Raw genomic sequence first — 142,221 nt, forward strand, 5'->3', positions numbered from 1 at the left:
CCAAAATTTATATTTTCTTTCTTAACTCCGTAGGATTACCGGCCACTACTTTACTATTACCACACCTCGGCGGCGGTGAAAACCCCGGTTACCGCAGCGGCGGTAAAGGGAAAAACGTGGCTCCATTAGCAGCATCTTTGACACCGTGCAATTAAATAGCAAGCTGCTTATTCCATCCGAAATTCCAAAGACGCGTGACGCGGTCCACGTACGCGCGCGAGGAGCGAAACAGCGGAGGAGGTGGAGGAGACATGGCGCCGGCTTGGGGTTGGGGTTGGGGGCCCAGGGAAGCGCTTGTCGTGGCCCTGCCGGCCGCGCCCTCCCCTCGACCCTGGACCATACCCGTCGTCTCCGGATCCGAGGCTTTTCGCTTCGGCTTCAGGCCCATCGATCCATCATCTTCTCTGCCAACGCAAATTCAGGTGTACGGGCTGATTTGGTTTGAGACCTAAATTTAACTTATCAATATTTGATAAATTTAATAGTGTTTAGTGTCTATTTGGTTTGAAGCTAAATTTTGGTATGTCTGAGAAAATAGGCCATTTCTATAGTTGACTTAGGCTATTTTGACTTTAATCCAAATACAACTTTGCCTTCCTAAAATTTATCATGCCAAAACTTGTTAAAATTTAATTTTGCCAAAAATTAGTAAGGCCAATTTAGGTCACAAACCAAACTGTCACTACACATTCTAGTACTGTAGACACTGCCACTGGTCTTACCGTGCTGTGCTGTCTCCTTGAGACTCATCTGGGGGTTTTGACGTTGCGTGTGCACTGTGCAGTGCCGACCTCTTCACGACAACCTACGGTAGGTAACAACCATGGATCGATGCATGTGATCCTGCGTGCAAATATACTCTCTTTGACCCTTTTTGAATCGCATGAATATAAAAACTAAGGAATAGTAAAAACACACGATTTTAATAGAAATGCAATTGCAAAACGCATGGATTTGATGAGTGAGATACTCAAAAAAAAAATTTTAAGAGGTATGAGCTCTTGCTAAATTTTCTTCAAAATCTCTATAGGATTGTCATTTTCATAGAAATTTTAGAAGATAGTATATGATTCGATCCTTTATTTTAAAGGCTTTCGTAGAAAATTTTCTTATAGGATTAAAATCCTTAAAAGTTTATATATTTTTCCTCCAAATCAAAGTAGCACTTAGCTTCTTATATGAAAAATATATGAACTTTTATATAGGGAATTTTCTTATATGTGTATGATGATGGATATGAGGTGTTTTATTGGATTCCCCAAATCCCCCGTTCACGTGTTGAGGGATTTAAATCATTTGATTCTGCTGGCCGTGTCTAGATGCTACTACAACTACAAGTGCTCGTCACGCCATGTCAGGTCATATGCGTGATATTCCGCCAGTATCTGCAACCGAGTACTCCTATATCCGGATAATCAATCAACGGATAATCTGTCCCTCGCCAAACGGCAGCAGCAGTCAGTCACCTTTCGCTTTACCACCCAACCCAGGTAAGGCAGTGTTTTAATTTCCTTATAACTTCCAAAAATTCTATCATATCAAATATTTAAACACATACATAGAGTATTAAATATAAAAAAAACTAATTACACAGTTTGTATATAAATTACGAGACGAATCTTTTGAGCCTAATTACGCCATGATTTAACAATATGATACTAGGTAAACATTTGCTAATGACATATTGATTAGGCTTAATAAATTCGTCTCGCAGTTTACATGCGGAATCTGTAATTTGTTTTGTTATTAGTTTACGTTTAATACTTTAAATGTGTGTCCGTATACTTAAAAATATTTTAGCACACGAACTAAACACGGTCTAAGTAAGAAAATACATCATCAAGCGACGATGTACTTTCTTTTAGATAATGGAATGAAATATTCTGGTCTTTGCTGAAGAGCTACAGCCAATTATTATGGTTCAAGCGATGATGTTCTAACAGTAGTCATTGGATACAACTGCAGCCTCTTCATAATAATGAAGAAATAAGCGAGGACATGGACGCTGGTAGGAGCTAAGCGACTACATGATCTTTTACCTCGTACTGTATAATCTGGTTTTTTTCCCTCCTTACTTTTAAGGGTTATATTATTTTTTTTACTATATTCGATGAAAATATATAATCTCGTGCTAATTCGATTAAAAAAAAGATACTACTGCAGAATTGCTTCACATGAAAATGACAAAGTGCATGATTTTACATCAATTGAGCCTGATTTGATCGCCAAGCTGACACCCGTATCATCATGACTCCATACTTGTATTACTCTACAATATTTTGAGTCCTTACCGGTGGTGTTTGGATCAGGGACTTAACTTTAGTCTCTGTATTTAGATACTAATTTAGAGTATTAAATATAGACTACTTACAACACTAATTACATAAATGAAACCTAATTTGCGAGACAATTTTTTAAGCCTAATTAATCCATAATTAGAGAATGTTTACTGTAGCATCACATAGGCTAATCATGTATTAATTAGGCTCAATTGATTCGTCTCGCGAATTAGTCCAAGATTATGGATGGGTTTCATTAATAGTCTACGTTTAATATTTATAATTAGTGTCCAAACATCCGATGTGATAGGGACTTAAAAGTTTTAGTCCCATCTAAACAGGGTATTAGACTACAATATTACCGTTGTAATAAAAAATATTTTATATTTATTATCTTCGATATTGTTTATAAAGAACTCCCTCCACCCCAAAATACAAGAGATTTTGGATAGATGTGACATATCCTAGTGCAGTGAATCTGGATAAACCCTTTGTCCAGATTTTGTACTATAATATATGTCACATCCAGCTAAAATCTTTTATATTTTGGAATGGAGAGAGTAACTATCAAAGTTCATCTATTTCCGACCAAAACAAACAAATATTCGCAAACAGATCATAGAGACATAGAGTATATTTTTAGTTCCTACTTTATATTGCAGCAGACAACAAGCAAGCATATATTGGTGCCCTGTACGGAATGAGTAACGTACAGTAACAAGTTTTGTTTTGAGAAGTATTATTGCTAAACTAAAAACTTATAAAGGGTAAGGCCCCATTGGACTTAGACGAAGGTGAAGATCTTTAAACGTACTTAAAAGTTAATAAAATGAGACAAGCTGTTAACACATGATTAATTAATTATTATAAACTTAAAAATAGATTATTTGATATTTTAGAGTAACTTCTATATAAAAATTTTTCATATAAAATATATTGTTAAATAGTTAGAAAATATGTTAACATAAACTAAAGTAGAATCTACATATCTTATTAAAGTATAACGGGTTTAAAGGCAGCGACGGCCAAAACAATGGCATGTTTTTTTTCCCTGTCCAAGATTCATACGCTTGGCGAAAGGCAGTAGATAGATTGCCATCATAAGCTTGCAATCAATACAGTACTTTGTCCATTTTAAAATATTTAAAATACGTGTAACCCTTTAGTTTAAATTTATAAAAGAGAATTATATTTAGAGCAAATTGCGTTTAGGGCCACCTTTTATTACCAATGTTTTACTTTGGATCACCATTTAACATATTTTTTCACTTTAGACTAGGTTACTTTACCTTTCTTTCACTTTGGACCACCCCATAAACTTTTTAGGAATACATAAATGACTTTTCCAACTTTAAGCACATCAGCAACTCGTAACCCGGTAATCTTTTTCAACTTACACATGCAATTTTTTTTACTATATTATAGAGCAGATACAGCTAAAGAAAATGACTTGGGGTGGTCCAAAGTGTACCAAAAGTAATCTTATCTAGTCTAAAGTGAAAATATGAGCTAGAGGATAGTCCAAAGTGAAACTTTGGTAACAAAAGGTGGACCAAAGTGTAATTAACTCTTATATTTATTTTAGAACTAAGAAAGTTGTACTCCCTCCGTATTTTAATGTATGACGTCGTTGACTTTTTAACCAATATTTGACCATTCATTTTATTCAAAATTTTTATGTAAATATGAAAATATTTATGTCATGCTTAAAGAATATTTGATGATGAATCAAGTCACAATAAAATGAATGATAATTACATAATTTTTTTAAATAAGACGAATGGTCAAATATTAGATAAAAAGTCAACGGCGTTAGTCCATTAAAATAATACGAAGGTAGTATTAGTTAGCTCCTCCAGCGCGTAAAGAGGAACAAAAGACAAGGCTCTACCCCGGCGACTCGATCATCGAAGGGGAAATTTTTATCCGATCCGGCCGGCGCGTCGTCGTCGTCGAAGCCGATAAAGCTGTGTGTGATGATGCATGATGGTGTGCTATGTTTGGATGCCCACATGCTGACATGCATCTATACTAGTACTGAAATGTCTGTGACGTCGTCCCAGACGGTATTGGTAGGTATCCAAAGCTAGGCTTGAAGATGCAGTGAAATCTCACTCCGTCAGAGATGCAGTTTTCTTCTCCGCACAGTGTATCTGTTTGCAGCTGCATCGATCGGTATCGTCCTGTTTACACAATTGCACCCCGATTGTGGGCCCCAGCAATGGTATTCATCTTCTTCTTGTATTAATTGTGCAGCCACATATTGCCCTGTCTGGTCAACATGCTTGTGGGCTTGTGGCATGCACCAAGCAGATTGGGTGGTGGCGCTGCCAGTGCCAAGGCTCTCAATGTCGGATCCATCAGACGATCACTAATGCGGTGCTTCAGCCCGTACCTCTAGAGACAGCCGTCCGCTTTTCCATCGGCGTCGTCCATCTACGATGGAATGCGGCCCTCTGCTAGGGGACGTGGCTCTCTTCGCGCCTCGCCAGCTTTTCGTGGGGAGATACAGCCAGGCGCCGCGTTGTACGCGTGTGGAGCTCGTGGGCACGGCGTCGTCCCCCCAAATTTCCCCTTGCACCCTCGCCTCACTCTCGCTCTCCCCTCAGTCTCGTCGCGCCGCGCCCGACACCGCCGGCACCGTGCCCACCACCGCCGGGACCGCCACCGTCGACGTATTGTTGATGGCCTTAGAGAGAGAGAGAAGATAGAGGCGACGGCGACGACCGGATCCGACCACCGCGCGCCGCGGCAGCCATCAGGGCGGAGACGGCTTGAGGTGCCCGTGCTCGCCTCGCGCGCCTTGCTTGGCCTCCTCCGCCGGCGCCTTGCCCGCCACCGTCGGCGCCACGGGGGGGGGGGGCAATTCCGCCCACTATGGCGCCGGATCTGGCGCACCCAACCGGCCACGGCGCAAGGCGGAGGACGCCGATGGGAGAAAGGGAGAGAGAGGGGTGGCAGTGGATGCTGGCAACGGGAGAGGCGGCCCTCCTCGTCGTCCTCGCCGCCACTCCCGCCGCTCCCGTGACGCCTCGTGACGCCGCTCCCCGGGTCCGACGAGGCCGCCACGGCCAAGGACCGCGCCATCGCTGAGCACGCCTCGCGTCTCCGGCGAGCGGCGGCGTGCTGGATCTAGCGTGGTGCAGCGTGGGATCGGCGGGGGGTGTGGGATCTGGCGACGGCGAGCGGCAAGAGGGAGAGGAGAGAGAGGCGAGAGGCGGAGGGGAGGAGGCGCGCCAGTAAATGAGGAGAAGAGAGGGGTAGTATAGTAAAATACCTACGTGTGCTTTTTGGGCTTGGGGCACTCATTAGGCTAACAGGGGTATCCTCCATTGTGAGTGGGTTTAGAGTATCCCTGATTGTAGATGCCTTCAAAATAAAAACAGGTGCAGCTAAATAAATTAGATAAAACTTTAATCCTCTTTTTAATAGATATATGGTAAAAAAATTTAGATGGGCTTTCCTAGTCCCAAGGACGATAGTGGAGCTCGTGCTCTCACCCGCTGACAGCTCTTATTGTCAACACTTCATTTGATAAAAAATAGTAGCAATCGTTTGTCTCTCTACACAAAACAGAGTGAGTGATAAATTAGAGTATGATTAATTAAGTATTAACTAAAATATTAATATGATTTTAAAGCAACATTCCGATAGAATTTTTTTAAAAAATATATTGTCAAACAATTTAGAAACTGTGTGCATGGAAAATGAGGAGCATAAGTTGTAAAAAAAATATGCCATTTAATAATTTAGAAAGTGTGCATGGAAAAGATAAGAAAGCAGAAGTTAGGAAAAGAGAGAAAAGAACACACCACGAAGAAGTTGTTCAACGTCCTGCTCCTACAGGTACAACCAGCTTGATCATTAGGCCATTCACAATGCACACATCTGACATTCAGCCCCAGCCTTCCACTTTGAAGATTCCCAGCGACGTTGATCTCTTCCGTGCCCAAGTGAGGAACGCGGAGTCAAAGTTGGTCGCGCGTTCCTCATCAGTATGTGTTAGCGATTCTTTGGGGAAAGAGAGAACATAGTGGCTGGGGCGGAGAAAGAGGGAACGAGGCGAGGGGGCGGCCCTACCCGGGAGCTATCATCACCATCGTCTTCGAGCTGCCACCGCTGTGCCGGATCTGGAGAGCTTCGTGGAGGGAGAAGCGGCCGCCACCACGAGCCGTCGAGCTGTGCTCGAGCGGCGTCCGAGAGTTGAGAGGCTCCAGCGGGAAGGGGGAGCAGCTGAGAGGAGAGAGAGCTGTCGTGGCGGACAGGGAAGGGGAGCTACCCCGGGCTGGATCCGGCCTCCATGCCACCACTCCGCCCGGTGTTGTCGCTGCTTCAGCCGCTTCTCCGCCCAGTGCCATCGCATAGAAGGACGCGCCGACATTCCAGATCTGCACCGAGCTCCTTGCCATCCACGCACGCACGCGGTGTCGAGCTCGTCGCCACCTCGATCCGCCGACGTGGGTGGTAGGGAGAGTGGTGGAGGGGGGAGGGGTGGCGGCGGTGGGTGGGAGGGAGAGAGGGGTGCCAACGGCGGGGTAGCCGAAGGAGGAGGCCGGTGGTTGGCGAGGAAAGGCAAAGGGAAGAAAGAGAGGAGAAAGAGAACAGGTGGGATCCACTATAATGTACTGTGAAGAATAAAATAGACCATATGCACTGTGGAGGATGTTTCTTACAATGTTCCTAGCCTAGTTGGCGGTTTTGGCTTCTCAAATAAGGCAGCCGCACTGGTATTGCTAGAGTTTAGGGGTGTGTTTGGATGGAGGGATATGGGTGGATAGAACATGGCGGTCCATTTTCTGTGGGTGTTTGGTTGCTGGGCATGGGTGGGATGGGCGACCCAGGAAGGAATATTCCTCCAGATGCTGGATGGGGGGATCCGGCCGATTTGCCAGGATCCAGCCGCCCGAGCGCCTGGGCAAGCTGGGCGAGCGGGTCGCGTCACCCCGGGCGAGTGAGGGAGGGAGGCGGTCGCGAGCGAGCTAAGGGAGGCGGTCGCCTGGGCCCGACGACGACGGTGCGGGCGGCGTCGGCGGGAGGAGGCGGCGGCGCCTATAGCCGGCGGGAGGAGGCGGGAGGCGGGAGGAGGCGGCCGCCGACGGGAGGAGGCGAGCAGCGGCCGCCGGCGGGAGGAGGCGGCGGCGCAGTGAGCCCTAGATCTATTGCTTTTTTCTTTTTTTCTTTTTTTATATGTGTATTTATAATATGGAGAGGTAGTGGTGTAAAATTGCTACAGAATTTATAAAATGCATTATGCATTAATTTGATGGGGTATATTCACCATCTCAAGTGAGAGGTGACCACACCTACAAATCCAACTCACTCCAGCCAAACAAAAAATTGGATCACCAAATCCATCTTCAAACAAAACAAAAAACTGGATCGCCATATTCATTCTACCAAACAAAAAACTGGATCGCCATATCCAACAAAGTATGGACCGCCATATCCCATCCATCTTGACTGTGAACCAAACACAACCTAGGCTGATCCGAGCTGAGCTCGAAGTGTGCTGATCTAGTGGTCTGTCACGAGTTTTGAGCTTTTTTTTTTTCAACCCTTATCTCTCTCGATGCTTCAAGGTAGTAAGCAGATTCACCGTTGGCAATTTGGCAACCATATGTGGTGAGTGGTACTCCCTCTGCTATTTCATGTTAGTCGTCGTTTGATTTTTTTTTGCCTAAGTTCATTGAAAAAAATTATTAACATCTAAAATATTAAATTAGTTTTTATTAAATATTGAATATATTTTGATAATATGTTTATTTTGTGTTGATAATATTTATATATTTTTCTATAAACTTGGTCAAACGTAAAGAAATTTGACTAAAAAGTTAGACGAGGTATAATATAAAACGGGAGGAATATCGTTTTTGCATGGTAATTGCATAACTAAATATGATCCATACATGACAAAAATGCCTCGGACCACTCCAACCTTGCACGGCCATCCTGCAGAAGGTTCGAAATTTGAACCACAACCAATGCTGACCAAACTCCACATACATCCAAAAACAGTGTACCATCAGTCGCCCAATCACCACCAAATGCTGACAAATAGACAAAAATTGGCAGCAGATTCCGAGGGAAATACTCGAAGTTTAGAGCCAAAGCAGTTTAAAAGTTTGTGTGATGCTTCGTGGAGGAAAAAAAATAGGAAATAGCTGGCAATATGCACAGCATATGTGCATATTGCGCGCGTTGCTGCGTTCTGGAGTACTTCTGTACTGTTTGCAGCGGTGGGGAAAAAATTTGAATTATCAAGGACATGTCTCCACACATTTTCAAGTACCGTACGAATAATTATAAGTTACTAAAAGTATGCCTATGTGTTACTGTATCGTAAAAACTTTAAATGAGAACATGATTATACATCAAGAGGAAAAAAAAAGAAGAAGAAAACCGGACAAGAGAGGCATGATGATCTAATAGTAGGCGTATCATTCACCTAGCAGGTTTAATGTCCTCAATTATGCATATATGGATATACTTTTCATAGTAATTTAATGATATATGAGATTCACAACCCACCCCAACCGAGCGTGTAAATAAGATTAAGATGACACATTCACAACCGAGCGTGTAAATAAGATGACACATTCACAAATATATACCCCTTTAAATGTTTCTAGGGGTGGCGATGGGTCTGCTGCCCCTACCCCACCACCATTGTCTATCATGTGGGACTATGAATGAAAACGGAGCGGATAGTTTCCGTCCGCTCCGGAGAAAAACGAATACATATACCTTTCGGAACGGATAATTTTCAGATAATTCGGATACTAATACAAATATGGATATTTTCTCCCGGATACGAATACGAATATGGTATTAGGGTTTCCGTCGGATACGGATAATAATTCGGATATCCGGTGAAGTCATGAGACATACCCCATCTCTTTATAGAGTAACTCTATGACCTTCAATATATCTTTTTAGATTTTAATAGTTATTCATCTCTTAACATTAGTCCACACTATTAACACTATTTAATTTTTTAAAGATATTTATAAATTATACTACATTTTATATAAAATGAGCTAATTATATATGTTGATATTTGTTTCTATTAGAAATTGAGTTGGTTTTTGTGTTCCGAGAAAAAATTGTTTTTGTATTTGTGTCTGATCATATTCGATTTTTATTCGTATTTGAGATAATACGTATTTGTTTCCCAGCAAAATAATACGAAAATAAATATGATATGAGCATTATCCATCCCTATCCACTCTGTTTCATCCCTATGTGGGACCTAAGGTCGGAGCCACCAACTCCAAGCATTATAGTTCTTCGATATCCATCGTTCAATGCAATCCAACCTACAACTTAATAAAAGAGGGACAACATGTCTAGAGATTAATCAGTTGTGCAAAGATCGATGAGACAAATGATCTAAGCATATGTGCTTAGGGATTGGGATTGTACATTTAGATTTCAGTAAAAACAGTTTATTTATTTTACATCAGTAAAATCTTATTTTATGGACTCATTGGTACATTTCTTGTATATGGTTGTTTCTATTAAGGCGACTATTTAGTAGTTCCATCTTTTATATGACTTGTATATTCCGACCAATTTTTACCATTATCATAATAATAAGTATAAATTTGGAAAAGATATATTAAATGCGGACAGTCAAAGAATATGGAAAGAAATAAGTTACCTATTCTTGGATTATAACAAAGCAATTTTTGGATTTTAAAGTTTGATTTTTAAGAATACTTTTAGTTGGGGCTTTTACTTATTGTTTTGCAATTATTTAAAGAGAGTTAGTCAAGGAAAATGAAGAGAACACCTAAAAACAAGCCTAATATTAAATTTAATAAAACTAGCTTCATATTGTAATCATGATTTTAACTAATGATTGGTAATCATATTTTAGGTGTGTGCTGAGTTAACCACTCGGGGCTGTTTTGGAAAAAAGGAATTTTGAAGGGTTGGATTCTCCTATATGGTCATTTGGAAGTTGGAACAAAGGAATATCTTCCCCAAATTTCTTTAAAGTTCCTTAGGATTGTCTCGAATCAAAGGAATTTTAGAGGATTCTCAACAAGAGGTTCTACCTCTTGGAAAAAAAATATTCTGTGTGTCCATCTCTCTCCTCTAATGACTCATTTATAACGTAGAATAGAAAAAACGTAGGAATAGAAAAAATATACAGGAATTGAATGTCATGTCTAGCCAGATTCTACGTGTTTTAATAGTCCATAGAAAAACCCCAAGAATTGTGGATAAAATACCTCATTATAATGAATACAAGATGAGAGATAAAGAGATATGTTGCCTTTGGACTTTAGAAAGGAATATAAACTATGAGCTTTAATGAAATGTTTAGAATCCTCTAAAAAACGAAGAAAAGGAAGCAATCCTATAGAAATTTTGGAACCCATTCCTATAATCCAAAGATCTTATATGAAAATTTTCTATAGAGCAATCCTTTGAAATTCTTTCAAATTCATTTATTCCAAAGTAGGTCTAATTCCTATGTTTTCCATGCGCTTCGTCCAAATTTCCACGTGTTTTTTCATCTAGAGGATTTGAGATTATAAGTTACTCTAACCCTATGTTTTTTCTCTAGTAATTGAGATGATAGTATAAATAGATAGTATGATTTATTGAGGAAGAAAATATAAATGATATATATTAACTCTACTGTTAAGTAGAGTAAACATAACCGAAAAAGCAAAGGTAAAGGATTCGAGCTATGAACAAAGACAAATCTTAATGAGAACAAATACATGTGCCACCCACAGCCAAGATTTACCTGTTTTCAGCATATAGGCTGAGTAGGTTGTATGGGAGTTGGAAACTTATCTTTAATGCACGTAAACGGAATGACTCATTAGCGAATAATTAATTAAATATTAGCATTTTTAATAAAAAAAATTAATATGATTTTTTAAAGCAATTTATTATATACTTTTTAAAAAAACGTGCATGCGAAAATTGAATGATTTAAGTTAGGAATTTTAAAAAAAGAACTCAGGTATACTCTCTCCGTCCAAAAAAAAATCCAATCTAGTATTGGATAGGACGTTTTATAGTACAATGAATCTAAACAGAAGTATATATACGTTGTAATAGAAATGTCTAATCCAATAATAGGTTGAGTTTTTTTTGGGCGGAGGGAGTATAGAATAAAAGAAAAACGCAAAATCTATTTCGAGAGGCATCTCGATTTAGACTTAACGAGCGACGCGGACAATTACGTGAGAAGTACTGCAAGCGTTACAGACATGCATGCAAGTAGTTTTTGCTATTATGTTGTGCATATTTTTTTTCTTCTTATAAAATTTTCTCTTAAATTACTTATCCGATCTATAATCCGATTACACCATTGTGTTCGTAACAATTAAATCTTTACAACAAGATTTCACATGATTATATTTTGATGAAAAATCACAACTTTTATGATATGTCTATATTACTTTTAGATTTCACTAAGTTACTTCTTATACATACAAAAGTAAATTCAGTAAAGCCTAGAAGTAATTTACATATATATATATATTATAGAAGTAACTTAGAACAAAACGAATGTAACTTTGGCATATCATTTGAAGTAAATCCGTTGTAGAGATAAAAACATGACTCTATCTAGAAATTAGATTAATCAGCACAAATTATGAAATTAACTAAAAACAATAATTAAAGTAATCACCTCAGAGCATTATGAATGTATAGGAAGTATTTTAATTAAATCTAAAAGTAACTTATATATATGATAATTAAATATATGATAATTTGTTCAATGAAAAAAGGTATTAATTAAAGTTACTTTCTTTTTTTTTTATAAGTTACTTTTATAATATATGTAAATTACTTTTAAGCTTGACTGAATTTACTTTTGTATGTATAAGAAGTAACTTAGTGAAATCTAAAAGTAATTTAGACATATCATAAAAGTAATTTGTAATTTTTCATCAAAATATAATCATGTGAGATCTTGTTGTAAAGATTTAATTGTTATGAACACAATGGTATAATCGGATCGTAAATTGGATGAGTAGTTTAAGAAAAAATTATATTTAAAGTATAGGTGGACGGTGTTTCTTAGCAGTAGCTGTGTAGTCACGTCCAAAGAAAAAACAGATAGAGGCCGAGGTCGGCCCAACGGGCCTGACGAACACAGGCGCACAGCGGACAAATCCTCTAATAATTAACCCGTCACACTTTTTCCCCCCTTCTCTCATAAAAACCCCCACCCCCCAACAGCGAGCGAGCGAGCAAGCGCGCCCCCGCCACGCCTCCATCATAACGCCACCGCCACGCTCGCCACGCCTCCCATCCGCTCCACTCCATTTCAAATTCTCGCCACCTCCCCCCCGCATTTCGACGAACACCTTCGCCGCCCACCCCCCGCATGTCTCCGACCGCCACCCCATCCCCCGCGCCCGCCGCGGTGGCGGCAGCGCCCAAGCCGCCGCCGTCGGGGACGGGGGCGAAGCGCAGCCTGATGTCGTCGCTGATGGAGGCCACCGCGCTGCTCAGGTCGTCGTCGTTCAAGGAGGACTCGTACGTGGCGTCCGCGCTCCCGGCGTCCGACCTCCGCGCGCTCGCCGACCTCAGGGCGCTGCTGTCCACGCACCCGGACCCAATCTCCATCTGGGGCGTGCCGCTCAACCCGGCGCCGCCCCAGGGCGGGGAGGGGGCCCCGGCCCCGGCCGCCGCCGCCGACGAGCGCGCCGACGTCGTGCTGCTCAAGTTCCTCCGCGCGCGGGACTTCCGCGTCCGCGACGCGCACGCCATGCTGCTCCGCTGCGCCGCGTGGCGGGCCGAGTTCCGCGCCGACGCCGTGCTGGACGAGGACCTCGGGTTCAAGGACCTGGAGGGGGTCGTCGCCTACATGCACGGCTGGGACCGGGAGGGCCACCCGGTCTGCTACAACGCCTACGGCGTCTTCAAGGACAGGGACATGTACGACCGCGTCTTCGGCGACGGCGAGCGCCTCGCCCGCTTCCTCCGCTGGCGCGTCCAGGTCATGGAGCGCGGCGTCCGCGCGCTCCACCTCCGCCCCGGCGGCGTCAACGCCATCATCCAGGTCACCGACCTCAAGGACATGCCCAAGCGCGAGCTCCGCGCCGCGTCCAACCAGATCCTCTCCCTCTTCCAGGACAACTACCCTGAGATGGTCGCGCGCAAGGTAACAAACATACCAACCACTGTCTTGTTTTCTAATTTCTACTTACCGCCGCCTCAGGCATTTCGTCGAACACCTACCTGACTCTGGCACTGCTTCCTCGCAGGTGTTCATCAACGTGCCCTGGTACTTCTCGGTGCTGTTCTCCATGATCTCGCCGTTCCTCACGGAGCGCACCAAGAGCAAGTTCGTCATCGCGCGCGAGGGCAACGTCGCCGAGACGCTCTTCAAGTGAGCACCATTACACACCATTTCGTTCCCCATTTTGCTCGCCGCCGTCGCCGCGACACGCAGTTGATTCTCGCTTTGCTCACTTGCAGGTTCATCCGGCCGGAGCTGGTGCCGGTGCAGTACGGCGGGCTGAGCCGCGCCGGCGACCTGGAGAACGGCCCGCCGAAGCCGGCGTCCGAGTTCACCATCAAGGGCGGCGAGAAGGTCTTCCTAGAGATCGACGGCATCGAGGTATTACACTTCTTGCTCCTCATCATCATCTTCCCACATTGGGAGCTCAGATTTTAACTAATCCTACAAGGCCTTCAAACAAAATTTTGCATAGTTTACATCAAAAGTTGAGTAGTGAGATCTTTAAACTAGTCCTAAGTTCCTAACCACAACAACTTCTACTTTGGCTTATCCACCACCCCCTTCTGCTTGTCTCACTCCGGGTCGCCATTTGCCAAATCGGGAGCCTAAACAATTTGCAATCACTCACCCATGTTTTGCGACTAATTAAGTTGTGTGCTCGAGATGGAGCAAAATACTAGCCAGTCAAGGCAAGAACTACAACGAGGGATTATTGAGCACCGGTTTTGCTTTGTCCTAGGTATCAAATTTATAATCTTTTGGGCTCACCACTCCCCAACCCCAATGCGATTAAAGATTTGCAGTACTACCAGCACAGCGCAGCACTACCGTTTCTGCCTCTGTTTTCTCTCTGTCTACTCCAATGGCAGCGGCGCAGGCGCATGTGAGGGCCCTCGCCCAGTGCCCACTATTTGGTGTCTCTCCGGGTTTTTTGAAAGGAAATTGCGGTAGGATCAACGACCCGACTGCCATTGCCAGCACGCTGCAAAAGCTGACCCGGGGGGGGGGGGGGGGGGGGGCTTCGAGCTGCGTGTGTTCTTGCGTTGCGTTGCTACCACACCAGTAAACGCTGCGTCAACCAGCGGTAGGAGCAGTAGAGAGCACAGTACAGTAGCACTAGTACTACTAGTAGCACTATACTATTGGCTGTGTTTAGTTATTAGATCCAAAGTTTGGATCTAAACACAGCCTATCCTCTGCAGCTGCACACCTCTAGTATATAGCTGACACGATGACTACTCTGCTTCTTCCCTTTTCCTGCTTGCAACAATAGTCTTTCAACTGTTCACATGAAGAGCGAGAGATACAATACAGCTTGATTCCGTCGTCACAGGGCTCACACACACCTGCAGCTAGTAGCATCTTGTGACCGGAATTACTAGTGAACGGTGTGTGCATGTGAGCTCCTTGGCAATGTGGATTGAATTGCCCAAGCCGATGAGCATGAAGGAGGAGACCGTCGAGAAATTCTTCTTCTGCGACGAGATAATACCCCCCGATGCCGATGGTGCTGGAGCGGCGGCAGCAGCAGCAGTGCTCCTTTTGTAGCTTTGCTTTTGTTTACGGTTCACGCCACGGCGCGAGTTTCCACGCGCTGTCACCTCTCACGCTCACAGCATGACAGCGAGGTGAAAAGTGGGGGGAAAAAATGAGTCACTCCTTGCTTGTACTAGTACAGATTTTTTTAGCAGGGTAAAAAATTATAGTGGTAATAAAAGCGTTGGCTAGTTAAACCTTGTCTTCGCCTTCCCCGATTGGCTGGTTGAGGTGTAAAAACCTTCAACGGAAAAGGGTGATTAACTTTGGGAAGGGTTGGGGCAGTTGATGTCGATGATCAGTGTGATTCAGTGTTTGCTGCTTTTCTTTAACCGCTGTAAAAAAACTTGCCCACTGTATTGGATTCTGCCAATGCCGAAACGTTTCATGTGAACCGTGTTGCACATGGTAGGACCAGCTTGTGAAAGAAAACCATGTAATCTTGTGATCCCATGGATGGGACTTGAGTGCGTGGCATAATTACATGCAAGCGTGAATCTTTTGTTCTATCTGGGTAGTAATAAGAACAACAATAATAATCCATGATTTGGGGGATAGATTGATTTTGATCGCCGCTGGGGGCAATTGTGTTTTTTATTTCTTTTCAGGCCGGCGCGACGATAACGTGGGACCTGGTGGTGGGCGGGTGGGAGCTGGAGTACGGCGCGGAGTACGTGCCGGCGGCGGAGGACAGCTACACGCTGTGCGTGGAGCGGACGAGGAAGGTGCCGGCCGCCGCCGACGAGCCGGTGCACAACGCCTTCACGGCGAGGGAGGCCGGCAAGATGGTGCTCTCCATCGACAACTCCGGCTCCCGGAAGCGGAAGGTCGCCGCCTACCGGTACTTCGTGCGCAAGCCGTCGGCGTAGAAGGCGGCGGCGGCGGCGGCCAGTGGAGTGCTTTGCATCGTTGCTTGGCTTTGAAGAGGGAGAGGTTTAATTTAATTTAGGGGCTACTTAATTAGTGCTATAACGACGTGCATGTATTAATGCCATATGTAGAATATAAATTGTAAGAGCTGTCACAACGAACTTATCATCATCCTTATAAAGCTTCGAGTTCACTGTTTTTTTTGGCTAATTTATCATTGTCCATGCATACATATATACCTGCAGAAATCAGGCTTATAGTACAGAGAAGTTGCTGAAAATTGACAACTAATAAAAGATGCAAAGCAAATACTAATTAAGTTTCTGAAAATTACTACTACTACAGTACTTCAGGTGTTGTCAGTCTCATGAAGCTAATCTGCATATACCCCCAAAAGGGAAGAATTTGACTGCAGTTGATAGTGCTAATCAGTGACTAGTGACTAGTAGTACTAAATCCAAAAATGTACATTTGCAGGAAAAGCCACTAATGCTACGGGATGTGAGACCTTTGTATGCGCAACACAACACTGCATTTATGACATTAGGGACAAGCTAGAACAAGACAAGTGACTGACAGTGGCTTAGCGGTACAAAGCCTGTCTACGTGCTACAATCGCCCTGACCACTTTGTGGATCAACGCGATGCAAAGGGTCTTGGGGGGGGCATAAAGAGGGCTCCTTCCTGGCGGTGTCTTCAATTAATCATGCGATTGTTGGTTAATTACATTGTCCAAAGAGCGTACTTATAATTGGCATGTTTAGGCCGATGCAGCCTGCAGGTTTTAATTAAAGGAGTCCCCGGATGCATGTTTTATTTAACGTGGATTCTTAGCATGATATGCAATTGATTGTTAGCGCTATGCACAGATTAATATCAGGATATTAGTATTGAAGTTTTCTCATTGATCATTAATAATACTTCATCATCCTAAATGGAAAAAGAAAAAATACTAATTACCCCCGAACTATCGAGGTAGTCCGAATTACTCCCGTGAACCATAAAACCGGACATTCTTCACCCCCAACTATGCAAACCGGACGAATTACCCACCTCAACCCAATCCGCGGTGGTTTTGATCTACATGGCGTACACGTGGCAATCCAGTCAGCATTTTATTGTGGGGCCCACATGTCATATATATACTCTATCTATCTCATGTCTCTCTCTCGGGCCGTCGGGCTCAGCTCTAGCGGCGCGGGCAGACGGCGCGCACGGCGCCGCGTAGGGGCGGGTGGTGGGCGGCGGCGGCGGGTCGACGAGCTCGGTTGGCTCCGGTGGCAGCGGCAGTGACAGCGTCCACGGCGGGACGTGGAGCAAGGCAGCGGCGGCGACATCCTTGCCCCCGTCACGGCGGCGCGGAGCTCGGACACGCCGGCACTACGGCGGCCGCCCCCTTCCCTGCGCGCCGCCGTCCACCGCAGTTGCCGCCCCGCCGTCGACGCGTAGCTGATGACCCCGGCCACCGTGGTGTTGTACCGTAGCCCGTGCGCCGCCTCCACCGCAGTTGCCGCCATCGCCGCAGCCTCGCCCCGCCCCGACAAGCGCGACAGGGCCGTCATCCACCGCCCCCCCCCCGCGCGCGCGTCACCGTCCACCGCCCGCCCCCGCGCGTCGTCGTCCGGCGCCTACCGCCCGCTCCCACGCGCTGCCGTCCACCGTCCGCCGCCCGTCCCTCCCCGCGGCGGGCAACCGGTAGGCTGTGACAGGAGCGACGCTAAGGTGGGAGGCTGCCGGGATAGAAGGTGGGCGCGAAGGAAATGGCGAGCGGCGGTCGCGGGAACGGCCTCCTCCTCCGCCGCCGCCGCCGCCTCCCTTTTCCGCCTCTCTTCCTCTTCCTCCCCGTCCTCCTCCCGATGCCGCTCCAGCTCCCGATGCGCGCTCCGTCTGCCGTCCCCCATCCTCCTCCCGACGCTTCCGGCTGGCTCGCCTCTCCGCCATGGCCGCTGGCGCCCGCCTCTCCCCCATCCCCTCCACCTCCCCGCACGTCACGTGCGCGCCGACCGCCGACCCGCCCCCCACTCAGCCGCCCATCGCCCTTCCCCGCGCCACGCCATGCGTGCCGGCCGCCTACTGCTGACCGACGAAGAGAGAGAAAGAGGGAGAGGAAGAGAGAAAGAGGGGTCTGACATGTGGGTCCTACCATTAAAAATAAAATAAAATACTGACTGGACTGCCACATAGACCAAAACCACCGTGGATTGGGTCGAGGGGGGGTAATTCGTCCAGTTTGCATAGTTGGGGGTGAAGAATGTCCGGTTTTGTGGTTCAGGGGGTAATTCGAACGACCATAATAGTTTGGGGGTAATTCGTACTTTTTCCTAACAGAATAGTCTAAATATATATTAATCTCTCCGTCCCAAAATATAATAACTTTTATCCCTTAGCATTTGTCCCAAAATATAACAACTTCTCCACCGACGTTCTTTTCCCAACCAATCACAACTCTCCACCATTCACTTTTTTCACCACCTCCACTTTTCATTTAATCACAACCCTTTACCATTCACTTCTATCTACTTTCTTAATAACCGTGTCAACTCTAAAACTTCTTATATTCTATAATGGAGGGAGTAGTTACGTAGTTCTCCAATAGAAGTCCTCAAATCTGCTTGTACTATAGACAAAATCCTCTTTTTAAGATGGAGAGAGTACGTAATAATTTATACAAAATACCTACGGTTCTACGAAATTTACTCCTAAAATTTCGATAGGACACGATCCAAGCTGAAACTAGCCCTACATGATACATGTGATGGAGTGTGGGTGGTCCTACTAACCTTGCTTCTTGCCTCTCTTATCTGAGCTGGTCCTAGGAGTAGTACAAAGACGTAAAAAAAAAAAAAGAAAACAGAAGTGTTTATCACATCACAGCTCAGGGTCACAGGAAGGCAGGTGTGTTTGCATCTTTGTCGCTGGTCAATGTGTGTTCATATGCCCTGCTTTATCTTTTCTTTTTCTTTTCTATTTTTTCTTTTGGGGAACATCGCCAACGCTGCAAATAAAGCTGCCTCCTGCTGTTACGCATTGGTCCAGGAAGCAGGATTGGCGAGAGCCCCCGTTTGAAATGAAATTAGTACTCCCTCCGTCCCACAGTACTAAGCGATTCTAATTTTTTTGTTAATTTTTGATCACTTGTCTTATTTAAATTTTTTTAAATATAAAGGGTGAATAGCTAATTTAGTCCCTTAAGTTTTACACAAGGTTTAATTTGGTCCTTTCAGTTTTATTTTGTCCACATAGCTTCTCTAAATATTTGTTTTGTCTTGAAATCATCCTTGGGTCCACTTAATATGCCATATGGCTATTTCTAGTTAATATTTCTATTAGAAATGTCCCTTTTGCCCTTAATTTTTATACAACTATATACTAAAAAATAGAAAACCAAGATGAATAAACAATATTGCAGATGTGTTTCCCATTATTTCAACATGTGCACATGAAACTTAAGCAATTACTATCGTATATACTTTCTAGTACATAATTTATTTTCGTTTTACATAATTTACTATGCTTATTTATAAGAAAATCAAGCATGCAATTTTTCTCTTATATATGTGAATGATAGGGGTATAATTGTCATTTATCAATAGAGTTGTTGGTTCAAGGCCAAGTTTGAATTAAAATGAAAACTTGAAGGACTAATACGGATAGATTGAAACATCAAGGACCAAACTGAGCCTCAGATGAAACTTGAAGGACCACTTTGACTATTCACCCAAATATAAAAAACGAAAAGTTGTGCTTAAAGTGACGAGTAGTTAAACGTTGCAAGCAAAAACTCAAAATCCCTTATATTATGGGAGAGAGGGAGTACTACTACTCCGGGCATCCGTACATCGGAAAGTTCTCAATTTATGAACGATTTAAATGTCGCTTTACTATTTCCGGCCAAAAATAAAATAACCAATTAATCAATTATATAACGTGAAATTATCTATTACTCCTTTCATTTTAAAATATAGCAACATCGTTTAGCACAGTTGTAGCTATATCTCTATCAAAAGGCGAGTGAAGCCGGTTAAAGTGATCTCACGAAATAAACTAGAGAGATAAAACTAGATTTAGGTAGCTCCATAACTACACTCTAAGCCCAACCCATGAAGTTAAGTTTAGAAGTTGAAGTCTTACCAAATACTCCCTCCATTTCACAATAAATCGAATCCTGGAGGGAGGGGTTTGTCAAAAAAAAAAAAAAACGATTCTAGCACAAAAAAACCAGAAACCATCAAATCGTTTGTGGGCCATACTAATAAATACGGAGGGCAACAATATCTCACGTCTCCTCGTTCACACGCGCAAACCTTATCTCTTCCTAAGCCTCTCGCGTTTCTCTCTCTCTCGTTCTCTTGCGGCGGCATCTGGATGCACAACCTCGCCGATCCTCCTATGGTCCTACCCTCTCCACCCCTCTCCCCCTCCCTCCCGCAGTCCCGCTCCACCCCTCACTCTCCTCTGCCCACGATTTTCTGCATCCGATGCGGCGGCTGGGATGTGGCGGTTGAGGAAGGCCTGCGGGAGGCAGATCCTATCAAGGCGATGGTGGTGTTGGATGGATGCAGTGGCGGCGAAGGCAGTGGCATGATGTTTTCATGGAGGAGAAGGTGGAGGCGACTGGTGGATGCGGTGTCGTTGGCGGATCTGAGGCAGATTTCTTTTTTTTTCTCTATTCTTGGTTTTTCTGTGTTCTTGGTACTTGCTAGTTCATCCAGGTGAATTAAAATCATTTTTTCCAGATTGGAGGGATGTTATCTTTTCCGTCGGCAAGTGTACAAATTAGTTCTTGCATCTGAATTCAGAGCAATCCTTTTTTTTTCTCAGATTGCATCTGAATTAGTTCTTTTTTTCTCGGCAAGTGTAAAAATTAGTTCTTGCATCTGAATTCAGATGTCTCTTCTTTCGGCAGTGCAAAAATTCAATTTATTTTGCCTTCTTTTTTTTTTGTTATAGATGCTTCCTGTATGTGCTGTACTAGTAGTACTAATTAATGGATATAGATAGGGTCCGTGCTGATGAACGAATGTACTTAAATAAGGGTATTTTGGTATTTTCACCTTAGTCCTAAACTCACATCGGGAATCCAGGAATCGACATTTTCCGGGACGGAGGGAGTATGCCTTTAATGTAGGATAGGACACATCCTAGGCCCTGTTTAGTTCACACCAAACTTCCCCCAAATTCTAAACTTTCCATCACATCACATCCAAAACTTTCCTACTCATATAAACTCCCAACTTTTTTTCCAAAGTACCAAACTTCTCCCCAAACTTCGGAACTAAACACAGCCCTAGTATGTATTACATTCCGTAAATAATAGGTTGTTATATTTTAAGTAGATTTTGCTACAGGATATCGTGTCTTCGTGTTTTATCTGTATGACACTACACGAAGTCACTTACTTTTAAAGGAACACACTACAGAAATGTGGTTATTTGCTAGAAGACACCACGCCCATTAAATTAGTGCTTTCGTGCTGACAAAGTGAGAGGGGACCCACCTTTTTACATGGCGTGACCAAATTGCCACGGAGTGTTCTTATTCTCTTCCTCCTCATCCTCTTCCTTTCTCATCCTCTCTTTTCTCTCTTCTCCAGACAAAACAAACAAACAAACATTGTTGAATCTCGAGTAAAAGCATTGCACATAATTGATGAGTTGGTAAATTTGCATACTGATGAATTTGGAGTAAAAAATTACATTAAGGGACTGTTCACTTTGATGCCATTTTCAACCTTACCAAATTTTGGTTAAGTTGCCAAAAAAGTGGCTACATTTAGTTTGCTACCAAATTTTGGTAACTATATAAGAAATCCTACCAAAGTTTTGGTAAGTTGCCAAAATTTTGGCAGGTAAGGTTTTTTTAGCATCAAAGTGAACAGGCCCTAAAAATGAAAAAAAAAAGCAGCAGAAGGGAGGTGTCAATCACGACCACCGATCGACGACGACATGAGCAGATGTGATGGTGGTGACAACGAGCGGGAGCAACCAATCTGGCATCGGGGACGACGAGGGCAAAAGGAGGGCTCCAGATCGGGCGTTGGGGACGGCCGTTGTGATTCGCCAGCGTCGGGTCAGGTGCGGATTCGCCAGCGTCGGGTAAGGTGCGGCTTGAGCAAAATTGACGATAGCATCGTGTGAGAGCACCCGGGCCGGCTGCGTCAACAACGAGGCAAGCGGATCGGGGGCAATGGTGGCTTGGGGGAGGGCCATCCAGTGGAGAGACACGTGATGCCGTCCCCGCTCTTTCGTCATAGACCTTGTCCTCACACCGCGCAACCTCCGTCATCGCCGTGCACTCCGCCCGCTGGTTGCGCTACTACTCCCGACTCACACGCCTCGCTGGAGAAGAGAGAAAAGAGAAAGGAAGAGATAAGGAAGAAGAGAGGAATATGAAGAGAAATAAGGACAATTTGGTCATGTTGTGTAACAAAGTAGGCCCCCTATTTCTTTGTCAGCATGAAAACACTATTTAATGGATGTAGTGTCCCCTAGAAAGTAACAACATTTATAATGTGCTCCTCAAAAGTGAATTCGTGTGGTGTCCTATAGTTAAAATCACGAAGTCACGATGACCTGTAGCAAAATCCGCTTATATTTTAGGATAGAAGTACTACTCCCTCAGGCAACTATTCTTTCTTCATGTCTCATAATACAAGGCAAGCATGCATACATACATTAACTAGCATCTCTTCCTCTAAATTCGCTTGGTTTTAAATCCTCTACCATCAAACCCTCCAATCACATTACCTGTATGCATCGAGGTGATCCAAAAAAAAGGTGATTTCTTTTTGGCTTTTGTGTTAGTGGTATTTGTGTTTTATATTTTAGGATAAATAGAGTAATATGAATTTGGATAAGGTCTCTGTACCAAAATAAATTAACCTAGTACATATTCTGTATATGTTTAGATTCATAGTGTTAGGTAGTGTCACATCATATATGTTTAGATTTATAGTGTTAGGTAGTGTCACATCGAATAGATTGGTATATTTTGTATCTCAGAGAACTCTTGTGATGAGTATATAACACTCTTGTATCACTGCTCTTTCGTTGTAAACTGTCCATATATATTCTTCTTAAGTACTCTCTCCATTTGAAATACTACCAGTAGTATACGGTATTGTGGAGATTATGGGTACATATACTCACATGACAAGGCTATCCGACTGGTTGGGGATGGTTCATATAAATAGAATATATATAGGATAAAGCCTCGAATATTGTGTTTACTTGTGTATCAAGGAAACATCACGTTGTCCTGGTTTGTTATAATTGTAAAGTAGTTATAGAGATTTAAACTGTAAGGAGTAAAATCTCTATTCTGTAAAATTGCCTCCTCCGACTATATATGAAGGGCAAGGTGCTTCTCAAGGGGCATAACCACATTTGTGAATGTCATATAAATACCACAATCGACGGATCAAATCCCGAAATAGGAGTAGGGTATTACTTCTCATTGAGAAGATCTGAACTTTCCTAAACCCTTGTCTCATAACCCATCCACTTACCTTCTTGTGTGCTACCCCTTTTCATATTGCCAAATTCTAGTTTCGACAATTGGCGCGCTAGGTAGGGGAAGCGTCAAGTTTTTCGCGGACTAGTGCGATGGGATCTACATTAAGCATCGATGTCTTTGCCTTCCCTCCAGGGTAGGTGTACCACTTCAGTAGCCTCGACTTCATCACAGACGACTTCGGCAAGATCTCTCTTCTCGTTCCGGAATCGAACCAGTCAGGAAGAGATAATCCCTTGGCTCCGTTCGGTCCCCCGAATGCCACTGGGGTCTACTCCAACATGTTCTCCCTCAAGATGGCTTCAAACCACTCAGGTGAGATGGCAACAATGACATCTTCTCCACTAGTTTTCTCTCAAGACGTGCCTGCATATCCTCCAATAACCATGCAACTTCCGCCCGCTCTCGTTGCAACGTTTGGTTCAAGATCGCCTTTTCCCCGTAGGTCCCGATTTGATCTGGTCTAGGCTATGATTGGGTCAGGCTCCAGGGAGGTAGGCATCCTACTCCAACCACTCAGGTCATGCTCTATCGAGATTGCCAACTACCTCAGCTCCTCAGAAGACAGCTTTTACCCCAACACTGAGATTGCAGATGGATTTGACTTCGACAACGATTTGTTAACAACGGAATTTCGCATCAGATTCGGAAAAGGAGGAAAGAGATCGAAGCGGATTTGATATAGAATCAAGTTGAATTCAGAGTCGGATTGCGCATCGGCTAGCATCGTATCAACGGGAAACAAGACAGGGGTTTGACTTGGCCGATATGGCAAGTAGTCGATACAGTGTGACTTGAGCTCAGTTTGGGCTTAGATTTGGATAATCGTCATTGCCAATTAGAAATAGAGCTCAATTAAGGCAATTGTATTTATTAATTAGGATATTTGAGTCGGTTTGTTAGAGATTTGGTAAGAGACTGCCATGTGGTCTTGTTTGTATTTTATCTTTTGGAAAGATTGAGTTGTGTCCATAATGGACTAAGTTTGTACTCAGGGTATAAATATGAAGCCCAGACCAATGTAATCGGGGAGACAATCCAACACAACTTCGGCACATCGCCACCCTTTTTGTTCTTCTTTTCGGCGAGTTCTCTCGACAATAGGCAACCCGTCTCGATGGCTTGTGCTATCGGGGCTATTATGTCGTTTTAGATGTTTTAGTCCTTTTATATGACCATCTACTATCATATGTGTTAGTTAATATAGTCTTAGTATCTCAATTTAGCTCTATCTTGTTCTCGTTTTAGGGTTCTTGCTGGTATCGGTTAAATTATCTTACTAGATTAGATTAACTAAGGCATCTACCATCTTGAAAAGTGATTAACTCCTTGATTATTTAGACTTTAGGTTTCTTTACTTACTTTGAGATGCATCATCCCTAGTGTTGTCTAGAACCCTACAAATAACTTGAAATTAATTATAATTAGAGATAGTATCGGAGTTTCAGCTGATCTTACCTAATATACATGCTACTTTACTACTTTTATGTATATTTGCCACTTATATAGATAGATCACCCTATATAAATATATCAAATCTACATCAGTATCGGCCGAGTTGCCAAACTTTGTAACAGATCATTATTTGATATATTTCTATAGATTGATTTGTTTATATAAGTTTGTACTAGAGTACTAGCTAGTACATTATCTTTACTTATCTATCTCGCTCTAAATATTGTTCCATCGGCTATTTCTATAGTATCGTATGGCATATACTTGATAAACTAATTAGATGATATTAAAGACGATGAGGCATACTTAGGGTTTGCGCTTAATTCATATATCAATCCATAGCCGATCTGGTCCAACTATATCGGCTCAGATCACTAACGATACGTCATCAGCCTATCGGCCGATCGGCTATCGGCTGACTCACTCTGTTTGTTGTTTCCTTACTGGTTGCAGGATCAAACTAGCTGGCACGCCCTTAGCACACTCGAGGCAAGGCTTGGACTTGCACTGGAGTTAAGCAGATCTCTCAGGCCGCCGTGTTTCTCTTCAACACGATTACACTCTACTTTTCTTTAGTGTTTTCATGGCTAATGCTGAGACTGATGCCAAGGTGGCTGCACGACTTGCGGAAGAAGAGAGAGACAGATTGGACAAGCACAGCGAACACGGAGAGAACAAGAGGAGTGCTTACACCGAGAGGAAGAGGAACATAAACGGAAGGAGGAAGAAGATCGCAGACTACAAGAATTGGCCGAGGTCAGGCGCATTGTTCGAGATCTCATAGGTCAAACTGTCGTCGACAACACCAATGTTTTTCTTTCGCCTCATCAGAATGTTGTCGGGGCGGTAACACTCATCGACACTCTACTCGACGCAACTCCGGCTCATGTGACGTCAATTCTAAACAAGGTGAAAACCATGGTCGCGGCTACCATCCCAAACATTCCAGGAGGCAGTTGGCGGGCCAGTGAATCCACATCTCAAACACCCGCCTACCATATCTCCGACCAAGAGACTATCGAGAGCTCGAGTGCAGCAGGACCAACTCCCGTGCACCCCTCGAGTGCAGCAGGACCAACTCCCGTGCACCCCTCGACCAAGTGACGAAGGGGTTGCGGCTTTCACGAGTGTCCTGCGTCGAGTGAATTGGCCGAGTTGTTTCAAGCACACAAGCATTGAGAAGGATGATGACAAGACCATCTACAAACTTGCAATTCACGCAACAGGAGGAGACAACATGGTAATGGCGAACTACTTGCCCGTGCCATTGACCGATCAGCCAGGAATTGGCTCGCTGGGTTACCGCGAGGTTAAGTCAGTTCCTGGAGCGAGCTCTATGATCACTTCATCGCAAACTTTCAGGGTACCTTCGAGCGGCCTAGGACGCACTTCGAGCTCTACAGCATAATTTAGAGGCCCAATGAGTCCTTAAAAGACTATAGTTGACTCTTCTATGAAAAGCGCAACAAGATTTCAGACATTACTGACAACATCGTTGTGGCCTTTTCACAGGAGGAGTTCGTAACGACTTTCTCATCGGCAAATTTGGATGCAAGCCTCACAGGGCGGTCAAGCAAATGTTTGAAAAAGCAAACAAGTATGCCAAGTCAGATGATGCCATCAAAAGCCTCAAAAGCGGTTGGCAAGCGGCTGGCACCCCAAGAAAGACAACGGCAACAATGGAGCTAACGGGAGCGGCAGTAACCACAAACATCGTAAGCGTAAGCCTGAGGATCTAGTGGCTGCAACATCAAATTATCAATAGCAGCGACCCGCATCAACACCTATGACAAGGTCATGAATGGCCCTTGCACGCATCACCCAAATTCCAAGGATGTGACCAAGGACTTTTTTATCTATAAGCAATTTGCGGAGCAGTATGTGTCCCAACTCAATAAACCATATGACGGAGAGGTTGGCCCCTCAGGACAGAAAAAGGACGACGGTGATGCTAGTCAAGGTGCTTTTCAAGATCCGAGGACTGAGCTCAATCATATCTTTGGAGGACCGCTCGCCTACGAGTCCAAGAGGAAGCAGAAGCTAGCCGACAGGGAGATTAACGCAGTTCAGCTGGAAGTGCCACAATACATGTGCTGGTCAGAGATTGCAATCAATTTCGACCGCTCGTATCATTCCAACAGAGTGGTCCACCCGGGGCAGTACCCCCGATACTGAGAAAATTGACATTTAGCCATCCTCGGGTTGGGGTTTCGCTAGAATGCCATCCCCGAATGTGGCTTCGTTATAATGCCATCTTCAAACGTCACCATCTTACCACATTGCCATTTCATCCAATTTCGGTTATTTGCAAATGTTATCCACTATGATCTGACTTTTTTGCCCCTATGGCTACTTCGTTGACTTGCATGGGAGGGACAGATCGATCTCCATCCAGTCGTCTTCTTCCTCTAGCAGTTGCAGCCGGACGGCAAGCATAGCTCGGACGTGCTCCTGGTCCCAGCGCTATCGCAGCCGAGCTCTAGCAGTCGGCTGCTCATCTTCTCCGGTACGGTGAACTCGACGTTGGTGCAGGAGGTGGCGTGCTATCTGAGCATGGAGCTGGGTCGAGTGAAGATCAAGCGGTTCACGAACGGGGAAGCGTGCGTGGTTGTGACATGTTCCTGGTGCAAGCCACCTGCCCACCGCCCAACGAGAACCTGATGGAGCTCATCATGATTGACGGACGGTCGCCGCGCATCTTGCAGTTTGGGTGGCAGCAACAGCACTAGTATGGCTATCGATCTCGCCAGCCATGGCGGAGCTCGCCATTGAAGAGGGACTTCAAAATCCACAACGGAATTAAGCCGATTTGAGTGGGTTCTGTGGGGGAATTGATGAGGAGGACGAGAGGAACCGATTTTTGCATTCAATTTGGGGCGAGAGCAACCGAGGAGGGAGATCAAGAGAGGACATTGTTGCATGAGTTCACCGGAGAGAGAAGGAGGTTGGCGGGCGGAAGTGGAAGACGCTCCTGGCGAGCGGGCCCCATGGTGGAAGGATCTTGGCCGGTGAGTGGAGTGGCTGAAGCAAGGGCATTTGGGTCAAACCAAATAAGCAAAACAATGGAAAATATTTGCAAATAACTGAAATTGGCTAAAATGGCAGTGTGGCAAGATGGAGACGTTTGAAGATGGCATTAACCACATTCGGGGATGGCATTCTGGCGAAACCCCAACCCGATGATGGCTAAATGTCAATTTTCTCACCGATACTAGACCCTGTGGTTCGCAATGTCGTCAAATTAGTATGTAGGAGTATCTCTATGGTAGATCAGAGATTAGGGAAAAAAACAGTATGGTACTCCTCGGTAAATGGGAGATAGTGGTTGAGGTAAGATAGAATGAAAATTAAAATAAAATTGTGATTGATGAAAAAATTAGTAAGATAAAAATTCTTATATTTATATTTATGTAAAAATTCTGAATTAAAAATGTTTTTATTTAGGAACTCAAGGAATAACTAACAATATTAACTCATCTATTCCAATTTTGACCAAGAATATTCTTTTTTTATATTATTCAATTATGTAGGTGAAATTTATATTATTAGATTTATTTCGTATCGCAATTTCATAATAGTGTACATTGTTAAGTATTTATGAAAAAAATTATGGTAAGAGCAATTATATCCCAATAAACATTGTCAATTAATCCCTTCCTATTATATTATTATATTTTGTGACGGAGGGAGTATTATCAAAATAAAGGAGTATTTGCATTTTATGATTGCAGTTGTGAACGAACTTGTAGGCCCATAAAACCTAATGTAGTACTCTATTTCTCCTTACAAAGTATAGTTTTGGCTAGTCAAAGATAAATTAAGCATGTGTTTGAAAGATTTCTATGTCATTCATTAATACGAATAGAAAATGAGGAGGAGGAGGAGAGAATAGTACTATTTTAATGGCTAAAATGAGAATAAAAAATATGAAACGGTATTAAAGAGGATTAGTGAATCCTACTCTAAAAATACACTTTTTGTGAAACAAATTATTAGGCTAAAACTACATTATTTTAGGATAGAGAAAGTATGAATTAAAAGGTCTTGATTCCAACTCTAGTAGGATTAAAAAGGTAAAGCCTGCTTTTGTGAGGGAGCATACACATGAGAGAAGTGAGAGAAGTATATGTCTAAAACTATTTTGGCGATTGTTTATTTTTATTTGGCAAATTTTACAACAGGACATTTAAAAAATATGATCTTTGCCGGGATACCGCAATAACGTGAATTTGCTCGAGGATACTTAAAAACTATGGTAATTTGCTAGTAGACACTAAACGCATTATTATATGATTTCTTGCTATTTCCGAGAGAGAATTTTCACGAAATGACACCTTTGCCCCTAGGACCAATCTTCATATGCTGGCTGGTCATCTGCCCCTAAGTAGTCTTTGCCAATGTCAGAAGGTAGGAGTCCGGCGGTGGTGATCCACTCTGCCTTGTGGCGGCAGAAGGCCAGTGTGGAGGAGGATGGGATCCACGGTGGCGAGGGCATGAAGTCCTGCGGCTCCTTGCGCGCCGAGCGCTGCCAATGAGCCGAAGAAAGCAAGAGCTGTTGCTGAGGCGCTGACAAGATGGGAGAAGTTGATATCTGGTGCTCGTTGGCAATGGGTGGGACCTAGTCGGGCTTCCGGCTTCCTGCCAAAAGGATTTCGTGCACCCTCCTCCTCCTCCTCCAACTTCCCGGTCTCCAGCGGTGGCGGCGAGGAAGGTAGCAAAGGGCGTGGTGAGGCCGTTGAAAGGCTATGAGACGTCGGTCGTCGGCTTGACAACGGGAGCAAAGACGATGCTAATATGGGTGGACAGCGGGAACATTAGGACATGGAGACGAGGAGCAGCAAATGTGTCGGCGCCTGCGCCGACGCTGCCACTGGTGGGTGACAACAGAAAGGGGGCGTTGATCTGCCGACGCCGTTGTTCCTCCACCCCTATGCCGCATGCCACTTGTTGAGGAGGAAGATAGGGATAAGGGAGAAGAAGATAGGGGTAAAATGGAAATTTTGTCTGGCTTCTCTCTCCTCGGCTAAGTGAATATTATATTTTTAATACTCACGGTGTCCTAGGGTAAATTACCATGTTTTCTTTAGTGTTCTCGGATAAATTCACGTTCTTACTTAGTCCTCCAGCAAAGACCGAATTTTTTAGTGTCTTGTAGCAAATTTTGCATTTTTATTTCCAACTTTGTCTGCGAAGAAAAAATAATTTGTTGGTACAATTTTATATCTTAATTCTTAGTTGTTTAAAAGGCTAAAAGCCAAGACTAGAAAATAGATATCGCTAAAAGATCAATTATGAAAATTAGGTTATAAAAATAAATTTTCGCTATGGCTAATAAACCAACAAGCAGATAACGAAGAAAGAAAATCCTCCTAAAATGGCTAATGTGTGTAACTCCATAGTAAGCATTGACTCAAATAATCAAAGTACACCGTATTAAATATAGCTGATCTAAAAAAAACCATATATGTACAATGGAAATATAACACCTTGTCAATCCTAATGATCTAGAAGCCTGGAAATGATTAGATGAATATGATAATTTGTCAGCGTTATGGTGAATAATAAAACCGTACCACTGCATCCTATAATCATTGAAGTACAATGGATGAGGCAAAAGCATTCATTATTTATTGTTAGCTTATGCGCTTAATTGAACTTAATTAGTCTTGGGTTGGAATTCTAGCTAGTAGCACAACTTTAGGTCGAAGAATTGTAGCCCATTTCTATTAATTTCATGCCTCAAGACCATGAGAGGCTATGCATAAATTAAATTAAAGAGTGTAGTTTGGAACCTGACATAAGAATGGTATTTTAATTCTAAAAAGGCAGTATTGAACTTTGTCCCCGCAAAGAACTCATTTTCTTTTAGTCGTAACTTTTCCTACTTTGTTTACTAATATGATCATTTGTCGTCTTTATGAGCTTAAAGGAAAAAAAGTAGCATTGAGACTTTTTTTTCTCTCAATGGGATAGACTGGAATCTTGAATATATGAATGAACCAAGGGCACAAACGAAAAAATTAATCCTCATAAAGTTAACAAAATAAATTTAAAATAATATTTTAACAAATTTGTATGTAAAAAAATTTCTAAATCTTGTGTCATTTAGAAGCTCGGGGTGCGTACTCTTAGAGCAAGTTTTTTAAAAGAGATAGGTGACACCATTAATTTTATCCGTATAAGTTAAAAGACAGTATGTCATACATCATCTCTAAACTATCTGGAGCACGCTAATTTCAATTACTTTATTTAATTTGTCCAATTCACTTTTTTCTCTCATATTTTTTTTAGTTTGTGTGAAGGTTACCTCTTGTATAAGGGATAGCTTTTACTTTGGCCCCATTCTTTTCTTATTAAGATACATATTTTACCTTAGTTTTTATTAGCACACTTTTCAAACTGCTAAACACTATATTTCATGTGAAAACTTTCTATATATGCATTTTTCAAGTTTGGAATAATTAAAACTCGATTAATCATGTGTATGGCTTTCTCGTTTTGTGTGCCCATAGTTAATCTTCATCCAACTCAAACGGGTCCTCTCTCTACTTTCTTCTCTCCTCGACCTCATCATATAAGCTTATTTGACGACTAAGTGTTTAGGGGTTTATAGTACTTGCTCTCATATTCCATTCTATTATGAGAAAAAGAATAAGCCCAACATTAAAGTTGATAGTATGGACATTAAGGCCAAGGGTCTAGTTGCTAAGGCTCCAACAATTTAACTCTAAGAACCGAGTTTGGAGTAGAGTTATGGAGCAGTTTAAACCCTGGTCCACATCTCCAGTTCATTGTGTGAGAGCACTCCAGCTCGCCGATCCTTTGGGTGGAGATAAAACTACTTGGTTGGGCTCAAGCCCAAAGGAGAGAAGAAGCTAGAGCCAGAGCTCTTCCAAACGGGTGACAACTTCTTAATTTGACTATTGTATTCTTTTCTGTAAGCTCACTTTCTGAACTGCTAATTCATATAATTTTTAAAAACGCTTTTCATTTAAAAATTCTTGTAAAAACTAAATAAATCAAAATTCCAACTTTATAATAGTTAATATTAACATAATCATGTGCTAATGGCTCTTCCTACTTTGCATGGAGTTGAAAAGCTTAGCCATCCTACCAAATCGAACTTAGCCTAAGGCTCATTTGGTGGAGCTTCTTGTAGTTTCTTGAAGAACCTTCAGCTCCCCCAAACAATTTATAATTCAGCAAATGATTTCAGTTTTTTTTTCTATTCTCTTCAATTGCTTCTCAAAATCTCGAGATCCCCAACAAAGCTTAATTAGGCTATGGCTTATAGATCGAGGACACGTTACGTAAGCCAAATATATAGGGGGAACAGTAATTTTGTACTACTATCAATTCAGAAGCTCTAAAATATTGCACTTCTGTGAGTGATGAAAGAGATAAAGAAACTCTAAAATTGAGTGTTACAATTTAAAATTGGTTGCAGCTCCTCAAGTCATGCAGATGTTAGATGTGAATTTATTTTCACCACACGTTACAAAATATTGAAAAAGAAGGTACCACCGGTGGAGAAACCATCTTCGTCGGTCGGCCGAATTCCACAATAGTCCCGGATGCAATAAAAACCGGGGCTAAAGATGATCTTTAGTCCCGGTTAAAAAGGGTAACGGGCATATTTGATCTTTAGTCCCGGTTGGTGATCATCTTTAGTCCCAGTTCAAATGCTGTCAGGGCCTGTCAGGCCCCCCCGGGATCTTTAATCCCGGTTGGTAAGATCCCGGGGATTTTTAGCCCCGGTTGATAACACAAACCGGGACTAAAGTCCCACCTCTATATATATGTCTTCTTCCTCCTCCAGCTACCCGAGCAAGCTTCAAAATTTCTTCAAAAAAGAGGGGAGGTCATGTCAAAATTTCTAGTGAATTTATTTTGGTGATTACATACAAATCGGAGGTGCCTAAAAGGTTTGCAACTTCATCCTCCAATGTTTTTTTTGTCATATTACATTTGGAGCTATGTTTTACACACTTTTTTGTCTCCAAAATTTAGTTGTAAGTTGATGAGAGAGAAAATTTGTGTGGGGAAGAAAGAATATATAGAAATTTAGTTGATTCGCTAAAGAAGGTTTTATAAAATAGTTGAGAAGGAAAATATAGTGAAAGTTAATCTTAAATAATAGAAAACAAACTAAAATGAAAATTAAAAGAAGTAAAACACATTAAAATTAGTTTAAAACTTTAGAAATAGTAAATAAGAATTATTTGGTGTAATATTTTATGATTTTTGTATGAATAAAGATATGTCATTATTGTATGACTATTGAAAGAGTTTGTAATTATCTTATAATTATTGTATGACTGTCATTATTGTAAGAATAATTATTTATGTACGATTTTTTTTCGACTCATGTAGATGGATCGGCAATGGATGTACGCTGACCGGCGGTCCAAAGAGTTTATTGACGGCGTGCATTATTTTTTGAGAGTGGCCGAAGCTAACAGGCAAAAGGGTTTTATTTGTTGTCCATGCAATAAGTGTAAGAATCAGAAGGAGTATTCTGCATCCAGGACTATTCATTTCCACTTGTTTGAGTAGGGGTTCATGCCAAGCTATAATTGTTGGACATCCCACAGAGAGCAAGGTGTTGAAATGGAAGAAGATGAAGTGGAAGACGACAATATTCCGGACTTTGCTCAGTACGTTGGATTTGAAGGAAATCAAACGGGCCAGGAGGAAAGGGATGCTGATGGTAACGACATTGCGGATGATCTTGGTCAGATGTTGCAGGACACCAAGGATGACTGCGAAAGTGAAAAGGGGGCCTATAAATTGGACAAGATGTTAGAGGACCACAGAACATCGTTGTACCCAGGTTGCGAGCAGGGGCACAAAAAGTTGGATACCACCCTGGAGTTTTTGCAATGGAAGGCAAAAAATGGGGTTAGTGACAAGGCATTTGGCGATTTATTGAAACTCGTCAAGAACATTCTTCCGGAGGGAAACAAATTGCCCGAGATAACGTACGAGGCTAAGAAGATAGTCTGCCCTCTAGGACTGGAAGTTCAGAAGATTCACGCATGTCCGAATGACTGTATCCTATATCGCGGTGAGGAGTACGAGAACCTAGAAGCATGCCTTGTTTGCAAAGCACTACGATACAAGATTAGACGAGACGATCCAGGAGAAGTTGACGGGCAGCTAACAAAGAAGAGAATTCCTGCTAAGGTGATGTGGTATTTTCCTATAATACCACGGCTAAGGCGTTTGTTCAGGAACAAGGGGAATGCTAGAATGATGCGATCGCACGCTAAAGAGCGTCAACAGGACAGGATGCTGAGACACCCCGCCGATGGTTCGCAGTGGCGAAACATCGACAGAAAATTTAAAGACTTTGGAAAGGACGCACGAAACATACGGTTTGGTTTGAGTACGGATGGCATGAATCCTTTTGGAGAGATGAGCAGCGGCCATAGCACTTGGCCCGTTACGATGTGTATCTACAACCTCCCCCCTGGCTATGCATGAAGAGGAAGTACATAATGATGCCGATTATTATTCAAGGCCCCAAGCAACTTGGTAACGACTTCGATGTGTACCTAAGACCACTGGTCGAAGATCTTAAACTGTTGTGGAAGAAGGAAGGTGTCCCCGTGTGGGACGAGGACAAACAGGAGGAGTTTAACCTACGAGCGCTGCTGTTCGTCACCATCAACGATTGGCATGCACTTAGCAACCTATCCGGACAGTCCAACAAGGGGTACAAGGTTTGCACTCACTGTATGGATGAAACAGAAAGTACGTATCTTAAGCACTGTAGGAAGGTTGTGTACATGGGTCATCGTCGATTCCTTGCAGCAAACCACCCGGTTCGGAAGAAAGGCAAGCACTTTGAACATAAGGCGGACCACCGTATGAAGCCTAAACATCGCGGCGGGAAAACAGTGTTTGCTATGGTTAAAGATCTTAAAGTAGTGTTTGGAAAGGGGCCTGGCAGCCAGCCTATAGAGAGCGAAGATGGTCACGTAGCGATGTGGAAAAAGAACTCTATATTTTGGGAGTTACCCTATTGGGAATTCTTGGACGTCCGCCACGCAATCGACGTGATGCACCTCACTAAGAACCTTTGTGTAAACCTTCTTGGCTTCCTAGGTGTATACGGAAAGTCAAAAGATACACTGGAAGCATGTAATGATCTGAAGCATATGGAACAACGCGGCGACCTTCACCCGGAACCAAAGGAGAAAGGAAGCTATTACTTGAGTCCAGCCAGCTACACTCTTAGCAAGGCAGAGAAGGAAAGTATGTTTGAATGCTTGGAGAGCATAAAGGTACCGTCTGGATACTCCATGAATATCAAGCGAATAATAAGCACGAAGGAGAAGAAGTTCACAAACCTAAAGTCTCATGACTGTCACGTGTTGATGACACAACTGCTACCAGTTGTAATAAGGGGTATCCTTCCAGACAATGTCCGGGCAACAATAACAAAGCTATGTGCATTCATGAACGCAATTTCGCAGAAGGTCATCGATCCGGATAGATTAGAAGCCCTTCAGAATGATGTGGTGCAATGTCTCGTCAGTTTTGAGTTGATATTTCCACCTTTATTTTTCAATATAATGACGCATCTGCTTTGTCACCTTGTCAAAGAGATCAGTATTCTCGGGCCTGTGTACCTACACAACATGTTTCCTTTCGAGAGGTACATGGGCGTTCTGAAGAAGTATGTTCGTAACCGTGCTCGTCCAGAGGCAAGCATCGCCAAGGGTTATGGAACAGAGGAGGTCATCGAATTTTGCGTAGAATTTATTGAAGACCTTCGCCCAATCGGGATACCTGAATCACGCCATGAAGGGAGACTACGGGGAAAGGGAACTCTCGGAAGGAAAGCAATAATGACGGTAGACAACAATTTATTCCGTAAAGCCCATTTCACGGTTCTGCAACAATCTTCATTGGTAGCTCCTTACATCGAGGAGCACTTGGCTCTAGTTCGCGCCAGAAATATCGGTAAGTCCGATGCATGGATTACACGGCATCACATTGATACTTTCCCCGCGTGGCTACGACCACATCTCATGGGTAACGAGACGATCAACCAACAACTAGCCTTCCTGGTGAGGGGACCATCTGGGTCAATCGCGACATTCCAGGGATGTGAGATCAATGGGTACACATTCTACACGAGAGCCCAATACATGAAGAGCACGAACCAAAACAGTGTTGTTCGTGTCGATGCCATGGGACATGATGGAACAACTGGCACGTATTACGGTGCCATCGAGGACATATGGGAACTTGACTATGGTCCTCTCAAGGTCCCTCTGTTCCGGTGCCAATGTGTTAGGTTGACTGGTGGAGGCGTAATGATTGATGACAGTGGGATGACAACGGTTGATCTTAACAAGGTTGGATACTCGGACGAACCTTTTGTCCTTGCCAATGATGTAACGCAAGTCTTTTATGTGAAGGACATGTCTAGCAAAGGAAAGAAGGGCAGAGGGCCTGACGAGCCTAAGCGTCACATGATTCTCCCAGGCAAAAGAAAAATCGTCGGAGTTGAGGACAAGACTGACGAGGATTACGATCAGTTGGATGGGCAACCCACTTTCACGGTAACGATTGACCCTAGCATCCTCCTATCAAATGAAGACACCCCTTACTCACGTAGCGATCACAAGGAGGGAACAATAGTGAGGAGAAAGTACGTGCGGTCAACCGTCACCGCCGATGTATTGCCGTAATTATTGTGTACACGATGTAAACTATTTTGGATGTATTGATTATCCATATATATATCAATTGTTGTATGGCATATGTTAATTACGCACGATTATTAAAGGTTTTTACAATTTTAAATCATGTATATGCTAGTTATATGCGATAATTACAATTTTTAAAAGTTTTAAATCACGCAGGTGGCATTTTCATATGTTAATTACAGTTTTTAACAATTAATTTACTATCATTCATATGCTAATTATATATGACTATTCAAATTTTTAAAAGTTTTAAATCACGCAGGTGGCATTTTCATATGTTAATTAGAGTTTTTAACAATTAATTTACTATCATTCATATGCTAATTATATATGACTATTTGAATTTTTAAAAGTTTTAAATCACGCAGGTGGCATTTTCATATGTTAATTAGAGTTTTTAACAATTAATTTACTATCATTCATATGCTAATTATATATGACTATTCGAATTTTTAAAAGTTTTAAATCACGCAGGTGGCATTTTCATATGTTAATTAGAGTTTTTAACAATTAATTTACTATCATTCATATGCTAATTATATATGACTATTCGAATTTTTAAAATTTTTAAATCATGCATGTGGCATTTACATATGTTAATTAGAGTTTTAACAATTAATTTACTATCATTCATATGCTAATTATATATGATTATTACATTTTTTATTAAATTTAAATCATGCCGTATGTATATACATATGTTAATTAGAGTTTTTAACGATTTAATATCATTCATATGCTAAGTATATATGATTATTAGAATTTTTATTAGTTTTAAATCATATGTTTGCTTATTACGTTTTATCCACTTAATTTATTACAGACGACAATAAATTTTCGAAGTAATTGTCATTAATTTATGTACTTTAAATAATTTTAATGCATTATTTTCTATTTTAGAAACACATATGTAATGGAAATTAACATTCAGTGCGCTTATCAGTAGTCCCGGTTCTTAACCCTATCCGGGTTTAAAAAGAATTTGGAAATAGCGGAAAAATATCTTTAGTCCCGGGACTAAAGATCTAGGGGTATATATATTCCCGATGCGCGCCCTCGTCTTCTCCACCAACACTTTTAAGTTTTTGCCCGATCGATCTCTCTCGGCTTCTCCTTCGCCGCCACTGCCTAGGGCATCCCCGCGCCGACGCTGCCGTCGTATCTCACCGTCGTCTCGCGCTCGTCGTCGTCGCCGCCTCCTCCTCCTCCGCCGCCGCCGCATCTCTGGGGTGAGAGCCGCCGCCGCCTCCTTCTCAGCTCTCTCTCTCCGATCTCGATCTCTCTCTCTCCCTCTCGGTTGCCACCGGCCGCCTCGTTGCCGATGCCGACGCCGACGTCGTCACGACACGATGCCGCGCCACGACGCCGCGGCGGCACGACACGCCGAGACGCCACGACGCCGCCGCGGCACGGCGCCGCCGCGCCGCGCACCGCCGCCGCCGCGCCGCGCGCTCCGCCGCCGCCGTGCCGCGCGCTTCGCCGCTGCCGCAAAACGCCGCCACCGGGCCGCCGCGCGCCACGCCGCCACGGCATCGAACGAATTAACGAGAACGTGAACGAGAACGTGAACGAGTGAACGAACGTGAACGAACATTAACGAACGTGAACGTGAACGAACGTGAACGTGAAATGCAATATATGCAGGTGAATGAAACGTGACCTTAACGAGAACGCGAACGTGAACGATCGTAAACAAAACGTGAACGTCAAATGCAATATATGTTACTTCGCGTTTATCCTAATACATCTTTTTGTATGTTGCAGAAAAGACGTTGTCGGAGTCGTCCCTCAAGCCGGAGTGGTAGCTAGCCCTCGAAGGAATTCACGCAGGCAAGTTACGTAATTATATATAACGGAAGTGGACGAAGACGGCCGACCTAGTACCCCGGCAGAAGCCGCCAAGAACTATGTACGTCACAGCGGTTGGGTTGTGCGGGATAACATGCCTGTCAGTACGGTGTACTGGCGCAGAACAAGGGCACGCGGATATCATGAGAGCTTTGTCCTAGATTCGAAGAAAGAGATGTTGTGGACCACAATGCTCGAGACATTAACCCTTCCCGTGGGTACAGAGGACAAAGTGAAAAGGTGGACTCTGAAGAAAATGGCAGAACAGTTTCAGAGCTTCAAGGGAGATCTGTACCAGAAATATATCCTGAAGGGGCAGACACCGAACTTCAACACATTACCAAAGCTAAGGGATCACTGGGATGAGTTCGTTGCATATAAGACAGGTGAACAAGGGCAGGCGATGATGGAAAGAAACAAAGAAAATGCCGCCAAGAAGAAGTACCATCACCACTTGGGGTCAGGTGGCTATAGCGTCGCGATGCCGAAGTGGGAGGAGATGGAGGCTAGCTTGCTTGAGAGGGGTATCGAACCGGCCACCGCTAATTGGCTGGAACGATCGAAGTTCTGGTAGTTTGCTCACGGTGGAACGCTCAACCCAGCTGATGGCTCCCTGGTCTTTGGCGATCAGATACGCGAGGCTGCGCGTCGACTAACAGACGCAGTGGCAGCCTCTTCTCAGGGCACGTTCCGACCGGACAGAGAGAAGGACGAGCTGTCACTCGCCCTGCAGACTCCAGAGCATCCAGGACGAACACGAGGGAAAGGGGTTATTCCTTGGAAGATTGGGTTCAAGGAGGACATCCACACGTATAGGAGTCGGATAAGGAGCAAGAGAGATACCGAGGCGAAGATTGCAGATCTTGAGTTCAAGGTATCGAGCTACGAGCTCAGCATGCAAGAGGAGGTGGCAAGGAAGGTTGATGAACGCATGGCCGCACATTGGTCCCATGATCCCCAGCCGACCATTCCTCTTGCAATGGTGAGCCCGTCAGGAAATCGTAGCAACTGCGCCTCAACGGGGCAGGTAGGATCACAGAGCATGGACACCATGCAAACCCAGGTCAAAACCACCTGCCCCGTTGATGACATCACTCAGCGGACACCATGTGAGCTGCATATTCCCTTCAAGAACTTATCAATAAAGGTAAGCTCGTAGTTTATATATTTTAGATTTGGCCATTCCGCTAGTTGCTGCTTATATATGTTGATTACTAATAAATAACCTCTCACCATATGAAGGTGGCGTCGGGCATGGCCATCCCAACGGACCCTTCAAGTACTTACCACTGCAGGCCGATTCCAGCAGGATACTCCAAGGTCGAAGTTGAGTTGGTCGAAGGCGCGTACGAGGACCTCGAGCTGGATTACCTTGGAGGAGACGGTGAGACGCATCGACGAGACACAAGCCACGCCATTATTCTATGGCGCAAGCGGTACATCATCCTCCCTGGGCGACAAGCGGCGTCTCGTGCACCATCTCCTCCGGCTCCGCCATCTCCTCCTCAGTCTCCTACACCGTCTCCTCCTCATGCTCCAGCACCGTCTCCACCTCAGGCTCCTGCACCGACTCCTCCTCAGGCTCCTGCACCGACTCCTCCGCAAGCTCCTCTTCCGGCACCTTCCAAGTCAAGGGCCCCCCAAACTCCACCGCTTGCCCCCACAAGGGCAATGAAGAAGGCGAAAGTTGACGCCGCCAAAAACAAGGACCCGGGGTACGATTGCACGCAAGAGGAGCTTGACACTTACGTGGCATCAGAAGTCAGGAGACAATTCAAGCCTCGAAGTCCAGAAAAGAAGATTCCTATAGACCCGAGTGTCAGGAACTTCTTCAGGGGTATGTCTGCACCTACCAAGGAGGCCATAAAGCTATCGGACTATGAGCGAACACTCAAGAAAGCATCTTCTAGAAAGTCCAAACCAGTCCCTCAGCTTGGAGAGCAACCAAACCAGGAGATCGAGCCGTTGGTGACCGGTGAAGATTTTGGAATACAAGACTTTATTAATGACACCGGGCTAACTACGGATCAATTGCTACGAGACGCACCAATCGAAAAGACAGAAGTGAAATACATGTACGAACTCGGTAAACCGCTTGTCAAGCCTGAGCTGCTGCAGTCCCTACCCACACAAATGTACAAGTTCCATCAGCTGTACATGGAGATGAGTGCCACCGGTAGAGAGATGATCGGAGCGAGGATCAGGGACACGGACTTCTTGCAAGGAGATGACATTCTCTGGATCAATTTCAAGGGAATCTACGAACTATACCAGCTGGACGCCCTCGACGTCTCTATTATGAGTTGCTGGATTTTGTAAGTATATCGTTCAGTTAGATTTCTTAGTACGTCTCCTTTAATTAATTAGGTCCTTGTATATAAGTAGACTATATATAATATATACTCCCTTTTATCGTTGTAGAATGGAGATTCAAAGGGCCCGACGGCAGGGGGTTTTCGATACTAGATTCATCGACCCTCGGAAAGTAAACGTTGCAATGCTCGACCAATATCCGCAAGCCACAGAGGACAATCTCGTCCATCTCCTGAAGGCGCAACATTACAAGACGTTCATACTGTTTCCGTACAACACAGAGTTAATTTAATTTTACTGTCTTCCTATACCAAATTTCATTCCCGTATGAACATGCTAAGTGTTTCATATGTAATGCATTCCACGCACATTGCAGATTCCACTGGGTGCTTTTACTCTTCGACCTGGAGGCCTGCACCGTCAACGTATATGACTCAATGGATAAAAAAGAGTCTACGTTTGACAAGGTTTTCGAACTTATAGACAGGTACTGTCATAAGTTCCTATGTTAATTAAGAATCTTGTTATAGTTAATTGCTACTACGAATCATAGCTTTAAACTCCATGTAGGGCTTGGTATCGGTTTCGTCATTTGGTCCGCGGCAAATGGAGAGAAAGACTTAGGCGGAAGTTCAAATTTCCTGTGAGTACATATGCTCTACATTTATATTTCAATGATTCAAATACATACAAGTGTACATTAATTAGATCTCTCATCGTTTGTCATTTATTTATAGTGCGCAAAGCAAAAGCAGGGAACTAACTTGTGCGGCTACTACGTGTGCGAGTATTGCCACTGCCTTGCAGACCAAATCATCACCACAAGAGAGCTCGATGTACGTACAAATAAATTCAAATTTTCATTACGTATCGATTTGTTGTTTAATTACTAATCAATTTCATACATTCATATAGTTTATTCGCATGAGGGATAACCTGATCACACACAAGGAATTTATCGCGGCGGTTCAAGAACAACTCATGGGATTCATCAACGAACAAATCCTTGATCCCAAGGGTGAATTCTACTACGACGGAAATACAATTCATAGGTTCTTAGCTTCTGAGATAGCGACTACTACTATGTCGAAATCGTAGCTAGCTAGGACTTATAATGGATTGTAATTAATACATGACTATGTTTCTATATGCATGTGTTCATATTTTCTATAATGTAAATATATATTTTGGTCATACACACACACATGCATTTGCATAACATATATATGTATAAATACATATATATATTATGCATGTACATATGTATTGAAACATATATAAATATAATATAATATATATATATATATATATATATATATATGCATATATTATATATGCATATATATGTATTGAAACATATATATGCATGGTTTATATATATATAAACCATGCAGCAACAGGGCCATGCAAAAAAAAAAGGTCAGCTCGATTTTTAGTCCCGGTTGGTGATGGCTCAGCCGGCCACGTGGCTGAGCCATCTTTAGTTCCGGTTGGTGTTACCTACCGGGATTAAAGATCGATCTTTAGTCCCGGTTATTTCACCCGGGACTAAAGATAGCGATCTTTAGTCCCGGATTGGTAGTCACAGTTTGGAAACCGGGACTAAAGGGGGTTATGAACGGGGACTACAAACGCTTTCTCCACCAGTGTACTAGTATGATCTATAAACACGTGAGTTTATTTTATACTAATCCGGGAGTAATAATCCAAATGGATCATCAAGATGGCAATGCAGAGGCATGCAAGCATGCACATGGGATCAATGATACCACCAGCTAATTAAAGTAGAATGATCACTACTCATTACATGTTTGCATCATTGCAATTGCAAGGTTCCATGGTTGATTGGCTACATCAAAGTTGGGGAGAAAATAGCCTAGTTGCAAGCTCTTTTGCGATGGGTTCAAACTCAAGTTAGGTGCAGGTTGGAGTGGCCGTGGGCCACTGACAGCCCAAAAAATCTTGCTAAATTTTCTGTGCAAAAAAACTTAAAGCATTTTGGTGCCTTCATCTTTTTCTTCAAAAGAAGTGTCCACTCAAGCCTCAGCCGATTACCACAGTGAATTAGAGTACTATCAGTTACAACTAGTTACTCTAATAAAGCCAATTGTGTTCCCTACCTAGTAAATCAGGATCAGCGATGTCTCTTGAAAATCTGTGAAATATTTTTACCAGCTTTCTGACTTAAAGGGTACTATTGTCTGATTCCATGTATTGTCATGTGTTAGTCCAGACAATTTTTTTATACTAGTACTATCATTTACCTTTGCGGTTTTCAAGGAAAAAAACACTACCTTTGCCTTAGTGTTCAAATTTAAATTAATATATTGAGCATTTTTGTACTAGTCCATTTGTAAAAGGATCGATGACATCCTGTGCTGTTCTGCATTGCAGAGATGTCCAGCTGGAATCAAACTCAAAAGTCATGAACACTGCAGCAGTTGCAGTTGTACTGTAGTGAATCAGTATTCGTACTACCTTGCAGCAGTTCTATATACTCTACTTCCTCCGTCCCAAAAAAAAACGAATCTAGTTTTAGATGTGATATATTCTATTATAATAAATGTCTAAATTTATTGTAGTAGGATATGTCACATCCGGTACTATGTTGGTTTTTTATGGGACGGAGGGAGTAGAGCAATGTGTGTGTATAATGTACTGTAGAAATCGATAAAGGGTTTGTTTAGTTCCCTAAAATTTGTTATCATATCTCATCGGATGTTTGGACACTAAGTATTAAATATAGGCATAAAAAATGCACAGATTGCGTGTAAATTATGAGACAGAGCTTTTAAGCCTAATTGCTCCATAATCTAACAATGTGGTGCTACAGTAAACATTTGCTAATGACGAATTAATTAGGCTTAATAAATTCATCTCACAGACAAAATTTGTAATTTGTTTTGTTATTAGTCTACGTTTAATACTTCAAAATATATATCCGTATATCCGATGTGACACGCTAAAACTTTTCACCCCTGAAGCTAAACACAGCCTATGGCTTGTGTCCGTATAGTGCTTGTGCTTGTGCATTCAGAGCAGGTACAATAGTAGACTATAAGCTAGCTGCATACATATTTTAAAGAGATAAATGAGGAGAAAGAAGGGTAGCGGGCTACAGATTTGTAGCCAGCTGTAGCACGGACTCTAAGACGCAGTGTGTGTATGATAGGTGGGACCAGGTATTAATAGTGTAGTATGTAACTATTGTATAAATGAACTATTAGATTGGCTATAAATGAATTGAAGCTAATAGTTGGCTATACTATTAAACTTGCTCTCATCTTGCAATCCGGAGATAAAAGGTGTCGTCCGATGGGTCACCCTCAATTTATTTTAGTGCTTGTTTCATGTACTCTCTTCAGCGCTCTCGCTTCAGAATAGCGGGTTAGTAAAGTATTTTTTGAGGATGCAATTAAGTTCCTAAAATCTCCTATAAATCTCTTTGTTTCACATGAAAGGAAATGTGAATCTCCTACAAATCTTTTTGAGGACTGCATTCATATGACATAATTCCATATGAAAATAAGAAAAAGTCCAAACCTCTTGAAAACTTGTATTTCCTTTGGTGTTACCATAGGGCTTCACCCTTTCATATTTTTCAGATTTCCATACGAGTAAGAGTCTCGCTCCGGTCCTTTCTACTTGGAGTAGAAATTAATCTGAGTTGTTGATCGTATTTAATCGTAAGGTTGAGATCTAGTTCTACTCCCACCAAATTTTATGGGAGTAGAAATGTGGAGGGGTATATTTGTCTAGAGATAATAATTCACGTGGGGATATTACCGTAATTTGCCATTATCTAACTATTCACCCTTTCCATCCACGGCACGAAGATAACCTTGCCGTCGTCGACGTCGGCGTGAACCAATGCCAGCGACTGTTTCAGACACAGAAATGTTTCATCATAATCTGGTAAATCTAGTATATCCTTGTCAAACTTTTATGTTTTCTGAACCATAGCCATCTCTCATGAATATGACTGGATTACAAGCCAATTCGATGATGTTTATTGCTACCGACTGATTGCTATTGCTTTCAGCCACAGGAAAATATTCTGCTCAGAAGGAGGAGGATTTTGCATACTGGAATCAAAGCCATAAAATATACCAATTACAACAGAGGAAGAGGAGGATAAGAAATTTTGGTAGTGATGCGGTGATGCGGGCCTGCGTCGGGGGCTTGGGGGCAGCACCGCCGGCCACGCCGCCGCCTGCCGGGAGGGAGAGCAGAAACTGCGGTGATGCGTTGGGGGCGAGATGCGTTGCGTCGAGAGTATAGGGCAAATGGTCGAGATGATCATCCCATTCCAAAATTACCCCTAATCTGTATTAAGAGATTACTAATCTATCCTTTAAGATAAACGGTCGAGATTAATTCTACTTGTAGTAGAATACTGCAAGTATATTGCACCGGAGCACTACTCTACGAGTAAAGAAATACTCTACTTCAGTGTTTCTTTTCTATTATATGTTCCAAAATTTGCTTTACACTCTCATCATCTACATGTTGGCTTATCAGCCGTATCCAAAATTTAAATTTTGAAATTTAATTAGAGTTAATGTTGAGGTCTTTTTCTTAATAGTCTATTTTCTAGGTTTTAAGTTGCGAATAATATGGATATAAAAATTTTTACTATCGTATTTCCTTGCTGCAAGTATATAAGCATGTATTTATCGGACATCAGTAATGTTATTTTTATAAAAATATTAAAATTTGATTATGAGCATCCGTAGATGGTTAATAGATCTAATATAATATATATACGTAAGTTTTATATTTTAGGACATCTAATAATTTATTGTGCTTTTTGTGAGGAATAATTTGTTGCATTTTATATCTTAGACTTATTGAATGTTTAGTTTGGATCCATTACAACACACAGACATGACACTAGTAGAATAAAAAGATTTACTTAGGAACTTAGAAGAAATTGGATCCATAAAAGATATTTTTCAACGAAGTCATTTAGCGCTACTAGAATATAGGAGTATATTTTTTTAGAAATGTAGGAATAAAAAACACATAATTGAAATGTCATTTATGGGCCTGTGAATTCCACTTGAATCTAAAATAGAGAAATTTGAAAGATGATGTGTTTGGATTGTTCATTGGAAAATAAATATACGATTTCGATTGCTTCAAGAGAGAAAAGAAGCATTGTTCTCAAGGGAAAATAGAATGATTTTTGAGTTCTATATTAGTTTTCTATGTGCAATTGAGGTGAATGAAAGCAACCCATATGTGACATTATATTACCTAGCGTCCAAATCATTGTAAAAAAACTTTTTGAGACAATTTGTGTCCTTCAAAATTCTCATGAGAATTCTTCTATCATAACTTGAGAACAGCCATAATTTGCATAATTTGAGTACAAAATAGCAGAGTATACACGGCCAGTACCATAACTTACATGCATGGTGGGTGCAAGCTAGTCACTTTTTTTTTCTCAATCTGAACAAACAAGTCACGCAATCTGATTTATCGTTCATTTGAGTCAAAAGTTCGACGAGTTATCTTTGCTTAGTACGGCGCGTCCGCTAGCAGAAGCTCGAGCTTTAGCTCAGGAACTCCGTCGATGGCAGCGCCCAAGCTCTGGCTCAGGGAGGGTGGCAGCAGCAAAGAGGCAAGCTCCACCAGCACCATTTTTGGAGCTCGAGCTCATGGAGTCATGGGGCAGGTAAGGCCATTCACAGTACGAGTTTTTTTAAAAAAAAAAAGAAAAAAGAGGTCATTTACAATACACATATTCAACTATAACATGTCACCTAAATATTCCTCCCTACATTTACACCTGGTGTACCCTTAGCAAGCCTCTCACACCCTCATGAGGAATGGGTGGTTTTTTGTTACGTGATGAGTGAGGATTCGATAAGGAGGGTCCTACAATGTGAGCGGCCTATTAATTTTTAGAAGGAAGGCAATTTTTCATTACCCAGCTTTGGGAAGAAAGCCAAAACAGCATACAGAGATATGGAAAACAAAAACTAAAGCAGAGAAACTAAAAAGAAAAGACAGGGCCTGACAACCTAGATAGAACATCCACGAGCACAGGGAAGGATCTAAACCCAAAAGGCACCCAGTGCACATGGTAGAGCACCCAAACCACCATCTAGTCTATTACATTATGAGAAAAGCTACTCCATCTGTTTCAAAATGTTTGACACCATTAAATTTTCAGTACGTGTTTGACCATTCGTCTTATTTAAAAAATTTAAGTAATTATTTATTCTTTTCATATCGTTTGATTCATTGTTAAATATGCTTTCATGTACACATATAGTTTTACATATTTCACAAATTTTTTTAATAAGACGAACGGTCAAACATGTGCTAAAAAGTCAATGGTGTCAAACATTTTGAAACGGAGGGAGTATAAGATAACATCGATAACATCCAGAAGTTCAGACTCTCGGAGCTGCGACATCTTATCCATTAGTGATTTAATCCAACCATTGAGTAGATCGCAGCCTCCTGTGTTTTTTTATTAGCTTCTCCCATCGCTACAAAAAAGATGAAGATTTGTAAACTACTTGCATAGCACTTTTAGCTAGCTTATTCTCAAACACTCGGTCATTACGAGCTAACCAGATCCCCCATACAAAAGCAGCAATCAAAACAATCCCTTTAGAGATGTGGATCTTTTAGCTAAAATGCACCCAACGAGGAGAGAATACATGTGGCATGCTTGTAGCTAAAATGCACCCATATACATTAAATTATGTGACTCTTTGTTCAATTTACAAGAGTGACTAAATTACAACCATTTAGAGATGAAAGCGGTTAGAAATAATTTCATTTTATATTATTTTTATGAAAACGGTTTTGCTACAGTTGGAAATTTTTCATATTTATAATTTTAACTATTTAGCGGTGACTTCAATACAATGCTGATAGAAATTAGAAAAAAAATAGCTAAGAGCAAAAAAAAAAGGAGGGTTAAACGATATCATTTTAATGTTACTTTTATGAAAAGGGTATCGGTACGGTAAGGAATTCCCTTCTTATTTTCAAAGCCACCCCCAAGTTATGATGGAAGTGGTGTAATTTACTCCAACGATTCGTTTCTGCTAGCAGAGTGAGTAGGAGTAGTACGTACATTGAGGTCGTTCACATCCGTGAACCGATTAATTATGAATATGAGGAACATACTTCTTCTGAGTTATGACGACGAAAGAAAAAAATGGAAAAGGAAGAGCTCTCGAGTCTCAACTTCACAACTTTGCACGATTCGTTCTTGCATGGACATGATTTCTACTCCTACCCTCTACAAGTCTCCATAGTTTGTAGCGTCGTCTCCTGTTTGTCAAAAGAAAGAAAAGAAAAACAAGAGTAGTCTCATGTCATGTACGAGTACAAGAGTGTACTCATGTGTCGCCAGTGGCAGAGTCTGTCACAGTGAGTGAACAGTGGAGGAATACTCTCTCTTTTTTTTTTGGAAAAGGAACAGTGGAATACTCTCATCATCCAGTACTCCAGTAAACAAATTGCTTTGCCGCGCGAGAGAAGAGACGTGCACAGCACAGCACAGGCAGGCTGACATGAGAAGGCCCCCGTGCCATTGTGCCCGAGTCCCTGAACTGACCCATGGCTTTTTACTGTTACTGCAATTCAGAATCAGAGAGAGAGATGGATGGAGACGTGCGGTTGCTTTTAGCCGTCGCCTTGTAGCTTTCTGCTTGGCTCTTTCTTTGCTGTTTCTGAACCGGGCAAGCAGGCAAACAAACATGGATGGATGGATGGGCTTTGCTCGAGTAGCCTACGACGGCCTAGCAACGAAAAGCAAAGCACACACCATTGAGCACTTCAGCCGCATGCCCCTCATTGTCTTGCCCGGTTGTCCCCCCAAGTGCGCTGCGGCTGCACCACTCTTCCTTCCATTTGAGCTGCTTGCTTCTGCTGCACATTCCTGCACTACTGCTGGTAACCTGCAGTAAAATCTTCAGAAATTTGGACAGACTGTAGGTATAGTGAATATGAATTCGCAGCACCAAAGCGATTCGAAGGTGAAAAAAGCCCCAACAAGAATGCCTAGATTTGTACTAGGTAGGTCCATTTGCCATATGCGTTGCCTGATGATCAATTCCAGGTCAAACAGACCTGCGTGAGCATGACCCACAGGAGGCAGGTTCCAAAGTCAGGGCATCGAATAATTCGGGCAAGCATGGTAAGATTACAAGTATAAAAGAATTGAAGGATGGACATCCTTCTTACGGCAACATAATAGCATAGGATGCCATCGGTAGATGCTTTCGTCGTTGCCAGTCCACATCTCGATGATTAAGCATTTTACTTCCAAAAGAATGCGTGACCAGCAATGGCAGTAAAAAATGGAGAAATGCAAAACAGAGGGGAGAAGCAGGGATCACTCCAGCAAAATCTCATAGAAACAAAGTAAAGAATGGACGGCGCAAAGCCAAACAGTTACACTCACAACATATGTCACAACAATGGAACAAAATTCACGAGCAAAATTTTTCAATTTCAATGTAAGGCCGATGATAGAGAAGCCGATACTGAAGCAAGCAGCTTTAGTTTTGAGTCGCATATTTTCTTTAACTCAACTAACAGCTCCTTCTCTGCTCCAACGATTCTTCTGACCACACCAGCAGAACTCCATGTTTCCAAAGATTGAGCAATCCGTTCGCCGAGTTCAGGGTTATGTCTTGCTGAATTCTCCTCCAAGATACAGGATATCTGTCCTGGCCCATCCTCATTACCTCCTTGCAAATATGACAACAAAATATCCAAAGCTTGCTCCTCCGGCCTCATCTGGTCAGATAACCAGGATTGAACACTGCGGAGTGTGTCGATCATGCACTGCACAGATCTTTGAATCGCCTGCAACCGAGGTACATTTGGTCGCTCCGATGGACCACCCTTCTTTTTCTTCTTTCCCTGTGGAGCCATCGACCTCACACAAGACTGAATAACCACGAGATGCCAAGAAATGGGTTCTGTAATCATCTGCACTAGGACTGGTATGTTATTGCCAGGAGAAGTTAGGATTCGGTTGGCATCAATCAGCTGCTCCTCTACGCAAATTTTTACCAAGCTATCCACAATTTGCCAGGAACTTGGGCTGCTCTCATCAGCTCTGGGGACTACCGATTCATTAGACCACAAGTTCCATGCATTGATAAATACAGCAAAGCTCATCCAACTGACTATATCAGGGGTAAAATCCTGCAAACGCACAGCTCTTGTCAGTTAAGTAGAGTTAAATAGGCTAAACATATAGACAAGTCACAAGTACTCTTGTTTCAAAGTAAATAAGATTTCCTGGCATATTCATTCTAAAACTTGCTACCACAATTAATCCAGTGTACAAATGCAGAAATTATCAAAAGAAATACTGCAAAAGTGCAGATATAATGGTAGAAAAAGAACTTTGAGAAGTGAAGTTAAATGAAGGTAGATGGTAGGAAAGCTATAAGGCAAAAACATATATAACCAGTTGAATTGTACCTTGACAGACTTCTTGCCAGATGACATACCCAGAATCACACTAAGGGCATCATCAATGGAATATCCAATACTCCTAGCATATTTCAAAAGTAATGGTTTCATCTCTGTGGCATCAGTATCCAAACCAGATCCATTGAGTTGAGTCTCCCTGAGGGAAGATGCACAACCATGCATCGAAAGATAAACAAGACGAGGAAGAAGAGCTTTTCTCTCAGCATATTTTATCTTTGAGTCATCCTTCTCAGTAGATTTGTGTTCACACTGCAAATAACCAGTTATTTCAGAGCAGGATAAAAAAAAAGTTGGTAGATTTAGTAATAGCAGGCTTCATCAGTTAGAAATGGTATGTCAGTGATAGTTCTTCCTTTCAGCTTCATATATTTGTTCTCTTTACCACACAAGAGGCTTCTTGTATAAGTTTTATTCTTGTACACAAGCGTATATCTGCGTTTATGCAGAATTGATAGAAAACCTAATCAATTAGCTATGAAATTTAACATATAAGTAATAAATATGTACATTGAAAAGTATATTTTCATATAACCTCTAGCTTTTGCATTTAAAATTGGTTTCAGTATTCAGCTTCCTGGTATGAAATGACAATTAGCAATTTTCCTCAAAAAATTTTCCCTGGCAATAATTCCCAACGAGTGGCAAATAAAACAACCATTTTACAATGGGGCTCACCAACTTATCCCATGCAGACTAGTACTAATTCCTAAACTTTTAACACGCTGCCATAATGCTTTAGTAATGTTAAGTGAATTTATAGTGATAATGTCATGTACCCAATTTATATCTGAATAAGATAGCAGAATGGGTAAACGTGTGGATTCGGTTGTCAAGGAGTAGCATCACTCTGAGTAAGCACGAGGGTGAAGATAAAGATAAGAATGTCCAGATATGATGTAGCATCAGAGGGACACAGAGAAGGTTATTTGTTGCTTGCTGGAAGCCTGGAACTTAATGATAAAAGAGTCCCTACCAAGATGAGCAACGGAGTACTAAATAAAAAACTAACAAAACAAAACTCATATGGAACTATATTAGTGAATAACCAGCTATGAGATAATCTAACGGATGCTGCACCCAATGCCTTATTCTGCTGGTTCAGTGCTCTGCCCTGACCATACACCGGCGGCAGCCAACTGGCACCATGACACTATGACAGACATATAGATGATGAGTACCTAAAGGTGAATTGATTGATCCGCAGTCCACAGTTTCTTACGATACAAATTCACCACAATGTAAATACAAATGTGTTTCTTAAAGCATCACAAAAGTGCATAGAATATCTACTTAGCAGTTACTCCCTCCGTTTCACAATGTAAGTCATTCTAGCATTTCCCACATTCATATTGATGTTAATGACATTCATTAACATCAATATGAATGTGGGAAATGCTAGAATGACTTACATTGTGAAATGGAGGGAGTACATAACTTTGAATTTTTGGAGGACACTAAATTAACAAAATAAACAAATTTATATCCTGTCATCAAAAAATATACCATGTCATTTCTGTTCACTTGTTTCACTGTCCACGTGGTTTAAATGAAAAAAAAAAGGTTGTCTACAAGTAAAATTTAGTTAAAAAGACCTTCCTACATCATACTATCATAGTGAAAGTTAAATGATACTTGAGCTTGCATAAATGAACTTGTATGAATGAGGCATACCGCTTTGGCTCTAAAGCATGCAGGTGTAGAACCTTCATCAAATGGTTCTGGAAAATGAAACAATAGTAAGCATTTTTGCACTTGTAATGTCTCTGAGAAAAACACATGAATGAACAGAAAAAACAAACAGCCAACAAGTGCTGCAATCATTCAGGAGGATGCTGTTAAACAAAAGATACTCACAAATAGTAGGAGAAACCAATTACCTGACAGAAAATTAACACTTGTTGTTGGTGTCCACCAAGGGCGTGCCTGAAGATCTTCGTTAAAAGTAAAGCGTTTCACGTTGTCTTCGTTTGATAGTTCAACCAACCTTGCCCCATGGTTCACATTTTCAAGAATAGACTGCAATTAGGAAGGGGCAGCAAAACCAAAATTGTTAAGGACTCTATGGATTACAAAACCACTAGGTATTCACAGAATCATTGTATAATGGCACTAATCGACACAAAAGAAATACTATCCTAACAGCAGCATATCCAGTTTAACTTACAAGAAAATAGTTAGCAGTTTTCAAACCAGTATGTTGAGAATGGTTACAAGCTCATGGAAATTAGATATATTTCTTTTAAGCATAAAAAAGATGCATCAGTAACTTTACCAAAAAAAATAAAAATAAAACAAACCCCTAAACTGTGTTTTGAATCTGACAAGCCATGACTAACCTCCACTTCATCAAGAGACTCAGCCTTCTGCTTCAGACTCAATATTATGGAATCAGATCTTACAGAAAGATACTGCATGGAGTGTTGCAGGCGTTCTTTGAACTGAACAAATTCAATTACCTGAGCAATATAGCACAAATAGCAAAAATTAGACCAAGGCCCTCCTGGGAGAATATCGACACAACAATTCTAGGGAAAAGTATTTGGTAGCTTGCCTTTGAGTAAGTACGGTGTCTATATGCAAGACAGGTAAGATCAGCAGATTCTTTCAAATGATCATCCATAAATTTTAGATAGTCCTTAACAAGATCAGCAGTTTGCTGCAGTAAAGGTGAATTCAACATCTGTGGCAGGATGTGATGCGACGCAGATTCAAGAAGAATGTTTTTCACCTCCAGGGTTACATACCTACATGCAAGAACAGAATTTTAGAATAGGAAGGATATATTCTGATCTCCTTGGATAACCACAAGGAAAACCACCAGGAACATCAATCCAAAGAAATAATTAGCAGAGTAAGCACTAAGTTTTTTTTTCTGAGTATGCCTGTATGTGAAGATCATGGTATGCAAGAAATGAAAGAATTGTGCCATGAGAGAAACAAATCTAGGGAAAACATTCCAGAATTGGACACAAAAAATATTCCAGAATTAAACAGATGAATTAATACAAGAGTAGTTTTCATAAAACTGCAGATAATTTGACAAAAGTACAGATTGCATAGTATTGATATTTTGTGATAAAGTTGCGCTAAATTTGTAGAACTGCGATAGTGTGGCTTGAATCTATATATTGTGATAAATTCAGCACTAAATTTGTAGTTCTGTGATCCAGGGACTTAAATATTTAGTTTTGTGATAGTGTTGAAAAAATATCTGCAGTTTTGTGAAATGTACTCTATTAACAACCTATAACGTATGAAAGGAACTAACTAGAAAGAGTAAACAAAGCAGCATACAAGGAAAAGAATTACCATCGATGTGCTAATGGAAGTGCTCCTAGGTAAGAGTAGAGATGCACCAGCATAACTTTGTATTGCCAGACATACCTGCGCGGATCAAATACAATTAACATTCAGTACCCAGTTAAATAACACAAACAATCATGTATTTTCTTTAGCGTCCAGATATTATATTACCAAAGGCAAACTTTGCATAGCTAATCCCAGTGACAGTATTAAACTTGAAATACAGTAAATGGGATAATAGAGCTTGTGGCTTCTAGATAAATAAGCAATATAAGATCTACCTTTAGAACTTGTTACAGAAATTACAACTGGAAAGAAACATCTTGATGCTTCTAATTGACTATATTTTTACCTGACTTGGTAGCATAATTGAATGCTTCGCGAAAGATAACTATGTGAGTGATACCAAATAAAACTAATACAGAATTGAGGTACACAAGATAATCATTGACAATGCAACTTCTGTTCTCAAGTTCCAGAAGAAAATAGATGTGTATAAGAGCAGACTTACTTGCGAACAGTCAATCCAAACTCTAGCACCAGAATTGCTTCAATTAAGTATCCTAAGTTCCTTGTACGCCAGAATAGCTGTTCCAAGATATTGCCATTGTACTTTATTGTAATATCAAATGGAAAAGACTATTAAAGCAAGGATTCTTCTAGCAGTTTGATATAATTAAAATAACATAACACACTACTTTGAATAGAAGGATGCACTTTCAAGCAGATAATAGGTAACAAATATGAGATGGATTCAATATTATACTTATTCAAGTAGAGTAATCAGAGAAGTGAAAAATACGGACATTAAATACTATGTCGTTTATGATAGCATACGGACATTAAATACTTTTCTTTAACAAAGGAAGAAACGCCAGATACAACATTAATATACTGCAGTATTGAACAACCTACTTGAGGAAGATTTTTTTATAACTTATTAGTAACTTGGACTTTAATATAAATGTATGATCAAACACTATATTTATAAAGGGCTCTATCCCAATCATAAGTTGGACACCATGTTACATAGACTCGAAGAAAGCTTAAAGTACTCGACTTCTCTCATGCTAGTAATAACCAGCTAATGTTACACACCTGCACAAGAATACTGCTGGCCATACATAGCAATTCTTCACCATGCATGCTTTCTTGAGGATCAAGGTCTCTTGAGAGAGGCAAGTTTTTATAAAATGCCTCAACCATTCCTTTTGCAATGTGCTGGAGTTCTGGATTGTTAAATAAACTTGAAGGTGTGAGAAACTGAGAAAAAAATCAAATAGTGCATACATTTTTCAATAAAATTTAAAAACAGAAACACAGTAAAGTGATATTTTGACGAAGGTGGACCTGTAGTTGATTTTGAGAAAAAGGTTCCCAGGAGTTCTTGAACCTTAAAAGTGGTTATTGCCAAACCCAGTCCTTTTACTGAAAGTGATGATGCATCAAAAGATCTGGAGATTGTATCTAACAATTCAGTTGTTTCATCACTTGATAGCATGTGGAGGTATATCTCAACATCTGATGCTGCACAAGACAAATGACCAAATCTGCAAGAACCAAAGATAATAAGTTGCAAGTATACTACTGATTAGAAATAAATGTGAAAACATCCAAGAAATATCTCTTAATATTCAGTATGTAGATAGGTATGGGGCACTACACGGTAGACATAATAAGTACATAAAAAGCAGTATCACCCACAGTTAATAAACCCAGATTAGCTGTTGAGCCATTGATGACGCCAACTCACCGATTTGGTGGGCCAACCAGCAGTTTTAACAGTTAGACTGGCAGTTCATATAGTTAAGTAGAGTCAAACAATTACCATTATGACAGTTTGTTGGGACAGCCAACAATGAGGTCTGGTATTTGAGTTCCTTTGAACTCATATTTTGCACCAGTTTTAACTTGACTGAGTCTCACCCAGTTTCACTAGTTTGGTTTCTTTTTTGGTGGGTTTCCTGAAACCAATCATATTAACCCATTTTCAACTGTTCGAGTACAGGCATCATGGCATAGGAACTAGCTCTTGTGCTGTTTTTTTTTTCAACCTGCCAGTCCAGTCTGGTTTTAACAACTAGCGGTATCATATAATCCCCCTTAACCCACCCACCCACTCCCAAAAAAATGGTAGTGCATAAGTATATGTGCAAAGTAGCTTTATTGTGCTCATGTTTACTGTCAACCGTTCATTGAATCGTTATAGAGATGAAGCAAGGAAATGATGGAAATGATTTAATTGCAAATTACTTTGTTATAATATAGTTACACTGTTACTGAACTGGAGAAAGGGTCAGGGCTCATACAGAAAAAAGGAATACATAATGTCTTGCACCTAAGAATGCAGTATAGGCTACTATTTTTTTCACATATTTCTATCTGTCCAACCCACTATTCGTCTACAGCAATGTATTCACAACATATTAGAGATAGGTTCACAGGCCAGTATGATTATTCAAACTAAAAGCCTGTGATTTCCAACATGCTTGGACATGATATACACTGTAATGAGATTCAGAACAACCAAAAAAAAAAAACAAAGTAGATGCAGTTAGACATACCTGTGAAAGTAATTTATCAAAGCTTCAATGAATTTTCTATCAGTTGGGTTTCCACTTCGGCACCGTTGCCGTTCAATTTCAATACTGGCTAAATGAGGTCCTCTGACACAGTCGCTGGTGTCATTAACCTGTAGCTTTTGCACGAATGACAATGCACTTGCAAGGCGAGACTCTACCTGCATAAAAGTGATTTCAGTAAATAACATGCATGTTATCACTAACATAAGTAATATATACTAAAAGAAACTTATTATTAAGTGTAGCAAGTACCAGCTCGTCGCTTAAAGAAGTCTTAAGGGCCAGAGCAGAATCTACAGGTAATGAAGAAGGGTGTTCACTTGTCCTTGATTTAGGCAAGTTCACATCATGCTCCAGCAAGCAGCCTAAATAATGGAGAAAGGACTCCCAGTCATCAGGACTGCCCAGTCAAAGAAAGAGAGGACAATTATCAAAAACTAATCACAAGAGCAATTTTCCATAGTTTGATTAACACAGGTGAAATATGCTTAAATAAATTGAGGAATGAGGAACAAATCTCTACTATTATAAAAATTGAAGATGCTTTTGCTGATACTTCGGTACGTCATCCGTGTATGAGTCAGTTTTTAATTTTGTTCGATTTTGGAAATACAAATCTGTATTTGAGTCGGGTTTTCAGTTCGTTCGCTTTTGGAAATACAGGAGTTGTATAAGATATCTCTTTAAAATACTCACATGCTAACTTGAGATGGTCACCCTAATTGCAGCTCGTGATTTTCTAGAAAAATATATATCCAAGCGAATTCCAATAGTGAATTTCACCTTAACTAAACAGTATAACAATAACAAGGTTAAAATAACCTTCGCCCATTGCAACGCACGGGCATTTTTTCTAGTAAAACATATATTGAAGTGATCAGGCTCTAAAGCTCTGAGGGGCTAGTGTACAAAAACAAAGTTTACCATTTTTAAAGGAAAAAAGGCAGCAGTAGATCGAAAGACTCTGATGATATAAATGAAATTGTGTAAACCCCTACATAAGAATTTCTACGGTGAGCTTGCAGGACACCAATATATTATGCATATCGAAACATGTACTTATGAACCAAATAGTTGATACTTGGTAAAGTGCATCTCAACAAGTGTTTGTGGGTAGAACCTGAGATACATATATTACTACAATTCACAGAACATATTTATTGATTGACTATGATTAAGCAACAATGCATGGCCAATCAAAAGAACTAGAGTAAATGAAAATTGTACAAAGCCAATTATGGAAACATTACCAAGATTCAAGGATCTTTTGATATATCTCGGAAGCAGCAGTGTAGTTGCATGCTTGAGCAAGAAGCCGTCCCTGTCAACTTGAAGTCAGGTAATAATGTAAGTGGGTAGGAAGGGAAAAAACGAAGGATTGTAATTTGAAGTTGTATTTTCTACACAAGCATATGAATGTGCTGGAGATATAGCTGACTTGGCCAAATAGTACTTTTTCTGGAAATCAACACTCAACAACGCAAACAAAAGGGATAATTATTTGCTAAAAACACATTTTAATGAACAGCTTTAACCCCATGTTCAATGTAGTTATCCTTTATCAAGAAATAAATAGACCGTACATTCTCCATGCAAGCAGAGCAGTAAGCTGCACATGATCAGTTCTAAAAACCACTTTTTTTATTAGTTGCTTTAACAGTTTAACTTCATGTTCATGATAACTTTATGTAGATTTTTAGCACATGAAGAGCAGTGAGCAAGCTAAGGATTCAATTCAGATATTACTATGACATAAATGCAGAATTCAGTCATGAACTACAATGACTTGCAATTTCTAGATGTTCTAATATACAATTATATAACAGAATTTTGAATTTGGAAAGGCATATGTAATGAACTACTTAACATTAATATGTATTTCAGATATGTACAAGAACAAAAGTAAGTTACCTGCAGACGAAGCTTGTCCTCCTCCCTTCCCATAAGAGACCCCAAGTCTCCAGAAAGAACTTCCAAAGCAGCATCATATTTTGACTGCTGTTCCAGAATTGAAATATAGAGTGCCAGTGCTGCATGAAGTTCAAATTACGTCAAAAGAGAGCATTTATGCATGCAAAAAAAAAATGGTGAACGCAGCACTTCAGATAAATATAAAATACCTTCTGGCTCATGTAAACTATGAGAAGTTATGTGTTTTTTAAGCAACGCTTCAGCCAGTGGTAATAACTTCTCACCTCCAATGCTAAAGTGTACCTGTCATGGGCAAAAGGATAAGTTACTTGCACAATAACACATAAAGAAGATTAATGAAGATAATCCTGGTCAATAATACAGCAGACGCATTCTCGATGGACTTGTTCAAGCTAGTAGCTACGGGCCTACGGCATTGCAAGTACTGCTACTAGATTTCTAATTCAATGTCTTTTTCAATGAATAGCAAGGGTCATGGCAGGGATAAGTTAGTACCAAGGTGCTAAACATGTTCAAGAATTGTCATCTCTATACTTCTGGTAGTGTAAATTGTAATGCACCAGATGAAAAACTCCCTCTCCCTCTCCATCTCTCCCTTCCCCCTCTCTCATACATTTCTGTCCTGCACAAATAGCCATCTCCACTCCCTCTATACTCCCTCTCACCTGCCCTGAAGAGCATCTCCTTGGCGGCTTGGGCCATGCATCTAGAACAATCATTTTACCCGTATATTCAAGGAAATTATTGTTTCTACCTAGAGTGTTCCCTTTTTTTCCGTAATAAAAAGCATAGCAGTGTCTTTATACAGTACTGGATCTATAAATGCAGATGCAGATCTCATCATTAGTCGAGATATAACAAACTACAATGTCCCACCTGCAGTTGAATACTGCAAATAGCCCAGAGCAAAAACCTTTCTTCTCCAACGGTTTTGTACATTTTTATTGCTGTCTGCAGAAGATACAAAACAGGGTGGTCAAGAATTGAACAAGAAAGCACAAAAAAAAATTAACAAACTAGCAGGAAAAATATCATCATACATGTTGCTGCTTCACATATGAGTACTCTCTGACATAGCAATTAAAAAGGCCCATCATTAACTCCAAGTTATTGGGGTACTTTGTACAAGCATACTCATAGCATGAAGTAGCAAGATCCACTGGTACAAACATATGCATAAATAATTCAGGGAAAAAAATAAGATGCTAAGGAGATATAATCAAAAGACCAAGTGCAAACGTACATCGCTCAAGCCTTTGAAATACTATCTGCAGGGTGCTAAGAGTGAGATCATCAAAATGAAAGATGTTGTCAGAATACAACTGCTCCTTGGCATTCAAACACACACTGAGTGCTTCATCAGGCTTTCCCATCCTTTCCAAAATAAGACCCTTGAGAGCCTGAAATGAGATAATTCAAAAGTACAGTTAAATCGCATTCTCTATACAGCGAGCATAAAATCCTGTAAAAAGCCTGAGCTAATCCCTTGGGCCAAAAGCATAGCAACAAAAGAAGACAGGTTTTCATATCAGATCTATAACAGTCACGAAGGGAACAAATCAATGGCACTTACATTAGGCACATAAACCAAATAGATAATTTGTCAGTTTCTCAGCATCCAAAGTGAATCAAGAATTTATAGTGTCAGAATAAAATACATTCAATGCCTGATTATACATCTCTGAATTATCAAAACAATGCATTAACTTGTTGCCACAAATCAAAAGCTAACACCTTGCCGACTGCTAGGAATAGGCCATTTGCTTTGAAATTGTGATAAAATTTCAGTTTGCTGCTAGGCTCGGCTTGAAAATGATGAAATAAACCAAATTCAAGCCCAAATACCTGCTGTCTGGTATTTATGAATTAATCCAAATATGAAATCTCTGCCATTTGGGATATTAAATCTGCCTTACTAGTCACTAGAAATAACCTGTTTGTTATTTCCTACAAGATAATTAATAACATCTCCAAAGAAAATATTAACTCTGCTTGTCCTAACAGTACTCTGCTGCTCCCTGCCCCTCTAGCCTGCACCCTCCTGGTTTCATGTCAAGTTCATCTCATGTTCCTTCCAATGGTCATGAACCTTTTTAACCACGTATCCTAACTTCGTAACCAAATGAATTATTACTCCAGTCCTAGCCTATCATATCCTTTCATCACCTTGTAAGCAGCAACCTGGTTGAAAAAAAGTGATAGCGAACTTCCTACCAAGAAAGGGGTTGAAGACCTTGTGGCAATGCAATTTGGATCAAGGATTAATGTGAGCTACTATGGCTTCAAAAATGCCAGTGGTTTCTTCAGTTGATCCAAACTGTTTGTTTCATAGGACTGCTCACATGCTCCTGCTATTGGATTTTCGTCCCAACCAGACACTAATGCAATCAAATATGAACTACACAGCTATTTCCAAATTGTAATGTAGGCAAAATGAGAACATAAGTCCTTACAAGCAGTTAAAAACTAGTTCAAGCAAGTTGGTCAACTAGCCATAAATCAGATGCAATGCAAAACTAATCATCCAGCTTACTATCTCTAAAACTAGTAAGGTATCCATTGATCCAAAAAAAACACTCCGATAAACCATCTAAGCACAAACCAGGCGCGGCGACAGTGACCGCGGCTGCTGATTAAACAACCACCGACTTAGCCCATTGGCGCGCCAGATTCATCAAAACCGCAACCAAAGCTACTCCAGAAACAAACCGAGCGAGGGAGGGGGAGGGTAGAGGTCCACTCACGAGGACGTAAGGGGAGGTCGGGTGCTTGGCGAGGAGCGCGGTGCAGAGCTTGAGCGCAGCCTTGTACTGGCGCGAGTCGACGGCGTCCCAGATCGGCCGCACCCGCCTCTCCGGGATGCCCCCGGCGAGCCCGAACTTGCTTGCCATCCCCCCACCCCCCGCCGGCCCGGCCACCCACCACCCCTCGCGATCTAGGGTTAGGGTTTCTGGCGGCGGCGCGTTCCGCGGCGGTGATGGGAAGGGAAGGGAGGGGGAGAGAAAGGGAGAGAGACGCCGCAGCGGCGGAAGCGAAAGGAGGAGGGTTTATCGTGTCGGGGGCTCGGGGCGAGGCGCGCGTCAGAGCCACCTGGCCACCTGGACACCGGTCCGAGGAAGCGACGTGGGAGCATCTGGGCCGTCGGATGGGAGACGTACGGCTGGTAGGCCACGCGAGGGGAGGAGGGTGACGTAAGCCCGTAACCCTATGGTTGGGGGGACGGTGAGGTGGTGACCGTTGGTTTCCGGATGGGCGGTCTGGATGTAGGAAAAGGACGTGGACTAAACCGGATAAGCTGGTGAGGATGTGAGGGCCCACCTGGCAGTGAAACCGTAAGGGATCAGCCGCCAGCCGGAAAGGTTGACATTGGCTTTGCTATGTTGCAAGTGCACAGCTGCTCAACTAGCAACCTTTGCAAGTAGACACAAAAATCAAGGAAAAATAGAAGATCTTTTGGAATTGTTACTTGTTTACCATTTTTTATGGTTGATTATGTCTCACCTTCTATAATCATTATATATGAAATTTCTACAATGAAAAATTTAGTTAGATATCAACGACTATAAAATCAGTGCTCAAAATATATTAGACATTAGACTACTGATGATGAATGATATCACTAAGACATTTAGTTTAAATGAACAGTTGATAATCAATACAAATATATATGGAAGCAAAACATATCACAGATATGATATTTTGCCATTATCACTTAATAGCAACTTGTTGACACCCACAGGACACGGCGTAGTTATGCAGCAACATCTAACCTAACTATTTGCAGCTAAACAATAGACAACCATGGTAAAAAAAAACTGACTAGTAAATGAATCGCTCGAGCTCTCGTTCCGCCTACTCAGTGGTCGACCAAAACGTTTATCCAGTTCAACTGTAGAACCGAAATACTTATTTTAAGTGTATAAACTAAACCATTGAAACGGGCAACTAAAATTATATGCAATTCTTAAAAGTTGTGATAATACCTGATTTGAATTCCATGCTGATTAACTAGCAACACATATGCCTTAGGGGTGGGTCTCCCTCCTACTCCCACAAATTTTTTTCACATGTTTGCAAGAAAATAAGCGTACGCTGAGTTCTTTTATGCAGTTAACTATGGCAACTCCATGACACGCAAAATGAGGCAATCATTAGAGCGTCATAGATTATTAATTGTTATAAACTACTTCCTCTATTTCCATGTAAGACTTTCTAGCATTGCCCACATTCATATAAATATGCTACATTATGAAACTAAGGGAGTAGAAATTTGGGTTTATTTTTTTAAGAAATTTTTATATAAAAAGTTTTCTTAAATATACACTGTTAGTTGTTTGAAAAAGTTGCTAAAATTGATATGCTTTGTTGACTTTTCATTGTTATTCTCAACTACTGATAAGCCATGAAAAGGCAAACGAAGTAATTTAATAATTTATAGGTAAAAATTTTTGCCATGAAAAGGCAAACGAAGTAATTTAATAATTTATAGGTAAAATTTTTTATATGTGTGCCCTTATCAATTTTAAAACCAATGTAAACTACGATAAAACCCCCTCAAAATCAACATTAATTTTAAAATTTTAGCTACAACTGACAAGTCAAAAGCTAAGCAGCAAGGCACCGCCAAATACCGCCTTAATGCATATATTGTAGGACATGAATTGATATATGCGAGAAGATGTGAGAGCTGTTTGGTCCATCGTAAAAAATTCGCCCAACTCAAATTAGACGAGTTTTGACTTTTCAAGGCAAGCATTTGGCTGCAAACCAGAGCTGCGGCGTGCCTAGGGATGGCAATTTAACATGTTTGCCTGTTTACCCATGGGTAAAATCCTAATAGAGTTGGATTTGTTCTTCATTTAGTATCCATGGGTTTTTTTATTGGGTCAAAACCTGTACCCAACGAGCATACGAGCACAGGCATGGGTAGTCACTACCCTTGCCCGCTTTGCCCGCTTACCCGCAAAAACCAATTGTCATTTGGTCCCTCAGTCAAATTAGTATAAATGCCACCATCTAGTATTGATGAAATTATAATGCTTGTATTGTTGAACTTGGTACAACTATGCCCTATCTTTAAACTGGGATAATGTCTCTCTACTTATGGAGATTTGTGGTTGAAGTGTTAAACTGTGAACAAGTAAACGGGTATGCCCACGGACATATGGCAACGGATATTAGTAGTGTTCCTTGCCCGTCATGTATTAACGGGCATGCTCGCGGGTATGAATTACCTCACGGGCACGGACATATGTAGTCACTAACCGTACCTGTCGTACCCGACTACCGCGTGCCATATTCTGGTAGAACAGTCACATACAAGTTGCCAAAGCGAGTAATCCACCCAAACAACCGAAACGTGTCATGTTTTCTATGATTCCCATGGTTTCACTCGTTGATCCTTCGTCCAAGCATTCCTCGTGTAATCACGGTTTTGTACCAACTTACAGATGACACATGTGTATTACAAGGACGTATAAGCATTATTCACTTTTTCTATGGTAATTATACCGCAAAGAAAAAAAAAACCAAAGTGACCAAAGCAAACTAAAACGAAAAGTTCTTTACTAGTGCAGATATGAACACACCGGATTACAGAGCCACCTAGCTAGATCATTGCTCACTGCCGATCTCTTCTCAGGGGTGTGCAGCAAAGCTGTCCCAATCACCGGAAGTAGCCATAGAGCTCGAGGAAGCAGATGCAGAGATTCCAGGTGTTGGAGACGCCGGTCGCCGGGGCCGTCAGCATGACCCGGAAGAACCGAAACGGCAGCAACGCCGTCTGGCCGGTGATCGGCCACGACGCGAACTGGCCAGGCTGGCAGATGGTCTGGTCGTCTTCGTGGACATGCAGGCTAGTCCAGCTACGGCCGTCCATTGATCCCTGAACGCCGCACACAACAAGATTTAGGTACCTCACTCTCATAAACATCCGTGGTCCCATCAGGGTCAGGGTACAAATGAAAGGAAAATGGTTTACCTGAAGAACCCACGACCTCATGAAGGTCGCGGAGCCATCCTGCCTCACCGTGTAGTAGTTGCACATAAGCTGCAAAAAGAGAAGTAAATAAACTTGGACAAGTGTTGATACAGTTTATTCCCGATGCTGGTTTGAGAAAATACGAGCATTGTTTCAGATAAGAACCTGGTGATCCGGTCCAATGTCTACCATCCACCAAGAACACATCTTGCCATCTTCAAGACGAGGCCCAGCAAAACAAGTCGCCTGAAGTAGCTAGATGTCAAACCCGTTCCAATTTCCAAGCAAGATTTAGTAAAGTTTTACTGCTATTTTTACCATTCCCAATAATAATACCTGGTAATTTTTTGAAACCAAAGCCTTTGGATCCGTGTACCTGGAATTTGGGCTGCTCGCTGTCACTGTAATATTCTAATTACAGAAGAGAGCCATAAGTGATTAAAGTTGTTGCATGTAATGGCCTCATACATAAACAAAGCATAACCATATTTACCTTGGCTAAAACAGGGTTGATCCATTGGTGTTTACCAAATGATGTACCGGCATAGTAGATAACACCATTGTTATCACCATCCGAAATATACTGAAGCTCTTTATAGCTGGAGCGTCTATGATGAAATCTCTCACTGGGAATTTTGAGGTTGATGAACAGTTAGTAAAGAAAAAACAACTCTGTATTGATCAAAGCATCAACACTCACCATGTATTTGTTGCCATCCGTAGTCCCGCATTAGAGAACTCAATGGCTTCTGCAACCTGTGATCCAGAAAGTAAATCAATTGTACTTTTCCTGTGCAGAATACTAACCAACTGAAAGTATGAAATATGATCCCTAATATGCAATTAACTTTGGAGAGCTAGTAGTCACTAACCAACTGTCTGAACGCTTCTATGTTTTTTGCTAGATTACTTTTCTCCATCTGCAGCGAAGTAATGGGTAATTTTAGAAGCAAAAAAAAAGAAAAAAAAACTTACGGTGGCAAGTGCTCCATAGTATAATAACACGAGGGAACAAATCAACAACATAGTGGTAAATAGGCTCTGTAATCTCCCCATACACCCTGCTCAATTCCTAGGACAAGCATGGTTGCCCATCTCCTTTATTGAATGACACAACACCTGGCCCTATTATTAGAAAAAGAGAACAATATAACAAGAGAAGGCAGTACCAGGTGAAGGACAGATGGTTGCACTAAAGGGAACCGCACAAATGGTAGCAAAGTATTGATGGCAGTGAGCCTCCCTCCAAAGAGTTTCTCTGGTCTTGAAGTGCTTAAGAGCTCGTGCACAGAGGTCCAGTTAAAACAGTCACAAGCCTCCATGCACCATGTTAATATGGCATCCAGAACCCTCTCTTCTGATGTTACAGTCATATGCCCATGCTGCAAAATTAGCACTAATATGACCAATGTTGGCAGGATCATAATCTGATTCTCTGAAATTAAGTAGGACATATGTGTTATGCATATCATTTTTACAATGTGCACTAATCTAGCCTACACATCCATATAGATTCATTTGTTTATAATAATATTAAACAAGATTAAGATATATAAACCAGATAAACATACCAATGTTCATATTAGTATGTTGACAAAATGAAGTCAAATAGAACATTCGTAATCTCTCCTGTATTCATAGCACTCACTTGTTCTCTCTCTCTCTCTCTTTTTTTTTTGCGACGACTCACTTGTTCTCTCTGAATGCATGGGATCATTGACCGACTATATCTGAAAATTTGTAGGATTTTTAAGGAAATATCCTTTAAAATGACCAAATGTTCAAGTATTTTTTTTGGGAGGGGCACCGTTAACTGGCAACCTTACAGCCAGAAAAAGTAGCAAAGTTGCAATACCGAAAACTAAGGAAAGCCATCTTCATTTGTCAAGTAAAATGTAACACTAATGATGAAACTGGACAGCTTCATATGATGCTCAATCTTGATGGGCACCTTTATCTATGTTCTCGAGGACATTATTTTTATTTGGTCCAGTAGCAGGGAAGTTCATGAAATGGAAGCAGTAGTACAACTTGCCTGAAGAATATCCTTAAATGTTGCCTCATCCAACAACACAAAGTCTGTGCAAGCAGTTGTGCAATAATCAAAGTGTTCTGCAAAATTCCTCTTGCACATTTCTTCAAGCAGTTTACAAGATGGAATTGACGAAACTGCTCGTAGAACTGAACATACTGTGTCCTGCAAGAAACTTTCAGGGGTAAGTCTACACTGAACCAGCTAGCAAATTCACCAAATTTGCAGAAGCCATATCCAATTATCCCATAAAAAAACTAGAAATTAGCCCTGGTGGATGAGCTTCTTCCTGTAGGACACGAATCCTGCATGCATAATGCAGACGGAATTGTATCAATATCTCATATATGTGATTTATGAGGCAAAGCCTCCACTTTTTATTGTCACTACCACCGCGTCCCCAATTAAGTCTTGAATAGTGACAGGTAAATTGCACCAGTAACTTTTGTTGGTGAATTGCTCTATAAAAGAGAGAACATTAGGTACCTTTGAGAGGAATTCCATAATTCTTTTACAGCATTCAAACTGAAGAGCCGTGATCCCAAACTGGTCTGACAATAGGAGCAGCTCAACCAACACTGGTGTGATTTCCTCGATATCCACCTTAAGTTCCCCACTGTACATAAATTGGATGAGGAGAAAGAATGCTTCGACGGGAACATCTTCGAAAAATACATTTGAAGCACTGCTTTCTTTCATTCCATTTGTGAACATCTGCATTTGTGCATTCATGACTCAATCTTTGGTTGCAATAAGTTAGATATGAAGCATATTGCTGAAATATGAATATTTTGAAGTAATAAAAACATAAAGAAATACAGCATGAGAAGAAAATTGTACCTTGTCAAATGTCATGCTCCACAAGCTAAGGATGAGTTTGTGAGCATGAGTAACAAGACCATGTCCATTTACATAGATATTTACATCACTGTGCTCACCATTTACAAGGAACTGTTCAATTTTCTGTGTATTTAATGGAGCTTTGAAAGGGAAATAATAAAATTGATGAGCTTGAGAACCACCACTTGATAACTGTATTTTTTTGCTAGACTCAGAAACTGCATCACTCATCTTCAAACAGCCAATAATTTCTTCACAATACATTACCAATGGTTTAACTTTAAATTGTGAACTCAACTCCAGCAGTGAAACCAGTTGCCATTCCGAAATCTGAGCCAAATAGTCAGCACAACAGAAAAGCAATCAATAATTTCAGTATCCACCCTTTCTTAAATTCAAAAGTTGGCATCTCAAATATACCTGCGTAGAACCTGTGTAGATGTACTCAAGAAGGGAGTGCAGAACTGGGTAGGAGACAGATGGAAGCTCAATAGCTGGTCGACTCATCATCAGGTTAAAAGGGAAATCACCACAAGAACCCAAGACAACTTTGTGAGCTGGGACAACCTTTCTTTCGCTGCCAACCACAAATATAGAATCTGAGAAATCCCAGTTCTCTAGAAAGTTTGCAAGTGCCCTTTGGTCTAAGCCATCTTTTGATTCTTGTTTTCTTGTATGCCCTCCAGCACCATCCGGCTCAACATATGCACACTCAATTTGGCTCCAAAGGATGCTGTTTTGAGGAGCTGATGGCATAAGACTTATATTTCTGTATCCAACATGCTTGTCCCAGCTGGATAGTCCCACATACTGAACATTTCGGTTGGGATCAGGGTCAAGCCATTGGAACAGGATGTTGTTATTTGGATGTCTTCCTTGCCCGATGCTTATCAGTCCATCATAGATGCTGATCCAGTAGCTCTGAAAAGACGAGGAGCAACATAGGCCAATGCCAGCAACATCAACAACAGTCTTTCCATCTACTTCAATTTTCAATCTTTTGTTCCTATGGCTGCCCAAGATCACAATGTAGTGACGACTGTTATCCATTTTGTAGTGATAATGCTGGCTCCCAGGTTGTTCGCGGAACACCAGGGTAACATCATTGTGTGCAGATGCCTCAAAGGTGATGCACCCGCGACCAGTCTCCCTGAACCGAAACTCCTCATCCCAAGCACACTCGAAGGGGGCAACTGTTATAGATCTTTTTTTCTCCTCCACTTTCATCGTAAACAGATTTCAGCTGCAAAGGCAAATAGGGTAGGAGCACAGAGCACTTGTCAGTCATAACTAGAGAGGTAATGCACACCACCCAAGATAGAAAAGTGGAACACATACGCGCACAAAGAAAAAGAAAAGGGACTACAGATATCCATTAGTTGTTGAGAACCGCACAAGCAAGAAACTTCAATGCAAATACAGGAATCAGTAAAATAAGCAAGTCATGTTTGTAGAGGCCTATGATGTGCTTGGGTGTGCAAGAAGCTCGGCCAAAAAAAAGTACAGATAAACAGTCTGGCTAGAGTAACCACTTCTATTTGTGTATACAAACAACTGATGCTATTGTAAGAAAGAAGCAGCCAGCCTCATTCAATAGATGAGAAAATTTATTCAGCAGAATATTCAAATGTTGGAAGTAGAATTTCTTCTCGCGAGAATTATATCAAGTTAAAAAACCAGATATGATGCACGATGCTGAATAAAATTGTCACTGGAACCATGAGACTCACGTTTACCACCAAACTTGGGCAATCAAGCGTCAATGAGTATAAATATCTGTCAGAAAATTGAGATAACAAAAAAATGTATGAGTGGTCAACTAACCAAATAGTTCATGCATAGAAGGACAACATTGACTAATATCATCCAGTTTTTTTACTCTCCTTTTGTTTGCATAGAAAACATGTTTATAGCTAACTGTGGGTCAGTCAACCAAATTCATCGTCCCAAGGAATCTGCACCCAACAACTACTGACAATGAAGAGAAAGCCAATTCTCGCATCACATTCCTTTATATATTCGACACCAATGAGAATAGTAGTGAAATTAAAATACTGTACAACACAACCCAGCAGATACCGCTACCCATATTCATCAGCAATCTAATTAGGCTATTCCCAACCCAAGACATTAGACATAGTTTCCATAAACTCCACATCATCAAGAAACTAGTACTAGACACTACTCTTCCAATGCAAACACCACTATTCCATACTTAAATTTAATGCTACTTATCTCACATGATGTCTTGGATGTTGTGTAGAAACCATGTCTCATGCAAGACATGGTTTCCTTCTCTTTCCTCATTTATTCACTTGCCATATCATTTTTCATCCTAGTTGGCATCTTATTTAATGCTATAGACACCATCCTAGTTATTGGGTTGGAAATGGCCTTAGAAACACGTAGCAAATAAATTTGGACACAAGCCCTCTAAATAAATACTCAGCATAGGATCCTTAGTAAATAAGTCAAACACACTTTGCTGAAAACCTACATTTTCTTTTAAATATCCTGTATCTCGTTGGTGCTTTAGCTATCGTGTTGTTTCTTAAGGAAGAAATTATATATCCAGTGAATGAACAGAAAAGCTAAGTTGGTTCATCTTCACTTAAAATGGTTGGATGCTTTGCATAGAGCTAGTTATTTGGTGAAGAGAATGCTTCTACCACTAGCAGTGGCGGATCTAACATGGGAGATGGTATTAAGGTCAAGGCAAATTTCTACAACAGAAGCTACGGTTAACGCAGATTCGAGGAAGAGAGCGTGGGTAGAGAGAGATGGGAAAGAGGATGTGCGGTAACGGATGCGGCGGAAGCAGCCGGACGAACGACGGCGACCCCTGCTCGCTCGCTCGCGCGATGGATGGGGATCGGCGCAGCAGGCGGCGGTGGCGGAGGATGTGCTCACCAGGATGCGGCGGAAGCAGCATGACGAACGACGGCGCCCTGCTCGCTCGCGCCTCGCAGGATGGATGGGGATCGGCGGCGGCGGCGGCGGCTGGCAGACTGACGGATAACTCACGGCAGAGGCCAACAATACGTCAAAAATGGCGAGGGTAATTTAGTAATTTGCCAAGCACTCAGTCCACCCCGATTGCGCATCACGTTCACCTGCCAAAACGGTGCAAATCTAAAAACGGAAATAGGTTTTGTTTAGTTCCTTCAAACTTTAAAAAAAAAATTCGTCACATTAAATATTTAGATACATGTATGGAGCATTAAATATAGAAAAAAATATTTGCACAGTTTATATGTAAATTGCGAGACGAATCTGAATCTTTTGAGCCTAATTGCGCTATAATTTGATAATGTTGTGCTACAGTAAACATTTGCTAATAAATGATTAATTATACTTAATAGATTCGTGTCACAGTTTACATACAAAATCTATAATTTGTTTTGTTGTTAGTCTACGTTTAATACTTTAAATGTGTGTCCGTATACGTAAAAAAAATTGACGAGGAACTAAAAACGGCCATAATATCCATCGATCCTAATTCTATTTTTCAAACGGAGGCTATAGACTATTTCCTCCATCCCATAAAAAACCAACCCCGGATATGACACATATCCTAGTGCTATGAATCTAGACAAATTTATCTAGATTCGTAGTACTATGATGTGTCACATATATTCCTAGATTCGTTTTTTATGAGACAGAGGAAGTAGATCTTTGAGATGGTGGGTTTTTATTTCTTTTATAGGGTTATAAGATGGTGGATAATAAATAATAGATATGTTTGGGCACTACTTGATTAGGCACAATTCACCAAATGGGTTATGTCGTGTTGGCCCACATGTTGAGGCTAGAGTTCAGGCACGATCCAGTGAGATGTTGGGAAGTGTTATGTCGACCAGGCACAAATGGGGTACATGGGTTGTGTAGAGGCCCATTAACCCAAATCTGATATATACCAAAATAAAAAGGCGAACAAAGTTCGGTGTATCCTGACGCACAAACTTCGACGAAAGCCTGGCGAGGTCCTCTGCCCATCAATAGCACATTCCTCTACCTCCTTTGCCAAACACCGTCATGGCCCTTCACTTCCTACTTCCTTTGCCTTGAGCATGTGAGCTGCCAACAACCGACACGATTAGTGGTTTGTGCTCGTGAATGGGATCGGTCGCGCCACCATGACTCAATGACGGCTACTCGATATATAGGTTCTAGGGTCGACCTTGGTCCCCTGGATGCGTCCCTATTGGAGTCCGACACGATACTCGACCCAACGGGCCCGAAGACGGAGACGCAGCACTCGGACAGATTCTAAATGTCTTCTTATTTCGACAACATGCTATTGACTCGGAAGGAATTTTGACGTGGGACCAGGTTCATTAGAAATGTAGTCTCGTTAGTTTTCCATACATATGTAGAACATCGAAATCGGAGTCCGAGTACAACCTGGGCGACGAATTTAGTGTGGACTGCTCCTAGAGACCTATGTGGACTCGAACTTAATATGAGTTGGACCTCCATCTTGACTTGAACGTCCATGATGACTTTGTCCATCTCTTAACCACTCTCCAAGTACTCCATGGTCCTCTCCATAGTTTCTAATCATAGTTAAATCATTAGGTAATAATCTATTCTCAAAAACACATAAAGAAGTAGTTAGGAACGAGCTCACTTGTTATTTAATTGCCGGGCACGAGATTTTGAAGAGTAGCATGTGTATCCAAAGGAACGGTGTCCTCCTTGGCCTCGATCTTGCTCAGCCTAGCTGGATAGGCGGCGGCGGCATGTTCAACGTGGGCGTCGCGTCTAGGACAATAAAGCATACGTACGGTACATGAAATAGAATCAGAGACGATGTGGTGAACGATTGACGAACAGGGTTCAATCTTTCGTTTTCCACATTTGTATCGGGGTGCTGATATACTGAAATTTTGGTCCGAAATTATTTCATTTTTTAATAATATATTGCCAAATTCACAAAATAATGAAATTTATTTTTAATGTTTCGACCGAAATAATATCATATCGGGAGGGGGTCCGATAGAACCAAAATTTCTGAAATTTTGGAAATTTTGTTCCGGAATTTTGAACCATGCTGACAAAGCGGAGAGATAATGCAAGCTATGCGAGCCTGTTTCGCTCGGCGGGAACAATGCACGCTACGCAAATCATGCAGAAACCGAGTAGGAGAAGGAACAATGAACGACAAAAAACTTTCGGTAGAAATGGTGATGGATGAAATCAATCGGGAATTCGGGATTCTAACTCGGACCTGGGGAGAAACGTATGAAAACTTTCGACAATAAACATTTTCAATTTTTATAATAGTAGATATTTGAATGGTTTTAAACAAACAAGGGGCATCTCCTTGAAAAATCAACACGGTTTAAAAAATTATAGCTTCCCTTCTTTTCTAGAATTTTGATGAACTATGGAGTATCTGGTTTTGTGATATTTAATTGAGGATAGAAACAGATGAATTAAATATTGCAAAGTTGAAGATGTAGTTTTAGAAAAGGTATTCAAACAATCATCTATAAATATTTTAAGTAAATTTCACAAAATTACATATATTTTGATCAAATTATGCTAAAACTATAGGTTAAAGGTATTATATCACAAAACTAAATATTTAATATTAAAGTTATCACAAAACTATATATTCTAAGGTTTAAATCTATAGCACTATTGTTATATTGGAGCTATAAATACTATAGTTTTGTGCTTAAATTGACAATAAACATATAAGTAGTTTTGCAATAAATTTGCCATTAATAATGCGTATGTGCATCAATCTCTAAGTACAATATTCACCATGACCGAGGATTACACTGAACTGAACTACTGAAGCAACTAATCCAAGTACTTATATATCCAAGTGACACAAAAAGAGCAGATTAAATCCTAATGTCCGTCATCTTTTGATCTTATGCACTTCTGTAGGATGCGGATGCCCGATTAATTAAGCACTGGCTTTAATTTGTCGATGCATATATATATGTCAGGTGTCAGGACACCTTATTGCTATTCTTCTTCTGCTCGATCAAGCATCCACACAGGGGTACTTCAACGCATCTTCCGCTGAAATTTCATCAACAGTACATCGAGTAGAAGAGAAGAAAATCAGCAGGCAGGCATATATATGCACTTGGTAATACGAACAAGTGAACGAATGATGATGATGAGCTAATTAAGCTCTTGCAACAGTAGATCAACGAGCAATTAATTAATATCAATTCGATTATCGGTGAGAAAGATCCGACGGACCTGGTGTGCCATGCGAGAGGACGACGACGTCGATGCGGTCGTTGCCGATGGGGAGGTCGACGAGGAGAGGGGAGAGCTGGGCGTAGGCGCCGGCGCGGACGCAGACGGTGGTGTGGAGCGCGTCCCGGTTGTGGCCCAGCAGGTTGGCCAGCGTGAGGCGCAGGTGCATCAGGCTGTTGGTGTTCACCCGCAACGCCCTCCACTCGCTCTCCTCGAACTCCCCTCCCTCGTCCCCCCTCACGAACCGGATCACCCGGCTCGTCTCCCCCTCCGTCGCCGGTCCTCGCCGCCGCCGTATCAGCTGTCCGCCCAACGATCCATCCATCAAGAGGAGTTAATTGCATATATGCTTGCATGGCGATAGATCATCCAAGGCAATCGACAAGGGTACCATGACATGACATCGTTATTTGCATTCGGTTTAAATAGCTATATAAAAGATTAAAAAAATAGTACTAGTATCACTTAGAGCACCCGCAATGGTAAAGTAAGGTGCTATCTATAAAACATGTACATCTCATCAATAGACTAGATTAATAGTAAACCATCTCAATAGTATGTCTACGTGTGTATCTATAGCTCTCTAATACATTGCCTCGTTTTTCTCTATAGACTATCTCCAGGTTAGTAGATAGCTTTGCTCTCTCTTTATTTAATCTCTTCCAAGTAGGAAAATATGCTGACATGAATCTCTTATAGAGAGCCTATAGATAACCATTGTGGGTGCCCTTAGGATGATATAAATTTACAGACAAATATATATGACTAAATTTGATCAAAACCAGAGAAACAAAACAATAAAATTAGATAGTGAATAGTACCCATACATCACAGCTAATATTTGTTATTTTTTCTTGGGATAAGTCCATTTTAAACCCCCAAACTTTTACCTTTGTCTAAAATACACCCCTAAACTATAAAACCGGGTATTTGACACCCTCCAATTATCAAAACCGTTTAAATGACCCCCTCGTTTCAGATTAGACGGTTTTAGCCTGCGTGGCAAATGACATGGCATTCAGATTAATTGTTTTTGGTCCAATCTTCTTTTTTTTTACATGCCATTCAAAGTCTTCGGTTGTGCAGATGGAGCGAGGCAACCGGTGATTACGGAGCTAGCTCGTGGACACCGGTTGTGTTGATCCTATTCTTCGCATCCATCCATTGCCGCTGGTCGCACCGTCCTCGACTTCCGCGTCCATCATATGGCGTTGCGTTTCCCTCTCTTCCCTCCTTCTACTCACTCGCCGCTAAAGAGCACAGCAGAGCCAACCCCCTCGGCCAAGATTGGAGAAGATGGGGAGATGAAGGGGTGGGGACGAGCACGGGGATGAAGGGACAGGGGCCGTGGCGTCGCCGTCACGGCGGAAACGAAGACGGATGCGCGCTGGTTGTTGCCGGCGAGCTCGAGCTCCTCCTCCCTGAGCGACTCCTCATCCTCAACCAGGCGGCAACGACGCTATGCTGGGATGACTCCTCGCGCGTGTGGCTTCGGCGAGGTCCGCGTCTCCCGCGCGGGGAGAACAAGCTTGTGATTCGTGAGGGAGGCGGCAATGATCTCCTCGACCTCTCGCTACTCTAGGCGCCGCCCCATCAGATGATATCTCGCGTCGTTGCTCGCCGCTCGCTGCTCGCCACAGCATCTCCCCCCTCAGCATGGATGTTGATGGATCATCAAGGGGGTGGGGGCGGTGGGTGGGTGGAGCCGTGGAGGGATGGAGGGAGGGAGAATGCCGGGGACGAAGCTGACGGAGGGAGGGAGCTCGCCGGCTTCTCAGCGAGCTTAGGGGAAAAAAAGGAGGATTGTTTGACTGGTGAGACCTATGCTGACGTGGCTTCCAAAACCAGTCTAAAACAGCTTTAGGGGGTAAAATGTCCGGTTTTGATAGTTGGAGGGTGTCAAATACCTGGTTTTATAGTTTGGGGGTGTATTTTAGACAAACATAAAAGTTTGGGGGGTGTAAAATGGACTTATCCCTTTTTTCTTCATGTGTAAATCGAATTTAGACTTACATATCTGTATAGTGTCTTATATTATCACAATCTATCTCTTTATAAATTTTGAGAAAACACTAGTGACATGGTGGTGGAGTTGTGAGTGCATAACTCTACCTACAAGGGTTCAAATCCTGATGCCCACGAATATTATGCATTTGCAAGTGGACTTTCAACATAATTTTGGTGAGATTAGGGATGTGTCATTCGTTTTTGTCCCTTGAGCATGTGTTAGGGGCCAGGATACATTTGCGGGGTGTGAGTGTGGTGTGTCGTGTATAATGGTGTGTGCGTGTACCGTTTAATCAGAAAAAGATTTATATATTTTTAGAACCGCTTAAACTGTATGCATACCACATAGGTGGTCGTGTAGAAAATACTTTTGACGTATGTATACTACCTGCGCCGGGCGATCGACGAGGGTGACGCGGCCAGGCTTTGGCGGGACGACCTCCACCGCCCACAGCATCATCGGGCTGGCGTTGTCGCCGGCGACGGTGACGGCGGTGCGCCACCGGAGGTACCTCCCGTTGGCGCGGAGGTAGCGCCCCGTGCCGTTGCGGAGGAGGGAGGAGCTCCTGCGGCGGAACGCCTGCCACGCCCAGGGCGGCGGCGTCGGGTGGTGGGCGGCGTCGCGCTGCTCGGCGGTGACGCCGTGCGCGGGGCCCGCCTTCGCCTGGAGGTCGGTGGCGACGAGGTAGCGGCCGTAGGCGCCGCGGAGGCGGACGTAGGGGCCCGGGGCGGCGCCGGGGACGTCCCCCGTGATGTGCTCGACGGCCCACACCGTGTTGTGGGCGCCGCGCTGGCCGGACAGGCAGACGCCGCGGCCGTCGTCCTCGGCGGCGAGGTACTTGCTGCAGCGGACGACGGAGCACCGCAGCCGCACGAAGTGCGCGTCCTGGAACACCTCCATTCCCGACGACGATCATTTGTGCCAACGACTATACTTTCATCGCGAGGCCGATCGGCACCATGAGCAAAGCCGACAGGACGATATCAGTTCGATCGAGCTATAGTCGCCGTCGTCGCCGGAGATGTACAGCGGCCGGCGCACACTCCATCGATCGATTTGGTACGTACGAGCTCGCCGCCGGGATGTTGGTTGCACGCACGTACGAGACGAAGGCGACTGCGCGGCGGCCGGTTTCAGTGGACGGCGGCGCGCGGGGCGTGACACATGTGGCCCTGCATTTGTGCAGTCTAAATACAGGTTATTCAAGAAGAGAACAGCACTGATTCGCGCGGGAACGATCGACCTGCGGCCTTGACCGGTTCGCGGATCTGATCCGAGTTGCACGGATGCATTGCCTGCGGAGTGTGGGCTGGCTTCGTGTGCACGTGCAAGGGAAATTTTGCAACGAACGGCATTTTGAAGTCGAATTTGTAGCTCGCTCGCTCTCTCTCAAAAAACAAATCGAATTTGCTATACATTGCTCCGAGACATTTTCAGCCCGTTTGGTGGGCGGGGGGGGGGGGGGGGGGGGGTTGGGTGTTTTTAGAAAGGATTAGGAGTTTAGAGAGATGATGCTATTAACTTTGTTTGGTTCGGTAACATGAAAATTTTGGTAAGATGAAGTTAGGGAATTGAGGAATGAACTCCATCCTTTTCAATACCTGGGTAGAAGGTGGTAATTGAGAGGGAATTCCTTCTTTACTCTACCTAAACAAATCTCAACCATCTATTTTCATTAATGACATAATCTCCAACTAAACTCCCTGTCAAATTCCTCTTTCTCTACCAAACAAGATATTGGGATTAAAAATTAAAGAGTAAAATGCACCAGCGGTCCTTAAACTTGTCAGGAGGTTTCACTTAGGTCTACGAACTTGCAAAGCGCACATCGAGATCCCTAAACTTGGTTTATTGTATCATCCCGGTCCAAAGCCGTGTTTGACCGTGGTCTTACCTACGTGGCACGCCACGTGGACGATGACATGGATTTTTTTTTATTTTTTCTCCCTTCTTCCTTCTTTTTTCTCTTTCTTCCTTGTTGATAAGACGAAAATGCCTCGTACACGTCATCGTCCATGTAATCGTCTTTTCATAAAAGAGAAAAAAGAAGGAAGAAGGGAGAAAAAAATAAAAAAAATCCTATGTCATCGTCCACGTGGCGTGTCACGTAGGCAAGACCATGGTTAAAAGTGGCTTTGGACTTGGATGATACAATAAACAAAGTTCAGGGACCTCGATGTGCGCTTTGCAAGTTCGTGGGCCTAAGTGAAACCTCCTGACAAGTTTAAGGACCGCTGGTGCATTTTACTCAAAATTAAACCATCTTAATCCCACCATTAATTTCCTCATGTAAACTCTCAATTCCCTTTCCTCGAGTTGCCAAATAAGCCATTTATTTTAGGGAGGGGAAGATCTGATCCAATATTCATGCTTTGTCTTCGTCTTTGGCAGAGCCAGCAGCGGAGATAGCTCCCGCGCCTCTAGGTAGGCCGGGCGACTTTAGCCGTCGACGCGTATAAAAATCAGTTGGTCACCTGAAAACGTTACTAGTCGCTCTGGTTTTACGGTGGTGTTGGCTCCGCCACTGGTCAGAGTCCCAAACTAAATTTGGCAGACAACCTACGGATTGGGTTTTGGGGTTGGAGGTGGGGGAGCAAGGGGATGGCTAGGGTGGGGCAACGATGATGTTGCCTCAGCTACAGGAGAGGAGAAGGGGGTGGGTCGGTGTTGATAGTGAGGGTGTGGGATCTAGAGTGGTCAGGAGGAGGGGCGTTGTCTCTAGCGATGGGGGATTTGTTGGAGATGGGGAAGAAGGCAGGGCTATGGCACCTTGCCATAGCTCGAAGGATGAAGGAAGGGGGGCCTCGCCGATGCCATCAAGACTTTTTTTTGGGAGGGGGGAGGGGGCAACATGTGGGGCGGAGAGGTGGTAACAGCGAAGGAGGTGGTGGCGGCATCAGGAGGATGAAGAGGGAGGGTTAGGGTTAGAGCAAGTATAAAAGGTGAGCGTGTTAGCTCTAAGGATGCCTCATAGGATGAGATATCTGTGTGAACGAGAGAAATGAGGAGGGTGAGTGGACTACTAATTATTAGCCAGCTGCCTACCACTAACACATAGCAAGGCATTCAAAAATCCGCATTTTCACTTGTGGGATCCACAACCACACATGTAAACCCATTTTCGCATACGAGCTTCCTAAGAAGGCTGCTTGCAAAAACTGATTTTTGCAAAAGGCCAAGTAAGGACTCCTGACTGCAATGTTTTTTTTTTTTAAAAAAAGAGAGAAAGCAAAACAAATCCAAAACCTAGCAAAGGGTCGTTGTGAGGCCGCCCAAGGCCACCCCGGCTCCAAGCCTACTATGCCGCTGTTCGAAGATCGTTGTCGCCACCTGAAGAGGCGAGGAGGCCAGCCAGCCGAGTGGGAGAGAGAGGACAATAAACAACATGTAGAGCATTGTTTCTCTATAAATTAAGGAGCGAGGCTTCTTCACTCCTAGTTTGGCAAATCCTTTCTTACTATAAAGTTATAACCCACTAACTGCTAAAGCTTAACATGCAAAGATGCCACATTATCATCCACTAAAAATCATTAAATTTACACATCATGCAAACATGCAATATTATCTATAATTTATTAAATTTTAGAGCTTTTAAAATGCAAGCATGTTAAATCATCATCCCACATAATTCACATTATATTTCAATATATATCTTCATTCTTTTATAATATGCTATGTAACTATATAGTTCATCCTCACTTAGTTAATGTTATTTCTCTCTACTCTCATTAAGCCATATCACATCAAATGTTTTTAGTGCTCAAATGATTAATCTATAGTCTAAATTATCTCTCTCATTTTTTTCTCTCATTAATCCATATCATCTCAATTATTTTTAGCCTTTGGATGATTAATCTACGGTCCAAACTATCTCAATACTTTTCTTTTTTCATAAAGTAATGTCACCTTACTTTTACATCTGAATCATCATTTTATATATTATTTAAATTTAAATTATCATAAACCACATTAACTTACATAATCTTATGTTGTCCAGCTATCTTACACATTATTTTTACTTATTATTATCATACTAAACTCCCGCAGCAACGCGCGGGGTTTCATCTAGTGATAAATATGATCCATACCTTTAATTTTCTTACTCTTATATCATGCATTGTAGTTTAGAAATAAGGGTTTGTCCCTTGGTCTCTTGGTTGATTATTGATCATGTCTTAATCATTCTTAGGTTGTGTTAATTAAAGTCTATGAAATCTTTTAGCCACCATATAATATAATCCAATTATGAGTAGGTTTGTTGTGGAATCCCAACAACCAAACCATGTGGAGTTGTTTCTTTCGTGTAGTTGCTCCAATTTGCCATGTTAGATTGCCCTCTTCCCCAGGTTTGCTTACGTATTATTGGTAGTTTTGAACCTTGCCTTTTGCTACCACTATACTGTGCATGGTGGCCTTGGGACTTTGAGGATGACGGGGTCTCAAAGAAACCACAAAGTACAAGGATATATATGGTGAAATAATAGTTATTGAAATGTTTCCTATGTGATTGCTATGCTTCATTAATGAAACTCGGATCAGGAAACAAAGTTCATTGAAGAAATCGATGGAGGTTGAACTCACCCTAAAGAAAGTATAGGACTAAATGATTAATTTTGATTAGATAGCCCATTACGAGAATATTGGCGTGGTGAAGAGCAATGGTTCATATATCTATATAGAAACTAGTATTGTCTTTTCACGAGACTCCCTTCCACTCATCACACCTAGCCTACATTGAAGATAGATAACTTGGCCGGCAAAAATGAGGGAGTAGGGCCCGTAGAGAAAGCTGTCGATATGAAATAAAACAATGCCATTGTCATTCTAATTTGAAAGGCAGCTTGCCTCATAGCCGCAAAGGTCTATAAGCGGCGATGTTGATGGTTCATGGATACTAGGAGGAGAGGGATAACCTCGTCAATATCAAGTGCATGCGGCGATGAGACAACACTGGCTAGTGGTTGTGCTCGTCGACATGAGGATGATGGGTGCTAGCCATGGAGATGTTAGATAAAGAAAAAATGAGGGATAGATTGATGAATTTAGTTGAGGAGAAACTGTGATAATGTTCCGTCTGGATTTAAGCTTCTGGGTAAATGCACATAACAATATGAGCCAAACTATATAAAAGCCTAACGTCCAGATCATGTGAAATTGACGCACGTCTGATAGGAAAGATGTGAGCATGATAGTAAAACTTTGAGAAAATCCAAAAAATGCAATCGACAAGCACCATGTTATATATTTTGCATTGACGAAAATGAGGTATAGTAAACGCCATAGCTAAGTTGTTCAAGAAATGCCACTGACATTTTTTTTCAATTACACTTTTTTTCCTTAAAGCCAAAACCGCCATCACTATCATTACAAACCAAAAGTGTCCAGCAATGAAACTGGATAGGGTCTGCTTCGAGAGAGAAGGCAATGACTTTCGGTGGTAGAAGCAACAACATCGTCCAACTTGGGAGAGAAGCGGTGGTGGAGGTTCGGAGCTTAGGAGGAGTGGCGGCTCGGTGGCTTTGCAGGCACACAGGTGGTGCAAAGCTGGTTCTCATCGAAGGGGAGGGGGAGGGTGTGAGGACGGGAGGTGTGGAGCTCCGGGAGGAGGATGATCAAGCGGTTCTCTCCAGGGGCGGCGGAGGCAGCAAGACACAGATCTGGTAGCTAAGGCAGCAAGTACACATGACGATGGTGGATTTAGTGCTCGAGCGTCGCATCGATGCGCACCCATGCGTGTGGATGATGTGGTGCTTGGGCAGCTTGCGCATCTGGACGAGCGATGCTGCACATGGAATATTCGGTGTGAACATGATGGCGGGATCAGAGCAGGGGTGGTTTGGTGGGGGTATAACGGTTATGGTGCTTGAATTGAATACGATAGCAAGCTGACAAAAGCTCATGCCATTTCTCCAACAATTTCTTATGTTGTGTATATCGATCTTTTCTCATTGATAATTCATTTAAGAATTTAGATTGACATCTTTCGTCGATTGATCCATTGTCCGCTTCACTGCTTGTTCTCAAAGTCTTGCTGGGCAAAATAGTCTTTCAACATAAGCTAATGGAGTGCAATGGATAGAAAGAAGAAGGTATTGGTATTTCTAGAATAAGTTAGCTTACATGAGGGTATTTTTTAGAACTTATGTTCGTCAATGACAGAAGGTGGAATAAGACGCTATCAATGGAATAAAACGTAGAATAAAACCTTTTGTCTCATACAATTTAAAAACTGAACTTGCTCTTACTTACCAAAACAATAATGCTGCAATTTTCAAAATCAAAAGAAGTAATAATTGTGCAATTGGGTAAATAACTGGCCTCATCTTTTCGCTTATGCTTATAAGCCAAATTTAATTTTTCAACTTTAAATTTGAAGTTGATTTTAAGATTTTTTTATTGAAGTTTATTTTTCAGCCTTTGCTTTTAGATAAAAACACGTATATAAAAGTTTTATTCACAAATTACTTTTCATTTGCAAATATGTGTCCGTTTGGTTGCTTCGCCTAGCTAGCCTAGCTCCGCAAAGCTAAATCATCTCATTGCCAGCTTGCTAGCCTTGCCGTACACACCGTGTTTGGTTGGTTTGCTTCCTAGTGCAAGAAATAGTGGCTAACTGTTTGGATCAATTCTTGCTTTGCCCATGATTTTTTTGCTTCCCATTTTGTTTTTCATCAAAATGAAAAGATACCAACCATGTTAACAATCTTGCATTAATTTTTTTTGCACAAATTGGTTAGTTAGAAGAACATTACAAACACAAGTAATGAAATAGGTAGTAAAATAATTTTAAATAAATGAGACTTATGGTTTTATTATTCATGAAACAATCAAAGAATATAGTGCTTTATTACAAAGTTCTTTAACAAAGCATCTAAATTATTAAAATAAACATCTAAACTGCGTGTTTCCTTATTGGAATTATTAGCTGCAATGCACAATAATTATTCAAGCATCCCAGCAAATGAATCACATAGGAGCTGGATAATTGTCTACTATCTATTGGGCCACGTAATCCTTAATAGCATCCAGTGGCCTACCTTTCAACATGGCAGCTATGCTTTCATGAGTGGCAAGATATGTCTGCAAATGAAGTCGAACTATAGTAGGGTATTCTACCATTTCATCGATTATCTTGAATAGGGACTCATTTGGATGTGTCACATGTGTGAAGTGCATGGTGTCTGACATATTATTCATAGCACCGGTTATGTGAAGAATTGGATTATCATCAGCTTTAACTCTTTTACCTTTATCAATCTTGCTCCCTTTTGGACGCTTTGAAGATGAGCTACTTCTATTATTATTCTCCTCAGGAAGGTAGTCCGAGTCATAATGTAAAGAAGGATCAACATCACTAGGACTGCCATTTTTCTCACCAATAAAATCAGTATCTTCAGTCATTGGGTGGTCATATGGTGCTTGTAGATTAATAAACTTTCATGTTGCATGCTTGTCTTGAAAAATGAACTACATTTCATCATACCAACGTATGGGGACATTTATATATTTTGCCCTTTTATCTTTGGCCTACAGAAACCAAGAAATATATCACTACATAGAGAACAATATAGTAAAAAAAGATAGATATTTGCAAGATTAGTAGATACTCACATTATTCATTTGGACAACTTCCGTCTCATCATATAGGAATCTTTTTTCAACATCATCAAAGTTGGCCCCACTTAAATTCTTCGCTTCCATTATCACCTTCCATTGAGCCTTCAACTTGTGGAATTTGTGATAAACTTGACGGCTTGTGAATTTTGTGTGATACTTTTCATTAATTTGCTTTGCACACTCCTCGTAATGCACTTCCTTAAAAATAAATTGTCTACCTTCAGCTTGTATCTTCTCCTTGTAGTATCGCAACATTTCCTCGACAACTTGGGGCTGCCAAACCATATTGTTGCCAGCCATACTGCTGCAAATAAAAAAAATATCATGCCAACAAAGAAAGCATATTTTTCAACTAAAAACCAATGTACAATCTGACAGTGCAAAAAAAATCACACATATGTTCTTTGTACAAACTACCGTGGTATATAAGTTCCTAAAGCAGCACAAAGCATAAGTTTCCAGAACACAAATCATCCATGCCTAACATTGTTCCTATTTCCCCACATCCTTCTTGCTAAATTATCCCTATACTGGAGCATCTCCCTTTGCTCTTTTCGCAAATCACGCTGAACTCGCCCAACTGATCTTGGATATTCGTCAACCCAACATTGCTCAGAGTATACTAGCTCATCAAGGCCACCATTTTGCAAGATCCAATTATGAAGAATGCAGCATGCCATGACGACTCTTACTTGCGATGGAAATGGATAATATGGCCTAGTCATAAGGACTTTGAATCGGTTTTTTTAAAGTTCCAAATGCTCTCTCAACAGTAGTTCGGAGAGAAGAATGTCTTAAATTGAATAGTTCATTTGGTGTCTTGGGTTTGTTGCCTCTCCATTAACGTAAATGTATCGGGTTTGGCGGAATGGTGGCAAGAATCCTCTCCTAGCAGCATACCCAGCATCCGCAAGATAGTACTTGCCTGTTATGTCATGATTAACACAATCAATATTGCTATAGGTTTATGTACATGTTTAAAAAATGGTAGGTGCATAGCAACCTTCAGGAACTCGTAGGTCATTTGGGTGCTCAAGAGAATGTCTCAAAACTGTAGAATCATGCGTCGAACCCTCCCAACCAGCGCACACATATGTGAACATCAAATCAAAGTCAACTGTAGCAAGCACATTTTGTGTAGGAAATGGTTTTGTACCACGGAATCTATTTGATATTCGAGAAGGAATGTTGCATGGAATATGGGTTCCATCAATAGCACCAATATAGTCCTAATCATTCAATTAGTGACCAAGTAACTATATTATATTTCTATACTGCTTTGTATTTTACAACAAACAAGACAAGGTTGTACCTTAAAATAGGGATCAAATCGAGGGTTTCCCATAATTTTTTATGGTATATCATGCGTACGATGCCTAAGCATTTCTGGTCCAAGATGCCCGATTGCATATAACACTTGATTGAAGTACTGGCTCACAGTTTCACCGGATCTTGTGAAATGGATGAAATGGAAGCTGATATCGCTATTTTTTTATGATGACCCACTGTAGTGAGAAACATGGCAATTTGTTCCTCTATGGTACAATGCCAAGTATCTCTTAATTGTCTCATAGTACGCAATTATGACACAGTTTGAAAAATACCGATTTACCCATATGCAGTTCAGAAATGCAATGTTTCTATAGATAGGCCATCCTCTTTATGTTTTTCTCTAACAATGAATATCTAACTGGATCTCTAGTGTTACGCACATAAATGATCAGTGTCCAATATGCCACTATAAAAGCATTGAAGAAAACGATTCACCTATTGATTGGCACATTATCGTCCATCTATAGTCAATTAAGAACATACCATGGTTATATGTGCAAATCAGTACTACTAGTGATACATCCAAAATAGCAGGAACAATTGTATATGTATAGTAGAACACAAGATAATTAAAGATTCTAAGTGAACAAAAAATTATATAGCTTCTAACATCCTAAAATCATCTATATATGTGCACTGTAGTTGATGGAATATATATTTCAGCCAGAAGAATTGGCTATATGAATAGTCTTCTTTTGCTAATACTCTGCCCGTCGCTCAAAGCAGTAGCCAAAAAAAAAAAAGAATTCACAATTGAGCACTCTAGATAATTCTTTGAACAAGTAACATCACAGTAAATGCTATTGACATCACAAGACCACATCAGGTAGAAAGCAAAACTCTATCCATGTTCACCCACCTAGAACTATGCTCGTGTTCTCATGGAGTAATCGAACATACCTGAAAAAGAAGAGGACAAGCCCTGGTGTAGCAGAGGAAAGAAGATCCAGCAGCGGCTACGTGCCTACCCTGTAGATCAAGTTCTCGCGGACGAGTTTGCCTCTTTGCCGATCGATTCCCCCCCAGATGGTTGTGGCTTTTATTGGTAGGTGGAGAGGCCGATTTTAATGAGAAGAGGGCGACGAGATTAGAGCGAGTTGTTGAAGAATATCTTTGATTTCGGAGAAGTCTAGGTCGCTCTCTTCTTATCCCCATTTTTTCGTGCGAGTACAGCTTTCCCGTTTACCTTTTTTGCATGAGTAGAATTTTGCCATTGAAGGCTAGCTGAATCGGCTCTCCCTGGCTAACGAGATTTTTCTCGCCCCGCAAGGCTAGCTTGCTCCTAAAAGCTAGCTTTTTTAACCGAATAACTAGCCTTGCTAGGTAAGGCTAGGCTAGCCTTTACCAAGGGAGAAACTTGACATTTAGCCATCGTTTGCCAAGGGAGAAATACCATCTCCGAACGTAGCTTCGTTATGCTGCTATCTTCAAATGTACCCATCTTGCCACACTGCTATTTCAACCAATTTAGTGAGTTGCAAATGTTTTTCACTGTTTTACTTATTTGATTTGATCCAAATGCCCTTGTCAGTCTGTTTTAGTAGAAACCCCATCATTGGCGTCGGGCTTACGGCGGCTGCACAAGCTAGCCGAGCTCCGCAGGTTGCTACTCTCCTTCGATGCGGCCACCGACTCGTCGGAGGCAGCAGGAGGTGCAGACGCGGAGCCCCCTCGCCGTGTGCCCAAGCCTCACGCCCACCAGCTGTCGCCTTTGGTTCCGTCGGCTACACCGCCGCTTCTTCGTCGGCGACGGCGGCGTGGCCTCGGCGGTGGAGAAAGAGGAGATGGAGGATGAGGCGGAGGGCAGCCCTGATGCCCCCATCGCCTATGGGTGGATGGACGAGCTCCGCCGCCTACGCGCCGCTGAGCTCCACCACGAGGTTGAGTGATGCAATATCTCCATCTGGTAAGAACTAAACATCAGAGAGGAGAGAGAACAAAGCATCCACGGCGACGGCGAGGGGAAGCCGGAGACGGCGAACAGCGACGAGAGGCTCTCCAGCGGCGCACGCCGGTGACCATAGCGTCAAGGTGGAGGAGGACGTGGCCGCGACGACGAAGCAGGAGGCCTCCGGCGAGTCGGTGGCCGCGTCGAAGGAGAGCAGCGACTTGCGGAGCTCGGGCAGCCTGTGCCGCCGCCGTAAGCTCGGTGCCGACGATGATGGCGACGGCGAGGAGGCCTCCGCACCGCAGCCGTGCGCCTAGTCGTCGTCGCAGCCGCTCATCGCCGCTGCGATAGGTACATAGGGGAAAAAATGACAGATCACAGTGGAAAACATTTGCAAATCACCGAAATTGGTTGAAATGACAGTGTGGCAAGATGGGTACGTTTGAAGATCGCATTATAACAAAGCCATGTCATTATGAGGAAACCCTAACCCCACGATGGCTAATGTCAATTTTCTCTTTCCAATAAACCAAACAGACCCATATAATTTGGCAAAACGATGGGAGCCAACAGTTGGATCATTCGACGCGACCTCACGGCGGTCTCCCCTGGCGGTGGGGCTTTTAACTATTTGCCATTTTTAGATTTGGCAAATAACTATTTACCACCCCTATCTCAATGACATGTGGGTCCACATGTGTCCAGTGGCAAAAAGTTAATTGCCACATCTAAATGTGGCAAATGGTTAAATATCTCCCTGGCGGTAAACCCGATCGTGAAAGTCTAGTTAACTTCTCGCGTACTCCACGCTGTCCGATAGGCGCACGACAGGCCACGTGGGCGCGCGCGATCGTCTATCCCTACCGCGCGGTGACCGCACCCCACCGCAACTAACCGCAACGCAGCACAGACACGCGCACGCACGCCGTCTCACCCACCCCTCGCCGCGCCGCAACCCTCGCCGCGCCGCCATGATGTCCTCCACGGCGCCGCCGGACATGCCCGCCGGCGACGGGGACGGCGACATGGAGACGCTCCCCCTCGCCTCCGACTACGCCTCCGTCGCCTCCACCTTCGATCCCCTCCTCTCCTCCGCCGCCGCCGCCGCCTCGCCGCCCTCCCCAACCATCGCCGCCGCCGCCGCCTTCCCGCTCTCCCCGTCCTCCTCCTCCTCCTTCGTGGACCCGCCCTCCTACGCCGACGTCGCCGCCTCCTCCTCCTCCTCCCCGCGCTCCGCATCCGCCTCCGCCTCCGCCTCCCCGAGATCCGCCGCGTCCGACTACGCCCTCATCGCCGTCTCCGACCCCACGCCCGAGGCCGAGCCCGCCGCCACCTCCCTCGTCCCCGGATCCGCCCCGACCTACATCTCCTACCTCGTCACCAGCGCCCGCCGCGGGGACCACCGCCGCCACGCCGTCCGCCGCCGCTTCCGCGACTTCGTCACCCTCGCCGACCGCCTCGCCGAGGCCTTCCGGGGCCACTTCGTGCCCCCGCGCCCGGACAAGAACACCGTCGAGAGCCAGGTCATGCAGCGCGACGAGTTCGTCGCCCAGCGCCGCGCCGCCCTCGAGAGGTACCTGTGGCGCCTCGCCGAGCACCCCGCGATCGGCCCCAGCGACGAGCTGCGCGTCTTCCTGCAGGCCGAGGGCAAGATGCCGCTGCCGAGCACCACCGATGTCGCTTCGCGGATGCTCGACGGCGCAGCGCGGCTGCCACGGCAGCTGCTCGCCGGCGAGGAGGCCGTGGCTGCGCCGCAGGAGGTGGTGCAGCCAGCCAAGGGCGGTAGGGACCTTCTGCGGATATTTAAGGAGCTGAAGCAATCAGTCGTGTCTGACTGGGGCGGCGTCAGGCCGCCTTTGGTAGAGGAGGATAAGGAGTTCCTAGACAAAAAGCAGAAGCTGCAGGATTGGGAGCAGCAGTTGACTAGCGCATCACAACAGGTAATCTCTCATCAAATGTTACTGGAGATATGGGTTAGTTGGATCTGATTTATCTGATGGAGTGATCACTGATGTAATGCAATGTAAATTCTTAGTAGGTTTGCCAAATACGGATACAATCTAAATCAAAATCTTAGTAGTTACTGTATCCCACTAAAAGCTAGTCTAAGCCAAGTTATTCAGTACTAGATGATAAATTATAAACCTTTTCTACCTGAAAACTTTTAATTGGTATATAATTACCTTTTCCCCCCGAGAACTATTAATAATCAAATAAATGTGCAATTTAGGATAGACTATTGATGTATGCTAACACATTCTTGTCCACTCTTATCTTTTTAAGGCAAAACTTTGCGGTGTTACAACCCAGCGTTAAATTAACTGCAAACATTGGGCCTGCAATTAACGTTTCGCTTGTAACAATAACCCAAGTCATATTACCATCCATTTTTAATCTTGTTTTCTGAACCTGAATGGCTAGTACAAAATATGAAACATAGGATGTAGCGTCTATTATGTGATGGTAAGGTTCTGTGCAAATTAACACTAAGTATGGACTTTGGGGATATGGAAAGTATATAGAAAGGAAAGAAAGTCACATCTCAAATCGAAATTGGTCTAAATACAACATGAGTACTGTTGGCACACATTGAAAGCTGCTAGGGGTTGAAATCGAATGAATGGTTCGATACATTTGTTTTGGAAAATGAAGACTGAATCTATGTCTTACTCCAGTCATGAAAAGGCATTGCTTTGGCCTGCGTGTTACAGTACACGAAAGCAATATCCTGCAAGTTTCGGTCACATTTTCCCATGCCCCAATATACTTTATAAAATAGCGTACTCCCTCCGTCCCATAAAAAACGAATCTAGTACCGGATGTGACATATTCTAGTACGATGAATCTGGACATATGTATGTCCAGATTCGTAGTACTAGGATGTGTCACATCCGGTACTAGGTTGGTTTTTTTATAGGACGGAGGGAGTATTTCATAGGCCTACCTGCGAAACACATGAGCTAGACCAGCATAATATCGCATAAGTGAATGTCAAAGGTCATCATTATGTAGTATGACGAATTATTTGCTGCTTACGGCTATGTTTACTTCAACCGGCAAAAAATTTTGCTGGGTCACATCAGATACACGGACACACATTTGAAGTATCAAACGTTAACTAATAACAAAACAAATTACATAATGCGCATGTAAACTGCGAGATGAATTTATTAAGCCTAATTAATCTGTCATTAGCAAATGTTTACTGTAGCACCACATTGTCAGATCATGGCGCAATTAGGCTTAAAAGATTTGTCTCGCAATTTACACGCAAACTGTGTAATTATTTTTTTTGTCAATATTTAATACTCCGTACATGTGTTCAAACGTTCGATGTGACGGGGCAAAAAAATTTGCCAGTGGATCTAAACACCCCCTACATTTGCAGCATGTAGGAAGGTGACATTGAGAGAATCAGAGGAATCTTTGCATTTATTTGCAACCATAAAAAACAATAAGAGGATTTAGTAGGGGTAGTAATTACGAACCCATTTGATTGGTCAAACATTGTTTTATTCAATGCTGTCTAAATGCCAGTTTTGATGATTGTATATATAAACAAGGAGAGGTTTCGAAATGAAAATGCTAGCATATATAATAAATTGGTGATTATACGCCAGAAATACTTGTTTTAAAGTGATATTTAAGTAGTCAGCTCTGTCTTGTTAGTCAACAGAGATAAAACATTATTCATTATGTGATGGGTTAGACACTGTTCACTAGCCTGGCTAATTGTTGTGTACATAATTCCGCTGATAGTAATCCCTCCAATCTTAACGAATCATTGTCTTGGACAAGCCACAAATCTGAGATCAATTAGTACTGATGACTCGAAATCGATAATGCACGATTGGTTGCTGGAATCTCAGTGCCACGATTGGTTTCCTTTCCCTTTTTGCCAGGCTCGTGCTCCCGAGATCAACTCCTCTTTCTTTTCTTTTCTTGTTTTTTTAACCGCTTCTTGCGGCTGTTTCTTTTTTTTTTCTGTTACTGGTTTTGATGGATGCAAGTTAGCTTTTCTCTCTTTTTCTTGATGCCAACAAGATGTGCATACTTGCAGATCAAAATTTGTATGTGGTTACCTCCGTGGGCCTGCTTTTGGTCCAATAAAAAGTGCATACCATTTTTTTCTTTTTTGATTTTTTAAATTCGTTTGAAATTCATCTATAGAAACTTTTTATATAAAAAGTTTATATGAATAAAGTTTCTAGATCGGAAGTTTCTGTGTATAAAGTTTATACACAGAAAGATTCTCTCTGTAAAGTTTATACACGGGATGTTTGTTTGCATGAAGATCCTACATAGAAAAATAGTACGTTGTGACCCAAAACAACAACCTAATTACACTAGGATGTTAGGTCACCCCAAACCACTACAAATAATATGTGACAACCAACTAGTACCTTTTATTAGGGATATGTTTATGTTGGGCAATAGGCATCAACTAATGCAAACCAACTATATCTAAAACTGAAGAAAAACAAGCGCGTGGATGTTTATACCTGAAAATCAATTATATCTAGAACTGAAGAAAAACAAGCGTGTGGATGTTTATACCTGAAAATGCATCAATGCAATTGTACACATGGGTTTTTTTTTCCCGATCGTGTGTTCCCTGCGCACGCGATCACTCGCGTATTAGAGGTACCCCTACTGACTAGGCTGCCCCCTATTAACTCCTCTTCATTGGAATTATGTCCTTTTGTAATTAAAAGTTAGTAAATCTAATGAAACTATTAATGAAACTATGCAATACTTGCTCCATTAATCCTTTAATGAGTATTTTATTCCAAGAAGCTGAAAGTAGTTCTCATTAATAGTGGGCATGCGATCGTTGTTGTTCAAATGAATACATCTGCTTTTGTTGTGAACAAGGATGGAGTGAAAATGAGTACTAAACCAAAAGCATAATGCTTTTAAGAATGCTATGGGCTAATAATTTTCATATCACAAAGCTGGTCTAGTGTACCAAGTCCTTATAGTTGGTACCCATGTTTTTTGTGCTTCCTTTGCGTCCTTACTTTGCCCTTTAACATAAAATGCATCCCTCATGTGTCTTTGAAACATTAAATTTAAGACTAGGCTCTACATATTCTAATTGCACCATCACACACGTGGAACCCAGGTTATCATGGTATTGGTATTGTGGACTAATAGGACAACATACAAGGATTTTGAAGGCTGCTACTATTTGTTTGATGATAGTTTTAGTAGACACACCGGAAAAAATGGGTACTATAGCAGTGAAGTCCTGGACTCCTGGTTTTAGGCTCAAGTTCACTGCACTCATTTTTGACCAAGAGATGCTTTTATCAGACCTTATAGAATTGTTCCTCTTTTGTCTATTAAGTCCAGTTGTGGTGTCATTCTCTGTCTCTCATTGTTCCTTTTGTTGTTAACCATGCTATGAGAAGTGTTTAGTCTGTTGCCATTTGAATGGTGTAGTTTAGATGTGTTCTTTTAGGGGCTCTTTTTTTGTTTCTCACAACTCACAAGACCAGAACTTCGTTTAATCATTAACTAGCTTGACCATGGCTATTCTATTTGGTTGCCAATTTTATTTCTAACCATGAAATGCACGTATTATTGCCTGACGAGCTAGCTTATTATGGCCTAACTGCATTTGAGGAATTTTTCTATACTTGCTATTGCTCAACATTATTAGAGTCCTCAAGGTGAACGATATTGTTAGTTGGGTTCATAACCATTAACCATACCAAGAGAAGTTACAAAATTCTAGTTATCCTGATATCATGAATCAAATAGTTGATATGAGAATGAAGCATCTATCATATACCAAAATTTGAGTGTTGCTGTAAAGTGCAAAAAATCGTTTTGATGAAGCTAGTAGTATTGCAACTGTAGCTCTCTACGTTATTTGGCCTTCTGTTTTTGTTTAGAGGGTAGTTAATTGCCTTCTTTCTGTTTTTTTTCATAGGCTGAAGCACTTGTGAAGGCTCAGCAAGATATGGGTGAAACAATGGGGGCACTTGGATTGGCATTCATCAAACTTACAAAATTTGAGACGGAGGAAGCAATGTATGACTCTCAGAGGATAAGAGCTGCTGACAGCAAACGTATAGCCACTGCAGCTGTCAAAGCTAGCCGAGCATGTCGAGATTTGAATACGCAAACTGTCAAATATCTGGTAACACCTGAAATCGTTTGATTGTTGTTGTTAGTTCTCCTGGTTCTGAAGTAGTCTTATTCCAAAATGTTTTCCTTATGCAGGACACTCTCCATGAACATCTAGGGATAATGCTGTCTGTCCATACTGCATTTTCTGATCGGTCAAGTGCATTATTGACTGTACAAACGCTCATGTCAGACCTGGCATCATTGCAATTGAGGATTGAAAAACTCGAAGCAGCTGCATCAAAAATATTTGGTGGTGATAAATCTAGGCTTCGCAAAGTTGAAGAGTTAAGGGAAACAATAAGGGCTACTGAAGATGCTAAATGCTGTGCACTAAGGGAATATGAGAGAATCAAGGTAATCGCTATGTTTCATGTGTTTAATTGTCCAAATACATGGGCAACCCTTCGTAGAACTGACACGCCCCATCTAATCTTGTCCTACGAACTGAACAGTATAATTCAGTGCCAATGATAAGACCAATAGCAGACAAAGCATATATACTATTATGTTTTTAGTGCTAGTTATCTTTTAGGCCCATATAACTGTGAGAGTCTGTGACGATCTATAATTTATGCTTTTATGCAAAATTAGATTAACTACCTTTGTGTATTTTACCACTTTCTCTCTAAGTCGCTTGTTAAATTGCTTCAAGAATCCAATGTTGTGCAAATTTTCATACTGATTCAGAACTACTTTTCTGTCATCTGTACCATGAAACCATTATTCCTTAATGTTGTTTTCTGTTCCTTTATCTCCAAATTGTTTAACACATGTAGCTCCGAGCTGTGTGCCAAATTTATTAATCAACTAGACTAATCACAAATACATTAAAATATAATCTGCATAGGAAATACCGATGACGCTCATGTGAGGCTTTATTCACACTCTGGAGCATACTTTCTTATCACCCATGAGCAAATTATGAAGAAGTCTCCACTGACTTGCTTGCATGGATCAGAACTTTATAAGTTCAGAACAACTGCATTGATTTTAGGTTTGGCAGCAGTATTGCTTCACTAAATTGTTTAGATCGCTTGTTGTAAGCGGTGTGCTGTTCTTTATGTTTTTACAGCCTTCAACCAAAAACTTACTACTGTCATCTAACTGCAGTCTATTATCTAGTTATCTTAGCGAGTGCCTTACAATGTGGTTATACAATATGCAGGAAAATAATAGAAGTGAACTCAACAGACTAGACCGAGAGAAGAAGGAGGATATGCTTGAGATGATAAAAGGATATGTTACAAGCCAAGTATTATTCTCAAGCCTCTGCCTTTTTTTTATTTCTTTATTTTTTTTCTTTGCCCAAAAAAGCACCTTGATCCATAATTTTCTTGGTGACTACAATATTGGGTCATCACTTAAAGTAACTAAAATATAGGTTATTTGGTACTCCAGTATCTGTGCTGCTCCGAATAGATTGCACATTATGATGTTGGTGCACATGACACAGATGTTGAAAACCTTGGTTTTCTGTGAGTAGCTGAGAACTGAAATAATCTGTTGCCTGTGTCTGACAGGCTGCATACGCTGAGAAGATCGTGGAGGGTTGGGAGACAGTTGCAGAGGAGACGAGTGGATACGCCCGAAGATCTGATAACAACATAGCGTGGTAGCATTCACAACTTTTGCCCGTCTTCTCTTGGTTGGCACATGTGAGTGTGTATGTACAATGTGTAACCTAGGATGGTGAAGGCCAAAAGTAGAAGAAAGACCTAATTCAATTTGTTTTTCATTTATTTAAAGAATATTGGCGTAGTTCAACTATCGGGAGTACAGACGCACATCGTCACACTACTGCCGTACTGCGCATACGATTGGAGCTGCCTGCCTGCTTGGTTAACTTCTGCAACGTTTGTTCAGCTTAGTCAGCATGGTTTTGTTTCCCTATTAGGATCGGTTTGCAAGTACCTTAAGGTCGCTTGCTAAATTATGAAGCATCTTAAAAGGTCGCTTGCTAAATATGGGGAATGTTCGGTACTCTCTACGGAGGCTTCAGTAATTAGCATAACGAGGGGTACAATTATAAAACATAGTACATACTAACAGCAACGAAAATACTCTCTTGATCTCTTCATCTCAAAATGTCGCAACTGGTATCGCAAATATCGGTGGTACTAGGACGGGTATTCGTCTTTGTAACTTGCAATCTTAGGATAATGAAAAAAAGACAACACCAAATAAATACACCCTAGGGAGTTCGGTTTAGATTGAACATATCGTGCCTAGTCGCATTTTAATCCCCGGTTTTAGAGAAGGCTCACAAGCTCTAAAACTGCAACATCCCACGTGCATAGGTAAAATATGAAGGCTAAGAAAGGCTGAAGAACGCTTGGAATATATACACATTTTCTTCAGTCCTTTTTTTTTTCTCATTGCTTCAAAAGAGATCGATATACACACACAAACAAGCAAGCGTTATCAAATTAACAAACACTGAAACGGAGTTCTCAAGGAGTTCCATTGCCTACAGAACTAAATAAAAGGATCTTTTTTCCTTAGCTACTAGATGCTCATCCAGTTCCACCAACGAACCCAATCCGGTCCAGTGTTTCTCTTGCTGATCCTGAGGGCGATGTGCAGGAGCTAGCCGACCAAAGCACCAGAAAATTTTAGTATGGCCGGCTGCCGCCAAGGGGAAATCACAAGCCCTCAAAGAACTGAGAGTCATCTTCGAAGCCACCGGAGATGAACATCGCAGGATCTGCCAATAACCATGCTGGCTCATCAGACCTGAGCAAGTTGTCCAGCATGCCTGGATCAACCCCTTCGTAGTAGAAAGGTTCATCCTGGCCAAGCTCCAGGATGGCGTCTGATCCATCTTTGTCGCCTTTCCACAAACCCTCGTTCGTAGGGTCAGCTTCCATCATTCTCAGCATCTCATCAATATCAAAACAATAATCTCCTTGGTCCTCTGGTAGGCTGGCAATAGGTTCCAGAGGCTCAAAGACCTCCTCGCCTCTTCCATTACTAGCCTCGGCTTCAGGAGGGGCACGCTGCTGGCTGACAATGTTCTCATCATAGGTAACCGATTCAGCCTTGTCTTCATTAGAACCATCTTCCAGGACAGCTGGTGGAGCTCTCAGTGGACTAGAGATCTCAGAAACCTCTTCTGGCTTATGTAAGGTAGAGACGACATCAGATTGATTATTAATTGTTGTTGTAGTGGACTCGCATGCTGATAAGCCACCAGTTAAAACATCTTGAACATCTGCTGATGCACCCTGAGTGGATGTTCTAGACTTGCTTGCTGTTAAGCCACCACCAGGTAAAGCACATTTGACAGCTGCTAGTGCAACCTGAACGGAAGCAGCAGGGGCATGATGCTGGCCAAAATTAGTGCGAGCCATTGGACCATACATTGCTCTGGCTGCCTCGTCATAAGCACAAGCTGCAGCTTCGGCAGTTGGGAAGGTCCCCAACCAGAGTCTACTTTGCTGATTCGGCTCCCGAATTTCAGCAACCCACTTGCCCCAGGTACGTTGCCTCACACCACGGAAGTCACAACGTGTATTCTCCGGTCCTCCTTTCCCCTTCATGCAGCCCTTCTTTGAACCCTTTGCAGGTGCCTTCCTTGCCTTCTTTGGACCCTGTGGATCAAGCTCCTGCTGATTGTTGAGCTCGGCCCACCGCTTGATGGTCTCTGCAACTGAAGTAGGTCCATCGCGTGATCTCCGTGGTCGCTTTTTCCTGCTAAACAAGGAGCTTAACTTTAGTAATTGTTCTACAGATTCAGGGAAAATATCCACATAACCAAGGGAAAAGGACATAGCAGAACAGAACAATGAATGTTTCCCACAAGGTAGACCATCTCCACAGAAACATGAACTAAACGCGTTCAATAACCCCAGTGCCATCAACTGTTCTCCACAAACACATATGCTTTCATATGTTCCTACAAACAGACCATATCCACAGAAACAGGTACTATTATGATGATAATCACGCTTGATAACTAAACTCTAATTTGCCAGTTATTCATTTCAATGAATTCTGCGAACAATTCCTTAAGTTCATACAAGCAACACGCACATAGATGTACTATTTCACTCAATCAATCAAGCTCGAGCTAATTGTTTAGAAAAATACTCGTAACATCTCAAAAGCACTGATGCTTATTTTATTCACTGGACCTACTCAGTTATTGTTTCTTCCATTTCACACAATGTAACAGCTGAACAGGATCAAATCAAGAGAGAAACCGAATATGCTTAAACCAGCTGATCAGAAACCAGCTGGTGAAAAGACAAGGAAAAAAAATACTTTCGTGCAGCTCTATACTAAAAAACCAGTTAAGCCTGGTAGTCATAGCCCGCATGCTCCAACAAATTGAGCAAGCCAGACATATCAGAACGGTTAAACACACCAAATCTTAGAGCCCACTGATGGCGCATCTCCCTTGGGGGTCTGCTGGGCCAAGAGTGCATGCTCATTACAGGGAAGAGCTCCTGCTGAAACACAAGCAGTTATTTTGTGCTCACACTTCACTGCTGGACACAAGGGACCCATCTCAATCAGTACTTCCTGTTTACGAAAGGTGTTCAAATCAAAGCAGTCATACCTATCGGTTGGACGGAATCAAGGTTTCCAGTACTTTCCTCGCCTCCACATTTTCTAATTACCAAAAGACAAGACAAATAGACATACATGTATCAGAGACTGTATTACGAAGTTAAACTGACAAAAATTACAAAAATATAACAGCAGTGTACAGCAACAAAGAATGACATTAAGTTAGATGACTCGGGGCATACGACACGTTTCTGTGGAGATGGTGCTGACTAGAACCATAGTAGTATAACTTTGCTACTCAAGACTCTAAACAACAAGTAATTCGAACAGTCTCACACAAAATCAACAGGTAATCACACCATTGAAACAATACTACTACCAAAGTCACCCACAGTAGGGGAAAAAACCGAAACTTGCAAAGGGGTTCGAACCCAAAACACTCAATTTACCTATAATATATACAACTACAAACATTAGCTATGGAATTCACAACGATTGATTTGGACTCCAGCAAAGCACTGCCGCCCAATTAAAAGGGGATCCAGAGATCCCACCTCCCCCAATCGCCCACCCTGTCCCAGCTTTCAACCCAACAAAATCCCCAACATCTTCCATGATCCCTACACCGCACGGTCACCCCCCACAATCCAACCCTGCACCCTTCACCCCCAATTCATATTCAGGCAAAATAACCAGATCCTGAAACCCTAGCCCCCCAAATTCCACCAACCCTAGCACCCAACCCCGCCCAAATACAACCAATCCAACCTAAAATCCACAACCCATACACCCAAAATCGCTCGATCCACCAACGAATCGAGCGAACCCCCAACCCCTAACTCCCGCCCAAACTCGAACCACCCCACCCCCTAAAAGTAACCACAAGAGAGAGGGGAAAGTGAAGGGATGTTGGAGAGCAAGATCTCACCTTCCGGGCTGGACGGGCGGCATCTCCACCGGCGGCATGATCGCCTTCGCCGTCGTCCTCTGATCCACCGTCATGGTGGTGGTGGGGATCTCCTCTAGGTTTCTAGGGTTTACTACTCTCGTCTCGCGCGAGAGTTCGCTTCGCGTGGGTCGTCGGGTTGAGAGGGAAGGAAGAAGAAGAAGAAGAGAGAGAGGGAGAGAGATCGGAAGGAAAGGCGAGATCTAGTGGTGGGGGTGGGTATTTATAGGCGAGTTCCGGACCCTTCGTGATCCGGCCGGGTCGGGAAAATATCTCCGCGTGGGGCCTAGATGTCAGTGGCACGCCTCACCGTGACGTAAGCCGTGCGGTGGGGGAGAAGCTTCGCTTTTTTGGTGGACTCGTTTAATTAATGTTTTTAAACTGTTTTAAGTTTAACTAAGTTTATTATTAAATCTCTACTATTATAAAAATTGGAGATGCTTTTGTCGGTACTTTTGGTACGTCATCCGTGTTTGAATCGATTTTTAAGTTCAATCACTTTTGGAAATATAGATCCGTGTTTGAGTCAGTTTTTAATTTTCTTCTTTTTAGAAATACAGAAGGAGTCGTATAAGAAATCTCTTTACAAAACTTGCATGCTAACTTGAGATTATTAGACCCTTAATTGCGGCTCATGATTTTATAAAAAGAATATCCAAGCGAATTCCCATAGTGAATTTCACCTTATCTAAACCGTACAACAATAATAAGATTAAAATATCTTTCACCCGTTGCAACGCACTGACATTTTTCTCGTATAGTAATATTTATAATACTAAATTAGTTTCATCAAATTAATAATTGAATATATTTTCATAATAAATTTGTCTTGGGTTAAAAATATTACTACTTTTTTTTACAAACTTGGTCAAACTTAAAGCAGTTTGACTTTGACCAAAGTTAAAATATCTTATAACCTGAAATGGAGGAAGTAGTTTCGTTTTTTCTTATGGAAATTTCCTTTCGAGGGAATACAAACCGGAATAAACTTGCCACATAAGTTTCTAAGAAAGTCAACATTTTTGGACTAAAAAAAGTTACAAATTGGCAATATTTTTCAAAGCTGCCTTTCCACGTTAGTCCTCATGGTGCGACTTTGGGTACCTAATGTGGAGAGTAGTAAAGCTTGTTTGGATTGAAGTTAATTTTTATTCTACTTCTATCTTTTACAATTTCAATACGGCAATTGTTTCGATGCTAATTTTTGCCTACCATTATAGAAATTTTACTCTAAAAAATTTAGTGCAAAACTTGCACCATGGTAAAGAAAAATTACTTCAAATCAAACTAGCCTTGTTCTTTACAGCCAGACCTGGCCATGGCACCCCCAAAAAAAAAATTCTTCGTAAATTTCGGCCACCCGTTATTCTTCGGAAATTTTAATCGACGGCTTTTACTTGTTAGACTGATGTAAGCACAAGCTTTTTTTTTTTAAAAAAAAACTGTTTTGTGTTTTTTTTTGCGTGTTCCATAGTTAGTTTATGGGTTAGATTGGCCCCTGACATTTCATTTTCACTGCTGACGATGACTCAACAAATGGAATTTGTCACACAGAAAGAAGAGAAGCAAATAGGGTAGCACATGTTTTAGCACAAATGGCAATGTGTTCTAGGTCCTGCGCGGAGTGGAGGTTGTGCTCCCGCAAGAATTCTAGATTTATTAAATCAGGAGTGTAACCCTTTATTTAAGCATTAATATAGTTCTCTCTTTACTTAAAAAAAAAAGAAAAGTAGCTGTCTGTCAATTTCAAGGAATCCAACTATGTTTGCCTTCACCCTCAGTAGATGCAACGAAAAGAAGAAGAAGAAGAAAGAAGCAGCTGTCCGTCAATTTCATTGAAGGAATCCAATTACGTTTACCAAATTTAAATTTTGGCAAGATTTTTTATATATTTATCAAATTTGGCAACAAACTAAACGTAAACATTTTTTTGACAACTTTGCTAAAAAAAAATGTATGGTTGAAAATAGCATCAAAGTGAATAGGCCTCTAAACTAGCCATCTTGATTCAGGTGGTGATGTTTGGACACTAATTTAGAGTATTAAACATAAACTACTTATAAAACTAATTGCATAAATAAGAGCTAATTCGCAAGACAAATTTTTTAAGCCTAATTAATCCATAATTAACACATATTTAGCATCACATAGGGTACTCATCGATTAATTAGACTAAGTAGATTCGTCTCGCAAATAATCCAAGGTTATGAAATAGATTTTTATCAATAATCTACGTTTAATAATTAGTGTCCCAACATCCTCCGATGTGAGGGAGACTAGAATACCTCTATCCAAACATGCCCTCAAGTCTCAGCTATAACGTATGGTCAAGGCTCACGACGAAGAGCAGTTGACTCGTATGGAGACGGAGTGAATTGATTGGCATAGGAGACGGGGTCGGATGTCTAGCAGTACTCATCCAGAAAGACATTATTATTGTAAATGTTAAATGAAATTCTACAAAAGCAAAAAAAAAAAAATCCACAGCAGGCTGCAAAAAATAGCGAATCAAACTTTGTTGTGTTTATGTTTTACTAGAGCAGCGTTTACCAATCGATCTATTGACCCTGTACTTAAAATCACACCAAAACCTTCGACGGTCTGCTGACCAGCAAATCTCCTCATCAAGAGATGTGAAGGAAGTACCATCTTCTCTTTTCAAAGCTCAGCTGCATGTTACCCTACCCATCAACAATAACAAATCTGAAACATTTGGGAGATTATTTTGCACGTTGAAAATACTACCATTGAACAAAGCAACAAGTTCTACAACTGCAGTTGGAAAACACCTGAACAATTTAAACCAGTTCTAGCAATCAGATATGCAGATCACAGGACTGTCAAAACTTTTCGCATATAGGAAACCACAGTTATAGTCTATTTTAGGAAGAGTAGCAGCATTTGCGGCCAAAGATAGCCGTCGACTAACTATGACATGGTTTACGCAGTCTCGGTCATGGGGTAGTCGAACACGACGTCCTTCCCACAGAGCCTCCTGTAGACAGAGCTGAAAGTGTCGAGCTTGTACTCGGTGTTGTTGCGCTCCTTTGGGTCCAGGAAGATCTGCAGCACAAGTTCATACAAGGTCAGCGTTGTTTGAATTCAGCGAGACAGCATAAAAATCATTAGCGCCCGTGATTATGTTTGAAATACAGCTAAGGTAAAATAAATGAATAAACCGTGCAGATATTGAGAATTTCATGAGGGCTAGTGTTAAAAATCACAAAAACAAACACTAAAATGACCACATCAATATAGGAACAATTGGATCAGTAAGGCATTTGTAATAATAACATCTCGATTTCAAACATAAAAAGCGCAAATCAGTTAACCGTAATAGATAGAAAACACTCCCATCTAAAATTTGAGGTGCAAAGGGAACATGCTTTGAGAAACACATCTCTGCATTTCTTGAGGAAAAGAAGTTTCTTATACCTACTACTTGAAAGGAAGATGAATCTCTTCTACAGAGTCAGTAAAATCGTAGGTACTAGAAATGTTCAAGAGAAAACATGCAGTCATACAAAAAGGGGCAAACAATAAACTGTCACAAATTCCAACTCAAGAAAAACTAGAGTCCAACAGCTCATAGCTATATGTTCATGATATAAACACAAACCTTCATGATTTTTCTACCATCCAAGTGGTATCTGACACGCTTCCCAACAATCTCTGCTGGATACACAACATCCTCCAAGATGCCATCATGAACAGCAGTAAGTGTGCGGGTACGAGGGCGAACAACAGCTGAGCCTTTCTTTGGGGGCCTCACTATTCTTCTAGTTGCAACCAGAACCACATCCTATATCAAATTAGCAATCAAAAAATATTGTCATGACATCCAGCAAGAGTGTTAGCAGAAATAATAAGAAAGCTAGAGTAAATTGCACAATGATTAACTTCAAGGAAGATAGTAACAAGTCTAAAGCTCAGAATATAATTGGCAGAAACTCAGAATTACAGCTGGGTATTCTTGATGGACATCTTTATTAGCACAAAAAAATTGCAGTTAGCATCTGGAATAAAAAGTTGTACTGAGCAGTTAAGCTGGTTTCCCTATAACAAACAAAAGTTGGAATTCAGGTTATCATCCCTCAATTCCGACACTGGATAGAATAAGTTCTCAAACTACTTAGGCCCTCTTTGTTTAGGCTTATAAGCCAACTTATAAGTCAAAAAGTCTAAGCCAAAACAAACAAGCAGCTTTTTCATTTGGCTTTTTTGAAGCCATAAGCCACTCTAACACTATTAAGCCAAAAGCTAGGTTGGAGAAGCTTTTTTGGCTTATATGAGATAGATGTATGACTCCACCACTAAACGTAGGACATTAAATCCACTGGCTTATAAATCATATAAGCCAATAAGCTGACTTAAAAGTCTAGGCCAATAAGCCTAAGCCTAAACAAAGAGGGCCTATGTATAGACAACCACGAGAATGGTATAGACTTTTTCCTTTTGTATTTACTATGCTCTTTTTACCAGGTTAAAGCAAGGTGTCTATTGTTGACTTTTAGTGAAATTTGTCCAGGAAACTGCATCAATAAGTTATGGCAAATGTTCAGACTTCAGACTTTACATATCCAAGAGAAACGGTCAGTGCATAATTTGTCAGAAGTGAAAATAATTCTACAAAATAAGTGCTGCAAATCATGGATTATGCATTTAGAAATTTACCTTCCCACTGAATTTCTTCTCAAGTTCCCTAACAAGCCTCACATGGATCTTCTTATATGCCTTCCGCAGCCTGTATGGAACATAAATAATAACAGCCTTCCTGTTGCCAGGTAAATCCATCTGACTGCAACCAGAACAAAAAAGTTCAGAGAAAAGGTCCATTGACGGCAACCAGAACAAACAAGTCACAGTTTTTCAAATAAATTTGTGGCAAAGCACATACACTGCTCCATTGATGTAAAGGTCCTTCAAGTCACTCTTCAGCTCCTGATTCCCATTCTCAAGGTCAAAAAATGCCTGTCCCCCACAGATAGTTAAGATCCAGAGTTTCAAATGCTAAATAAGCCAATCAATGAATTCAGAGGAAATAAAATAACCTGAGCAACAGTGTCCTCAAACTCAGTTGGCTCCAGACCCTTGTCCTTCTGGATCTTCCTCCTTGCTGTATACATCTTGTGATAACCCTGTAGTGAACGCAAAATCAATCCCTGACTGCAAATGGTACTAAATTGTGACTTTAACCGATTGGACGAAGAAAACCATAAAAAAGACAAGTGAAAGCCGCGTGATAGCACCATGAAAATTTAAAGAGAAGGCCAATTTGACAAGCTTCCCGGAATGTCAGGTGAAAATAAGGCGCATCTTTTGTTTTCACCTAGCACAAGTGGTTGGTGGTTTTGAAGCATGCCATCATGCAGCAACAAAGAGATAATTCGTCCCATCTAAAACTACTAATTTAACACCAGCAACAAAATCGTACATGTTCACGACGTTTCTCCACAGAAGCAGGCAGATTGTGCCAGCCTTAGGAGGAGGTCCCAATTGACCAACTCTAGAACACGCACTTCACAAAACGCACCACAATCTCAACTCATACTTTGGCAAGCTCTTGAAAGGAAACAACATTCCAAAGCCAAACAAACAAATCTCGCATAGCCTAGGCAATCCATAGAGATGAGTGCAGGATACAATCTACCCACGCTAGTGCTCCCTGAGGAAAAATAAATAAACAAACTACACCATCTCAACACAGATACACCCATGATCTATCCCCCCCCACACAGCACACCAAAGACGCGGATGCAAATTTCATTTCCGTGCGAACAAGTCGAGATGGCAATACTGATACATACTCACTCGCTAGACTAACGAACAAGGAGAGTTGGTTTTACCTTGAGGCGCGCGAGACGGACGGCGGCGAGCTAGCACCGTGCAGCGAAGAGCGGAGGCGGCGGAGAAGGGTTCGCTTCGCAGTGCGCTCCTTCACCTCGAGGGCTAGGGTTTGCGTTCCGAGCTGCTTATATACCGTCCTGACACCGATGGGCCTTGCTGGGCCGCGACAACGAAAGCCCAAGCCCATCTAGCGCCCCGAGCAGATGCCACGTCACTTTCCCTCTTGAAAAAAAATCCGGGGGTAAAATAGATGCCACGTCACTCTCGTCTCCCCCCTCGTCCTCCTCCGCAATCATCAGCTGTGGCCTCGAACTCGTGGGCAGGTAGGCCCGGTCCACGAACCACCGCCCGCGTCACGGATCTCGAGGCGCCGACGAACGGAGAAGATTCACTCGGGTCCATACACCGGGTGCACGCGCCCCCCGCCGCACGCACGGCTCACTTGAAGAGAGGAGAACCCGGCGGGTGGGTAGCAGCGGCTGCTTCTTCTTCCTCATTCCAATCTCCCCCCAATTTCGGTTGGATTCGTGGAGGCGGATTGGGGATTTGGATTTGGATTGGAGAGAGGGGGGAGATGGACCAGGTGCTGAACAAGGTGGGGAGCTACTGGTTCAGCAAGAGGGCGAGCAAGGAGATCGACTCCATCGGCGACGACATCAGCGTAAACCACTCCCCATCCTACTACTCAGATCTTTTCTCCTTTTCCACCCAGAATCTTTTCTTGTTTTCTTGTTAAATTGAAATTGTCGGCTTGCATTGGTCGTCGAGTGGTTGGTTAATCTTGCGCGGTAGATGGTTTCTTCAGGAAGAGTTTAGATTGCTGCGGATTTAGCGTATGGAGTGGTTCGGATGGAGTCACCTGTATAAGGGGTTGGTCTCCAATGTCAATGTGTGGAGAAGATTGATCGATCCGGTGGCAAAGATTGCCGAATGTGTTTCGTTGATTGTGTTGGAGCTTTTAGTTGAAGCGGATGCCGCTGATACAGGGAAGGGCATCGAGTGGAATTCAAGGCGGCGGTTAGTAGAAATTGTCACCGTCCAGGTTGTGCTGTTAGTAGCAGCATCTTGCTACTAATGTGGACGACTGATGATAATGAATGCCGTGCGCCGCCCTGTGGCCTGATCAGCAGCATCTTGCTGTGTTGGATTAGGTCTTAGTTGGTTAGTCATTTCATTAACAAAATGTCCCTCATTCATTTTTGGGGAGTAATGAATAGTTGTTAATTGAAAGGTTCATAGTCAAAGTCCAGTATTATGTTTTTTTCCGATAAAAACAGTAATATGTGCATAAAAATTTGCAGACAACTTTACATGAAATCAAGAGTTGTACAAGGGCCGAGTTTAGTTCCAAAATTTTTCTTCAAACTTCCAACTTTTCCATCACGTCAAAACTTTTCTACACACATAAACTTCCAACTTTTCCGTCACATCGTTTCAATTTCAACCAAACTTCCAATTTTGGCGTGAACTGTACCGCATCATGAAGTATAGTACTGGCTTCAATAGTTGACTACAGTATCTAAACATCGTTTCCTGTCAGAATCAAGGGAAATAGGGTAGAAGCAACAAGCAAGAAACACGAGATTCACTACCTGATGCTTCTTCATGACATTATTATTAAACTGGCTAATAATGTATAAACGATTCCCAATATATCCTCTTATAGATCTATATGAACTGACCTTGCTACGACTATGATCAACATAACAAACAAAAAGCACTAAATACTTTCTTACATCACAACTAGAAAATATTAAAGAGTGAAGTGCATGGGTGGTCCCTAAACTTGTGCAGGTGTGTCATCTAGGTCCCCAAATTCTCAAAATGCATTATTAGCCCCCTAAACTCGATTCAGCGTCCATCAGTAGTCCGAAACAGCCACGACACGCTTTGACTGATGACGTGGCATGCCGACGCGGAGGTGCTGACACCGTTGCAAGGGCAGTTTTGCAAAGATCCCCTTCTATTTTACTGGCCATCACAATGCAAATCCCTGCATCAAATCCCCTAGCTACTTTGTTTCCAAGCTCTCGATGCCACAATCTTCCCTAGCCCTCGTCGGCACATTAAATACTTTCTTACATTAAAATGTATTTCACGTGTCTAGAACTTTGACACAATACTGACTTTGACTCAGAATACAGGGACCATCTTGAAACTTTGTATGTCAGAAGATAAACTAATTACTCATGAATCATCAATAAATAAATGAACTAATCCAGTAAAGGCATCACATTTGAACATGTTAAGTGATTCTATTTTGATTTTAGATTCTTTTGTCCCTTTGGGCTGCACTTCTGCATGGTCTCATCATGAAAGCATACTTAACTAGAAATCTACTTATTCCATTAGCATGGGCATGGGCATTCTAAAAAATAAAACATTGTTTATACTTAAAAGTTATCAATCATTTCTCCAACTGACCTTCCAATGCTTGGTAGCCAGAAGCTATAATTGCATAGTTCCTGGTATATTGAGTATAGATTAACACTATGACAACCGGTCAGGGGCTAGACCATCAAATAACTACATGGTATCAAATGAAAAGGTTGAATATGCAGCAATGAAAGGATCATGCCTAAGTCCGTATTGAATGAAGGTGTGCAGTGGATATGATGATCTGATTATGGTTGGCACTGCGCTGTAGGTGTTTGTGAAGTAGATAATTGCAGTTATATCTACATGGGAGGAAGTCAGTGACTGGAGGAAGTTGGTTTGACTCCTGAGTCCTTGACTTGTGAAAATACAAGGGTCATTGCTCCATATTAGCTGGTAGTGATGGTGGGGATAATATGTAGGTCTTAGTCAATTAAGCTGCAAATTCTTTTGCTAGTCTATTTCTGCTTGTTCGTTATAGGATGAATTGTACAGTTGACTTGAGAGTTGATGCGTAACTGGAGTACCAAGTTTCTTCGCTTCTATTATAGCACATCATGATTCTTGAATCTTACCAGAGCATGCAAAGTGAACTAAGCTAAAGCATTGTAATCGTGCTCACTGTCATTTCTATATGGCACTTATTAGTTATATGAAGCATGTCAGGATTCTATTTTTGGAATACTACATTTTAATAGCTTCCTTTTGATATTCGTTACCATGATTATAAATGTAGTGTATAAGACGTTTTTGGTAAGTATGGCATTTCACTATCTGAGTTCCAGATTCTGCTAGGATAAGCCAAATTATGCAGTGTAAGTTCTAACATTACTATTTACATATTGAATACAGTCAATCTCTACAAGCATTGGAACAGGAGCTAAATGGATGGTGAACAAGATCAAAGGTATCTATGTGTATTCTGTATTATTGAATTTCTAACAAAAATGTGATGTAGCAAATAGCTGCACCATTCAATATGCTGTATGGCACACATAAACAGATGGACATCAATCAATATATGCCATCCATTATCTAGCTCAACAAAAATAAGATATAGCAACTAGCTGTACCGCCCAATGTGCGTATCCTTAGAAATAACATATGAACAGGATGAATTATACGCCGATATCTAGTTTGTAGAGAAACAGAAGGAAACAAACACAACTTACACTTCTTACTTAGTTTTGCATTATTTCTCTACTCAAATGGCCGTTGCATCCCTTCAGCTAGAGTTAACAAATTTTATCACTTATGAAGCAACTCAAATAATATTGCTATGGGCAGCGATATATACAAAAGTTAAAGATGGCATCCATGCATATTACCTACACATTCCACGTTGAAGGCATGTAGGCCATTTTTTCTTATGTTTATGACATTTTTCCCAAGTAGACTTATATCTGATTGTGAGTAATAAACATGTTTTGGTCTCAGGGAAGATGCAGAAAGCATTGCCAGACCTTCTCAAGGAATATGACATGCCGGCGGGCCTCTTCCCAAGGGATGCTACTAACTATGAGTTCAATGAGGAGACAAAGAAGCTAACCGTGTACATTCCTTCAGCTTGTGATGTCGGGTACAAGGATTCGTCTGTTCTGCGATTCTTTACCTGTGTGACTGGCTACCTGGAGAAGGGAAAGCTCTCTGATATCGAAGGCTTGAAGACGAAAGTGCTTGTTTGGACCAAGGTGACTGCCATCAAGACTGAGGGATCGAAGGTTCATTTCACTGCTGGTGTGAAGAAGACCCGCAGCCGTGACGCATATGAGGTAGTCAGAGATGGTATCCCCATAGACAAGTTCTGAGCTTGTACCTGCCATGAAAATGTGATGTAATTAATTAGTTGACGCCTTCTACAACAAATATCAATTGTCATATCTCGTGTTATGACCTATTTAACTGAACTGTATTGCCATAATATTGATTGTCCGGCCCAAGAGTGTTTCTCAGCACCTTAAAAATTTGGTGCTTATTTGGTTGTGATTGTGAATCTTGTAGACGGTTTTATGTTTACTTAGTTTAAGGCCATGTTTGGCACCACTTCAAGTCTCAGATTCATGCTGGATTTGAAGTTTATATGTAAAATTATAGTGGTTTAAAGCTTTTTTTAATCTAAAATGGGAACAAAATGATTCATCTAAATGTTATTAATGTAATTGCTAATCCATATCCTTTGATTTGTGGAGCTAGATTCTTGGATCCACAGTTATGTCAAACGTGACCTAAGTTTAACGAGAGTGGCTGAGTTGGGGTTCCATACGTCTATGGAGAATTAAAAATGTACTATAAGAAATGGAAATTTGATATACCAAGCTCGGTGTATTGACAATGCAATTTACTCTTTAATAATATGAATACTGTGCGGTTTACTCTTTAATGATGTTTTCACATGTACTTTGCTTGCTAAGGTTTATGGAAGCTACTGCCTCAAACATGTATTGTGCTTGCTAAGTACTGTTTATAGATTGGTAATGACTAGTACTCCCTCCATTTCAGCATAACCACTCTTAACCCAAAGACCAAGGAATAATTATTATCACCTCATAGTTTGGGTTACCCTAATAAATAGAATGCATGCACCCAATAAAATTAGAGAACTCGATGGTGTGGGATTTAAATATTATACTAATATTTTAGTGAAAAAGAGGTGCTAGTTAATGACATGCATGTATGCGTGTCTTCAGGAGCGGATCCAGAAACAAAAAGTTGGGGGGACTCAACATACTGAGTACACCGATATAAACACATAATCTTAGTATTAAACTATACTAAAATACTATTATGAGACCTTTAGCACCTCCTATCTTATCAACTATGATGAAAAAATTGAAGGGGAGGCTTAGGGGGGTATCTATGGGTTTTGTGGGTGTAGGAGGAACTTGAGTCCCCCTTACACCCACGTTGGATCCGCCTCTGCGTGTCTTATATTATGAAACAACTTTAAAAAGTAGTTGTGCCATATATTATGGAATGGAGGGAGTACTATTTACTACAGCTTGGGCTTATAGTGTGAAACTTAAACCCTTCATTTTGGGAAAATGCGAAAATTGGTGCTTATATGGAAAACAGTCTGCCCATTTTCCTATGATATATATTCATTGGACGATCTCTCAATATTGTAGTACTTCTCTTTGCATATGCAAATTCTGCAAATAATTGAATAGCAAAAGTGTTTACAGATTTTACATGCAAATTCTACAAATAATTTTGCATTTGCAAATTTGGCAGATAATGAGTGTAAATATATTGTTATTTATTGCCAGTACAAAAGAATGGAAATGCTCACACCGTGCTTATCAATTCTAGAGGAAAAATGGTCTTTTTAGAGGGGCTGAATGGAGGTTCAAGGGCAATAATCTGAAGGTGGCGGCAAAATGGGATAAAAGCATTTATACAATGACATTTGCCATTTTGTAGAATTCATGTTTGTCGATGACTTTATAGAACTGGTCATTTGTCGATGGCAGCATACATTTGGGCAAATAATTAGAGAATTTTTGTTAAGTTAACTTCAGTGGCTGGCTGACATGTGGTCCGGTACCTACACGGAGGCTGGAAAATGAAGCACTCGTAGTACAGAAAAATGATACAGTATGCTACAAAGTTATTCTCCTCCAGGTTTTCACGAGATTATTTTCTTGCTGTTTGAATTAGTTGTGTATCAACTTATTGTAACCTGGGGTAGCAGGGCAGAAACGCTGATAGATAGGATTTCTGTTACACAAAGCTACTACTCTAAGCATGACGCTTAGTTGTCAATTTGTAAGAGTAATTTGTTATTTGAATAGTGATTTGCATCTAGGTTTGTTAAGAACAATCCATCCATCGTAGATCCACCATCTGCTTGGCCCTTGTCTTCATCTACTAACCTTGTTGCAATGGTTGGAGATTTTGCATTGTATGGCATAACCTGCACTAGAATATGGATTTGCTATTCCACTTGCGACAGGTTTTTGGACTCCTATTTTTCACTTTTTCGTCCATAGGATGTTGCATCAGGATTTGTGTTCTTGTATATCCAGCTTGTAGTTACACTTGGTTAAACACAGTTACAATACAATTACATTCCGTTACAATGCACTAAAATTAGATTTTACAACCATTTTTTTCTCTAATTTTAACATGTCTCTCTTTTGGTTATTTCATTTAAAACAGACTATATCCATTGTTTGAAAATTACGCAAGACTCGAAACTATAAATCCATTGTACACGTTCATTCCTAGTGGTCCATTTCTATTTACTCTGTAATTTTATCAATTTTTTTCGCTCTCTTATTCTAGGCCCATCAAATGGTCATCTAAAGTGAGAGCAAACGGTAGCTTCATTTGAAAAAAGTGAGGGTAAAATCATAAACCCTAAAAGGAGGGGGTAAAATCACAATTGAATTTGAAAGTAGGTAACAACATGATTTACTCTTTATTGAAAGATCACATTGAACGATTCTGTTTATAAACATATAACGTGATAAATGATGTGAAAACATAGAGTACTGAAAACAGCAAGGTAGGCAGATAAATGTTACATGGCAGAATCAACAGGAACCAAATGGAACTTTGGGCATTCGTGCAGTCCTTGGCAACTCCCATCACGCCCACACGGTTGAATGAAAAATTTCAGAGCAGTGACTTCGCTGGGGACCTCTAGGTCAGATACATAGAAGACTTGTACGCTGGCAACTCCAAGGAAAATTCTGGGAGCCTTTGCATTTGAGTCTGCAGTTAACTTCTCAACATAGACATTGTACTTCATGAATGGTGCCTGCTGTTTATTTTCAAGTTCCCAACTGATTTTCAGGCTTGCAAGTTTAGATTCATCTGAACCATTCGACCAGGAGATGTAATCGCCTTCCGTCACCCATGATCTTGCTGGAGGGAACTCTGTTTCTTCAGTGTTTCGAATGCTAACATGGCCAAGCGATGCATGGTAATGCAATGATCTGTTTGCACCTGCTTCTGAGCTTCCATCTCCATCTGTTTCTGGATCAGTTCCGCTAGTGGTTTTCATTGTGCAGACTATGTTGATCCCAGTTAATGTAAAGCCAGCACTGGGCAGGATAGTTGCTTTGTAGACAACCCAATTTTGGTGAACTGGAGTGTGTGGTTCTGCCTTATCAGCTTTAACATATGAGCCATATTTTCGGTGTTGTTTCTTTCTTGTGAATGCTGCTGTGTCATCAGCAATAAGAATGGAACTGCTCTCATTGTTTCCGGATGACAAATCCAGTGACAACCCTAAACCAGAGCGTTCATCGGCTTTTACCTACAGTTAACAGGGATGGTCATTTAACAGAAGAAAAATAAGGCCTAACTTAAAACAAATCGCATGCAAAGGTGCAGATGTGTATAGAAGAAAAAAAAGGCCTAACTTAAAACAAATAGCATGCCAAGGTACAGATGCACATGTATCGTTCTTTCAGAGAAGATGCAATATCTAAATAGAAATATGCCTTCGCTTGCTTCTTCTGTTTTTCCAAAATATGACGCGGACATGTGGCTAAGGTAGATAATCTTTTGGCTAAAGTTAAAATAGCATGGTATAAACGGAAAGACAGATTGCTTACTGAATAAAACACATATACAGATTCCCCCTCCATGGAAAGGCCCCCATTAAAAAGCTGTTCTGAGAAAATTTCATTCTGCTGGAGACTTCCCTTCACTGTAACACAATTCCCTCCACTGTATGGTTCATCCTCGAAACTATGAATCAAGTGGCAACTATTTTGTTATAATTCAGAAAAGAATACTAACAATTAGATGGAAGGAGTGTACAGGGACATAAAATTCACTTGCTCTCTTATTAATTTGACAAAAGGAAGCAAAACTTCTAGTACTACAAAATCAGTAACAGCCACTTGTCCAGAAAAGGAGATATTACTGTCCAACATTATCATCACAGCTTATGGAGAATACAGTTACTATGGTTTGTTCTCTCCCTTTTTACGATGATCTCCACGAAACTACTCATCAATTTTCAAGTGTATTAAAGTCCTGATCTCATAAGATCTCCAAAAGTAATTCTGAAACTGAACTATTTTGTCCAATAGTTATCATCAGTATCAATTTCAGTTGGCCTATATGAATAGAATTCAGATTCGTAACGTGTTGTCCTTTCATTTGATTTAATGTAAGGTTTTGATGGGGCAATATATGGGAACTACACATGTGATCTCTGCACTGCACTGAACATTTTTCAACCACTGGGTTTTCCTAGGAGTTTGTAATAAGTCATGAGCATGACATTGGAAAAGTGCACAAGGAAGAGTGTTGTGGAATAATTCCTTCCCAAGGAATCTCATCTACGTGGACCCTTTCCTAAATGTAGTAGTAAGATACATAGTAACTCATAGAGTATCTGTCTAGTAGAATAACCTTCCTCACTATAAATTGATTAAACTCAGGAGTATTCCCACTATTGTATACATCTCAAGCAAAGCAATAAAGAGAGAGCAAGAGTAGGCTGGTGAGCTGTTGTCCATCCATTTTTTTTATACTTTATGCTTACACAGAAAATAACATGAAAATTGGTTCATATTTGCTGCTATATTTGTTCATGGCATGGTTGTAGGACAAAATATGAAAGATTTGACTATGGGAAAGTTTCCAACACCTCTCAATTCTCAAATCCATCCCTACCTCCCTATATGCCTAAGCCTTCTGACAGTTATGCTCCATTACATAACCTTAAATTATCATGGAACCCTTGACCGGTCCAGACATGCATTTACATATCACTGTATTTCGCCATCACTATATATCCCTAAGCCTTCTGACAGTGAGTTCTTGTTGGCACAGGGCTAGTGAAGACTTATTTCTGGGTTGAGCTACTATGCCAACTGAAAACATGTAATTTGGAAAATCAGCCTAACACTAAAAACTGAATGGTTTCATGAGTTTGGAGTGGTAAAAGCTAAAAAGTCAAGTTTTGTAGTTCCAGGCTGATTTCTAGACTTTCAAGTGCAGGGTGTAAAATGGATTTATTTCATCTCATTTTGTTTTCATAGTGAGGGACTAAGGGCACAGGAGCTTTGCCATTCATTTCAGGAAGGGAACTAATCAGCCCCTAAAGAGGGAAACTGCAGGACACCAGCACTTGCAGCCTCAAGAGACAGATACATGAACTTGACATCCTTCCATTTTGGTGTGAAATATTATGTTTAGATAAAATGATATTGAATTCGTTATTTTGCGATATCCTTATCATACAGCATGGCACAAAAAACCTGACATTGTCTAATGTTATACAAGGTTTAGTTTTTGTTTATTTTAAACCTGGAGAGGTTTAATTTTAAATAATAAAGCTATAGAAGAGAAAAAAAACCAAAAATGCAGGCAGATGATGAGTCAAATATTGGTCATCAAATAAATTGTAAACCGATTCTCTTTTCAAGAACAAATATTAGAAAATAGATTTGAGAATACTATAGGAAATCAAAACAACATAATTCACGAAAGGATATTCCTGATAATTACTAGAGGAAAGAGAATATAATTACTAAAGAGCTGCATAGTAAATAAATTCTTGCACATTCTCTAGGAAACGATCCGACAAAATGACAAGTTCATCCTTCAATAATGCTTATGTTATTATTCACGTCTTAATCAGACAGCTCGATTGTTACTCATGCAAGCAACAAGCTCTCTATTTCTTCTCCCATACCACTTCATAAGAAATACAGTGCAAGATAGGCTAATAGCCTAGCAGTCAGTAACAAGCTAGATAGGCTATTGTCTGTGTGCCCTAATGCATGTTAAACTAAAAATGAGCTTACTTGATAACAGTTTGCAGACCTCGATCTCCAGCATATTTCAGCATAGGCTAAAAATGGATCACAATAACATGAATGAGTTGAGAGAAGTGAAATTCATAGAAAAGCGTCAAACTTGAGACAAAAACGACAGGTGATGCTAGTCACGCTACTAAAATAAAAGTTTTAGCATCAGAATGTAAAACCTTTCTTTATTGGAGAACGTAGTAACAACCATATTTACAAAAGTCATAATTAACATATCAGTCAAATAAGTAACTGCTAATCACACAGTATGGGTATGTATATATGGAATTGTTTAGATCGAGCAAATGCTAGGATGTATAGAGCATAACTTATAAACAATATTACACAGAAGGGATGATTCTACAAAATCTGTTGACAGCACTCTACCTGGAAACTTTGGCAAGAAATATTGTCCCATGGAGCACCATAAACTTTGACCCCTTCAATTGATACCTGGTAACCATGACCCTGAAAGAAAGTAGAGGTTCAGAAGCCAAAACATTAGAAAAGGAAAAGAGAACATAGAAAATTTGGATGTTTGAGAACCCCGTGGAGGAGAATACTTAACAACAAAAAAATTGCATAATGGCACTTTAATGCCTGAAGAAGTAATTGTCATGTACATGCTGCTGAAGATGGACAATCCATGATGAGCACCCGAGTGTTATTAGAAGAACATATCTTCAAATAGTTATTTGTTTCTATAAGTTCGCATTAAACAATGCATTTATGAGTGGAAAGGTTTTGCAGATAGCTACTACATAAATTATCATGAACAATTCTCAGTATAATAACACAGTGCCCTGGCTGCAACCATTTCCAAATAAGCATGTATATCATATATTATAATTTTAAATACCAAATTAATGGTCCTAAAATCTAAAATAAATATTTAAATCAACCAGCCATCCTGCCCATCCATATACATGTGAACATGCAGTAATTAAAAAAAAAGTATCTACAAACAACACACATCTAGAGTTCTAGACGAGTCCTACCACAGAGGATGATCATACAGCATACCAACACCATCACCAAGTCTTCTTTTTAAGGAATAAAGATATACAAGTATTGACTCATCTGCTATACAAAGGAATGGTATTCAGACAATTAGTACCAGAATAACAATGAGTTGATGCTGAGAATCTACCTGATCAAAATCAGAGTAAAAAGGCAACTGTTTTGGATAACTCTGAAGAACACCCCATGATTCTTGAACAAGACCCCACCAACTGCATAATTTTTAGGCAAATACTTAGCAGAAAGAGCATATGCAATATGCAATTGAAGGAAGCCAGCACTTCAATACCGATTTTGTGCAGTCCGAAAGTTAGGTGGTTGCTTAGTTTCATATACCCATCCAGGTGCAAATATGGCAGCTGAGACATCATCTTTCTTGAGTAGATCAAGGGCAACATTGGTCTAGAACAATAGGTAGTTAAGCCGAAAATAGAAGGTGAGAAGTTGAATAGAATTCATTTACATTTTACAATACATGGAAATAAAAGTAAAGGAGAGAAGGATGATCTACTGCTCTGGTGTAGAAGTCATTTATTTAACAGCTGATTTTGCAAGAAAAATGTTACAGTTGCACTGAAAGGCTTCACTGATTCAGTTGCCAGTCTAAAGCAGAGACAAAAAGGAATATGGTGTTGTTTTCTGTTAACAATGCATGTAATTGTCTTGGTGATAATAGAACATTACGAGACAAAATTTGGAGATCCTTTCACATACATTCCACTGACCACCACCGAAAGTGTTTCGTCCGTAAACATCAATACCCATGTACACGTCGTACTTCCTTTCACCAGCAACTACAGCTGATTCTTGTGGATATTTTGCCTGGAGATGTCATGTGAATTTCAACAGGCCATAGTTTCAGTTTGCAGAAGGTGAACAAGAAAAGAGAGGATTACCTTCCAAGTATAATTGCTAAACAGTCCATCACACAAGTCAAAGAATGGCTTGTTATACTCGTTAAGCTTATTCTGCCAGTCAAGGGCACCTTTTATAGTAATTGCATCATACCTGCAGAGCCAAGTCAAAGACACAGCAACTCACCAAACAAAGTTTTACATCTAAAAGCTGCCTTCTTATAACACAGTAGGAAATATCAACCCTACCATATGACTAATGATCCAGGAACAGCAGCATGCATTGTCTTGGTTAGATGATTGATAAATTCTTTCAGGTTATCAATGAATTGTATGTCGAGTTTAACCTCAATATTGATCTGAAAGATGATTCAGTATCAGTGACAGATACATGCCCAATAATATGGATGATTAATAAAATGCCATCAAACAAATTTCTCCACACTTAAGGTGACCAGTGAATTTAAATATTTTGTTCTCTCTACATACTCCCACCTTCCACAAAATCTCATTTAATGAACGTGAATCATCTTTTCAGTTGGTACATTGCATATTTTCCTCAAAAAGTATCATTTAGAATACAATATCAAACTCAAGATACCATGAAAGTGATTACCAGCCAGCCATCAAAGCCCAAGTAAGCAGCCAGCTCTGTTAGCCTTTCAGCATACATTTGGGCAGAAGCCTCCGTAGCAAGCATCTCCTCGCAGATCTCTGCACCTTTCTCCCACTCTGTGATGAACGTCCCCAAAACCTTCGCTCACAGACCGCCAAGCAGAAACAAACGTCAATCGAGCGGATGCGAGAACCGATCCCGATCCACTCAATCGAAGTAACAAGAACTCCCAAGAAGCTGGAGATTGGGGAGGGGGCGCGCACACCTTGACGCCGTGGAGGTGGGCGGCGTTGACCCAGCACGGCGGCGGGAGCGTGACGAGGTAGTGTGAGAAGTAGACGAAAACGTCGATGAGGTGCCAGTGCCAGAGCGCGTAGGCGCCCGGGTCGTGGCCCCCCTGCGGCGCCGCGTCGTCGCGGTACCCGCCCCGGAAGTCGTGGCACGCGAGGATGCGGCGCCGGGGCGGGAGCGGCGCGGCCCGGGGCGAGGAGGAGGCGCGGTTGAAGGGGAGGTGGAAGTTGCCGGCCTCGGAGAGGTAGGCGCGGGAGGCGAGCGCCGCGAGCGTGGTGATGGGGTAGGAGATGGGCGGCGCCGGCTGGGACGCGTCGAAGGGCGGCTCCCACGGCCGCCGCTCGCCTTCTTCTTCTTCTTCTCCGGCGGCGGCGGCGGGGGCGGCGGAGGGGAGCATGCTGCGGAGGCGGCGGAGGAGGCGGCGCGGCGAGAATGGCATGGCATGTCAGAGAACGGCGGCGGAGACCGGGGAGCCCACACATGCCATCGTAAATGGGCCGGGAATTTAGTTCATTTACTGGCCCATCCGTGGGGATAGGCTTACATTTAGCCTCAGGTCGGCCCATCCCAGGAAAAGCCGGGATTTGGCCCATGTGGCCATGCCAAACGATGCATTAAGCAGGCCGTGCTAAGCATATGTGCACAAGCGCCCACAACCCATAAGCAGGCGAAATGCAAAAAAAAAAAAGTACATCAAATGTCCCTCATCTTGTTATCGACCGAATCATCCTCCAACCACCAAACCAGATATATGTCATCCTCATCTTATAAAACTGATTCACTTTATATTTTTTGATCCAGTTTTATCCCACGTGGCAGCTGAGTTAGCATAGGACCCACGTGGGCCCCATGTGTCAGCGTGACGACGTCATCACCCCTCTCCCTCTCTTTCCCTTCTCTCCCTTCATCCTCTCTCTCTCTCTTCTCATTTGGGCAGGCGGCGGGCCGGCTGACGGGTGGGGAGGAGGGTCGGCGGGGCGAGACGGGAGAGGAGGAGGTCCGGCGGCCGGCGACGAGCGACGCGCCAGCGGCGGCAATGCAGTAGCACGAGGGCATCAGTGGCGGGAGTACAAAGGAGCGCGAAGGGGGAGCATAGGGAGGGCCGGAGCATGGCGGTGGGCGCGGAGGCGGAGGCGGGGCCTGTCTAAGGGCGGCTAAGCTTCGGCTCGTCGGGCAGGAGGCGACGGGCATGGGATTTGGGGGAGGCGAGGTGGTGGAGCGGCGGCGGCACTCGCGCGGGGCCAACTTGGCCTACTGCCCCTCTACTGCGTGGCAGGAGTGGAGCGGCAGCGGCCGGCGGGAGAGGACAGCTGCCATGGCTCCTTCAATTAAGCAGCATCAAACCACTGCTCAATCCCCACTTCAAACCATGTAGTACACGCCGCCGCCTCCCTGCGCCCGGCCGTGGTCGAGAGTGTCAGTCCCAGCCAGGCGGCGCCATCCCTGGGGCATTCGGCTCAGGCCCTCGCCACGGTCGGTCGCTGCGCGACCAGGTGGCTCGCCACGACCGTCCCCGGTGGCGCCCCTACTGCCCCCGCTTTGTCGGTCTCCGTGGCGACGAGCGCACACGCGCTCGCCACGACGGGCACCTAGTTACCCGGCGATACCAGAGGGATCACAGGCCACCTCAGCCTGTGCAGACGACGATCCACCCGTCCGTTGTTGGATATTTTGGTGGAGGAGAATAAATAGAGAAAACCGAAAAGCAACAGAAGTTTCGCTGCACAAAATTCCTAATCTGTTCTTTCTTTAGTTTTCACGTTTCCTGAAATTCTTCAGACTACTGTTGCAGTCCTGCAATATTCAGAGAAGAGTGAGCGTGAGCGTTTTCAGAGTTTTGATCCTTGTGTTTTGCTGACATCCATGGTCACCGCCGCCGTCGCCGGTCAATACATCATCCACGCAATTGTTTTGCTCCTCTGTCCTCTCCCAAGAAAACCACGCAAGCGAGCTCCGTTGAAACGTCGCCGCCACCGACGAGACGACTACAAGATAGGACTCCTGCTACATGTTCTTCTTCCCCAGCAGCCACGACCGCGTCAATGTCCCTATAAGCCGCCATCCTGCCGCTGACGCCCTCCTGCTCCCGCGTTGCGGCGGGGCAAGGCGGCGTCGGCGGGCGAGCGCGGTGGCGGCGGCGGCTGCGACGCCGGGAGTGTTGTAGTAGGCGTTGAGGAGCACCGCCGTGGCCTCCCGCAGCAGCGTCCGGTAGATGTCTCCCCTCCCATCCAGTGCCTCCCGCAGCGTCATGTCGGGGCCGTACCTCTGCACGGCGGCGGGGCCGAACACCATGGCCACAGGCGGCGAGGGTGAGCGGCGCCAGATGGGCGGCAGGCGGCGAGGCCTGCGGCGCCAAAGGGGCGGGAAAGGGGGAGTTGGAGAGGACAGGGGGGCGGCGCGATGATTGGAGTCGGAGAGGAGGAGGGGGCGAGCGCGACGTCCTCCTGCTCCTTTTCGAACCCGCCCAGCACTGGCCGCGGTGGCGCGGGCGTCGGCGCCGCCACGCGCATCGACCGCCGCCTTCACCTCAGCGGCGCCGCGATCACAGTCACGTGGGGAGGAAAGGAGAGGAAGGGAGAGGCTGACGTGCCATCCTAACATGTGGGGCCCGCGTGGGTCCCACGCTGACTTAGCTGCCACGTCGGCCAAAACCAGGGTCAAAACCGCTGAAGGATTTGCACTGGTTTTATAAGTTGGGGATGCGTTGTATCCGGTTTTGCGGTTTGCGGATGATTTTGTAACTCGATGACAAGTTGAGGGACCTTCAGTGTACTTTTTCCAAATGCAAACGGACAATCCTGCCATAGTCCACAAGTATAAAAATCCATTGAATAGTTTATTTTCTACTTACTTCTAACAAACTTGCTGGGTGCCCCGCGCAATTGCGCGGCTAGCCCCCAAACAAAATCATATATTTTTTAGTATGATTTTACTTAAAATTACTCTAAAATTTATTAAATAGCTATCTCGTTGTCTTAAGACTTTGAAAGATCAAACTTTATCATCCCCGTATTTCTAATTATATAGTTTTTAAAAGTCACACCAGCTGCTACCCCTTACTTCTGTCATATCATTATTTATTTGCTTGCTCGATCTACCACTAATTCTATTCATTCTCCTTGTAACCATTTAAAATTAGATCTTGTAGTTTTTAGAATTTATTGTCTCATTGTGTTTCGTTTTTATAATTTCTAGAAGTCCTGTCAAACGCTGCCATTACTCCTTTACGTCCCGTTCGCTGCCTTTTCTCTTTAGTCATTGGGATTTTAAAAATCGAACATAATTATCGTCCAGGTTAATTTTTTACTTTCTAGAAGTCCCGCCAAACCGTCAGCGGCTTTGGCATTGTACTCCTTTTATACCTCGCCCGCCGCCTCCCTTATTTATTGTTATTGAGATTTTAAAATCTAACATGGTTATCATTGGGTTTTTTTTTTTTACTTTTAGAAGTTCCGAACGTTTAAAAATTGGACCTTGTAGTTTCGTTCAGGTTCATTTTTTACTTTCTAGAAGTCCCGCCAAACCGTCAGCGGCTTTGGCATTGTACTCCTTTATGGCTCATCCACTGCCTCCCTTCTTTATTGTCATTGAGATTTTTAAATCAAACATGATTATCATTGGGTTTTTTTTTTACTTTTAGAAGTTCCGAACCTTTAAAAATTGGACCTTGTAGTTTTTAGAGTTTATTGTCTTGTTGGGTATCATATTTTATAATTTTTAGAAGTCCCATTAAACGATGCCACTATATTCCTCTATGACCTATCCGCTGTCTACTCTTTATTGTCATTGAGATTCTAAAAATAAAATATAACTATCGTTGGAATTCATTTTTTTTCTTCTAAAAGTTCCGCCAACCGTTGGCAGCTCTACAACTATACTCCTATACACCCCGCCTGTTGCTTCTCCTTTTTATTGTCATTGAGATTTAAAAAATCAACTATGATTAATCACCTTGCCCGTTTGTTTCACGGCATGCCTGTCGTCCCTCCTTTTAATCGTTATTAGGATTTTATTTGGTGTTTTATTAATAGTTTTTATATGTCGTATTAACTGCCACCACTTTACTCTTTTATAAGCATGTTACTTAATTTATCTTGTCATGTTTTTAGATGGTCTTTTATTTCAATAGTCTTTAATTTTTATCACCAATTTTAGTTATTTATAAATTGTATTCCTAATTGAAATATTTTTTTCTAATTTTAGAATTTATTTTTTTCAAATTTTAATTAATACTGTATAGTGTTCTTTTAATATTTTTATTTTTTATTTTTGAATCTCAGTTGTTTCAAAATTATATTCCTACTTTAACTCTCTTTTATTTTTTCTAATTTTGGATATTATTTTATTTTTTAGTCTGAATTTTTAATTAATTTCATATTGGGTTCTTATATGGATTCTTCTTTTAGTATTGCTATTTTATAATTCCGAATTTTAGTTAATTTTAAATTGTATTCCTACTTGAACTCTTCTTTTTCTTTTTGCTAATTTCGGATTTAATTTTTATTTTTATTTTGAATATTAATTAATCTCGTATTGGGAACTTATATGGACTCTTCTCTCAATATTCCTTATTTTTAATTCCGAATTTTAGTTATTTTTAAATTGTATTCCTACTTAGACTCTCCTTTTCTTTTCTAATTTCAGATTTTATTTTATTTTTATTATGAATTTTGATTAAACTTGTATTGGGTTCTTATATGGACTCTTCTTTTAATATTGCTTATTTTTAATTCCGAATTTCAGCTATTGGACTCTCCTTTTTTTCTCCGATTAATGTGGGAATTTCTAGCCCCCACAGCAAACGTGGTGTCTCCTTTCAAAGCTGTTTTAATAATATAATAGATTTAGAAAAGAAACTAGAGTTGTGATAAGTAGGAAAAAAACTTGCTTGTGTGAAATCAATGTTTTGATATATATGTGTTGTGATGAACAATTGGCATATGAATTACTCCCTCCGTTTCAGATTATAAGACGTTTTTGAGTTTGGTCAAAATCAAACTACTTTAAATTTAACCAAATTTATAGAAAAAAGTAGTAACATTTTCAACCCAAGACAAATTTATTATGAAAATATATTCAATTATTGATTTGATGATACTAATTTAGTATTATAAATATTACTATTTTTGTCTATAAACTAGTCAAACTTGAAACAGTTTGACTTTGACCAAAGTTAAAACGTTTTTGGTGCCTTGGTGGATAATTAGCGAAGTAGTTTTTCTATAGATCTGGCCGGTCAGACCAGACAACTACGATAACAATGTTTTTGTTTTTCGGGGGAACAATTGTTTTGCTTTGCGGTCAGATCAGGTAGTGTGCGCCGGTCAAACCGGAGTTATAGTTGCAATCAAACCAGCCAACCCGATGGTCTGACCAGTTAGCTCCATGTTGGAGCCAGTTTTCAGGTTGATTTCTTGACATACGATGATTTCTTCATGTTTATGACTTATAGATGATTTTCTATCATATATTATTGTTGGTATTTCTTATGATCACAGATAAATCCGCAAGTGCACAGATACCGACGTAGCATGCACTTCCTCTTAAAGTATTACAAGGGTATTGAATACAAGGAACATGTGTATACTATCTAAGAACAGGATTAGATCCAAGGACAATAACTAATAACAAGATTGGATAGAGAGGATTCATATGGATTCAATTAGCTAGCTTAAGTTAAAGGTAAAACTCTATCAAATGATTCGGGCACTAGCCCTCCCCTGGTCTGCCAGGCTGAGTCCGGCCTTGAGTTCTATGATGTATCTGAACGTGGAGGGATGCAAAGGATGGATATGGCTATCACCACCTGCCACATACCTCACTTTCCGTAGAGCACACAACAAACAAAGGTAACCGCTAATCTAGACACCACGCCTAAGTTATTGATTACTACTCTAGCCTTGCGTAGGAATTTTCTTCTTTATCCAAAGTCCTAGTATTTATAAAAGGAAGCATCCGCCGAGGTACCCGAGGTACAAACGAGAAGAAGGCAACGCTTCTCCGAAATTCCATTAGAAGAATGCCAATAAACCCGGCACTCCTCCAAAAATTCTCGGCAAGAATTATTCGATACCTTGGGGCACTCCTTCCATAGCTTCCCCTCACTCTCTCACTAAACCAACGTACTAAAGTGAAGCTAACAAGTGAGTTATACTCTACTTGAGCTTAAGTTGTGTGTGTTACAAGTGTGAAAGCCTCCTCCTTATATAGTGTGCCAATGACAGTTCTAGGCAGTTGGAAATGTCGGTAACATCCCTTAACCGTCATTGAGGACCAATGGGGAGTCACCACGTGTAAGGTGTTAGCTGAAGGTGCCAAGTTTGGTTTGGCCAAACCATGATTCGGCTAAACCAGACCAGCCTCCCCTGGCCACCGCCTTCTCCAGTCTCTGACAGGTGGGCCCTTAGCGATTGAGGGAGGTTTGGTCCCACTTTAGGTCGGTTTTGACTATTAGGTGGGCCCTCCAATCTTTGTAATAGCATATGATTAGCCGGAGGTTCATTTTATCGCATGGCGGGCGCATTTTTTTTCCTTAAATGACCTGCATACCTATTTTAACCAAAACTAGTGGAAATAATTAGTAATAAACCCCTACTACTAAGTTTTGATATAATATTTTAGTTCTTTTATGCAGGAGTTGACAATTAAAGTTTGTACTTAACGACCGTCGACAGTTATACTATTGTGTGCTGATGTTGAGTCAAGTTGGGAAAGAACTTTGTGCTCGAATATAGTTTCCTATTTATTCATGTGTAGGTGCGCCTTGATGCCTCAGGAGAGTATTGACGATGATGGATCGGGAATTAATTTGGGAGAAGTTGATGTAAGGATGAGTTTCCTAAGGAATTAGGACTACTTATCTATGTTGGATTCACGGCTTTTATGCTACCACCTTAGGGTATGAATAGAAGAGGGGTTGAGATCTCTCGGTATCGATTTTGAGAGAGAATAATTTTGAAAAAAAAGTTAGGGTTTAGCCTAGATTTCGAGTTTAGTCAGAAGTTGAGAGAGGAATGTTTTTCTGCACTTTGTAAACTTTGCAGCAAAGCCATGAAAGCAATTTAGCAATGTATGATTACTCTATATAATGTTTGATAGGGCTCTTCATAAATTTTATCCACTATAAAATATATGTCCGGCCTACCTATTGTTTTCATCTAGCTAACTAAATCTTTGATTCGCACGAATCGTGACTGCACGAAGGCGAATCAAGATTAGATACTCCAAGGTTTAAAAGATCATGAAAAACCTAAATCAATTAAGTTTAAAACGTACACGCGTATATGAACACCGCCCATTTGGAGATCTTAGGGAGGGGGACAGTTGTTTGTCTGATAAGGAAGATGTGATTAGTAATTTATAGTGTTCTAATTTAATCAAGTATCCATGTGGTGAGATCGACCTCTTGGTCACATGCAAGCATGATACTTCTTCCTAATTATCCACATTTAATTAGAGCAAAATCATTAAATTAACAATTGGTCACGCGTTAACGATGTCCTCATGCATGACATATCCAGTGTGAACTTCATTTTAATTTCTCATACATTAATTCCATGAGGATAAGCCTTCTTCGTGGTCACACTTATTCACTTCATACATGCATAGTCATCACTTTAGGGTTTCAGGTAATGTTTAATTTGTCCATTTTTCTTGTAAAACATAATGTAATTAGGCTGTGATAGATCGTTTCACATATTATTTTTTCTAAGATTAAATTTGTTTTAAACGCGCAAAAGGCACCCATTTTGGCCATAAATGAGAAAAACTTAAGAACACAATGTTGGAGAGCACATGAAGATCACATGATCACAATAAAAAGAGAGTACCTAAAAATCTACCGCAAGTTTATTGAGTAAAAAAATTTTAGATGTAATTGCAGTATAATTACATTGTAATTACACTGTAACCGTAACTGTATTGTAACTATACTATAATTACGATATAACTTATGTAAAATTTGTATTCAACTATGGTTTTGTTGGCTAGCACCGAGATTTTACTTGTGACATGTGTGAAAATTTCTTTTTAGCAATTTATTCCCTTCACGCACACATCTTGAGGCGATCTGATGATCACAAATCTGAAAATTTTGGAAGCAAAAGCTTGCAGAAGTTTTCTAGTACTCGCTCTAGTTCCATAATTCTTGACGTTTTGGACAATGGCACCGTCTCCAAAATATATTTTTGACTATATTTTTCTAGTATGATATATATAATAAATAAATTTATTTTTACTTTTATTATAGTACTTTGTAAGACAAATCTATATGTGTTTTTCTCGTTACTTTAAACTAATTAATTAATTAATTAATTTATAGCTAATCAAAGTTATAAAAGTTTAACTCTAACTTCTTTGAAAACGTCAAGAATTATATAATCGAAGAGAGTAATTCCGCAATGAAAATAGAGTGATCTCCAACTAGCTAGTTCGATTTGGATCACAAGTACATCACTACATACGCTACAGCAAGAAACTGGGGAGGAAAAGAGAAAAAAAAACAGAAGAGTCATCAGAATTAACTAATTACCGACCTAATTAATTCAAAGCTAGCCCTAGCTAGCTAGCAGTCTAGCACGGCTCGGCTACACGTACGCCAAGCTAACGTGCATGCGTTGACCTGACTAGCTACGTCCAGAGCGACTCCCTCTTGAGATGCTCCTGCGCCGCCGCGTAGTGCACCACGCCATGGCCACCGCCGCCGCCGGCCGCCGGCGAGCCGTAGCCGCTTATCAGCTGCGCCGCGGGGCCTCCGCCTCCGCCGCCGTTCTGCACGAGGAAGGAGGCGGCCGCGTCGGCGGCGTCCACGACCATCTGCTGTTGCTGCTGCTGATCCAGCAGCGGGTGGTGGTCGGCGGCGGCGTCCAGCTGGTGGGCGGCGCCGTCGTCGCGGTGCTGCATCTGGATACAGAGGATCTCGGCCTGCGCGACGGCGAGCTGCATCTGCAGCTGCGACACCTGGTTCTGGAGGAAGGAGATGGCCCCGACGCAGCCGTAGACGGGGTCCCGCATCCGGGCGTTCGCCTCGTACACCAGGCTGCTTACCGCGTCGCCTCGCTGCTGCGCCGGCAGCTCCTGCATTGTTGGGAACACACGATCACATCAGACGACGTAAGCTCTTGCATGCACGGTGGCGCCGCCATTGATGACGACCTAGCTTATACATACGTGTTCGTGCAATACCTGGAGCATCTTGCTGACATTGCTGGCGCCGAAGACCTTGTGGACGATGGCGAACTTGTGGGGGTCGTCGGCGGGGAAGAAGGGCGCGAAGATGCAGTCCTTGGTGCACCGCCGCCGCAGCAGCTTGCACGACGCGCACGGCGACCCACCGCCCATCCCCTCTCTCTCTCTATCTATCTAATGTTCCTTCACACACGTAATACGCGCGCGTGTACGATCGATATGTGATTAGTGTCACCGGCTCACCGCCGCCGGCAGCCGGCCGGAGATCTCCGGCGAGCCGAGCAACCCAGCTACTATAGTATATAGGATAGGACTAATTACTAGCTAGTACACACTTGATCAGCTTGAGCTTAAGAATATGAAGGAATCGCCATGAGAGTGTGAAACGAGCTATATTTATAACCTAAACAGCGACACATGTACACACAGACACGGTAGGGTATAGTAGAAACTAATTAACGGAGGACAACGACGACGACAAGGCATGCCTGCCTGGTGTTGAGACACGAGGCGAGAGGGGTAATTAATCACTTGCTGCTGTTGGTTAGCTTCTCAAGAGATGCCAACCCCCCTGACCAGGAGAGAGAGGTTAATTAATAAAAACTAACAAAAGTTAATCTGGTAACAGGGTAAAAAGTAAACCTAACTTAATCTGAACGATACTACATGCTAGCGCTTTCTCCCATATAATCTGTCACTGACAGCTGCAAGACAAAGGGGACTAGTACGGTTTCAGATCGGCTCTAATTAGTTAAATTAGAGATTAACCAAGCTATGGAGATGGGCACAGGTGCGATGTTTCCATTGGACACAAGGGCATCATCAAAGTCACCGTCAATTAGCTAAGGAAGAATCTTATCAGTACAAACGCCAAACCATTAATTCCTGTCAGATTTTGATCAATAATTTCTTTGCGATCGACGACAGGAGGATTAATTGGTTGCAGCATGCACCATATGCATTCATGCATGCGTGCATGCATGTGATCGATGGTCGGATTTGACTCGTGCTATATGGAATAATAGAGGTGATCGGTGAAAGATATATAATTAAGGAAAGATAAAACAGACTAGTTATAATTAATATTCTTGATTAATTATGTGTACTAGCTAGGGATGCAAACAAATTACTATAGTATATCGTGGACTTGAAGCAAAGAATCGATGGAGCAGTGTAGAGTTTACTCCTCCCCGTCGCGTGATACCAAGGGTACGTGCGTGCAGCTGCAGACTGCAGTAGTGCTAATTAACTATACAAATATATATGATATATAGTTTTTTTTTTGAGTTTGCTGCTGTGGCAAGGACCCTCCAGAATTCCCTTCTCCCGAGACCAATGTTTTTCATGATATATCTTTTGCCACATATATAGGCTAGAATTTTTTAATATATGTAAATTTAATGCAACTTAAATTTTTAGTTTCTCAACTTTCTGGATTAATCAAGATGTATTTTTATGTTTTACCTAGATTTGTTTTTTTTATAATGCATGGTAAGGATGAGCATATACAAACAAACTGTATTAATATATCACCTCAAGTTTAGTTAGGCCTCACCTTCTACTAGTTCTACCAGAACATGACCCAGTTTAAAGTAGATCATTCACTAGATTATTGTTCTCCTTGATTATAGGGATTTAATAAATAAACTAAATAAATTCAATAGAAGAATTTTTTTAAAATCAAACATATTTTTCGTAGATCGAGTAAATAATATGTAGTAATAATCCAATAAAGTAGCTGGAAATAAATATGTAGGAATTTTCAGATTTTACCTACTGAAATGCACGATCTTCACATGTATCACTTTTCACAGTACCTAAAAGGTGGAATAGCGATTTTTGAACCATTTCTTATAAGAGAAAGGTTTCCATTACTTTTTGCATTGAAGAAGAATACCTTGCTATCATAGTCATTGTTCAGTACTCCCTCCGTTCAAAAATGAATCAACTTTTATCTGTAAACCTGGACATGCCAATGTTTTGATTCATAGTTAGAAACTAGGTGATTCCTCACACTTTGCTGCAGGAATTAATTATGAAGCAATATAATCTTCAATATATTTTTCTTTCATCAATCGAGGTAGGAGAAAAAGGATATTAGTTATTAACAATAAATTAAATTGGTTTACGAAACCATGTTTGGAGAGAAATAAATTCAGTACATTCTATAGGAGATTGTAGATGAAATATTAAATTGTTGGCCAAGATTTGCATTGCAGGAAGCATAAGATAGAAAAAAAATTAATGAAATGTCAGGGTTTATCAGTACTAACCATGAAACGAACAAATAACACCCTCCCTTTGATGCGGAATATATTGATATGTATATGGTTTAATTATTATAAAAATGATGGATATATATGTTGAAATATAACGAAAATAATGTGAGTGGTGATGATAGGATATGCTTGCATATTGATTTGTATAATTCAATAGATTATAGATTATGCATGTTGCATGTTTGGATGAGCTAATATGCAATTATTGCTAGTGGATATTGATGTGGCATGGTTATATATTGAACTTTAGATTTAGTGGGTTCTAACTTAATAAAAGATAATATAGATTAGTATTTTTTTACTCCCTCAGTTTCAAAATAAGTGCAACTATGTAGCTTAAAGATTTGACCTGTACGGTGTACTTATTTTGATATGGAGGGAGTAATTGAGGGTGTAGGTTTAGTTGCATGACAGCATCAAACCGTACCACTGCTCTCAGAAGGGCGCATTAACTCATGAGACAAATAAATTCAAGATGTGTATTGCAAGTTGTGACAGACACACTGCAACCAGATTCTTTTGCTCGATTAGTTTACAGAAACCATGCAATCATGTGCACTGCACGAGATGAAGCATCCATGGATATGGAAATAATAACAGCAATTTGCTGGTCGTAGGACCTGCTAAGGCCAGAGCAATGTTGTTGACATGTACAGTACACTTCTGCTTTGCAGCAGCAAAACTATATAGCTTTGTCTCTAGTGACATTAATTACAATTTGGAAGAGTCTAACGCAGAGATCAGTTGTTGGAGGGAGTTAATTAAGACTAATCGTAGGCAGTGGAGTAGAGTGGAACATGTTTTCTTCCATGCGGTGTTGTCGTGAGCTAATATTCTTGACAAAGTATAGTTGCCTTTTTCATATTTTATTTGGGTTTCCTTTGATTTCTTACTACGTACGTACACTATTTCACTTGAAAGAAACCCGGCCCCTACAGAATTATTGCATATATACACTATTTCAGTTTCATGGAAAATACTATTAACATCTAGTTATAATATATATATATGTGTGTGTGTGTGTGTGTTGTTTCAGACATTGATACGGTTTTCTAAATGTAACTTTGAATGTTAACATCTATTGTAAAACGTTCGAAAACCCGATATATAATTACAACATTAGGAAACCATTTTTCAAGTAAAAATCTGTACTCACAAACGGTTTTCATACATGCATCCAACCAAAATATTTAAAATTATGTTGATCCCCACCAACACATCATACATGTTTTCAAATTAAAGGGTAATTACAATTACAACTTACAAAAGAGCAAGAAAGAAAAAACAGTGGAAAATACTTGGCCCTCATTCATATACTTGACATGGTGTGCTACTCACGTCGCCCATTTTGACCAAGCAGGACTGACACGATTCCACTGCGCGATTTGTTTGCGCACTTGTCGAGCAGATAGTGAGAGAACGGGTCCAAACACAATAATGGAACATGAGAATCGAGATCAGCATGCAGTTGTGTCGATCGTTGGAAAGAAAGAAAGGAAAAAATTAAAAATGGACACACGCTGCCAATCGAGAAGAAACCCTAGCTAGCTTAGCTACCAAACCCTAAGCAAATTAAGCAAATTAATCGAGAGAGCGAGACGATAGAGATCCATCGAGGAGGGCTCGACGTGAATGTTTGTTTGGGAGACATTCACGTGGGCAATACGCTTCCTACATCTCTCGTTCCAATTATCATGTTAGCTTTCTCCTTGTTTGGTCAAATTCCTGTGCAGCCATTAGCTAGCTATAGCCATGCAGCACAGTTAATTTGAGTTTAATTAATTAATTAATTAATAAGATGGTTTGTCTTTCGCCTAGTCATAGCTAGGTAGCCCGTAGCCAGTACTATTATTCCATCTAGCTGCATGTTTTGTTTCTCTCTTTATGGAGCGCGTTGTCGATGACTTTGGCGAATAAATATCGTAACATCGCTCGCTACCATATTAACGTCAAAATTAAAGAAAAATAATGGACCTATCTAAAAATATGGCGACAGACTTTTAGGTAAAAATATATGAAATGCAATTATAATAGAATATAAATCTACTGTAATTAATTTAATGTGCAAATTAGTATAACTACATATATAATTCAGGGATTTACATATGTAATTTTGGGACTTACAATATAAATATACGCTGGCTATTTTTTCATGAAAAATATGGAGACATATTTATAGCAGATCCGTAATTAATTTACCATGAAAGTAGCTATACTTTTATGTGAAAAATATGCCCATATAAAAGATGTGTTGTGACTCTTTCTTCTCAATCATATATAAACTAGTTATACTTTTCGGGCTCATTTGGATTGGACGAATTTTGGAGGATAACTAGAGAAATTCAATCCAAAGGAATAATTCCTATATGAGTCATTTGGTTTGTAGGATTAATTACCTTCAAAGGAAATAACATAGGATGGAAAAATTTTCTCCATTTTTTGGTGGAGTTTTAGCATGCGTTTTCAAATCCCTTTGAGATTTTCAATGCAGTCTCTCTCTCTTTCTCTCCCCAACAAATCAACATATAATCTTGAAATTTCTTATGTTTTTCTGTGATACATTCAAACATATGTTTTGAGCAATTCCTATAGTATTATTTCTTGTATGATTCAATACGGTGTGACATTTCACACAATGTTTTTTCTTTCTTTTTTCATATATTTTAAGAATCCTGCTTCCTCCGTCCCCGAAAAAACTAACATAATATTAAATGAGACGTTTCCTAATACAACGAATCTGGACAAGGATACGTCTCATCCAACACTAGATTGGTTTTTCATGGGATGGAGGGAGTACGTTCCAAAGGAGGCCTTGATTTTATTGCATTTCAACGGCATCTTGAATTATGTACTGTACATGCTAATATCTTGTCTTATGCATATATTTTGTTGTCTTACACATATAGTACACTGAAGTTGACTAAATTGCAGATCATGTGTATGCATGACATGACATCTCCATTGACAAAAATAAAATAAATGGGAGCAGAAGTACTATTCCTACTCCGTAAATAAACATGTTCCTCTTGGTTAGCTAACTACTCCCCCGTCCTACAAATACTTTATTTTTAGGTTTCTGTGACTTATGAAAAACTAAAAAAAATAAGTCACTCATAAAGAACTATTCATGTTTTATCATCTAGTAACAATAGAAATACTAACCATAGAAAAATTTAAAATAAGACAAAGAGTCAAACGTTGTATCCAAAAACTGAAAAATAAATTCTTTGTGGGACAGAGGGAGTAATCAATAAGAACTTTTATCACCTAGCGAAGTCATCCATTATATATTTAATACTAACTGGCCACCAACCTATACATTGCACATTTATTAATATTATTACCGATATTATAATTAAATATAAAAAATCAATATTTGTTTGATATGTTTGCTATTTTCAAAATATGATTTTGAAGGTTTATATTAGAAGCCATATATTAGTTACAAGTTGCTAATTATAAATTTTTAGTTTTGAATTAAATCAATAAAACTGTAAACTGAGAATATGTGGTATTTTCATTTGCATGTTTTATTTAACAACTCATATAAATAGACAGATTTTTCCCATTAACATAAGAAATTTCTCAAAATGCTGAGTTAATATATAGGTATAGATATGACTACACGTAAATATACATAGATGTGTATATAGCACATTTGTAATAACCATGGTTACTTAATTAAATAGTTAAATCAACTTTACTCTTCGTAAAATATATATTGGAAGCTCATCACTACATGAAAAATATAATATTAGGATCTTTGCAACAGACAGAGAAACTTAATTGTTTTTTCTTTAAATGTTTTTTTCTGTAACTATGTTTAGTTTTTAATTGATCCGAAGTTTTTCGATGAAAGGGACGGATGCATGGCCATGAGACTTACAGAGATCCTGTTCTTGATCTATCAATTCCCATATTTTTTCACTTGCTTGAAGATTATTGGCGGTTTGTTATGCCAAAACATAAAATATTAGCAGCTCGATGAAATAGAATATATAGTTTGGACAGAATACAAGCTAGCTACTGTTGCACATAGGGTTCGATGAACAACTCATTAATCGAAGAACAGACAGAATCAAACGGTCGGAGCTAGCCCTCTTAATTGCAGTCTGACAACAGCTTCCATGCACTAGGGCCAAAATTTTTTTAAGCATACGGACATACATTTGAAGTATTAAACGTAAACTAAGGCTGTGTTTAGTTTAACGCAAAGTTTGGATTTTTGTTGAAATTGGAGATGATGTGACTGAAAAGTTGTGTGTGTATGACAGGTTGATGTGATGGAAAAGGACTGAAGTTTGGATCTAAACTTTGGATCTAAACACAACCTAATAACAAAACAAATTACAGATTCCGCTTATGAACTACCACTAGTACAGATCCTTCCATCTGTGACGGCCCCTAACAAGACTGGAATTTGCGGGCCGTCACAAGAAAGTAATCTCAATCGGGCCGAAGTTTCGTCCGATTGAGATATGGTCGCACAGCCATGGTAGATCGGCATAAAACTAGAGCCCGTCACGGATGACACTTATTGTGACGGGCCATAGTTGAGGCCCGATTGAGATAAGGGTTCCATATCTCAATCGAGCCCTAAAAGAAGCCCGTCACAGATGACGGTCATCTGTGACGGGCTCCAACTAGAGGCCCAATTGAGATAAGTTTAATGCCTGTCACAGATGACACTCTTCTTTGACGGGCTTTTATTAAGGTCCGATAGAGATTACTTGTATGCCCGTCACGGTTGATTGTTTTAGGGCCGTTACAGATATTTGTTGCACAGTATAAATACCCCCACCACCTAGTGTAACTGTATCCCACCGTTCACTATTTTGGTGGGAGGCTGTAGGGGGCGATTTTTTTTGTGTTTTTTCCAAGGAAAACAGAAAATTCCCAAAAGTGATCAAAATAGAGCAATCAAGTGAGTAACATTAATCATTAATTGAGCAATTTCATCTCGTCTTACTTTAGCAATACTGATCTTATAAGATGTGCCTCTAATTTGTTTTTTTTATTAATTTTGTAGCAATTGATCGAAGTTGGATGTATGCGACAAATGTGAAACGTCATTTTCCGGAGTACAGAAATGGTGTACTAAATTTTATGAACGCCGCGAAGGAGGATAGGAAAAGAAGAAACAACGATTACATGTGTTGTCCATGTGCAGATTGCAAGAATGAGAATATATTTGATAACTAAGGGGTTGTACACAGACATCTGATACAACGAGGATTCATGAAGGGCTATACATGTTGGGTGAAGCATGGAGAGCAAGAATCAGGAAGTGGAGCAGCAGCAGACAGAAGTGGTGCGCATAATCAGGAAGATGAAGATGGGCATGACATGTTTATACCTTTTCCATTGGGCGGTGAAATGGTTGATGTGGATCACGATCTGCTGCAAGACATGTTACGTGACGTTGAGGACCCAGCCCAGAATGAGAGAGATTCCATGAAGTTCAGCAGGTTGGTCAGTGATTCCGAGACACCTCTGTACGTTGGATGCAAAGCAAAACACACTAAGTTGTCAGTTACCTTGGACCTAATGAAGCTGAAGGCAAGTAGTGGATGGACAGATAAGAGTTTCACAGATCTTTTAGGAATTTTGAAGGCTATGCTTCCTGGTGAGAACACATTGCTCGAGACGACATACGAAGCAAAGCAGGTTCTGTGTCCACTGGGGTTAGAGGTCCGTAGAATTTACGCTTGTCCAAACGACTGCATATTGTACCACAAGCAATATGCGGACTTGGATGCTTGTCCTGTCTGCAAGGCTTCTCGATACAAGCGAAAGAAAAGTGCTGACGAAGGAAAGAAGTCAAAGAGGGGTGGTCCGGCAAAGGTTGTGTGGTATCTACCTATCATTGATCGTTTCAAGAGAATCTTTGCCAACCCGAACGAAGCGAAGTTAGTACGTTGGCATGCCACGGAGAGAAGGAATGACGGTATGCTTAAACACCTAGCGGATTCGATTGAATGGAGGAATATCGATCGAAAACCACTGCACCAGGCGGTCGTCCGCCAAAGAGACCTGCCTCTGCTCCTTCAGCCCCTCCTGCTCAAGATCGTCATGCACAATCTTACGATGTGCAGTTGCAGTACGACACGGATTTTGGGGAGGACCGAACGGAGGCCAACAGCAAGGCGATTCATGAACCCCCACCGATGAAGAAGAGCAGGAAGACACACTCTTCCCCTCAGAGAATTACTCTCGATAAACCCGAAGCAAAGGGGAGAGGAAGGGGAGGAAAGGTGCAGGCCTCGCTTCTAGCTCCAAGGAAGCTAGATCTAGGCAAGGGCCAGGAAGAGACTAAGGGCAAAGAGGTCAAGAAGAAATACGTCGCTCCACAGGAGTTCCAACTAGGCATGCCATTGGTTGGAGATGACGTGATTGCTGCAATGGGCACCGCTTGCAAGGACCTTCACGTATACTACGTGGAGAAATCTAATGCCAGGAGGCCGAATAAAGCTACCGATATCCTTGGAGAGCACGATGGAAAGCCATTCCTTGGTCCAACAAATTATATCGTGGTCGACTTCAAGGATCTATTCGACCTCTATAGGCTCCGAGCGGTGGACACAAGCCTCCTTAAGTGCTACTCCTTGTAAGTATTGTCGCCCAACTCAATCTGCTAATAACAATCGGTTTAACTCGCTTACAAGATCGTTTATCTTGTGTGTAGGTTAAGTTGGCAATGGTGTCAGAAGAATGCACCGAAAGTTGCCTTCCTTGATCCACAAGTGGTCACTGTCACAAATCTCCAGAATGACCGTCAAGGAATGGTCAACTACATCTACGACACCTTGTGGTACCGCCGAGACAAGGAGTACATTATGTGCGCCTATAATCAATAGTAAGTGTGTTATCTAAATGTTAACAGTGAAATTTGGTAAGCCCAAAGTTACCATCGGTTTAGAGTCAGTATCGGCTTCAAAGTTCTAGAATCAGCCGATGGGAGTCAAGTCGCCACGATGTCGTGTTCTTGGTGGAGTCGGATCAATCAAAGGAAGCTTATCTAGAAGAGTTCGAGTTCAAGAAGGATGCGACATGACAATTATCTATTAATTAGGCATAGTTTGTTAGTTTCCTTTTATCTTTAGGAAAGTGTGTTTAGTGTCCGATAAGGACTTTATCTTTTCCTTTTTAGTTTCTTTCTTGTCCAACAAGGACTAGTATCTTCCTATGGGTATAAATATGTACACCCGGGGTCACTGTAATCTATCAATCTATCGATCAATAATACTCTCGGCGCATCGCCACCCTCTTCCCTAAGGTTTTTACTTATCTTCCGACGGAACTTGGGCACTTGACGCAGGGCTGCATCGGCTTTCGATCTCCAGCGAAGGGGTAAGTCCTACATTCTGTCGGGCCCTGGTGAATCTGTCGGCTACGTTGGTGTTGTTCAAGGCTGCATCGATTCGATCTCTTGGATCGCTCTGGTTTGGTTGATATATTTGCCTACCTGATATCTCAATTCTATCTCTAATTGCATTGTGCTTAGAGATGCATCGATTTAGTTGGGACTGTCTTGGTTAGGTCTGATCTCCTGTCTTAGCCGATATATCGCTACAATCATAATGCTGTTCTAAATAGATTTGTTATATCCATCACATTAGACATATCTATCGGCTCATCGAGTATTAGATTATCATATACAATCTCGTGCTGCATCGGTTAGGTTCGATCTACTAGATTGTTGTTGATAATATAAGTCTTGTTAAGCCGATAGGTTCATGCTAATGTTTTATCGGGGTGCTAGCCGATAAGTTATCTGGACGTTGCATCGGCTTGTAGGGATTGCATATACATATAAGTTGGATTTAGCCGATGGCAACAAAGGTTTCACTGCTTAATCTAATCTTGTGGATCTTATGACATCGGACCTCCAGCCGATGTGTGCTTTAACCTTCGGATTAATATTTGTTCTACTATTTCATGTTGTTAGCCGATTGGTTTCTACTGGATTATATTGCTATATTATATTATCATCAGCCGATTGCCTTTATATCGTTATCTACATTGGACATATAGCTGATTGCTTAAACCCTATCGCTATCGGCTGGTATCGGCATCGGCTATTATCGGCTATCGGCTGGAACTACTCCATCGGCTTGTCAGCCGATCGGCTGTTTGATCTATTATTTGCAAATCTTGTCAGTTGCAGGATTAAACTGACTGGCACACCCGCATCTCATTAATCTTTGGACCTGCACAGGAGCTAAGCAGATCTCCCAGGCCGGTGTGTTCAATTTTTTCATCAACACTAAATACAGACAACAACATGACACATTCCTTCAGTACTTAATTAACTTTCACTATATTAATGCTGAGTAAAATGCACCAGTGGTCCTTAAACTTGTCAGCAGGTTTCACTTAGGTCCACGAACTTGCAAAGCGCACATCGAGACCCTAAACTTGGTTTATTGTATCATCCCGGTCCAAAGCCACGTTTGACCGTGGTCTTGCCTACGTGGCACACCATGTGGACGATGAAATGGATTTTTTTTTATTTTTTCTCCCTTCTTCCTTCTCTTTTCTCTTTTATGAAAAGACGATGACGTGTATGAGGCATTTTCATCTTTTCAACAAGGAAGAAAGAGAAAAAAAAGAAGGAAGAAGAGAGAAAAAATAAAAAAAATCCATGTCATCGTCCACATGGCGTGCCACATAGGCAAGACCACGGTCAAACGCAGCTTTGGACCGGGATGATACAATAAACCAAGTTTAGGGACCTTAATGTGCGTTTTGCAAGTTCGTAGACCTAAGTGAAACCTCCTGACAAGTTTAAGGACCGCTGGTGCATTTTACTCATTAATGCTGCAGTGTCCATTGGATCCTTCTGGTCATAACACCTAAGTGGAGTACATGTCACTACCTGAACTCCAGAATTGATAAGAATGCATATGATTGGACCCCAATTCAACTAGCGATAGATGAAGCGTGGGCCTAATACGTGCAAAGAGAAGGCCTCAGGAAGACAGGACATGCCACCCTCATCCACAAAAAAGACTTCCCGGTGAAGCAACAAATAGGTGACCAGTGCGGATTCCATGTGCGCCACAACATGCGCCTTCTGTACAGAGAAAAGGTGAAGACTTTGGCTGAGTTTGAGGTTGGTGGTCTCAATTGTGATAGACTAACTACATTTTAGTACTTATATATGATCGATCAACTAATCTCGAATTATGACAATGTAGGGCACAATTACCAAGTCTCTGCCTACCAGCTTTGAGGAGGTTCGCGAGGAGATAGCCAGCTTCATCCTCTGCGAAATAATTAACCCCAAAGGAATGTTTAGGCTTAAACTAAAATGATGAACAATGTTGAACTTTTATGTTTAGGCAATGATGAACACTGATTATGTAACTGTGATGCTTATATTTATGTATATATTTCATATGTTTATGTTAAGACTTGCTAAATAAATATTTGATCCAATTAACTCAGTTTTGCAAGTGAAATATGATAAATATTTGCATGGATGTGAAATATGTGAATGGATGTGAAATATGTGAATGGATATGAAATATGAGATGGTTGTGAATGTGTGGTTGTGTGAAATATATTGATGTCTGTGTATGTGAATGCATATGTATGATTGGGTGATGCTGGGGAGCTAGGGATATTGGATATCTGTGTTTGTTTCTGTCATTTTTACAGTGGGCATGGCTAGCAAAGGCCTAAGGCTAGCCAAAAAACAAAATTAATTTTTTTTGGATTATACTCATCTGTGACGGGCCATAACTAAATGCCCGATTGAGATGATGGTCATCTGTGACGGGCCGTACTTAATGCCCGATTGGGATGAGTATTATTTGTGACGGGCTCTAGTTTAGGCCTGATTGAGGTCTGTAGTCATCTATGACGGGATGTAGTTTAGGCCCGATTGAGATGAGTATCATCTGTGACGTGCTCTAGTTTAGGCCCGATTGAGGTTATTAGTCATATGTGACGGGCTCTATTTGTGGCCCGATTGAGATAGGTCATCTGTGACAGGCTATAGTTTGACTGGTAGACTGGGTCAAAGCTATCGGTGACGGGCTTCAATTAGGGCCCGATTGAGATAGGTTCATCAGTGACGGCCATTTACTCGATTGAGATTACTTTTCACACCAGTGACTTTTAGCCTGTGACGGACGCCGTGCCCGATTGAGATGGGGCTTACCGCCCGTTTGAGATGAGGGTATCCGTTCTAGTGTACGAGACGAATTTATTAAGCCTAATTAATGTCATTAGCAAATATTTACTGTAGCATAACACATTGTCAAATCATGACGTAATTAGGATCAAAAGATTCGTCTCGCAATTTACATGCAAACTATGCAATTGGTTTTTTTCATTCACATTTAATGCTCCATGCATGTGTCCAAACATTTGATGTGACAAAAATTTTGGAAGTTTGAAGGGAACTAAACACTGCCTTTTTCTTAAAAATAAATACGGTTATACTGTAAGACGCGGTACGTTTTTCTTATATACAACCAAGGGTTAATTTTGTTCCATGCCATTGCAAATTCATCATATTAGAAAGATATCATTACTATTCACCTATTTAGAACCATGCCATTACAATTCTTTCTTTATGCTAGAAAAAATGTCCGTACATTGCAATAGGTGAATGCTATTTTAATCTTATTATTGTTATACGGTTTAGCTATAATCAAATTCACCGTGGGAATTCAGTTGGATATTTTTTTTAGAAAATCATGAGCTGCAATTAGGAATCCGACTTTCATCTCAAGTTAGCATGCGAGTTATTTTAAAGAGATTTCTTATACGACTCCTTTTGTATTTCCAAAAGCAAACGAATTTAAAATCTGACTCAAACAAGTATCTGTATTTCCAAAAGCGAACGAACTTAAAAACCCGACTCAAATACGGATGATGTACCAAAATACCGGTAAAAACATCTTCAATTTTTATAATAGTAGAGATAATAGATGACATTTTGTACACCTTGGCCGCTATTGGACCCACGAGCATGCAATTGTATTTTTGAATCACCCAAAATGCCCCTGCAACATATCTTATCTCCACCAGCTAACTTGTGGGCCCCACGCCCTTCCTCGGGATGAGCTGCTCGAGGCACGACAACCACTGTGAGCTCCTCCATGATGGACATCCAAAAGAGCGTGGTGTAGCTAAACGATGAAAGAGAGCTTCTCCAACGCAGGGTTGTATTGGAGGTCAAGGTCCTTGGCCTTGATGTGGGTGCGAAAGATGTCGAGCTCGGTGAGGTTGGATGAAGATGTCAGCGCGAGGGCGGAGGTAGTCGGTGTCGGGAAATGACTTCCCGAGATCAAGATAGAGGCGATGGAAGGAGGCGACAAGGGGGCAGGGGAGGAGGTCATCGCCATTGAGGAGGAGGTTGGTGCCCATGAGCACCTATGGTCCCTTGTGCTTGCTAGCAGCTCCACCTCCGCCTTGATGTCGGTGTGGCGGATGCCGAGCACAAGAAGGTTGGGGAAGATGTCAGCGCGCGGGGCGAAGGTGGTCGATGTTAAGGAACAACTTCTAGTGACCAAGGTAGAGGCGGTGGAGGAACATGACACTGAGGACATAGGTGAGAGAGGGGTGCTGGGGCAAAGGTCATCATCGTTGGGTAGGAGGTTGGCACCTACGAGCACCTCGCGTCCCTCATTCTCTTTTGTTGTTCCACCTCCAACATGTCCTCCTTTCCCGCTCCTCAGTGGCCCTTGTTGGCTTGCCTCCTCCAGATCCAGCTTGGCTAGAATGGGAACCACCACCAAAACTCATAGGTGGTGCGGCTAGTGACAAAGAAGTGGCTGTAGCTGCCCATGGCTTGCCACTCCGGTCACCGGTGGTGGGAGAGGGTCACCGGGGCGAGGGAGAGAAGGAAATTGTCGATAGCGCGCGCGAAGAAGAAGATAAGGTTGGGGAAGACAAGATAAATGGACGGGGTATTTTGGTCCATATATAAAAAATACGGTATGTAAAAATTTGGTCATTGGATATGCATAACGACACCCTTCGAATTTAACAAAATACCAATGGTATTGAACCAAATTGACGAACAACAAAGATATTTTCTTAGTACAGCTGATTTGTAATGGCATATTGGCATGGATGATATTAACCCAACAGACAAACCGTTCATAATCCGTATGGCTACTTTGGTCGCTGGTACATTGTACATATAGTTTTTTTGAGGTTATTTATAAATGATCTACATATTTGTGTTCATTCATTAAGTCTATTCGTTATTTGTGCATTGGAGTAAATGGACATTGATGCATGCATGATGCATATAAGTATTTATAACCCACATGCAATATCTTGATTTGCTATTGGCTAGGAAATAGTAGGAATGATGTATGCATCGAGTTTGTTACTAGAGTAAATATAGTATGAGAGAGTTATTAGTTTTTCTTGGTCTTTGTGTACTATAAAATATGTAGATCAATTTGGAATGGGGGATTACTATGTAGCTAGCTACTAGGTCGCACGTGCACGCATGTGTAGCGTTGAAAGTAGTTTTTGGTCGAGCTAGCTTCTTCTCGAATGGAAGAGTAAATCTCGATGAAGGAATTCCTGAACACGAGGGTGTCTCGATCTGGCGGAGAAAATTAGATTGATTAGAGTATCGTGCGTGCAAGTGATCTTTTTCATCTGTGTCGAGGAAGGAAACAGACATCTTTCGCCCGTCGACCACATTCTCCAATGCTGAATTTAATGGCCAACCGCGTAGTCGTACTCGTACCTGATGTTGAGATTCCCTTCGATCCTGTACAAAAATGCCCATGTATGAGAACAAGTTTAATATATATAATCAACTACTAGCTACAAACTATCTATAAGTTAATTTAATAGCTAATTTATATAATAGTCATATACAAAATAAACTACACTGTTAATATCGATGGTTGTTAGAGCAGGTACGTACAATAGCCTGATACGACCATCGATATTACATCTGAGCCTTTGATGACGAAATATGTAACTTAAAGAATATACCGGAAAAAATACATACTCTCTCTAGGTCATAATATTTACAGATTTGCTAAACTACATTTAACTAACGGGAAATCCAAGTCTAAATCACCTTCATATCTACGTCACAATCAGTGCTACAATGAGCTTATTATCCAACAATATTGATGAGCACCGATGATCAGGCGTCGACCCCAACCAGTTGTAGGCTTACAAAAGATTGGTTGATGGGGTGGGTGTGGGCCGCTCGGACCGCTCCTACCAAACAGTGGGCTCAGTACGTGTGCGTCACACCAGCTGGCCTAGAACTTAATCGAATATCGAGGCCCATAAACTTATATATATATATATATATATATATATATATATATATATATATATATATATATATATATATATATATATATATATATATATATATATATATATATATATATATATATATATATATATATATATATATATATATATATATATATATATATATATGATATATCATACCATACAATGGAAAAGATCAAAAATAGATTCGCATGCCCGGTACAATGGAGATGCCCAACTGCAAATCATACAAAACCATGCCATTTTAGATTTAGCAATCTTCAATACTAATTTGACTTGGGTACCCAAAACCTGGTAAACATCGATCCAGGACATACACTTGTCTATAGGCACACAAATACGAGTAAAAATCAGACTAGAACGACTGATTGCTAGATTCTCAGTGAAGCATCAGTGTATTTTCATCCAGGAGCAGCCATATCTTCTCATCCCAAGGGTCCAGCGTCGCATCAAATTTTACATACACAAATATTAACATGCCGTAACAGTGACAGCAAGTCCGTACATAGTAACCTTCCCTGTGATATGAACTGCTAAGTCAACTGGGTGTGCTCGGGCATAGGAGCAGGATTATTTATCATTCCTGTCCACTTGAATTCTACGGGTCAACGGACTCATCAGAGTCACTCCTCTCTGCCTCAGCTTCTTCGCCATTTGCAGCAGGTTGTTTGACATTAGGTTTGGTTGCTGGAGCTGGTCCCGCTTTCTTACGATCGCCACCTTCTCCTGCCCTTAGAATTGCACTGGCATTCTGGTCTATCAACCGAGTCAAGGCATTTTGCATATATGCCGATAGGGCACAAATAGTGAAAAAAACTTTTTATATATAAACATGGCATAGAATGGATCAACCAGTGAAGTAGTGAACCAAATGCAGTTACATACTCCCTCCATTTTTATATTAAGTTGTTTTGACTTTGCTCAAAGTCAAATTGCTTTAAGTTTGACTAAGTTTGTGGATATATATAGTAATATTTATAACACTAAATTAGTTTCATTAAATATATAATTGAATATATTTGTTTTGGGTCAAAAATATTACTTTTATATATATGTAGTAATATTTATAACATCAAATTAGTTTCATTAAATTTATAATTGAATATATT

General features: G+C 41.5%; 11 protein-coding genes and 1 pseudogene across 21 annotated transcripts in view; 3 read left to right on the plus strand and 9 right to left on the minus strand.

The window, feature by feature from the left end:
• Positions 1-12,500: 12,500 nt before the first annotated feature.
• On the plus strand, positions 12,501-16,116 carry LOC4338479 (patellin-6). The gene is made up of 4 exons (XM_015782586.3): positions 12,501-13,419; positions 13,523-13,647; positions 13,737-13,878; positions 15,645-16,116. Exons 1-4 carry the CDS (start codon positions 12,640-12,642, stop codon positions 15,903-15,905), a joined length of 1,308 nt encoding a protein of 435 aa, XP_015638072.1. The 5' UTR covers positions 12,501-12,639; the 3' UTR covers positions 15,906-16,116.
• Positions 16,117-49,105: 32,989 nt separating this feature from the next.
• LOC4338480 (N-terminal acetyltransferase B complex auxiliary subunit NAA25) lies at positions 49,106-61,075 on the minus strand. Of its 2 annotated transcripts, XM_015784840.2 has the most exons (19): positions 60,799-61,075; positions 59,298-59,454; positions 59,095-59,213; positions 58,931-59,005; positions 58,243-58,336; positions 58,034-58,152; positions 57,373-57,443; positions 56,375-56,522; positions 56,105-56,280; positions 54,891-55,090; positions 54,639-54,769; positions 54,052-54,128; positions 53,547-53,621; positions 52,789-52,981; positions 52,574-52,693; positions 52,115-52,253; positions 51,909-51,955; positions 50,226-50,486; positions 49,106-49,943 (listed from the first exon to the last, which is right to left on the minus strand). In XM_015784840.2, exons 1-19 carry the CDS (start codon positions 60,943-60,945, stop codon positions 49,242-49,244), a joined length of 3,051 nt encoding a protein of 1,016 aa, XP_015640326.1. In that variant the 5' UTR covers positions 60,946-61,075; the 3' UTR covers positions 49,106-49,241. The 2 variants fall into 2 exon arrangements, with proteins under 2 accessions (XP_015640326.1, XP_015640327.1); XM_015784841.3 differs by lacking the exons at positions 59,095-59,213; positions 60,799-61,075 and having other exon boundaries at positions 59,298-59,426.
• A 2,315-nt stretch (positions 61,076-63,390) lies between these two features.
• Positions 63,391-69,943, minus strand: LOC9271418 (BTB/POZ domain-containing protein At2g30600). 2 transcript variants are annotated; one of them, XM_015784539.3, is made up of 14 exons: positions 69,817-69,943; positions 68,637-68,682; positions 67,327-68,149; positions 66,907-67,236; positions 66,553-66,780; positions 66,070-66,231; positions 65,204-65,416; positions 64,907-64,954; positions 64,735-64,790; positions 64,528-64,660; positions 64,371-64,445; positions 64,200-64,280; positions 64,035-64,103; positions 63,391-63,938 (listed from the first exon to the last, which is right to left on the minus strand). In XM_015784539.3, exons 3-14 carry the CDS (start codon positions 68,131-68,133, stop codon positions 63,720-63,722), a joined length of 2,421 nt encoding a protein of 806 aa, XP_015640025.1. In that variant the 5' UTR covers positions 68,134-68,149; positions 68,637-68,682; positions 69,817-69,943; the 3' UTR covers positions 63,391-63,719. The 2 variants fall into 2 exon arrangements, with proteins under 2 accessions (XP_015640025.1, XP_015640026.1); XM_015784540.2 differs by lacking the exon at positions 68,637-68,682.
• A 2,616-nt stretch (positions 69,944-72,559) lies between these two features.
• On the minus strand, positions 72,560-76,303 carry LOC9267390 (uncharacterized). The gene is made up of 3 exons (XM_015784541.3): positions 75,527-76,303; positions 73,132-73,432; positions 72,560-72,945 (listed from the first exon to the last, which is right to left on the minus strand). The coding sequence occupies exons 1-3, from the start codon at positions 76,037-76,039 to the stop codon at positions 72,908-72,910; spliced, it is 852 nt and encodes a 283-aa protein (XP_015640027.1). The 5' UTR covers positions 76,040-76,303; the 3' UTR covers positions 72,560-72,907.
• Positions 76,304-82,135: 5,832 nt separating this feature from the next.
• LOC107278131 (uncharacterized) lies at positions 82,136-83,056 on the minus strand (annotated as a pseudogene).
• A 3,806-nt stretch (positions 83,057-86,862) lies between these two features.
• On the plus strand, positions 86,863-93,981 carry LOC4338483 (sorting nexin 2A). 2 transcript variants are annotated; one of them, XM_015784164.3, is made up of 6 exons: positions 86,863-87,916; positions 91,915-92,124; positions 92,208-92,468; positions 93,280-93,366; positions 93,635-93,769; positions 93,861-93,981. In XM_015784164.3, exons 1-5 carry the CDS (start codon positions 86,948-86,950, stop codon positions 93,728-93,730), a joined length of 1,623 nt encoding a protein of 540 aa, XP_015639650.1. In that variant the 5' UTR covers positions 86,863-86,947; the 3' UTR covers positions 93,731-93,769; positions 93,861-93,981. The 2 variants fall into 2 exon arrangements, with proteins under 2 accessions (XP_015639650.1, XP_015639649.1); XM_015784163.3 differs by having other exon boundaries at positions 93,635-93,878.
• Positions 93,982-94,419: 438 nt separating this feature from the next.
• LOC4338484 (dehydration-responsive element-binding protein 2B-like) lies at positions 94,420-97,770 on the minus strand. Of its 7 annotated transcripts, none has more exons than NM_001402515.1 (4): positions 97,555-97,765; positions 96,676-96,728; positions 96,481-96,562; positions 94,433-95,804 (listed from the first exon to the last, which is right to left on the minus strand). In NM_001402515.1, exons 1-4 carry the CDS (start codon positions 97,626-97,628, stop codon positions 94,757-94,759), a joined length of 1,257 nt encoding a protein of 418 aa, NP_001389444.1. In that variant the 5' UTR covers positions 97,629-97,765; the 3' UTR covers positions 94,433-94,756. The 7 variants fall into 7 exon arrangements, with proteins under 7 accessions (XP_066166329.1, NP_001389444.1, NP_001389442.1 ...); NM_001402513.1 differs by having other exon boundaries at positions 94,433-95,807; NM_001402514.1 differs by having other exon boundaries at positions 96,481-96,565.
• Positions 97,771-100,073: 2,303 nt separating this feature from the next.
• Positions 100,074-103,519, minus strand: LOC4338485 (40S ribosomal protein S7-like). The gene is made up of 6 exons (NM_001402518.1): positions 103,419-103,519; positions 102,624-102,710; positions 102,470-102,543; positions 102,247-102,370; positions 101,192-101,374; positions 100,074-100,635 (listed from the first exon to the last, which is right to left on the minus strand). The coding sequence occupies exons 2-6, from the start codon at positions 102,696-102,698 to the stop codon at positions 100,513-100,515; spliced, it is 579 nt and encodes a 192-aa protein (NP_001389447.1). The 5' UTR covers positions 102,699-102,710; positions 103,419-103,519; the 3' UTR covers positions 100,074-100,512.
• Positions 103,520-103,893: 374 nt separating this feature from the next.
• LOC4338486 (uncharacterized protein At5g01610) lies at positions 103,894-107,770 on the plus strand. The gene is made up of 3 exons (XM_015784468.3): positions 103,894-104,080; positions 106,648-106,702; positions 107,233-107,770. Exons 1-3 carry the CDS (start codon positions 103,994-103,996, stop codon positions 107,601-107,603), a joined length of 513 nt encoding a protein of 170 aa, XP_015639954.1. The 5' UTR covers positions 103,894-103,993; the 3' UTR covers positions 107,604-107,770.
• A 2,422-nt stretch (positions 107,771-110,192) lies between these two features.
• On the minus strand, positions 110,193-116,811 carry LOC4338487 (cytosolic endo-beta-N-acetylglucosaminidase 1). Of its 2 annotated transcripts, none has more exons than XM_015785021.3 (11): positions 116,326-116,811; positions 116,061-116,198; positions 115,694-115,803; positions 115,487-115,598; positions 115,305-115,412; positions 114,880-114,992; positions 114,721-114,802; positions 113,958-114,038; positions 113,568-113,614; positions 111,360-111,495; positions 110,193-111,058 (listed from the first exon to the last, which is right to left on the minus strand). In XM_015785021.3, the coding sequence occupies exons 1-11, from the start codon at positions 116,788-116,790 to the stop codon at positions 110,318-110,320; spliced, it is 2,133 nt and encodes a 710-aa protein (XP_015640507.1). In that variant the 5' UTR covers positions 116,791-116,811; the 3' UTR covers positions 110,193-110,317. The 2 variants fall into 2 exon arrangements, with proteins under 2 accessions (XP_015640507.1, XP_015640506.1); XM_015785020.3 differs by having other exon boundaries at positions 115,275-115,412.
• Positions 116,812-124,762: 7,951 nt separating this feature from the next.
• On the minus strand, positions 124,763-125,897 carry LOC4338488 (LOB domain-containing protein 12). Its single transcript, XM_015783373.3, has 2 exons — positions 125,535-125,897; positions 124,763-125,426 (listed from the first exon to the last, which is right to left on the minus strand). The coding sequence occupies exons 1-2, from the start codon at positions 125,688-125,690 to the stop codon at positions 124,980-124,982; spliced, it is 603 nt and encodes a 200-aa protein (XP_015638859.1). The 5' UTR covers positions 125,691-125,897; the 3' UTR covers positions 124,763-124,979.
• A 15,425-nt stretch (positions 125,898-141,322) lies between these two features.
• LOC4338489 (transcription initiation factor TFIID subunit 7) overlaps positions 141,323-142,221 on the minus strand; it is a 2,722-nt gene continuing 1,823 nt past the window's right edge. The window contains exon 5 of the mRNA XM_015782271.3: positions 141,323-141,868. Coding sequence (XP_015637757.1) covers positions 141,711-141,868 — 158 coding nt within the window. The 3' untranslated portion in view covers positions 141,323-141,710. The remainder of the gene's footprint in view (positions 141,869-142,221) is intronic.

This window comes from Oryza sativa, chromosome 5, assembly GCF_034140825.1.
Source record: "Oryza sativa Japonica Group chromosome 5, ASM3414082v1".
Lineage (NCBI taxonomy): Eukaryota > Viridiplantae > Streptophyta > Magnoliopsida > Poales > Poaceae > Oryza > Oryza sativa.

Bases quoted from the DNA above. Each gene is read 5' to 3' on its own strand.
- LOC4338479 (XM_015782586.3), top strand. From the start codon at position 12,640: ATGTCTCCGACCGCCACCCCATCCCCCGCGCCCGCCGCGGTGGCGGCA. The intron at 13,420-13,522 runs GTAACAAACATA...GCTTCCTCGCAG, and splicing joins CTGAGATGGTCGCGCGCAAG to GTGTTCATCAACGTGCCCTG. The intron at 13,648-13,736 runs GTGAGCACCATT...GCTCACTTGCAG, and splicing joins GTCGCCGAGACGCTCTTCAA to GTTCATCCGGCCGGAGCTGG.
- LOC4338480 (XM_015784840.2), bottom strand. From the start codon at position 60,945: ATGGCAAGCAAGTTCGGGCTCGCCGGGGGCATCCCGGAGAGGCGGGTG. The intron at 52,982-53,546 runs GTAATTCTTTTC...TCTTGCATGTAG, and splicing joins CTTCCATTAGCACATCGATG to GTATGTAACCCTGGAGGTGA. The intron at 50,487-51,908 runs GTATGCCTCATT...GGTTATTTGCAG, and splicing joins CATGCTTTAGAGCCAAAGCG to TGTGAACACAAATCTACTGA.
- LOC9271418 (XM_015784540.2), bottom strand. From the start codon at position 68,133: ATGAAAGTGGAGGAGAAAAAAAGATCTATAACAGTTGCCCCCTTCGAG. The intron at 66,232-66,552 runs GTACCTAATGTT...AGTTTCTTGCAG, and splicing joins TTATGGAATTCCTCTCAAAG to GACACAGTATGTTCAGTTCT. The intron at 64,104-64,199 runs GTTCTTATCTGA...CTCTTTTTGCAG, and splicing joins ACATTGGACCGGATCACCAG to CTTATGTGCAACTACTACAC.
- LOC9267390 (XM_015784541.3), bottom strand. From the start codon at position 76,039: ATGGAGGTGTTCCAGGACGCGCACTTCGTGCGGCTGCGGTGCTCCGTC. The intron at 73,433-75,526 runs GTAGTATACATA...TTGGGCGGACAG, and splicing joins TCGTCGATCGCCCGGCGCAG to CTGATACGGCGGCGGCGAGG. The intron at 72,946-73,131 runs GTCCGTCGGATC...ATGAAATTTCAG, and splicing joins CCTCTCGCATGGCACACCAG to CGGAAGATGCGTTGAAGTAC.
- LOC4338483 (XM_015784164.3), top strand. From the start codon at position 86,948: ATGATGTCCTCCACGGCGCCGCCGGACATGCCCGCCGGCGACGGGGAC. The intron at 87,917-91,914 runs GTAATCTCTCAT...TTTTTTTCATAG, and splicing joins TGACTAGCGCATCACAACAG to GCTGAAGCACTTGTGAAGGC. The intron at 93,367-93,634 runs GTATTATTCTCA...TGTGTCTGACAG, and splicing joins AAGGATATGTTACAAGCCAA to GCTGCATACGCTGAGAAGAT.
- LOC4338484 (XM_066310232.1), bottom strand. From the start codon at position 97,628: ATGACGGTGGATCAGAGGACGACGGCGAAGGCGATCATGCCGCCGGTG. The intron at 96,729-97,554 runs GTGAGATCTTGC...TTTGGTAATTAG, and splicing joins CCGCCCGTCCAGCCCGGAAG to AAAATGTGGAGGCGAGGAAA. The intron at 96,010-96,675 runs GTATGACTGCTT...GTCTGTTTGTAG, and splicing joins TGATTCCGTCCAACCGATAG to GAACATATGAAAGCATATGT.
- LOC4338485 (NM_001402518.1), bottom strand. From the start codon at position 102,698: ATGTATACAGCAAGGAGGAAGATCCAGAAGGACAAGGGTCTGGAGCCA. The intron at 102,544-102,623 runs GTTATTTTATTT...TGTGGGGGACAG, and splicing joins TTGAGGACACTGTTGCTCAG to GCATTTTTTGACCTTGAGAA. The intron at 100,636-101,191 runs GTTTGTGTTTAT...CTTGTGCTGCAG, and splicing joins ATGGTAGAAAAATCATGAAG to ATCTTCCTGGACCCAAAGGA.
- LOC4338486 (XM_015784468.3), top strand. From the start codon at position 103,994: ATGGACCAGGTGCTGAACAAGGTGGGGAGCTACTGGTTCAGCAAGAGG. The intron at 104,081-106,647 runs GTAAACCACTCC...TATTGAATACAG, and splicing joins CCATCGGCGACGACATCAGC to TCAATCTCTACAAGCATTGG. The intron at 106,703-107,232 runs GTATCTATGTGT...TTTTGGTCTCAG, and splicing joins GATGGTGAACAAGATCAAAG to GGAAGATGCAGAAAGCATTG.
- LOC4338487 (XM_015785020.3), bottom strand. From the start codon at position 116,790: ATGCCATTCTCGCCGCGCCGCCTCCTCCGCCGCCTCCGCAGCATGCTC. The intron at 111,496-113,567 runs GTAAGCTCATTT...CTTGATTCATAG, and splicing joins GGTCTGCAAACTGTTATCAA to TTTCGAGGATGAACCATACA. The intron at 111,059-111,359 runs GTAAGCAATCTG...TGTTAACTGTAG, and splicing joins CTGTATATGTGTTTTATTCA to GTAAAAGCCGATGAACGCTC.
- LOC4338488 (XM_015783373.3), bottom strand. From the start codon at position 125,690: ATGGGCGGTGGGTCGCCGTGCGCGTCGTGCAAGCTGCTGCGGCGGCGG. The intron at 125,427-125,534 runs GTATTGCACGAA...CCAACAATGCAG, and splicing joins ATGTCAGCAAGATGCTCCAG to GAGCTGCCGGCGCAGCAGCG.